This window comes from Podarcis tiliguerta, assembly GCF_965153285.1.
Source record: "Podarcis tiliguerta genome assembly, chromosome: 7".
In the NCBI taxonomy this organism is placed as follows: domain Eukaryota; kingdom Metazoa; phylum Chordata; class Lepidosauria; order Squamata; family Lacertidae; genus Podarcis; species Podarcis tiliguerta.
Genome location: NC_139540.1, coordinates 31,159,298 through 31,303,476, shown reverse-complemented (window position 1 = coordinate 31,303,476; position 144,179 = coordinate 31,159,298). Strand labels below are relative to the sequence as shown.

The following is a 144,179-nucleotide window of genomic DNA, read 5'->3' as shown; positions in this document are numbered from 1 at the left end:
TTCAGCCAGCTACTTACATTGTGCTGCTGGTTTATTATATTTTTGAGTCGTATATTTTAAAACATCCCAGCCATGATCCAAATCTTTAGTGTCACCTTTCAAAATAAATGATGTTCCATACAGGGACATACATCAAATGACTTTCATTTCCATTTTCTGTTGATAGCACCCTGTCACACAATGCTTCTCTGTGTCTCTAGACTTAACGTAGGTTAAACTGTAAAACCTCTGTAAACATGAAGTTCAGATGTGCGCCATATGTAGAAGCCTTGTTAAACAAACTCTGTTGGGCAATAGTCTCTCCTGCACACACACACACACACAGAGAGAGAGAGAGAGAGAGAGAGAGAGAGAGAGAGAATGACAAGGCAATCTTAAAACACAAGGCAGACAAAGCAAGCTTTTAGTTTGCCCTGCAAATGTGACTATGGCAACAGAATCGCTGAGGAAAGTTTATGCATTCTGTAGTAAAAACAGGATACAGGCCTTGTATGGGGCTACCTAATCACATTTCTTTCTCTCTTCAAATCCTTATAATCTAGAAAGACATTTGGGGGAATTATATAATCCTCTTTAAATAATGGATTCAACACAAATCAATTCTGGCTTTGTAATGCATTATTCTATGTTAAGGTTGGCAGACCTGTGGCCCTTACATGTTACTGGTCTTTATTTATTAATTAAAATATTTCCATGCCACACTTTGGTTCACAGTTTATGCTTATTTGTTGTTCCATATGTTTGTTACAATCTGTAATAATTTTTTTTTACAATAAAGAAAAACAATCTTAAACTACCAAGCACATCAGTAAAAGCTGGTTGGCAAAGAATGGTTGGAAAGGCCTCTCTGAATAATATAGTTTTTAGAAGATGTCTGAAAATGAGCAGGGTGATTCCTGACACATCTCTATTGGCAAGGAGTTCCACAAGGCATGAGCTGCCACACTAGAGGCTTGGCCCCTAGGAAAGGACAGCCAAACCTCAGGGGCATGTGGGACCAAGAAATTGCTGCATCATAAAGACCTTGGTGATTGAAGCAGAACGTATGGGCTCAGGAGGACCTTAGCAAATCAGGTGGTCTACAACTCCCCATCCCTGATTATTGGCCATGCCGGCTTGCGCTCATGGATGTTGGAGTCTGACAGCATCTAGAAGTATTCCTGGCAGTGATACTGATGTACAATAGAATGACCTTATTTCCATCAGATGAATGTTGCAGAGTGTGCAACTGCAGCCATCTCCATCCACTGCTCCTTTCACCAGCGGCGCTGAGCCTTTCCTCCCCACTCACGGAGGTCAACAAAGGACCTGCCTTGTGAGAAGACCTGTCCCCACTATTTTAAAACTGGAAAGGGGGAAGGCACCTCTATTAACGGGGGCCACTTATGCATCCTGCCTCAAAGATGAAGTACCTCACCAAAAGCAAGGAGAAAGTAAGGCACATTTATGCATAAAATTTGCATCTACTACTTTATATGTATAGCTGCAAACTTCAAAATAATGACTGTAATCTTAACAAATATGCAATGCATCTCACCACAGTGGGGAAGACTGTGAACAGGTAACCTGGGTGCCTGCGTAGTCTGTTGCCCAGGTGCTAACTGAATGGGCAACATCAAGGCTCTCCCATCTTATGGTTCTACTTTAAACCAGACTTGGAGCATCCTTCCAAGGAGGGAACTCTTTTACTGTCCCCTGACAGCCCTTCATATAGAGGACTCTCCTCTCTAAAGTAGGATACATCACCACCCTGCCTCTATTCTTCTCCCAGCATGTACATGTAGCACTGAAGCATAAATGAGCTGCTGGCACATCTGCATTCATAAGGTATACAATGGATGGAAGGCCTCGTGGCACCCAAATTCTTGGCTGGCACTTAGTAGAAAGACCCGCTTTGCAGACTTTCCAGACTTCAAAGGCAACATTTCCAAATATGCACATGACTACTTCTGGCTACAGTCAGCTCAGTCAGAAAGCGGTATAAGGAAACTGGTAATGGGCCAAGAAAATGAATGATGGCAAAAAGGCAATGAAGGTTCCTTCAATATATATCCACACTTTCTCCATGTAAATACAGCTGGTGGCTACATCACTTGGCTCTGTTCTTGTGCTTCCCCCGTGGGTTCCTCACCCAGTGCCAAATATCTGCTTCTTTGGGAAGTTTCTACGTATGTGGTCACTTCTTTGACTTCTGTGTTATCAGAAGCAAGCGGAGAAATGAATGATGATTATATCTTACCATATGAGTTAGGGTGCAAGGCTATGATCTCTGGGAGGGTGTCCTAGAGGCCATTGAATAGAGCAGATCTACCCCTCCACTGCTGGAAATGAAACTCTGACATTGGCATACATACCCTCCAACATTCCACTGATCAAAATCGGGACGCTTGTTTTTTTGGTCCTGAGCTCTGGCAGGAATCATGTGAGAGCGCAAGACCAAATAAGTGACTTTTGGTCTGACACTCTGGCATGAACCAGCTGACTCATACCAGAGCACCAGACCAAAAAAACAGAATGTTATGGGATCCAATCAGAAGTGGGGATGGCTTCTGTAATTCTAGGATGTCCCACTTAGAACGGGACAGTTGAGAAGTATGGGAGTAGGAGATCTGGTGGTGGAGAGCACCTGTCTCATTCAATGTCCTGGCCCAATCAATGTCAGAGCTCCCACACGAAACAGAGCCTTTAGTGTCATTGGCCCAGTCCTGTGAAATATTCTACCAATAGAGACTCAGCAGTGACCTTCTGTGCCAGCTTTCAAAGTCCCATTGAAAATGTTTCTATTTGACCTGGCCTATGCAGGCAATTCAGAATGCATCCCTTCCACAATGGTTAATTGATGCCCATTTAACATTTTTACAGCATTTATTGTATGGTTCTATATTTTTACTGCTGTAAACAGCTTTGATATTTTTTATGGGACAATAGTTTGCAGATGTTTTTATAAATAAAAAACTTTTGGTAGGGCCTAAAATGGGTCTGTGCCAGGATTGCGCTGGGAAGCAGTTTGGATTCTTCAGATGTGGCATTATCCTGGTTCTCTAACACACCCTCAAACTTTGTAGAAGGACCTCTGTGAAGCCTACCTAGTGAAGTCAGTGGGCACAAGTCCATAAATGAGATGGTGGGGGCACTGCTGTTATTAAGAGGTCATCTACCTACCCATGAAGATGTGACTGTATAAATAAAGCTCTCTGAAACTCATTCCAGCTTCTCTTGGTGACATTTCACAAAAAAGATCTTAAATCCTATAGCATCCGAGACTCTTAATTAAAGCTTATCGTCATGTCTAAAAAGCTGGTTCTTCCACAAAACTCCACACAGAGCACAATGTCATAAAAAGTATGAACCAGGACTGCAGAACTTCCATGCACACTGGATATTTTATGCAGGATCGCAAACCTTCTGTATGTGAACCAAACCTTACGGATCATGGCAGGTGTGTACACATGTACTCTGCAAATAAATAAATAAATAAATAAATAAATAAATAAATCTTCATAGCTTTGCTACAAGAGACTTATTTGCATGCACATCAAACAATGTGATTGGAATAACCTGACTTTTTACAGGAAAAGCTTGAATGTTTCTGAAGTATTTATATGTTTCATAAATATTCATAGCTATTATTCACTGTTGACAAGCATTTCTTGAACTGCCTTGGCAAGAAAAATTTACATTCATTTTGAGAAGTAGCTGGAACTGATAACTGGACTGCTCGAGAACTTCTAGAAAAATGAAATATGATCCTTTAAAAAACACATACACCTCTGTGATGATTGCCCCAGGAATGACATCCATGGAGGACAACGAGATTACAGTCTTCAAACCGTAATGAGAATGGCTTATGTTTGCTATTCCTCATGCACGCTGCAAACCTGTCACGAAAATGGATTGCCTCGGTTTGGTACTATTTTCTGTTCTTGTCATGATAATAAGACATCAGAAGTTTAATGTTCAATATAGCCTGTGAAATACAATAGTATATAAAGATGTGTGGATATTAAAATGCTTGCAAGAGCAACCTCTAGCCTTTATACCAGTGTACCAGTAGCCAAGCTGTAAAATGATCACGAGGACTCCAGCTTATTACCTTTCTCTCTGTGAGATTTATTTTGTGGCTTTAAAGAAGGTGCACAAGCCAGGTAAGATGGAAGAAACTTCTACGTTTGCTGGGTTGCATCCCTATTGAAAGCAACAGGCACAAAGTTCACCTGACCCAAAAGTAATAGGACAAAGCTCTTTCTGTAACTCTTTCCACAGAGCAGGGACAAGGTGGCCCACCAGATCAGATGTTGCTTGACTCCATCTCCCATTTTCCCTGAACATTGGCCTTGGTGGCCAGGGTTGGTGGAAGCACAACAACATCTCGAGTGCCACCTTTGCCACAGAACTTATTAGTGCAAGAGCTCTGAATCCCCAAGGGATCTATTCACTACTTATTACCCAGGCACCATTCAGGACTTCAGTAGTGGGATTCCTGTGTTTCCACTGTTGCGATGAACATGAGCTCCATTGGCTATAGCCATACAGTCTCTGTCACTGTGCCAGAGTAACTTAGTTTTTCAGTGCACAATTCAGCAAGCAATTGTAGAAGATAATCCAGAGGAAATCCAAAGGGCTACAGTCTCTAAGAGGCAACTATTGCATGTACAGTTAGAAGAAGAAGAAGAAGAAGAAGAAGAGGAGGAGGAGGAGTTTGGATTTGATATCCCACCTTTCACTCCCTTTAAGGAGTCTCAATGCGGCTAACATTCTCCTTTCCCTTCCTCCCCCACAACAAACACTCTGTGAGGTGAGTGGGGCTGAGAGACTTCAAAGAAGTGTGACTGGCCCAAGGTCACTCAGCAGCTGCATGTGGAGGAGCGGAGACGTGAACCCAGTTCCCCAGATTACTAGACTACCACTCTTAACCACTACACCACAGTGGCTCTCCAGTTTATGGCTGAATTCTGAACTTTAATTGTCATGAATGAGCCAACTCCCAGGGAAGGTTTGCAGCCAGCTCCCAGGGAAAGCTTGCTGCCAACTGAAGAAAGCAGCCAAGAACAGAGAGGGTTAACTGCCATGCAGGATAAGCATTGACTAGTGCCAACTCCCCTGCCCCTTGGAATGCCAGCTGATAAGGGAATGGTGGGGAGCAAGCTAGAATGCAGTCAAAGCTTGCCAGAAACACAAACAGGCAGGAAAGAGTTAAGAGACAGCCTCTCAGAGAATGGGGAAGAGGAGGGAGCTGATCCACTCAGCCCGAGGTCTCGACAAATGGGAAGGCTGCAAGATAGGAAGCAAAAGAAAAGGCGTATGAAGCAAAAGTTCAGTTGCTTCTGGTCACGCCGGAAGCAGTCTTCAGAAGGGTCATCTTGACTGATGAGAGTGGAGGCTATGTTAAAGCCATCTGGAGCTATCTGTTTGTTTTGACAATAAACCATCCTTTTTAATTAACTATGCTCACTGTGTTATCAAGCCGGGGACTGAACTCCTGACACTAATCATAGCCACCAAGAGCATGATTGGAGCCTGCCTGTGTGTGTGGAGGTGCCAATTGGATATTGAGTTCTCAATGTGAATGACCAGCAGCATCAGAGGCAGGGCAGGTGTGCTGAGTAGACAGGGATAGTATGTGTGCTTTTTGTTCCTCTACATGTGTAGGGAAGCATATCCTATGAACTCTCTGGCTTTTCAAAGTTCCACTGGCCCTCATCCCCTTGAATATGAGATACTCCTCCAAGGTGTCAAGGTTCAAGGAATCCTATCCCTTCCCCAATGGCAGCCAAAGAAGCAGATAACATGAAGAGTCTGTACCACATCATTTATTCAGTATTCACAGAGAGAGAGAAAGGAATGTAGTCCTTATTCAGTAATGGCATTGCTCCAAGTAAAGCCTAACCCCCTCTGTCTCTCTTATCCTACGTCACCCCTGTGTTGGCTAAGCTGAGCTTTCTGCCTCTGAGCTTTTTTTCCTACTGCCCTCAATGCCCACCTGGTCCTGGAAGGGGGGGGTCAGGAATGCTCTCCAAAGACACTGTGTCAGCTGTCTCTCCCCAGTGCTTCTTCTTCCTGCTGTTCCTCTTCCAATATTTCCCCGCTTTTCCCCTCTGCAGTATCTGAACTGTGTCCTTCTGCAAACCACTGTTCTAAATCTATACTGTCCTCCTGTTCTTGGGAAAGTTCAGAAGAAGGGGGGGGGGCCCTCATCATTCCTCCTCAGTCCAGCCCCTGACACAAGGCAAAGACACAACATTTTACATTACATTCAGTAAGTTTTATGCTCTGCTTTTTCTTTGCAATATAATATCTTACTTAAGAAGAGTATTTCCATAAGGCTCTGACTTTGCACTTGTGCTGTACACATGAGATGGTCCATTTGACAACCTGCACAGCTGTAAATGCAGCACACCTGGGAATTAAAGGAAGCATAAAGAAAAAAGCATGGCATTCACCAAATTTGATGCCAGGGCACTGGACTTCACCTCTGCTGGCTTCTGTGAGATCTTTGCAACATTGCAAGGGGGGGAGTCAGTCAGGAGAAGGATTTTGAGCAGAAAAACAGCAGGCCAGAAAATGGGTAAGCAGTGCTCTCCATTCCTGAGACTAGACTTTGCTGCTTTTCCAATCCCAATCTTTTTGTGTAGGGGAATCTAAACCCCAGGGGCCAAATGTGGTTCTCTGCCCTGTGGCTCTGTGAGGGGAATGGGGGTGGGTGTCTAATAACACCCTTAACAAAATACAGTTCCTAGGATTCTTTAGGGGGACTATTGACAGTTTAAAGTGGTATAATAGTGCTTTAAATGTATGGTGTGAATGTGATCGTAGATTGGATAGCTTTTGAAACAAAGGACTCCTTTGAAGAGAGGCCTGTCCTCTGAAAAATAGGACACACATGCCCCCCCTCACCCAGCACTGGGTCTCAGTTGCACACATTTGTGTGTAATAAGTAGTTAGCCAGTAAAAGAAAGTTATTTCCCCACTCCAGCAATGATTTTTTTTCTGAACAAGTTACAGTGGAAAGGGCCTGAGTACAGACATTACGTTAATTGTGGAAACTGTGTCACTCACAGCCTTAACCATAGGTTCATAAATAAGAGGTTTCGTATGTGTGTATACAGTTTCTAAAAACACCACTAAAAGAGGACTTGTCCCTACATTCTGCAGTTAAAATTCACAGTAGAATACTTGTCCAAGCCTCTCTGCTTGTTGAAATGCAGCCTTTCTGCTTTGATTCCTCGGTCAAGAGTGAAAGGGGGCGAAAGCTTTGGGTTTTATTTACTATGTCACGGTGTTAAGATAAGCCTTAAAATTACTTTTTTTGGGTGCACAAACACTGTGATTTCCCATTTAAAAAGGTTATTATTAAAGGGATTTATTCAGTAAAACTTTGGGGACATTTACTTTTTTGAGCAACCAAACAGTCTAAGTCGGTCTCGAACAGTTTAAACCCCAAGTAATTGGATTTTCTGATGGCTCCTTCCATGATTATAGCAAAAGCAGGAGATGCAAGATAGCAATTTTCACCACTGGGAAAACTCTAAAGCTCAGCTAACACAAGAACTTTCATCTTTGGTACTTCATTTCTAAAATGAGATTTGCTTGTTTGCAGCTGGCTCCTGGTGTTTTGAGTCCCCCTCCCCAAACTCCACAGCAAAGCGGCCTCGGATGGGCCTCATCCTACCAGGGTTACTTGCTGCCAGTGACAGCAGCCCATAGCTCTGTATTGGACAGTTGTGACACCCACCATTTTAATTTCTCAGAGGGTTGCACCAGAGTGCTGGACCTTCAGAAGCTCTGGTGCGACCCTGCTGAGAGCACCAGAGTGAGATGCTTCTGGACCAACACTCTGGCACGAGGACCAAAGAAAATGGGACATCTGGGAATTAAACACAAGCCAGGGTTGGCTTCTCTGATTCCGGTTGTCCAACTTAAAACAGGGCAGTTAACGGGTATGAAAGCAGCAAACTGGAGAGAGAGTCAGAGCAACGTTTGAGAGGAACATTTGATTTCTGTTTGAACCCAGGGCTGTGTGGCTATGGGAGAAACAAGACCCTTTTGGGGTGCTGTGAACCCCTCTAGCACAGGTTCAAGTTGTATATATGTATAAATAAACCATATGTCATAAAGACACCACAGTCTCTGCTTTACCTCATTCCCAAAAGGAAACACAGACCCTGGGTGAGCGCCAGGGACCCCTGAAATCTCACATGGCTTGATGATTGGGGTACCATGCAACAGTACTATGATATCCCTTTATACACATCCCACAAAGAAGTCTGAGAGCTGTTGTTTGTTAAAGGTGCTGACAGACCCCTAGTCCCTTCACAGAGCTACACTTCCCAGAGTTCCCTGGAAGAGAGAATAACTATTAAACCACATCTGAGAATTTTAACTCTTGTGAGGGGAAGAGCAGGTCTCCTAACAACTCTCAGTACCCTTACAAAATACACATCCCATAGTTATTTGGGAGAAGCCAAAACTGTTTACAGTGATATCATAGTGCTTTAAATGTATGGTGTGACTGCGGCCTAAGCTACACTCAGAGTAGACCCATTGAAATGTCACCCTATGTATATAGTTGCCAGTGTATAGGGTGCTGGTCACCCCTTGCTTGGCATTTTCAGAAGCTGGAAACAGGCGCTGAAGAAGACATCAGATTCCACTCACCCTCCATATTCAGTGAACATGTTTTGAAGTATGAATTGGGATTTGAGGGTTTTTTTTCTTATCTGTGCAAAACAGTTGCTTAAACCCAGTAACACAGAATATTAACTTGCACAGAGGCTAAATCCCAAAATTAGAGTTACTGGGCTGAAACCTTTAAAAAAAGGTCACACCATCAGACCTGAAATTCCTGCTGCCAATCCTGGATTTTCTAGAGAGGTTGTGCCTCTCAGTGGCAAGGGCAAATCATTCTGCACATGCTCAAAGAAACCTTTTTCATCACTTACGTATGTCTTCTATGGCTGAGGTATAGTTGGAAAAAAACAGGCTCTGTTTTGAGCTCTGTCTCAGACTGGAGCACTGGGTTTGCAGTGGTTTCTGTCCATATTTACTCTCACAGTGTTAGGAATTTTTAAAATATATGTTTCATTGCTTTCTTCCCCTTGGAGACAGCCATCCTTATTTTTAACTCCCTTTTCCCATTTGGAATTTGTGTGCATTTGGTTTTTTCATTCGTTCTCCTGTGTAGGTCAAATGTCACCTTTATTCTTACCTTCAAGGAGGTTTACTGACCCACTTTAGTTATTCTAGGAAGACAATGTGCCAAGTGAATCACAATTTTTAAAGACGAATCCCCATCAGCAACACACACGTGTCAGTGTTAGACCCTCTCAACTTTGTTTCTCTACCTGTGGGCAATCTGTTAACATCTCTTCTTCCTGGCTTTGCTTATGTGATGCATTTAGTTATTTATTTATGTTAGCTGTCTTTAACCCACTTACCCCAACAGCCTTGAGGCATCTTACTATAGAATTTTAAAAGCATCAAAAATAAAATAAAAGAGCAGAGCGAAACAGCAGACAACAACCCTCTTACACACACACACACACACACACACACACACACACATGCTGGGCCCCTAAAAGGGTGTGGTTGTATATTGTTGGATTAGGATTCAGGAGAGAATCAGATTCAAACCCCCACTTAGCCATGAAGCCACCCTATGGGTGACCTTGGGCCATTCACACTATAGTCACTTCCACACCATACATTTAAAGCAGTTGTATAGCACTCCAAGGGACGCGGGTGGCGCTGTGGGTTAAACCACAGAGCCTAGGACTTGCTGATCAGAAGGTTGGTTGTTCGAATCCCCGTGACAGGGTGAGCTCCCGTTGCTCGGTCCCTGTTCCTGCCAACCTAGCAGTTCAAAAGCATGACAAAGTGCAAGCAGATAAATAGGTACCGCTCCGGCGGGAAGGTAAATGGTGTTTTCGTGCGCTGCTCTGGTTCGCCAGAAGCGGCTTAGTCATGCTGGCCACATGGCCCGGAAGCTGTACGCCGGCTCCCTTGGCCAATAAAGCGAGATGAGCGAGATGAGAGTCGGCCACAACTGGACCTAATGGTCAGGGGTCCCTTTACCTTTATCTATAGCACTCCAACACGCACAGAGAATCCTGAGAACTGTAGTTTGTTAAGGGTGCTGGGAATTGTAGGTCTTTGAGGCCAACATCCATAACAAACTACAGTTCCTGGGATTTTTTCAGGGGGGGTGTGTGAAGTGGTATAATAGGAGTGCTTTAAATATATTAGGTGAATGTGGTCTCTCACTTATCCTAACTTCACAGTGTTGCTGTGAGGATAAAATGGGAGGCGGAGCCATGGATTTGAGCTTCTTGAGAGAAATGGCGAGATATAATAAATAAAGATGGCAGGTCAGAAATTATTAAAAGCCAAAGAGAACAACAGACTATGCTTGGTACCTGAAATAAAGAAAAGAAGGCACCAGGTGGATATCCCTGAGGAGGGCATTTCACGATTTGAACATAACCTCTGAAAAGGCCATCTCTTTGGCACCCAAACACCTAGCCTCTGAGTGAGCTGGATGTCTCCGGCAGCTGAGTCTCATAAGAGAGTAACAAATTGTGAGTCATTTAACATGTTGTTGTTTTATTTTTACTGCCAGGGAGGGAGAGAGGCACTTGTGAAACTTTCTGCTTCAAGTACCAAAATAATTTGACCTTCTTTGGGTTCTATGTATCTGGACATGAAACGTGGGAGATACCATGTGGTACTCCCGGAGCCATCTGGAGAAGAGTTTCTTGAGAAGATAATAACTGGAGGCTTTAGATGGAAGGTGGATTTAACTTCTAACCCTGTATCCCCTCTGATGCCCATGTTGCATTCTGGCACTGTTTCCTATGCGCTCCTCAACCCATTGCTGCATCTTACTGCCTCCTGTCAGCAGAACAATGTGATCTGGGAAAGGTTGACCTGATCAGGGTAACCGTAGCATATCATCCCACAATTTTTATAGCCACAATCAGTGATATTTTCTAATGTGGTGTGTTATTTATTCACCCAGATTACAGCTATTTTATCTAAGCCTTCCCATTAGCAGAGATTCACTGGGACAAGAATTCAAAGCTTATATTGCCATCTTGTGTTGGGCAGCAGAAATAACAGCTCAGTTCCTTCTATCAGTGCCATCGGCTACCTAGAGGTGTAACCAATCTGAGGGCATGGTACCACCTTCAGATGTTTCATACTCAAATTATATTTTCTTTGTCACCCTTAAAGGCTTCATGCCAAACACTCTTAGGCTGATCATGCATTGCAATCACCTGGTAGAAACTGGTGACCACAAGAAACTGAGAAGGTGACCACAATCTAGTCCAATCCCCTGAAACACATGAATCTTTTGCCCAATGTGGGACTCCAACCACGACTCTGAGATTAAGAGTCTCATGCTTTACTGACTGAGCTATCCCAAGGATTTATTTTTTCCAATCACTGTAAATTAGCAGAGGTAAAGTTTCTAACCCAGGCTATCCCCTGCCATGCTAGGCTTTTTATTGTTATTATTAAGCACAAGGATTTCTGTTAAAGGTAACTTTCAAAAATAGTCTCTCCCACCTGCTGTATGAAACAGAAGAGTCTATTCTTCTGCATCACACTACTGGAGAAGTGAAATTTTTCACAGGGGAAGGGTTAGGGCCAGAGGCACCAGCTTGCGAGGGCAACTGAGGGAAGGGGACAACAACATCATGTGCGTGAGCATCACACGTCCCTCCCTAAACTAGGCAGAGGTGTGTGATTCCTCAGCTGAAGTGGGCTCAGGACAGGTGAGAGTCACATGCCTCATCAAGCTCAGATACTACATCAGTAAACAATGTATAAAAGGGAAACAGAGCTGAGGTACTGTGTCTTCTCAACTTCCCATATTGGTTGGAGCACAGCTTGGATGCACCAAGACTGTGCTTATGTGGGACCGACCTCCATGATCCCTGCCCCTGCAGAGGTGGAAACCTGGCCTGATGGGATTTTGGACTTGTTGGTCTGCCGGACTGTGTGCTAGCATCTGTTGTAGGATCATACACACCAGCGGGACTTACTACCAGGTACCCTGTGATTCCGGGACAGCAAACGCATTTGAATTTGAATTTCAACTTGCTGATTTGTTGGCCTAATCCTTGCTACTTATGTACAAGATAGATGGTCTTTTGCACCTGCCTTCCAATATGGCAGTGCCCTCTTCTCCCTTTACCTTATGAGGGTGCACAAAGAAAGGGAAGGGTTGAACCTCGGTTGTAGAGCATCTCCTTTGCATGCCAAAGGTCCAGGTTCAATCCTTGGCATCCACAGGAAGGTTGGGAATATCCCCTCTGAAGCTGTTCCCAGTCAGTGTTAGCAATGATGGGCTAGATGGACCAGTATAAGGAAACTTCTAACGTTCTTATGTTGCTATGAAATGACAAAAGGATCATGAAGGAAAACGATGGCACTGAATGTCCTCCCACCACAGAGCCTTTCACAATGTCAGTCTAGCAAAGCGTCCATCATCATTCCGTTGATTTCAATGTGAGGAAGCAGATAATTGAATGTTTACTTTCTCTCAGAAAGGTCAATTGCAAACATGAACTTATGGGTCAAAGTCACTAAAATGTGGGACACCATTTAGGTGTGTGTGTGTGTGTGTGTGTGTGTGTGTGCAAGCTCCGATGCTGAGATCACATTACTTGAGGCAGGAACAGGAATTTCTCCACCTTAGCTAACTGCATCCCCAGTTAGTCACCAGGAAGCAGTGTGGTGTAGTGGTTAGACTGGTCATACTAGAACTGGGGAAACCCAGGTTTGAAAACTGATCCAGCCTTGAAGCTTGATCTTGAACCACTGAGCATCAGCTAAACCTACCTCATAGAGTTGCTGTGAGGATAAAAGGAGGGAGAATCATGGCATCCTGAACCACTCATTGAAAGAATGTTGGCAGAGGGGAGAAATGTAGTAAATAAAGTATACTTCTCCCCCCACTGAAATGATGGGAGGCATTGTCTTGGAGAAAACCAATACAGTCTGTCAAATCGATGGGCACTCCAAAGTGATCCAGGGTTCTCTTTCTTAGAGGTTTCATGAACTTGTGTATATATGCATTAGATCCCTTAGTTAGCTCTCTTTTAAACCTGTTAAATGTGGCATTTGCCAAGTGCCTTCACTTAATGACAGTGGACAGTGACAAGGGAAAAGAGGCATTGAGTAGTAGCTCCTCAACTGTGCAATGTCCCAGTCTCTAGAGCCTACATTAATACCTTTGTGGTGCCAGGCCTAAGGTTCCCAGCTCTCCTTTAAATTGCAATGGATGCCTTAAGAATTGTCCTTGTTGCTATGCCTGAAGGACAAATATCCATATATGATTTGCATCTTCCCAGAAGACATGGGGAGTGGGGAAATCGCTCATTTACCAATAAATCATTTCTATGTACACTCATTTTTTTTAATTGCCTAGAAGCGAGAGGCTATGCCATCTAGCCAGGTGCACAAACATGCGCTGGCTCAAACCATATAGGACATGGGTGTGCGCCTCCCACAGTACTCTGTAGAACAACCCACTCTGGCTCAGAGCAATATGAAAGCTGCCTGATCTCACTCAGACTTCTCAGTCCAGTTTGTTCTCCCCAACCCCCAGTCACTATGGGGAAAACAAAAAAAAACATGGTTTTAAGACACCCCCCTTTTGACAGAAGTGGGTGAAAATTGCAGGCATATTAGTCGTCCCCCCCCCCCCTCTGGCTGGATGAACCTGCCAAATTACAGACAAATATGTCCAGGCAGAGGTTATGCCTTTGAGAGATCCCATTGCTACTGTGTTTTTGACCTGTGGATGCATATTCATAAATAAACTGAGTGCTACACTGTTTACTTGTTAGCACTTTCCCCTTCAACTTCCATCTCACACATTATCAACAGGTAAAGAATGAAGTGCGGCTGGCAGGAACTGCCCATTCTCGGAAACATTATTTCCATTTGAATGTGCAACCTAGTGATGGGTGTCTGGAAATGGATTAACAATTCAGTCTAACGATGGGCGGTTTAAGGAACCTGGCTTGTCATTTCCCAGAAGGTCCACTAGATGGCATGGCTAGGTTTCGGAATACCTTTGTGCTGTGGTGCTTGAACTTGCAGTTTGAGGATGCCCAACCGCCTCAGGATGGTTACCAACATCCAAGGCCTTTAAGAGATTGGCAGTGCAAGCCTAGATTCAGTAGGTCCTACTCCCAGGCATGTGGCCATAGCCTCAGGAAAGCCCTTTCTCTCTGCCTTGGAAAACAAATGTAAGAATTCCTTCCAATACATCTTATAACAATTCTTTTAACATTCTATAGAAGGAATCTCTCCATCCTTATTAAAATATTTTGTATCCAATGTTATCAAATGGAAATATTAAATTTCCATTCTGATCAGTATCTGTTTAATCTGGGAATTGTTCATCCTGCTGATTTCGGCAGTTGGAATTTGCCAAGTGTCTTCCATTGCTTGGTCGTCTGCAACCCAGTTATTTCTGGGATCTTTAGACTAAAATCCCATACCTGTTTGTCTGGGAAGAAGCTCCACTGAATTCAATGGGGCTAACTTCTGCGAAGACCAGACTCGGATTGTGCTGTTGATCTGATTACTAAGAAATAAACCAAGTGTGTGTGTGTGTGTGTGTGTGTGTGTGTAAAAGAGTAATTCCATGAAGCCCTGTGATTTCTAAACACTTATAGAAGTCAGTCACTGGAACCAATGGCAGTTTTACATATAAGGAAGTATAGGAACCCTTCTACACCAGGGGTTGACAACCTAAGGCCCATGGGCCACAAGTGGCCCATGGGGGTCATTTAACCGGCCCCCGGGGCCACCCCCAAACCAAGCCGCCCACTCGGTGAGTCCCCACTGCACTGCGCTAAACCAGCTTTGTGTGGGGACTCGCTTCCGCAGCACCGGAAATCACATCTGCGCAGGCGCAGACACCAGAAATCACATCTGTGCAGGCGCAGGTGCAGGTGCTTGAAATCATGGGTGTGTACGCAATCTGGCCCACTCATGAATCTCTGCTGGAGTGAACTAGCCCAGGGGAGGTAAACCTTGCCGACCCCTGCTTTACACAAAACAGGGTTGTAGAATTTTGGACTGCATTACCTCAGAGCACAGGAGGGGAGGACACGGTGTTTGTAAACGCCTCCACAAAAACAAAACGTGACAGCCTCCACTCCCTGCACGTAGTAATCTAGTAATCCATCAGGAACAAAAGTATGATAAATCTTCCTCGCAGATGGGGTAATTCATGGAGCTGGAGTGTTGTTTTTGGGGGAGGAAGCTAAACATCTCTGAGAATTCTAGCAATTCACTTCAGTCTGACTTCCCATCCTGTGTTGTTGTTTCTTTTAAAACACAAGAACAGCACGTGCTTTGTTACGGAGCATGAAACTAGCTGGATCCTAGCTCTGTTTGCTGGGAAGCGTCACGGCAGGGCAACCGGTCGCTCTCGCGCCCTCACTAAGGTCCCCATCCTGTGCACTCATTCCCTCGGACAATAAACCTCGCTGAATTGGCCGGGCTAACTTCTGACGCCGGAGATATCCGGAGAAATCTGCAGTCTTGGAACGATTGCTGCAATCCTGCAAATAAACAAGCCGGTGTGTGTGTCTCCTTTAATGGAGACGGGGGCTACTGTTTCCAAGGAAAACATGCGCATAGCATTTCCTTGTGTTGGCTGACGGACCTTCTCCCGCGACTGTTGGGTGAGGGGACTCGATCCTGGGGGTCGTGCGCTCGTTTCCGTGCGCTTCCCGAAACTGGCCCGCTGAGTTCAGCCCCAGGGCGTGTCCCGCCCTCAGATAGTTGCCAATGCGCCTCGCCGTGCTTTGCATTGCGCCTTGAACCAGCCTGCGCCTGTCTCCCGGGTGCTTTATTGCCCCTGCAATAAAGGGGGTTGTAAAAGAGAGAGAGGGAGGGAGGGAGAGAGTACAGACTGCCAGTTCAGAGTTTCTGCAGGTGCCTTGACAATTGTGCTCAATTTGAGAGGGTGGGGTTAAAGAACAGATAAATTAATAGAGGAAAGTCAGCCCCTTTGCCAAAGATATTCAGAGAACTTGGCATCCGGACCCCTTTCTCACGACGGAGGGCTTCGCTGGCTTGCAGGGACCTAGGCAGCGGGGCCCGATCCTGTCCGGGTTGACTTGGAAACCAAGTCCTCCCGCGATCCAAGGGGATGACTCCCAACTCAGGCTGCATAGCATCGCAGGGCTCAGGGATCAGCAGCACCTGGAGCAAAATGAGATGTACCCTGGGCCTGCCATATAAAAAATTTTTTTTTGGGGGGGGGAGGAAGGGGGGCAACCAGCAACGAGGTCTGGCTAACCACTGTTATGTTCTTTGCTGTACTGTACCTTATGTGTCAAACGTCACTGATGTGAGTCAAAGTTTTCTATGCCTTATAGTTTTCGAGTTCTGGGGTGTGTGAAAATTAGGGAAATATATACATGCGTGACTAAAGTTCCTTCTAGGCAGCTACTACAGGCGCGGGTGCCTTCCGCTGGCAGCTGCTACAAGCACCGGATCCTGAGGGGCTTCATCCGCAGCATTGCTGGGGTTTTTTATTGGGCTTTTTAAAGTGAGGGATTAAAGGGAAGTGTTCAGGCCCAAGCTTTCTGTTCAGGTCTTGCAGCAGGATCATAGACGTGTTTACACAACGAGTTCAATGTGACTCACTCCCTAGTCCCTGTGTTTAGAATATGTAACCTAGAGGAGAACAGTACCGGTCTTAATTCAGCTTCCTTCCTTCCTTCGAATTAAGCCCCGCACCATTCAAAAGGGCAAGGGAACTACTTGACATTCTCCCTAGGTGCTGGTCTGTTGAAATTATGACCACGGAGAGGACCTTTCTCAAGAAGTGGCTGAGAAATCGGCCTCAATAGGGACTGGGAACCTAGGAGGCTATCTTGAGGAGTCGATACTGTGTTGACAATGGCAATTCAGGGTTTCAGGAGACACCATTTCCCCTGATCCATCAGAATCGAACTGGGAACTTTTTGCATTCAAACTATACGTTCTACCATAAAGGCTTTGCCAATCCTAAAATGCCATATAGATTAGAGTGGCACCAAATCCTGCTATGTTGGTGGTGGGAATTGGGGACCTGTTTATGGCTTCAGGAAGGGGCAACAATTGAGGCGGGGTCCTCTCAGATGGTGCGTTCTCCCCATATTTCACGCCTCCGCCCCCTAACCGGTTGTGTTCACCTCCAGTCGTTTATACATAATTAGGTGGGGAGGGGTGTTTGTGTGTTTCTCAGATTTCAACATTTCCCAAACGATTTAAGATTTATATGAGCCCCCCTCACAAAACTGGACCATCAGAACATCCTCGGTTAACCTCTAGTGAAATTAGGCGTTTGGCTCTTTCTAAATCAAGCCTTTAAATGTAACTTTTCTAAAGACAATGACACTAGAGAGACTGGCTGTTGCTTAACTGGTGGAGATTAATTTCGCTTTAATTGCTAGTCTTATTTGACTGCTCCTCTGGTTATCCAGGACGGGGGGGTCTGCAGACTTCAGGCTTGCGGTAAGGGGAATCTGCTTTGAGCTTAATGGTTTTGCTAGAACACCAAGATCCCTCAAGATCCGCCTGGTGTCAAAAGCCAGATCCTTAAAAATTAAAGGATCCAGAGCCTACGGATTTGCTTCGAGTCCCAAGAACTGACCGGAGCTCGCAGTCTTTCCAGGAGAGAGGGGGGAAAGCCGGCTCTGGTGTCCCCAACCCATTTAAAACCGGAGTGGGTGAAGTCATTTAGCGGTTGATACAATCGGAAGTCCAAAATGTTTGCAAAGCAGCAACTAGCTATAGAGCCAGGTCTACCTTGCGGACACTCTGAAGATACCTAATGAAGAGAAGGGGATGCAAAATAGCATGATTAGACTCCATACAGGATCCCTTGGAAGGCGGAAGTCAATTCCTTTGTGATCCATGGGACTTTATTGCCATGTAAACTGGGAGGAGAGGGAATGGAAAATGACCATTGATGTGAATGGGTATTTAGTTTGTTTCTGTGATGTGTGGTTTCTGTGCAGTCCCACGTTGCTGAATCTACTTTCTAACGTTGTCCTTCCGGTGTGTGTGTGTGGGAAGGTTCATTTGCAGTCTACTTTTGAGGAGACCACGAAATCACGGGGTCCTCGTGAAAGGGGAAGGGAACTTTTCAAGAATTCCTTCCTGGCGCTAACTTGTTGTTGGTGTTCTCTGTGAAAATATGTCCTTTTAAACGCCTGTTCCCTTATTAAGGGACACAGGAAGGCTTCGCTAAATCCCGATGAATTGTCCTAAATTACCTTCCAACGCGACTGCTGCGACTAATAACCTCACAGTTCACGACACGTCCACATTGTGCGCTGGTTTCGTACGCACGCTTTTTGCCGTCTTGCGTTCCCGCAGCCCGATCCTACGCATGTTTGCTTACCAACAAGCCTCGGTGGGATTTTAATACAAGCTGCACATGAGGCAAGCTGTACATAGGTTCGAGAACTCCAGTTCCATAGGATCCGGCTGCGATGGCGCGCCGGCGCGCAGTTTGAGACGCTTCGGTTCGTGATTTGCAGACCAATGAAATAGTCCCACCGGGGAGATGGATTGCCAGTCTTAGGATCGGGATCTCATTCGGCCTCCTTGAAGCCCCCCCCCCCCCCGCATCCCCAACCATTAAATGACCATTCTACCGTGTAAACCTCGCTCAGAAATACAGTATATGGAAACTCAACCAGCTACGTTCTAGTTAGAATTTAACCGAGTTGCAGAAAGAACTTTAAATACGTTGGCCGCTGCTATCAGCACCCGGTGCTCGCTTCTTCCAGCATATCCCGGCAGTGAAGCCTTAAATTAAGATCTGCATTGTAATGTAAACAAACAAGTAAAGATGCAGCTGTCAGGAAGGCAGTGACGAGGCAAGCTTCACCTGTTGAGTTTATACTTCCAGATCGTTCACTTTCCTTCTCTCCAGGAACTCAGTTTAATTTCACGAAGGAGGGGATACATTCGCAGCCTGGACCCCCGGACTCAATTCTGTTCAGGGGTTCATGGCTTTATTTAAAACCATACGGTTCTGTACAGTGAGCAGAACCAAACCCGAGTATAGAAACCGATCCCACCGCCAGCAAAAGTCCTATTTCTCCCAGGGAAATCTATTGGCGCCGAAATCCTAAAATAGACCACCCTGCCACCGAAGTCCCATTCGTATTAGGACAAGGTTAGTATCGCTTCCTCTAGTTTCATGTGATATGTTTTAGGCTTGGGATGGCAGAGCAGTAAGTAATGTCTCTGGGCATATGCAGAGTGCTTTCTCCGCCCCGCTAAGTAACGAAAGCCTCCCATGCTCCCCATCTTGGCGGGATCCGGCTTTCTGAGCAAAAGAAAACGCTTGGAAAAAAGTATTTCTCTCTTAAACTAAATTTACCAGCGTCCCATCCCAAACAGCATGCCTTTAAAACGCACCATTCGGCGGATTTTCAAGTTTGTCACGCGTTAATTGCCGGACATCATTTGCGAGGATTATTGGGGCTTCCTTTTTCTTCCTCAATAACATGTTTAGGATCTCTGCCAATATTGTCGCACAGTCTAGCCTAGAATTTGCTTTGCTGTCCTGTCCTCTGTGCGTTTACACTGGATTAAGACTCCGCCCCCCCCCCCCCCCCAGCGATCAAGGATACTTCCTCCGGAATAGAATCGCAACCCGAGTCCCAGCGGGAATTTAACAGGGGCGTAAAGGGAAGGGGCTGCGGATCCGGCTGAAAAGAAGGCGCTTCGTTGTGGTGACATCCAAATATCGCCTCCCTTTTGCAGCCTCTCGTTTCACACGCAGATGAATGCAGCGGCAAAGTTCTGCATCAAGGATTTAAGCCGTGAAAAGAGTCGAGCAGCCCTCTGCTTTTGTCCATCTTCCTAAAGTAGAAAAGCCTGTTTCAGGTTTAATTGTTGTTGAATGCCAGCCACGATTATCTTTTAAAAAAGAGAATCAAGACGCAACCACAGCAGATCAAATAGCTGTTTACTGCTGTGGTTCTGGTTTAATTCCGGCCACCATCTCGTTGGTAAGGCTCCTCCTGCATGTATTTGACACACACGAAAGAAAGGAGCAAGGCAGGCTTTATCTGAGGAGGCTGAGCTCCTCAAATCTACACAGCATTCTCCAGATTTCAAGTGCAGAAAAAGCTGAGGAGTTCTGTAAGACCGGAAAGCCTGCCTATTGCCCTGAGCCAAAACAAGCTGGTCCAAGAGAACGCGGTGTGTGTGTGTGTGTGTGGAAAAACCGCAAGTACACACGCACACGCCCTTTGCCTCCTTTCATTTGTGTGTGTGTGCGCGCGTGTCCTTCCTTCCATGTTATTTTTTGGGGGACCGCAAAGGGCAATCTGAAAGAGTACGAAGGCCTCTAGATCTGCGTGGTTCTCTCCTCCCTTTGCCAATCTGGCTAATAACTCTCTTCCCGAACAGGAAACTGCAATAAGCCTCCAGCTTGAGAGATCCACCGCCCGATCCTATACAGAGTTAGGCGCGCAGAATCTTGCTGATTTCAATCGGTTTAGACGCAGCCAGCTCTGCTTCGCCTGCTTCTTTTACATCCATTGCCTTGCTGGGACAAGGATCATGTTTAGCTTCCATTCCTACCTCAAAAGTCCTCCTCTTGCAAGAATACTTAGCTGAACATTCAGATCGTTTCACCGCTAAGGCTGTCACAGAATGCGCGCAATTAATATTCTAATGGGGGGGGGGGGCGTTTGGTCTTTGATTAAAAGGCAATGGCTGCAACCCTCAAACTATGTGCGGCACATCCGGGGTTAATGCATCCTTTGCGGCTGTAGCTCAGTGCCTAAGCACCGCACGCAGAAGGTCCCGGGTTCCAATCCTCGCATCTCCCGGTAGAGGTGGAGTTGACCCCAGTCTGAAACCCTGGAGAGCAGCTACCACTCAGTGTGGACGGTACTGAGCTAAATAAACCATCGGTCAGACGCGGAATTAGAAAGCTTCCTATGTTCCTGGGCGAAGCGGAGCTTCTCAATGGAGGGCGAGTTTTATCTAGCAGGGAAGCCAGTACAGTATAGACAGGAGAGGACGGGGCAGTTGTTGGGACAGAGTCAGACCCGAAGGCCTATAAATGCAAGAGGTGGTTAGGAAAAGCACAAGAGAGAACAATATCCAGAGAGAGAGAGAGAACAAGGTCAGTCAGGCTGCAATCCTATGCGCACTCAGCTGGGAGTGAGCGCCATTGAATTAATTGGCACTGACTTCCGAGGAGGCCAGGCAGAATGAGTAGAAGCCACTCCCAAGCGATGATGGATTAGGACAGCAAGATTGATGCTGCCAACCGTGCTTCCTCGGACATCGTCTCTATTGAGGCCAAGTCTGACACTATCAAATGTGGAAATGATTCTACCGCGACACTTCCAAGCCGCTTGCAGAATACCCGGGGAAATTGAAATGCTCCTTTCACTGAAAGTTACTCTCGTGAATTATTTGCGTCCGTTTATTCTACGGAGGCAGCTGAATTTGGCCTATCCAAATGGACGTGAGCGTGTATTAGCTTTGGAGTGAGACAGAGTTCTTGGAAAGGCAGTAGACTTTTAGGTGGGGGTGGAGAGGTTCGTTTGAATCACAACCAATTCAGCCTAGGCGGAACACGGTTAGGTCCTACTCATTTGAAGACAATGTTAAAATCCGTGCTTAAACTTATTTCTCGAGGGGAAGGATTCGCGTTTCCTTTTAATAGAGCCCTCACAGGGTATGTGAAGGCCAAAACAAGAAATGCAGCGCAGTGCAATCCTAGACATGTCTACTCAGCAGCCCCTCTGAAGTCAGTGGGACTTACTCCCACTAAGCAAGTACAGAATTGCAGCTTTACTGAGTTTAATGTAACTTTCTCCTTACCGAGCAATTCACTAAACTACAGCCCCAAACAGATTTTACAGCACAATTCTAACCATGTATCAACTCAGACGCAAGTCCTATTGACTTTAATGGGACTTTCCCCCAAGCATGTGGAGTTAGGATTGCAGTCTTGGATGCTCGCTAGCTTCAGGTGGAGGCGAAACGAGCTGCTTTTCGTCAGCGAGCTACACTAAACGAGCTGCTTTTCGTCAGCGAGCCCACTAAAGAATACGAATCGCAGGAAATCCATGTAAGTTCTGCGGCATTCATATTCTGAACACAAATGTGCAGGATCGCGCGCAGAGTCTGAAAACTGCCACCCTGCCCTTACTTGAGAGTAAGCAATATTGATCGCAAGCGGTCCTCAGTTGCCTCGCTAGTACTAAAACCTTGGTGAACTCCAGGAAACCTCATGCTGAGGAAGCATGCGCGGGATCCTGTAGGTGACAGGAAGTCGCTATCAGTTGCACTTCCCTCCCCGCCTTTATTTATGGCAATCCTTCGCATTCAAACCCGGGAGTAGATCCCCTTGAACGAAACGGGCGCTTGCTTTCCAATAAACACACACGAGATCGGGTTTGGGAGACAAGACGTAAAGGCTGCCTGGCACTCGAAACCCCTAACCTTTCAATTCCCTGGCTAATTCGCTGGTTGGGAGAATTGCATTCTGCATGCGCTCAGAGGCACGCTCGCCTCCTTTTTTTCTTAACGCGCGTTCGGGCGCCGAGCTCTAGCGGTCAAGCCAGAAAGCTGCAGGGGACGGGGAAACCGGGCCCTGTCGTGCGACGAGGAAAGGTAGCCCTGCGGCGGCCGCTTTCAGTTTCCCTCGAGGCTCCTGGTTACTGTTTAACATCCCCACCCACGTTTCAGTTTGTTTAGTAAATCGATCTGATGCCGCTGGGGCTCCGTCTCTCGCCCCGTCGCCATTGCGCCAAAGTGAACAGATTCCCCTCCAAGGCATAGATCTCTGCTCGAAGGAGCTGGGCGAAGCGAAAAAAGCCCAGGGCCCAAGAGGGGAGGAGGAGGAGAGAGACGAGAAAGTGGCGCGCTGGGGGCGGGAGGAGGCGTGGAGATGCTCGGCAACCGCCGCTAAGCTGACCCGCCCGAGGGCCAAGGAGCAACTCGACCCGGCAGGTAAGTTTCATTCGTGCCGCTGGCGCCTCCCGGCAGAGCGAGCGCAGCGCCGTCTGCCTCGCACTGCCCTTCCTGGCCGGGACGAGACGAGGACAGCGCGCAGCCAGATTCCTCCGCGTGCTGAGGGCGAGCGGTGCCAAAGCAGAGGATGTCACAGAGCGAGCGAGAGAGCAATGGCTTCTGGAGATCTGGGGTTGTGTGTGTCACGTGCCCGCCTTGCCTGGTGGGCAAACCTGCACGCCCACCACGTGCGACCCCCTGAAAGAGCTTCGTATGGATGGGCTCTTGATTTGGGGAGGGGGCAACTTCTCTTCCTTGCCCCCCACAAAGGGTAATTCCCCAGTTGCTATTCTGCTCTTGTTTTACTTGCCCAGTTAACATTGAAATGATTTTTAAACTCACGACAGACTCTTTAAAAAGAAAAGAAAAGTGTGGACCTCTTGCAGCATGCAGAGTTTTTCTTTCATCCCACAATGACAAACCACACACACACAACTCCTGCTGGGTGGGCGCTGGGAGCACTCCAAAGAAGCAGGCTTCCCCTCCCAGTGGCTCCAGATAGTCAACAAAGAGGCGTGGCTTGAGACATTTCTTCCTTGTTGATCACATGATTACAACACTGGAAGACAAACTCTGAGGACTTCTGGTGGCAATCAGAGATTCCATACAGGTAGGGGGTCCACTATGGATGTGACAGAGTTTGTTATCTATAACAGATGCTGGGGGGGGGGGGGGGGCTTCCAATCACAATCAAACAGGAGGACTTTAGGGTCCCAGTTACCCAGCAATGCACCATATTTTGGTTTTGTTTCCCACTGACAGCACACAACATTCTGTGGGTACTCGGTCTTCATTGGGCAGGATTGTTTTTTGGGGTGTATGTGGTTTCCCCTCAGTTTAAGTAACAATAATAATAATAATTTATATGCCACCCATCTGAGTGAGTTGCCCAGCCACTCTGGGCGGCTTCCAACAAATCAAAACGTAGTAATACATCAAACATTAAAAAAATTCTCTCACCAGTGCAGACTTCAGGGTTGCTCTGAGCATGCATAACTCAAAATGAGGCCTCTTGACACTCAATTCCTGATTTCATTAATAGAGGGAATGCTACCCATAATCTCCCCCGTTTTGAGGTGAGAGGTTTGCAGGAATAGGGATTTCTCCACTACAGAGCTTACATTGCTTCATGTGGCAATAAGCATGCATGCAAGGCCACATGCCACTGTTGAACACAGTATTCCTAGCTAGCCTATTTTGTTTAAACAAGCTCCAATAGCTCTGTGCTGCCACATCTGGTTGGTTAGTTCAAAATCAATGAGTGAAATTCAACCCTCCTCTTCCTCAATGCATCTTTATCACATCTCTATCCTGCCTTTTTCCTCCAAGGAGGTCAAAGTGGCATACACTCACAATAGGTTCTTCCTTTTATCCTCACAACAACCCTGTGAGGTAGGTTGGGTTCAATGAGATTCATACCTGAGCAGGGATTGGGAACCTGACTCTATCACAATTACCGGGCCTTTATGCTTCAGCTATTGTAGCAGTCAGTGTAGTGGTTAGAGTGTTGCACTAGAACCAGAGAGGCCAGGATTGAAATCTCCACTCAGCAATGGAGCTCATTGCATGACCCTGGGCCAGTCACTCTCAGACTAGCCTCCCTCACGGGTTGCTGTGAGGATTAAATGGAGAAACAGAGAATTGTGTTCACCACCTTAAGCTCATTCAAGTAAAGGTGATAATAATAATAGCAACAAATGGATGGGACTTCTTCATCTTTAATAGCTGTGTTTCCGCAGAGTTTCTGCACAGCTATTAAAGATGCAGAAACCCTGTTCTTCTTTTTCTTTTACCCTGCAACCTTATGCTGTACTCTTTTTCAGCCATGTTATTTCTTGGGTTGCTGGCCCCAACTTTCCTACCTTCTAGGACTGGTTTCTAGTTCTTAGCCAGCTCCACAAAGTCCTTAGGGCTTTGATGTGGTTTTAATTCCAGCCAAAAACACAATTTCATCAGGCATGTGGTGCCATGTTGAGAAAGCTGAACCTGCTTTCCAAATCCCCTCTTTGACAAAACTGATTATGATGACCCGGAATCGGCTCACCGGTTGGCACAGAGTTAAACGCTGTAAGCAGTACCTAATAAATTACTGTGTGTCCTATGCACAACTGCATAGATGTGTGCCCATTCAGTTCAAGGGGCTTATTCCAAGGTAAATGGGAATAGAATTGCAGCCCTAGATGCATTTTACAGCCTAATCCTGTGCACGGTTACTCAGAAATAAGCCATACTGTGTTCGACGGGAGTTTACTGTTAGGGATGTGTGGATAGGATTATAGCCTTAAAGTATGATGTTTGCATTTTATGCAATATACACAAGGAGGAAAGAAAACCATGACAATGAAATATTCTGTTAAAGCCAGATATGGGGAGAGTATTGTGAACATTTTATTGATCATCCCTTTCTCTGTTTCTCTTCCCCTTTGTGTGTGTGTGTGTGTGTGTGTGTGTGTAAAGGGAGTTAAGGTGGAAAGCACTTAAAATGCTCTTTTGTAACCTGCTCCATACTTCCCATGATTCCTCTGTTGCTCTGCAGCTTTGAGGAAGGAAAAAAAAAACCACAGTTAAAAATGCTGTTTTCATTGCCTGATACTCAATTCCCTGTCCCTTTCTTCCTGTCTCACAGATGCATGGCAGCTCTGCCTGAGGCTCACCTCATACACATTAAAAAAATCAGGTGTAGGACAAGATCCCAATGCAGTTGCCTTGTTCAGAATGTTGTCTTTCATTTTAGTGGCTCATGCAACTGGAGCACACACACACAAAAAAACTTCTCACTCTTCCTCGTCTTTCTCAACTTTCCTTAAGTTTTATTGAAATAAATCCTATTTCCCTTTCATTGTTGGGTAAATGCAGAGTAGCTCGCCATTGGGTAAATGTTCTTTTCATTTCTGAGGCCACAGGGAAGAAGTCTGTTGTGGGAGGAAATCCTAGGTGGGGTGTGTGTCTAATGTAGAAGTTATCACCTTTGGGAAATCAGTTGTGAAATTCTAAGGCTGTGTACATAACATGCCTTTAAAACACATCACTTCCCTCAAAGACTCCTAGCCAAGGCTTTCTTTCAGTCGGAACGTGCCGGAACTTGGTTTCAGCACCTCTGAGGTGGGCACCATTCATGGGCGTAGCCAGGATTTTTGCTAGGGGAGGCAGGCCTTTTGTTGGGGGGAGGGAGGCAGAACCTCAGTTAGCTATGTATTTTTATTGATTTTTATTGATTGGGGGGGCAGCTGCCCCTCCCTCCCCACTCCCATGGCATCATTGCCATTATAAGAGAACAAGAGAGGCATTCATGGTAAATTCCGGCACCTCTTTTTCTAGAAAAACAGCGCTGCTAAGAACCATAGTTTAAGGGCGCTGAAATTGCAGCTCTGTGAGGGGGCAAACTATGGTTCTCAGGATTCTTTGGGGGAAGCCATGTATTTTAATTGTGTCAGTAGGCATATCACACCTCAGTTTTTTGAAGTTAGTATTGCCCCAACGCTCTGCATTAATAAAGTTGTATATTTGGGAAGCGGACTTCATATTCTTGGGTATCTGGTTAACAAGGATGCTCTTTTGGATAAGGTAGGCAAAATGCAGACTGAAGAGGAGTTCAGAAAAGGAGCTAAAATAGATGGGGAAATTGTCCCACTAGTTTCTACCTGCCTGGTAGGAATCAGCAGCACTGCGAATAGGGTGGGTAATCCACTGCATTGTGTCCCCCCTCCCACAACTCAGAATTTATCTCTAAAATTGTATTGCAGGCCACTTTTCTGGTTTTCTCCTTTGCAGTCCGCCACCTTTGTTTCTATAGGAGTGGTGTAGTGGATCAAAGTCTTGAATTGGGAAGTCCTCAGATTGAATGTTGCTTCTGCCATGAGTTCCCTAGGTGGCCTTAGTCAAGTCACTCACTTAGCCAGGGGCAGAGGAAGGGGGGGCGGTGGGTGCAGAACTCCCCAGGTGTTACCACTGGGTGTGTGTGTGTGATAAAATGCCAGACGGCAGTCACCGTGGGGCTTGCAGCACACCCAAGCGTTGGGAGAGGCGCGGTGGCTTTGGTGTGTGCAGGCTTCACGCTGCCCAAATGGTCCACCCATTGCCTTCCCCCTAGCTGTAGTGCGGCTGAGTGGGAGGAGGCAGGCAGACTCTGGAGGCTCTGCTGCGTGCCCTGCCCTATGGGCAGCTCGCCCCGCCCTCGCCCCTTCATGGCCTAGGATCCTTGTACCTACGGGACCGCCTCTCCCAGTATGCCCCATGGAGGACTTTAAGGTCCATAAATAGCAACACCTTAGAGGTCCTGGGCCCTAATGAAGTTAGATTAGCCTCAACCAGAGCCAGGGCTTTTTCAACACTGGCTCCAGCCTGGTGGAACGCTCTGCCTCATGAGACCAGGGCCCTGCAGGATCTGATTTCTTTCCACAGGTCCTGTAAGACAGAGTTGTTCCGCCTGGCCTTTGGCTTGGAGTCATTTTGATTCCCCCCCCCCTCTTTCTTTTTTCCTTTCTCCTCCTGTGATGAGGCTGCATTTTAATGTTCTATTTTAATCTTGTTTTTAAGTTGTATTCATTCAACTTGTTTTTATTATTGGTTGTTAGCCGCTTTAAGCCCGGCCTTGGCTGGGGAGGGCGGGGTATAAATAAAATTTATTATTATTATTATTATTATTATGGACAGCTCACCCCGCCCCTGGGCGTGGCGCCTGAGCGGCTTCCTCCGCCACTGCACTTGGCCTCTTGTCAGCTGCAATATGGGGGGGGGGCAATAACTCTGACTTACTTAATGGGGTTGTTGTAAGGCAGTGGTGATGGAGAACTCCTTCCATCCTGGATCCGCAGAGCGACAGGTTCCCCACCCTTGTTGTAAGGATCAAAATCAGATGAGGCATGTAAAGCGCTTTGAGCACTTGAAAGCACTATACCAAAGTATAAGAGGAATATTGCAGCTTCTGCAGGACAGAAGGAAGCAAAGCATTTGGAAGGCATTCAAAAACTCAACACTCTTTGCACTTGGTTGCAAGTGAACAGAGTACCTGAAAGTGAATCTGCAAAATGTTGACTCTCTGTTTAGCTTAGTGACATGAAGTATGTATAAATATAACAGTGCTTTCTAGCAACACTTCTTTGCCTTTATCCTGTGCTTCCAGTATAGTTACATAAAATTACTTGTTAATTGTTCATTCCAGAGAGATACTAAATATATGATTGTGTGCAGTACTGAAAATAAGTTATGTGTGGAAATCCTATGCAAACCTGCCTCTTCTTTGTATCTTATGCAAACAAAGAAACATTAGTATCTCTATAAGTTAAAAGTGGTTTGTACAGAAATAGTATCTTCTTCCACACAGTTTATCACATTATGGATAACAACTGAACTTACTTTTACTAGCTGATCAAATAGTTTTTACACTGAAGTTAAGTCCCACTGAGTCACATGGGGTGTAGGTCTGTTAAGAACTCTTAGGATTTCAATTTTAGACTTGCAGGCAGCAAATCACATGATTTATCTAGCCACATAATAGCAAATGAAAGAGAGGGATTCAGATGACGAGAGCCTTGCTTCAAGATTCCCTGAGTCATTGATCTTAACTTTAATTTTTCAGTAGTATTAATGGTAATTTTATAGGAACATATACAATTGTATAAATGTGAAGATTAATTTCTTTTTGACGCCTTGTTTAACTGAACCAATCAGAGGTACAAAACCCCTTTCTTGCATCCCAACTTAAGTTGAAAAGCAGGTTAAGAGATTCCCTATTACAGTGACGCTAAGCATGAAATGTAAGCAGGGTTGCATATCCTGTATCTGTTATACGGAACCAGTTCTTGTTGCTGCCTGATTTATTGTTTTTGATAGCTGCATTGTTCCAGTGCTTATGGAGAGCCCCATTGAAGGTAAGGAATGCTATTTTTTGGCGATAGATACAACTTATCACAAAGGTGAATTTTATAAGGTCTTTTACGAAACGGCATTCTCCTAGTAAATTATCTTGGTAGCATAGCGTGCAGCAACTTCCAGAAACGGAACACACATTGCACCACTTTTATTTGCATTGCATCTTATTGAAGCTAAGGCTGAAACGTGAAGCAAGCTTAGAGGGAATAAGTTCCACTGAAGTTTGTAAGATTTAATTCTGGGCAAACAGACATCGGGTTGGACTGCGAATGCTTTATCATGGTAAATTAGCACAGATGTAATGGTGTAACTGAAATAATTGGCAAGGGGCTGAATCAAAAACAAAAATCGTGCTAAATTTTGGATCACTTTAGAGGCATTTTAAAATGTAATTCAGCAACTCTGATTGAATCAGGTTTTTCACTTTGCATTTTCATATATATTCATTCATATATATATATATATATATATATATATGCTTTCGTAGATTTTCACGGGTACAGGAATGCAGGTTTTGGTGTCCTCGGGTGTCTTCCCGTGTAAAAGTTGGGGTGTCTAGGCGACGTTTCGACGAGGTCTCACTCGTCATCTTCAGGCTGGTGCTTTCGGCTTCTTGTTACTGGAACAGAGCAGGATCTTAGTGTTTGAGTTCCTATAAATACTGTTGAGGAGGTGTGGTGTATAGCCTCCAATGTTCTGGGCAGAGAGGAGGTTCCCAGGCTAGTGTGCCTTTTCTTCTTTTGTTCCTTAATTACTTGAGGGATATCTTGAGTGATTTCTTGAGTGATTTCCTGAATCCCACTTAGGTGGGTCATTAGGTGTGGATTAGTTGCTAAAGCCTTCGTGTCTTGAACTCTTGAACTTTGTGAAGAGTTTTTCTGAGAAGATGGCTGTACTGCACTTGGTTGTGCTCTGGCTTGGCTTCGTGTATAGGGGCGAGCTGTGGTTTTGTGGCCTGTGCCAGCCAGATCTGTGTAGGGATTGCAGGGGGGTGCAGCATCCGGAGGTGCCACCCTGGTTTGGCTACTGGATGGTGTCTGTAATTTATCTGTGGAGAGGGTCTGGGTTTGGGTCTGGTGTGGTTGATTGGTGATGGCGTTCTGTGTGCCTCTGGATCTGGTGTCAGATTTTGTGGGGAGGGCTAATTTCCAGATGTCTGGCAAGCGGGATGTGTCGTCACGCTTGTTCATGTTGTGAGGGTGTTTCTCTATCTCGATGGCTTCCATGATTATTCTCTTGTGGTGATGTTCCATGTTAAAGAGCAATTTGGAATCTTCAAAATTAATTTCGTGTCCTGTTTCTTTCATGTGTTGGAAAAGAGAGGAAGTTTTTTCTTCTTTTTTGACGGCATTCTTGTGTTCTGCGATACGTGCATTTATTCGTCTGTTTGTTTGTCCAATGTACGTGGCTGGGCAGACTTTGCAGGGTATTTCATAGACCCCTTGGTTTTCCAACTGAATTTTATCCTTGGGGTTTCTGAGGATATTGGCTATTTTTTGGTTGGTGCAAAAGGCTGTTTTGATATTGTGTTTATGGAGGATTTTGCTAATTTTATCTGTAGTGCCCTTGATATAAGGAAGGAGGGCTATGCCATTGTTTTCTTCTGTGTCTTGGTTTTTGGGGGGTGTTTCTTTTTGGATTAGCTTCGTAACCCTGTTTTGCTGGTATCCATTGGCAATTAACACATTTGAGAGATTCTGTAACTCAGTTGTCAAGTGGTCTTCGTCAGCCACTGTTGTGATGAACACATCGGACTACCAAGCAAAACTATCAAATCTACTCCAAGACCCTACCTACCAACCTATAAAAACAGATCCCACCACCTATCTGGAAAAAACCACCAAATCCAAAATAAAAGCCTCTCCTATCAGTGAAGAAATCCAGCTAAGAATCATCCCCAGAGAAAAATCATCCAGATGCCCCAAACTCTACGGCCTCCCCAAGATACACAAAGAAGGAACACCACTCAGACCAATAGTCAGCTCCATAGGCTCACCTCTACAAAATCTCGCTAAATTTCTCGCCAAGCAACTTCAGCCCTATGCAGAATCCATCTCTTCACACGTTCCAAACTCCTTCCAGTTCATAGAAACAATAAAGAAGCAAAACCTACAACCCAATGACCTACTGGTGAGCTTCGATGTTGTATCTCTCTTCACACAAGTGCCCATTAATGAAGCCTTGACAGCCATTCAAAACAAATACAATCCCCCCGAATACATCTTGGACCTGACCAACCACTGCCTAACCAACACGTACTTCATCCACAATGGACAAAGATACAAACAGATAGAAGGAGCACCTATGGGATCACCCCTCTCACCGGTCATCGCTAACCTGTACATGGAACACTTTGAAACCAATGCTTTAGACAAGTCAGAACACAAACCCAAACTTTGGCTCAGATATGTTGACGATACCTTTGTAATTTGGCCACACGGGAAGGAAAAACTGGATAGCTTCCTCACACATCTCAACAGCCTACACCCCAAAATACAATTCACTATGGAAATAGAAGCCAACAACCAACTTCCCTTCCTTGACGTCCTAATCTACAAAAAACCTGATGGCTCCCTAGGACACACTATCTACCGGAAAAAAACACACACCAACCGCTACTTACATGCACAATCACACCACCACCCTGCACAAATAAACTCCGTAGCCAAGACTCTCATCTCCAGAACCAAACGCCTGGCTGACGAAGACCACTTGACAACTGAGTTACAGAATCTCTCAAATGTGTTAATTGCCAATGGATACCAGCAAAACAGGGTTACGAAGCTAATCCAAAAAGAAACACCCCCCAAAAACCAAGACACAGAAGAAAACAATGGCATAGCCCTCCTTCCTTATATCAAGGGCACTACAGATAAAATTAGCAAAATCCTCCATAAACACAATATCAAAACAGCCTTTTGCACCAACCAAAAAATAGCCAATATCCTCAGAAACCCCAAGGATAAAATTCAGTTGGAAAACCAAGGGGTCTATGAAATACCCTGCAAAGTCTGCCCAGCCACGTACATTGGACAAACAAACAGACGAATAAATGCACGTATCGCAGAACACAAGAATGCCGTCAAAAAAGAAGAAAAAACTTCCTCTCTTTTCCAACACATGAAAGAAACAGGACACGAAATTAATTTTGAAGATTCCAAATTGCTCTTTAACATGGAACATCACCACAAGAGAATAATCATGGAAGCCATCGAGATAGAGAAACACCCTCACAACATGAACAAGCGTGACGACACATCCCGCTTGCCAGACATCTGGAAATTAGCCCTCCCCACAAAATCTGACACCAGATCCAGAGGCACACAGAACGCCATCACCAATCAACCACACCAGACCCAAACCCAGACCCTCTCCACAGATAAATTACAGACACCATCCAGTAGCCAAACCAGGGTGGCACCTCCGGATGCTGCACCCCCCTGCAATCCCTACACAGATCTGGCTGGCACAGGCCACAAAACCACAGCTCGCCCCTATACACGAAGCCAAGCCAGAGCACAACCAAGTGCAGTACAGCCATCTTCTCAGAAAAACTCTTCACAAAGTTCAAGAGTTCAAGACACGAAGGCTTTAGCAACTAATCCACACCTAATGACCCACCTAAGTGGGATTCAGGAAATCACTCAAGAAATCACTCAAGATATCCCTCAAGTAATTAAGGAACAAAAGAAGAAAAGGCACACTAGCCTGGGAACCTCCTCTCTGCCCAGAACATTGGAGGCTATACACCACACCTCCTCAACAGTATTTATAGGAACTCAAACACTAAGATCCTGCTCTGTTCCAGTAACAAGAAGCCGAAAGCACCAGCCTGAAGATGACGAGTGAGACCTCGTCGAAACGTCGCCTAGACACCCCAACTTTTACACGGGAAGACACCCGAGGACACCAAAACCTGCATATATATATATATATATATATATGTTAAATTCAGGTTGGAATAACACGTATAATGTCAAAGCTGAAATCTATCAAACTGAAAGAGCTGGGCTACATTTTCAAACCTTTTGCAATTGTCAATTTAAGTTAATTGAAAGCGAAAGGTCTTGGTTTCAGGATTGGGCCATTTAAGCACAGGCGTGCTGCTTTCATTTCATAGAAGGGCAATCTCCCTCCACACACGTATTTTTAAAAGGTTCATTCATAATTCTCCCTTCACACTTCTATTGGAAATGACAGAATTCATTATTTTTGAGCTTCGAACTATTTTCCTCCAACTTGGGTGATGAATTGTATGAGATTTACTTCACAACATGACATGGCAGCCCTTGAGATTTTAAAATACTATGGGCTAGCTGCCTGCCCTTTGTAACTCCTCGGGAGAAAGAGTGGAGGGAACTTTAGACCAGACTCCATGTCTCACTACTCTGTAAGTAAGAGGAACGGATTGCTATGTAGTGCTTGCAACAGTTTTGGGGGCCTAAGGATCACTAGAGCTCTAATAGGAAACAAAGAAACAGGCTCCCTTTTCCTGCTTTATCTCCAGGCACATAAACCAATTGGTTATCTTTGTTCCCCTTCCATATATTCTAAGCATATTCAATAACAGAAAAGCCTTGTTTATGATACGACACCAGTTAAGAAATTATATGTACCCCTTTTACAGTGATCACATTTTCAGGCATTGTAATAAGTGTATGTCTTACCTTTAAAAAATGTGCATATCACCTATTGTGCTAGTGTTAGTTTCACCAGTAAAACTGAATGTGCCAGAATACAACAGGTGAAATTTATCATCCAGGTTTGGTTCTGTCCACACTGTGCCATAAGCAAACATCATTGGGCAAAATCCAGAGAAAGTTATGCACTGAAATCCTATTAATCCTTGTGAAATTTAGGATTGTGCCTCTGCATTTTATTTATTATTGGATTTATATCTCCCTTTTCAACTCTTAGGGCCTCAGAGTGGCTTTACAAACTTTAAAATACAATTTTAATTTCTCACTCCTTCTCCTCTTCATTCTTAAGGTTATGGTGATAGAATCAACATTATTGTAAGCACTTGTGCATTAAAGAGCACATGTGAATTTTTCACTGGTTGTTGGTGGTCATTGGGATTGGTAGGGCGGAAGGCAGAGAGACCAATAGTAGTGGAGCCAGAGCCATTGATAGTGAGAGCTTCTGCAGCTTCTGTATTTGGAACGGGACGGGGTGAGGACATTGTGCACCCTTCACAACTAGCAGAGCATCTTAGGAATGGATGTATCTGTCAGTGTTGGCTTCTTTCAGTTTCTTATTCCCCCAGTTTCCAGATCTCCCCATTTCTGCATCAGTTTGAGATTTATTTATTTTAAAATATCCTTATGAAAATCCATTCTGTATTTTTGTGCACATTTCTGTATGTAATTTTGCCTAAGAGCATATTCTTGTGATATTCCCTTAATGCATTTTGTATGTTATATTCACTAAAATATACAGGTTTGCACACTTCCCCCCTTTTTACTTGCATTCCTCTTCACTTGGTTGGACAACTGCATCACAAGTTTTAAAGAAGTATGAATTTCAAAGGATAGCTAGCTGCGTTTAAGTTCATATTAAGTTTCAGGTGGTGCAAATTAGGTTTGCTTGCATTAAAATGCAAACCAAGCTCTCCCCATTCCTAAAGCACATGCTTATTTTGTCTCACTCACTGGATCATCACCTTCTTGTGGTAGTGGGAAAGTCTCACCTGAACAAGAACATGGAGTAGGCTTTGCTATCAAAAGCGATCTTGTGAAGCTCTTGTCAGAAGTCCCTACTGGCATTAATGAGCGACTTTCAACCCTTCGAATAAAACTCACCAAAAACTAACAGGCTACTATTTTAAGTGCTTGTGCACCAACATTGGATGCCATTGAAGACATTCAATAATTTTTTAATTCTCAGCTGGATGCCATCCTATCAGAGATGCCTAAGGAGGATAACATTATCCTCCTGGGTGATTTTAATGCAAGAGTTGGGTGAGATTTCAATCTGTGGAACTATTGGGAAAGAAGGAATTGGCAACAGCAACCAGAATAGAATCTTACTTTTGACTATATGTGCAGTGCACAACCTTGTTATTACCAACACACTCTTTCGACCAAAAGATAAATTTAAAACATCATGGGGGCACCCTCTGTTGAACCACTGACACCTCTTAGACTATGTAATTGTTTGAGTTGAAGATCGCTGTGATGTGCTCCTTACCAGAGCTATGACAAGTGCTGACGACTGCTGGACAAATCACCAATCAATACGTACCACGGTGGCTATCAAGATTATACCTCAATGCAGGTTTCAAGGAAGGAAACTAAGGCGCAAAATGAACACTCAAGCCAGCAAACTTTTTCAGCAGGGGGGCGGTCCACTGTCCCTCAGACCTTGTGGGGGGACGGACTATATTTTGAAAAAAAATAATGAACGAATTCCTATGACCCACAAATAACCCAGAGATGCATTTTTTTTAAAAAAGGACACATTCTACTCATGTAAAAACATGCTGATTCCTGGACCATCTGTGGGCCGGATTTAGAAGGTGATTGGGCCAGATCTGGCCCCTGGGCCTTAGTTTGCCTACCCATGCTCAAGCCCTTCAAGATCCCATTAAGAGGGATTGCTTCCAAACAACTCTTAAGCACCATCTGCTTTCAGAGTTCCCTGATAACAGTGAGAAACACTGGACCAAGCTAAGAACATCCATTATTGCAGCCTGCAAACATACTATTAGATACCAAACCAAGAAACACCAGGACTGGTTTGATGAGAATGATAGTGAGATTGACTGCATTATTGACAAGAAAAGGAAGGCTTTCAGATCTGGCAAAGAGATAGAAACTTCACCACTAAGAAAGAAACATATGCCAATGCTAAGGCTGAGGTTCAAAGAAGAACCATAGAACCTGGTGAATAAAAGCTCAAGGGATCCTGCACTTAACCGACACTCTCCCAATTGAACTGCAGACTGTTTGAGGACCAGGGCATTTGCAGGGAAACCAAAATGCTTGTTTACAAAGCTATTGTACTCCTGACCTCAATGTACGCTTGTGAAACGTGGACCACTTATAAACGCCATCTCCAGCTCCTTTAAAGCTTCCATCAATTGTGTCTCTGAAAAATTCTACATATCACTTGGGAAGACAGGCAAACTAATGCCAATGTACTGGAAGAAGTAAAGATCAGTGCTGAGGCAATGATTTTTCAACATCAGCTTCATTGGATTCGTCATCTTCGGTTACCTGATTATCTTCATCCAAAGCAACTACTGTATTCCAAACTTAAAAATGGAAATGTGTAATGCCGGTGGTCAACAAAAGAGGTTTAAAGACTTTCTTAAGGCAAATCTAAAAAATCTAAAAAAAAAAGTAGGATAAACACCAACAAGTGGGAAACAGTGGCTTGTGAGCGCTCCAATTGGAGAACAGCCTTTACCAAAGGTTTCATGGACTTTGAAGATGCTCAAACTCAGGACGAAAGGGAGAAACGTACTAAGAGGAAGGCGCATTTGGCAAACCCTCACCTTGATCAACTCCTGCCCAGAAACCTATGTTTAACCTATGTCTAAAGACTTTCAGAATCCAGAATTGGCCTCCACAGACACTTATGGACTCACTGTTAAGACCGTGTTCATGGAAGACAATCTAATTTGGCTATGACTGATTGCCAAAGAAGAAGCTTATTTTGTACCTGATCAAGGTCTTCATATTACCATTAGTCTGTAAAATGTAGAAAGAAAAGATTATTGCTGTGCTGCAGGAAGTTGGTTGTAAAGAGGATCTATAGGGAAGTTGCCTTTTAAGGACAGAATATAGAATAAAGTCCCAAGGAAAGCCAAAATATTGGGCTGTAGCCAATACTAATCCTACTCAAATCGGACCTATTGAAATTAATAAACATGACTAGCTTATCTCTTAAGTTCTACCCTGAATATAACTTAGTTGGATAAAGCCCTTTTTTAAAAAAAGAGTGTAAAGTGGAGATATAATTTCCCTTCAGGTTTAGATGCATTTCTTTTGTCCTGTTGCCACCACCTGTTGTCAAACAGGTTTTGCAGGGGTTTGAAGCAAAATATGTTTGTCAGAATGGTCATAGGATAAGGCTACAATCTATGGATACTGAAATTTCTGTGATACTTTTCCCCAGAGCACTGAAGGTGGCATCTATTGTCCATCCTAACGTGGGCCATCCTATTTTTTTTTTATTTTAAGTCTGGAAATTACTAGTTGACACTGTCCATTGCCTGCCCATTTATTGCTGGCAAGGCTTCCTTGTTTGTGAAATTTTATTCTTAAGGAAGCAGAGAGCCAGTTGAAATGCTGCATAGTATTTTGTATTAAATCACACTGAAGACAGAGGCCTTGCATCTTAATCTGATGGCCAAATCTGCCAGTTCTTGTTCTCTTTGGTGCAGGTAAAATGGTTAAAAGCACATTTTGAAACGTGGGTGCTTTGTATCTTTGAGAAACTTGGCTGAGAGGCCCACAAATGGATCCCAACTTCTTACAAAACTCAGTGTTGAATGTTTATGTTATGTTGTTCCATTGTTCTGTGCTGTTAAGCAGTTAGGAATCTGTCTAATCTTCTCTGGGCTCCAGTCCATCGGTAACTGGAATCAAATAAGTGAAACTGACTAGTCTTTGTGACTGGAAACCTAAAATACACACACACATACACCGGGGGGGGGGGTGGGAAGGGAGGGAGGGAGAGACTAATAGGACTGAAAAGTGAAACCAACTAGAGTACTCCGTTGTCTAAATATCTATTCCCACAGTCATACCTTGGTTCTGGAATGCCTTGTGACTCAAACATTTTGGCTCAATGTCACAAACCTGGAAGCAAGTGTTCCAGTTTGTGAATGTTTTTTGGAAGCCAAACGTCTGATGTGGTTTCCAAGGCTTCCGATTGAGTGCAGGAAGCTCCTGCAACCACTTGAAAGCTGCACCTTGGTTTTCAAACATTTTCGGAAGTCGAATGGACTTCCGGAATGGATTCCATTCAAGAATCAATGTACGGCTGTATTATGTTTTGGACAACAAACATGCAGTTGGAAAGTATCTAAATAGTCACCTTCCGGCTACCAGTGTGGTGTAGTGGTTAAGAGCGGTTAAGAGCAGTAGTCTCGTAATCTGGGGAACCGGGTTCGCGTCTCCGCTCCTCCACATGCAGCAGCTGGGTGACCTTGGGCTACTCACACTTCTTTGAAGTCTCTCAGCCCCACTCACCTCACAGAGTTTTTGTTGTGGGGGAGGAAGGGAAAGGAGAATGTTAGCCGCTTTGAGACTCCTGAAGGGGAGTGATAAAGTGGGATATCAAATCCAAACTCTTCTTCTTCTTTTACAAACATTATGATATTCTTATTTAATTCAGTTTATTTACACACCTCTTTTCTACAGCAAGCTGTGCTCAAGCAACAGAGAGCTGTGGCCTTACAACAGAATACAGAACATTTTGCTGGGCATGGGAGAGAAGCCGATTAACAAATGAACCCTCCCCCAACAAATAACCTAGGCTTCACTTTCATTTTGCTCTGTGCTTGTGTATAAACAAACAAATGAGCATTACATGAGTAAATACAGTTCAGAGGAAGAAGAGACTTCTTGCCAGGCTAGGTGAGTTACAGCTGACTCCCTCCTTCCTCCTCCAGAGGGGGCCAGCAGATCTCCAGAGGTTCTAGCTGCATTCTTGAGTGGAAGACTGGATAGAAGCATAAACTTTGGGATGGAGCTTCCCAGTGGTTCTAGCTGGATGAGAAGAGTGCACAGGTCCTGCTTTGGGAGCATCCCATAAGCAATCTGGTTGGGCACTGTGAGGACAAGGATGCTGGACAGTGAGGGCACCTTCTTGATCTCAGTAGGCAGGGAGTTCCAAAGTGTAGGTGCCACCACACTAAACTATCAATTTCTTACAAATGTGGCCTTATACTACCCAACAGGACAGGTCTGGATCTAATAGACTTAAGGTACAAGAAGGAAGGCTTGGGTGCAATATTAGGCAAAATGTTTTGATGGTAAGAACACTTTGACAATAGAACCAAATACCCACCAGTGTGGCTGAGGACTCTAACCTCCCTGGTGGTTTCTAAGCAGAAGCTGGGCAGCTATCTGTTAGTGATGTTTTCGCTCGTTTGATTTCCTGCTTCAAATAGGGGATGGACCACATGATCTATGAGCCACCCTCAATCTCTGGGTGCTTTTATGCTTCTAAGCAGTAAATGCTGTTGCTGCATCACTGCTGAAGCTGTCAAGGAAGAGGTTGTTGTCACAAATCCAAATTCAGCGCAAAATGATTCACTCGGATGCAGGAAGCAGTTTGTATTATAACGCTATCTGGTAGTTTCCAGCTCATTTCTAATTCTTCAACACTGACTTGTTAAAACAAGCCCCTTGTCTTTACACTCTCTGAAAGGAGTTGCATAACATCAATTTCCTACAGGAAGTTGTCCTTTCATCCATGACAACCCCTGCAGCATTATCTTAGTGTTTTCTGATGCAGCCAAGGAATGTGTGTGTGTGTGTGTGTGTTATTTGAAGAATTTTGGATTATCCATAGCCGGATGGAAATCTGATGTGTGAGATGGGATTGTCAGTAGCCTATCTCCCCATGCTGACGAGAAGCATTTAATTCTGTTATTGGGATATGACATTCTAGATCACTGTTGAAAATCGATAAGCTGCTAAAGGGCAGCCTTACAGCTTGACCTAAATCCATTTAGAGCCACTTTATATACCTCATTAGTAATGTAATTTAAGGGTAAAATGCCTTACCCACATACTGTTATACAGTGTCATTAGTATGTTTATTTTTATTTTTCCCGTCACACAGCATCTTGATAACTGCGTATGTGCCTGGTGGTCTCTCGACGCACACATTTACAGAATAAATAGATCAGAGGTTTTCACATTGTGGTCCAGAAAGCTTTTCCGGGTGGTTTGCAAACAACTGATGGATGACTTGATGGTATATCGTCTTCCTTATTTACAGAGGCTAAATTGTATTAGTAGAAACTAAAAACCCATTTAAATATTTCTCCCCTCATATTATCCATGTGAGTAATTGCTGTAATTTCAAAATGATCTTATGCACTTTTGGGAGGGAGGAATGAGCTAGTGCAGGAATGCCTGTCTAGCAAATAATTCATGGTACAGGCTAGTACAATGTAGAGAAACCTTTACAAACTCGGAACATTTGAAATGTCTTGACATCAAATGTAAAACAAAGTTTCTAATGAGTTTACTGAGAATTCTGCTAAGAATAATCATCCTATCTATGAACAATTGGTAATGATCACTGTGTGTGTGTGTTCCTACAAGCAATTATTTTTATTCAACTTCTAATAGATAATGCTTGTTTGTTTCGGTTTTCATTAGTAAAACTATCCCAAGCCTCCCTCAGTTATTCATTTATGCAGCGATGGATTCTGTAAAGGCAGGAAATTGGCACAAAACAATTTCTCAGACAACCACAACACTTTCTTTACCCTAAACTCAGACAGTAGTGCTTTAAAGGTGATCAAAGGACATTCCTTTGTATAGTAAGTCTGGTGTGCCATTTGTAAATAGCTCCAGGAAACCTTTAGAAGAGAAAAGAAACAAAGGCAACATTTTTTCCATGGAGAAAGGAACGGGTGCTGTGTTCACCCAATCTGTAGTGAAAGGACATAGTGGGACTCTGGGGTTATGTGAGAGACTACAGACTAAGGTGGCACAATGACTTTTCCTTTTACAGTAAGGATTCTGAAGTCTCATCACAGGCAGAACTATGTGAGATTTGGACCCTGTGCGGCCTGGTTTTTTTTATGGCTCCTCATAGAGCTAAAATGGGAGGGAAGAGAGTGTTATGCTAGAGGTGGCAATGGGAGCTGCCCCCTGCCAAGGTGAATAGATGAGGAAGGAAGATTCCAGTTGGGACTGCACTGGGGGCAAAGGGGTAGAGCCCACTTCTCCCATTTCCTGGCTATTGGTTATTTTATTAGAATATCAACTATGCAAGAGCAAAGCATCTGACAAATGTCACATATAGTTTGACCCTAATGAGGACATCTTTATTGGACCTGCAGACATCAAGGGGGAAGCTATAGATAAGACTTGGGAGAGGCTGGGATATTTCCTGTTATTTATTTATAAATAGATCTTATTATTGAAACAAGACTTGAGTGGGACTGGGAGATTTCTTTTTATTATTCATTTCATTTATTTAGAAAAATAAATTCTAGACTGCTTATTATTGAAACAATCTATAAGCAACGCGTGTCAAAAGACAATGAAATTGCCAGTATAAAATTTATAATATGAATAAAAACAGCATCAAGCTGTACAAAAGGTATAGGGCCCAGCATTACAGTGCTGGGAAAGCTTAAGCACCAAGGTATGCCTTCAGGAGATGTCTAACATACACATAACTGAAGACACTTTCCCTAAGGGAGAATATTTGTGTGTGTGTGTAGATGATAGATAGATAGATAGATAGATAGATAGATAGATAGATAGATAGATAAAACATGTTTGGGTATTTAGTAGAAAGTTACTGTGTTTAGCTGTGTGCTGAGTTAACAACCAACACACACATAAGCACACACTCACACACAGGCTTTCTTGGAAGATCTTATTTTGTTTAATCCTTTTGTTGTTAACTCTGCAGCAGCAGAAGTAGCCGCCTCTTCAAGCTCAGCTCTGTTGATGAATAAAAAAGAATTTGCCGAACCTGTGAGAATGGGACTCATAGGATTGGTTGTGGTCCACTTTCTCCCCCCCCCCCTTTGCCTTCTCTCCCCCCTCCCTGCTTCTTTTCATTTTGTTTGAGATTGAATTTGAGAAAGAGCTTTGTTCCAGACAGTTGCTTATGGCAGTGGGTTGAGATGAGATTTCGTTGAATCATAGAACTAATACACAAACAGAAAATATGTGAAAATTGAAATGACAAGGTAGAGTAGCTTGTTTGTTGAGGTAGATAAAATAACTAGGTTTGCAGGGAAATGAGAGGAGGTATGTGTGCTTGTGTGTAAGAGAGATAGATATCCGAACTGGATTTAACCTGAGCCAGGGTTTGTTCTTCATATGCTTATATTCTAGAAAAACTTGCTAAAATGAAAGAAACCTCTCATTCTGATTATGCTCACAGATAACGTTACTATTACTTTGCAATTGTGTTTGCAAACAATCAGAAATAGATGGCTAAAGTATTGACATAGATCATCTCTATCTGCATTTTTTAATCACTCTGTATCATTTCTCCATAACGTTATTCTCCAAACAGCAAACAGGCACAAGGGATTATTTTGCCTCAGACAGGCAAGGGTGTTGCTAATTTCCCACTCCTCAATTGGCTACTTCTCTCTTCCTGTTATTTCCCCCTTTGTTTTTCTGTGACATTAGCTCTCTGTGAGGATCTTCTTGAGGACAGGGTGGAAACTGGTGCAAAACCCAGCAGCCATGATACTGGTAGGTCCCACTGGCTGGACACACATTACACCTGTCTTGAAAGAACTACACTGGTTGCTGGTTCGTTACAGGGCCTATTTTAAGATACTTCTGTCAGCCTATAAAGCCCTAAATGGTTTGGTATCCCTCTTGGTGTTTGCTAGGGCTTATGGGAGTTGTAGTCCCAAGCATCTGGAGGGCATCATGTTAACAAAAGCTAGACAAACATACTGTATTAAGCTTCCCAAAGAGGTGGCGTGTTATGTGTCGTTTATATACAATTCAGCTTTACTTCCAAGGAGCTCAATATACAATATTTAAGGGTCCTTTCCCCTTCCCTATTATAGCTTCACAACAGCCCTGCAAAGGCCTGAGTGACAGTGTGACTGGCGCAGGGTCATCCGGTGGCTTGTATAACTGAGTACGGCTGACTTTATGTGTGAGAATGGTTGTGACTGTGTCATCTTGGTGTCATAGCAGCCATCCAAATCACCTCAGTTCCCTTGAACAGAAGCACATACTACAGTGGTACCTCGGGTTAAGTACTTAATTCGTTCCGGAGGTTCGTTCTTAACCTGAAACTGTTCTTAACCTGAAGCACCACTTTAGCTAATGGGGCCTCCTGCTGCGGCTGCACCGCCGAGCACGATTTCTGTACTCATCTTGAAGCAAAGTTCTTAACCTGAAGCACTATTTCTGGGTTAGCGGAGTCTGTAACCTGAAGCGTATGTAACCTGAAGCATATGTAACCTGAGGTACCACTGTATGTGGTGGATCTGCATGGCTGCAGACTAAGGCCACCCAAAAAGACCTCAAGGGTTGCATGCAGCCCTCGGAATAGGCATTGGACCACCCTGGTTTAGGGTAACCAGGTACATTTTACACATTGTGTGTTGGTGCACATGTGTGTACAAAATATTTGTGTAGCTGCAGTATTTCTCCATTTTGAGTCATTCATTTTACCATATGAAACAACCAGGGGCGTCTTGCCCATAGAGGCAAGTGGCGTGGGGCGCCAGGGTGCCAAGTTCTGGAGGACACCAGGGAAGAGGCAGAGTCTGGGTGCGGTGCCTCCTGACATCAGCTCACTGCCCTTGCCCACCTAGCACCGTGCCTGGAGCCTCTGCCTCTTGCCTGCTGGAGAAGCTGCCCTCTAGCCGCTGCGTGCCTCCTCCAGCCCCGCAAAGCTGCCAGCAGTGCCGTAAAAAGGTTGGCAACTCTGGGAAAGGGGGGGGGGGGCGCCGGAGGGATATTTGCATCATGGCGCGGGATATACTTAAGATGGCCCTGGAAACAACATTCTTTTTTAGAAAGGTTCGGCTGCTTTCCCTTATCAGTCTGTGGGGCTTTCCAATGTCAGGACACTTAGGTAGGTGGAGACTTCTCAGAACAGAGAGCTTATCAGTGTTTGCTTAGGATCTATTGCCCCCCCCCCTTTTGCCATAAAAAGAGCTATATTGCCTACAGGTGCCATAAACCTTAAGATCAAACTTTTCTCAAGCAAGTTTGAATACAGATCCTCTGCTAAAACAACAGGAGTCAGGACATTTCTTCAGCAGAGCACTTCCAGTCTCCCAGCTCCTCTGGTGGCAGTAGTTATCATTACCATGCTAATTGTAACAGTTTCACTACTACAGTGAGATACTGCTGTGCTGCTTATTAGGAGAAAAATAGCTTGCACAGATAGATTTGATAGAGCTATCTATTGCAAACATAACAAAATTCAAATAGTCATATAAGCAATAGACTAATAAAAGTATATCATATTAATAACTATAAAGTAAAATTAAACACTATTCATAATAAAATTTAGCAATAAAAATATAAGAACATAATCCAGATAACTAAAAGAATCCATAATAATAATAATAATCTCCAAATCTAAATATTGACCCCAGTAAAATGTATGTGTATTGTTTCTTTCTGTGAGCTGTAAAACTTAATTGACCTGATTTTTTAAAAAGTTTTAGATTGAATGAACGTTTATTCTAAACATGCAGACTTCTAATAAATAAATAAAAACAAACCCAAATATGTTATTTTTATATGCATATTAAAAAACTGGAAGTGGCAATTGCCATTTTAGAACAGGTATTTGATCTGTGCTTTTGTAGAATAAGGAGTGCCTCTTTTCATCCTATGGGTAATGGCTATTTCTTGCATATCTGCCCCAACCCTGCATGCTGCGCTATTGCCTTGTTCAAATTATCTTCATATTGTGTGGGAGACACAGCAGAACTGCCCCATCCCGCAGCGCAAAGGTGACACACCAGATCCCATGGGAAGGGCTCATGTCAGAAACATGGCAAAATGGTTTTAAAGTGCCCAGGAATGGCTTGATCATCAGCCACCTCAGGTGGTAGAAGCTGGAGAGCAACAGAACGTGTGTGCCATAAGGCCTGCCCCAGCCAACAAGCTAGCTACCTGACCACATGTGTGGTGGAAGACATTGCCTTGTCCCCAGTGCTGAAGTAACATTCAGTTGCCAGTCTGATCAGTTTTCTACACGTGGAGTGGGCAGTGGGGAGACGCATCTCGTACAGGCGGCAAAATTCCCTGAGCAGAACTGGACAAGTACGTGAATTCTAACGATTCTACATTAGAGAAGAGCTCTCTAGAACTTCTGGGCTGAGGTGGGTGTGGGAAAACTGGTTGTGTGATGCTCTCCTTAGCCACAGGCATTGCCTGGTACGAAGGTCTGTCATTAAGAAGCACGGCTAAATAAACAGGTTGGGATAGGATTACTTTAGTGCCCTTCCCTTCACTTTATGCCATTTTATTGTCCTACTAATGGTTATTAGATTAGGTGTGTAAGAGCTCACGAAATATATGCGGTGGAAGAAGTATGCAGGAAAGTAAATGTTTCCCACAGAGAGTCTAGCTTTTCTGTATTTGATGGAGAGACTAATTTACCTTGCATAGATAAGTGATGGTATTGGAGGTGGGTTTGAAACCCGGTCCATTCCATGCTTTTATTATGCTCAGTGCTGTGCAGCCATTATTTTTAATGTAAACTTACAGAGGCCCCTTTGGGAGAAAGGCTGTTATTACAGCCAATGTTTTTGTTTTTAAGATTTACCCATTTTTGATCCGTGTGCTGTGAAAGTGCTCAGTATTGAATTGTATATTATTTTAATTTTTAAATACAGTCCTTCTCGCCATTGTGGATATTTCCAAAATAAATCTGGGAGATTGGATTAGGAACAGTACTCCCAAGGAGAAAGAACCATGATGGCCTACAGTAATTTTTGTTTTCTATCTTGCATTTGCTTCAGGCGATGATAATAATAATAATAAAAATAATAAAAAAGAGGAAGCTGTGGATGCATAGTCAAGTTCTTTTTTTTGGGGGGGGAGGGGGTATACAACCTACCTAAAGTTAGGCCATTAAATTAGATTTTATTAAGAGACAGTGTAGCCTACATTAGGATGTCTGAGATGCATACAAAATGACCTGATTTGCATCTCGCTGGCTAATTTGCAGATCTGAACATCTCTAAAAATTGGATTTTGCACTTCTCCAAATGTGGGAGTGCAATTTTTGGCTTTGAAAAGTATCAAAGTGCATTTAAAGTGCATGGTTTTTCAAATAAAATAATTTAGAAACATTTTGACAAAACGCATTGTGAAATGCATATTTTAAATAAAGAAAGTAAAATATATGCAAATATGTTTAATTTTTTGGGGGGTGTTGATTTCCCTTTCTTTTTCAAACAAAAATAAGCCATAGATGTGGGAACAGAATGAAATAGACTGAGTGAATGCATATGAAAGTAATATGGAACAGAAGCAAACTGGTTTGCCCAGTCCTAGTCTAGATGTCATTCAACAATTTCAGTGGTGGACTCAGAGTGAGATCCATGTAGGTTATAACTAAAGATAAATGGCAAAACCCAGTGTATTTTAAGACCATTTATCGTGATTGTTTTTTCCCTTATATGTGTGTGTGTGTGTTTGCGCAAATGTATAGAGCCAGATTCAACTAAACAGTTGAACTTGTGAGAATCAGTACAATGGTTTTCTTCCCTCCCTTCCCTTCTGTGTACCCCAAGCTTGCCCCCAACACAGGGAGGAGAGGGGAGACCATTCCATCAGGCATGTAATGCCAAAGCAATCTCCCAACACTGCTTAGCATTCCAACCATAATTCCTGACTTGAGCAGTGTTACCAACAGAGAATGAATTGCTTTCTGACATTTTTTATAGCATAAGTGCCTATGGCATACACACGTAGTATAGGTCTACTTCATTGTTCTTAACACTAGTCACTCAGCGTATAGGACTAGCGACTGCCCAGTAAGGATGTACGAAGGCATTGATTTATCTTCCGACCTCTGTTTGTCACATGCAGCGATGCTTCCATTGCACCGCAGTTTGGCTTCTGGTGAAACTGTTGGTCACCTCACTGTGATGGAAAGTTGCTTAGTTAATTTATTACGTTACATTCTGCACAATTCATTTCAGTGCAAAGGAAAAGCTATGCAAATGCGGGGAGGGGAGTCATCAATTACATATTGTTTTCAAACTGAAAACAACAGTGACTAAGAATTCTGTTCACTGCACTGATTTTTGTTTGACATCAGATGGAAAAGGAGACACCAGCAATCTCTGCTCCCATTTCTACAATAATTCCCTGATATCCCTACTGACCAGAGATGCAAATTTTCCTGAGGAATAGTCAAATGGTCTGAAACACAGAGGATGGGGAGGATGCTTCCTTTGATCTCCTTATCTAGTGAGTAGAGATTTGGAAAGTGAAGTCCTGGATTCGAGTTCTGAATCATAGACTCATTGCCTGAGCTTGACCAAGGTGCTGTGCATCACTCCTTGTTCCTCATGTCATCATTACTCCCATTTTACACATGTTTTACAAGGTTGTTATGAGAGTAAACACAGAAGAGATTGGAAACAACTGTTTCGGAAACCAAAATTATTCTGCAGTTTCTCAGTAGTAACAGCTGCCCAATATAGAGCCTGATCCTAAGTACTTTGGATAAAATCCACTGCAGGTCAGAAATGCCGCTGAAATAATTTACAGCTCTCAGCTGCAATGTGGGAGTAAAGAATGCTGCGTGGTAAAGATCAGGCTTGCATGATGAACTAATTGGCTTAATAGGGTTTGAGCTAGCTTTATGTGGATTGCAGTCCTTGTGAATGAAGAAAGGTGTTCCATTAAAATCACTGCAATCTACCATGAAGTGCCAATCTAAACGAAGACAAATTAAACATTTCTCCTTGCACCTATGGTAATCACCAGTCCTCAGCAACTATTAATACTTTTTCATGTGTTTACTAAGGAAAAGAGTGTGATAGATGGTCCAGGAATTCTAGTGAAATAAGCCAGATCTCATGGTCACAGCTAGCTGAGTTTATCACAGAACAATCAACCCCCCCCCCACCCCTGGGTTTGCTGCAGGCTGTGTGTGGATTGGAAGGAGGCTTCCTTTTCTGCCAATTAACTGCTTCCAAGCAAGTGATCACTCTGCTGATGTGGAGTTTCCTTTTTTCAGGGGTCTATTTTGTTTCAGAAGTTGCAAATTAGGTAAATTCACATTAGAATGTCAGCCAAACCATTTTTCACCACCACTGCAGGGTCAGTGTTATCCAGACAAGTCCCAGTTTGCATGGTTATCAAGAGTTTCCAACTATTGCTTTCTGTTGGAAAGCTCTGAAGAATGTAAGGCAAGGAAAGCTGAAGGGGAGAAAATGGTAAGAGTGACGTCAGAGAAGGAAACCTCCACTCTGATGTACAAGGATGCTGCGTTCATGATCAGAGGCCAACAGGCCAACCCACTCCCTGCTATGTTGTGGTGCTTCTTACCTATACAGGGCTGCAGTTGATGTGGGCCATATAATTACAAGCAGTCATTTATGGTTATTGTTGAATCAGATGCTATGCTTTGAAATGGAAAAAGGGCAGAGGCAATGAGAGAGATTCATCGTTGCTTCTAAAGTCATTGGGATTAGAAGCAGGCATTTCTAGCTTGAGAACAGCATGGGGAATCTTGACTCACAGCATCTGGAACACAGAGTATTCATTTCAACAATTCCTGTAGCCTCGTAGGTTCATGACCTATACAGAGATCTTTAGACCTCTGGCTATGTTTGCCCAGTTTGGCTGGGGCACCACAGGGCAGAGGGATGTAGCTCTGGAAGCAGAGCACGTGTCGCCGTCTCCGAGATCTGAGATGGTTGGATCAAATACCTGCTGTCTCTGATTACAATCCTTTGAAAAAACAGTCACCCCACCCCCCACTCTCATCTGTGGTATGTCAGCACAGAAGAGACCTTTTGTCTCTTTTCCCCTTTCAAAGCTTTACAGGTTATATTTTAGGACATAACCGCCCCCCCTTTCTTCCTAGTAGAAGGAAATCAGGAGACACAAACAACGTTTCCCCCCTTTAGATTTTGTGTGTCCCTGATTGTATAGCCCAGAAGTAGTGCTAAGCAAATGGCAGGCCCACAAACTTTGGTATAGTGGGGCTGTGCTCAGCTTGGTGGTTCAAAAATTGTGCAGGGATGCGACAGAACGAGATACTACAATATTTTAGCTATGATTTGTCACATGGCAACAAATCCCATGAAGGCTGGAAAAAACCAAGGACGGAGAAAGCTAATAAGAACGTAAGTAAGAACATGAGCTTGCTGGATCAGGCCAGTCATTCCTCTAGTCCAGTATCCTGTTCTCATTGGCCAACCAGACGCCTGTGGGAAACCAGCTAGCTCTTCTTCTCATTGGCGATCACTCGTAGCCAAGTAAGATTGTCTTCCATAAACACGGTTTGAAAAAAGGAGTCCGTAAGTGACTGTGGAGGCCAATTCTGGATCCACACGTCCTTCCACAGTGGGGACATTGGTTCCAGGTGGGAGATGATCATGGTGTGTATTTGCCAAGCATGCCTTCCTCTTACCACGTTTCTCCCTTGGTCCTGAGTTTGAGTGTCTTCAAAGCCCATAACATCTTTGGTAAATGCTGTTCTCCAACTGGAGCCAGTTGTTTCCCAGTTGTCAGTGTTTATACTACATTTTTTTAGATTTGCCTTGAGACAGTCTTTAAACCTCTTTTGTTGACCACCAGCATTACGCTTTCCATTTTTAAGTTCGGAATAGAGTAGTTGCTTTGGAAGACGATCAACAGGCATTGGTTTCTAACAACTGCTATTGTGTGCTTGACTCAACTGTGTGAGAAGCGCCATACGTTGTTGCTCTTTTGTGTATTGGAGCAGGGCGGAAGTGGTACAGAACAATTCAAGGCAAATCTATAATGTAGTTCATGCTTAGAATTCATTTTGATTTCCACCCTCTCATTTCTAAAGCATTTAAATTGAGCAGCTCCTTAAACTTTTTTTTTTTGCAACTTTTTTCACTGAATATTCTAATATGGGACAAATTTCTTAACGGGTGTAGCTTTCTTTTGATTACAAAGCAAGTACAAACTGGTTCTTTGAACCAAGGCCATGTGAAAAAAGAACTAAGGTATTAGAGACACTCTCCTCTCCATAAATTGTTAAAGGAATTGCCACCAAGGGGTAGTCTCACAACAAACTACAAATACATTTTCAAAGAACGTCTTTTCATATTTAATGTACAAAGAGTTCACGTTTTCCTAGAAATGTCTGGCGGATTTTCTTTGAACTTAAGAAGTTGCTAACTTCTTCTGAATCTTGAGTTGCACCTTTGGCAAAAGCTCTTATATTTTCAAAGGTAAGAATCAAAGTAAAAAAAACAACAACCCTCAAAACCCTGGCATACATGATAGTGAAATCATCAGAGTTTAAGATTCGAAGGAACCCCAAGAGTCACCTATTCCGATGATTTGTGCTAGAGAACTCATACACCAAAACCGTTTCTTACAGATGCTTGCCTAACACCTGTTTGCTAAAACGCTGGAGATCAGGATTGTACCACCACCCTTAACAACTTAACCCAGCCAACCTGCCAGGTAATATGAGTTTCCTTTGCCTAACATTTAACTGAAAACCTTCTTTGTGGTATTGGAAGTGGCGGAGAGCAGATCTTTACTACCGTATATATCTGGCAGCCTGAATGATGGAGTTAGCAATGGAAAGGCTTTTCAGAAGGAATGGAGTATTTAAAGACAGAGAAGAAGTTGGCTTGATGGCTATAGTGTGTAAGGGTGTTTATAGCCTGCCTGCTGCAATGGCCTTCACAGAACTTGCTTCTCCTTGAACTTGCAGTTGCCCAGTAGGACCATCTTTTTAATGGTTTCTTCTCACTCATACCTGCCTCTCCTTCCTGCATGACGTCCTGCCCCTTGACAGCCCCAGATGTGTCTGGGCTGCTCAACTGACCTGGAGTGATTGGGGCAGTCTCAACCCAACCTGATCAGGCTCAGAATCTGCTTCACAGCCCTAGGTACAACATATGATAGAGACAGGGACTGGAAATGTATTTGTCCATCGCTGAACATCACTGCCAGACTATGCTTTGGGTATAGTATTGTCTTGGTATTTGAAGAGTGACTAGGGATGCCTGTTCACATGTGTGATGTCACCACACCTTGAGCCCAGCATTGCAGTGTATGTGTGTGTGTGTGTAGGAGAAATGGTAATGAACTCACATGAGCATAGTTCATGCTTTTAGTCCAATTAATCTCATTTATTTAGTTAGTTTAGGAAAATAATAATAATAATAATAATAATAATAATAATAATAATAATAATAATTTTATTATTTATACCCCGCCCATCTGGGCGGCTTCCAACAGAACACTAAAATACAATAACCTATTAAACATGAAAAGCTTCCCTAAATAGGGCCTTCTGTGTTGATTGGAATGGGGGACATTTTCCAGCCCAAGGGCTGCATTTGACCCTCAGGCCTGATTTTCCCCATCCCTGAATGTAGATGGTCATCCTTTTCAGGTGTTACAATTAGGAAGGAACAACACATAGAAAAGGGCTATAGGCCCTTGCTTTATATACCAGAATATTAGGTTTGCAGATGTCTTTAGCATATGCGGTGCTGGGGTGCAAAAAACTGCCCAGCGCCCCCAATTCTTTTTTGGGGGGCAGGCCAAAGTTGTTGATTTTTTTTAGGGAGGCAGCTCAGAGTTGTGGAGCTTTTTGGGAGGGCATGCAACTCTCTCCCATGCTGCTGTGGGTGGAGGAAGGAGAGTAATCCTTGCAGAGGCACGCCGGAGGGCAGAGCTGGCCAGCTGCCTCAGCACCCGCAGCAGAAAAGCCTGCAGCGCTCCGGCAGGCTCTTCTCTCCTTGGCAGCAGCTGTTGGCTAGCCTGGCTCTTCAATCCCCGGATTCCAAATCCCAGCCCTGGACTCTTGGCCTGGTGCCCCTGAGAGCCCGGCGCCTGGGTGCCCCTCACCCCTAGCGCCTATGGGTAAGCTGGCCCTTTTTGCAGATTTAAAGTGGATAAAGGGCTCGGTTGCTTTAGAGCAACAAGTTGACTTAAAACAACAACAAAACCTTGACTTTTTAGGGTTTGAAAAGTGAAGATGAAATGTACTGAAGATGTGGGAAGATGTGTAAACACCCCAGAAGCAAATCAGGACAAATGCTTGTTGTATAACTGCCTCTTGAACAAATCAGAATAAATGCTCAATAAAGACTGGGTCAAGTCTGACCTTTGCCTTGTGCAAGCAAATGAGAGTAATGCTCTAAACAGGTTCTCTGGAGAGCCCTAGAACTCCCTAATAGGGAAACTTTATATAAAGCATAGGACACGACTATATTCTGAAGCAAGATATCCTTAGTCCCAAATATACCTTTTCCTGGATGAGCAGAGAGCATATTTCATGTTAATTTCAGACATGTACATTATATGGGTACAGTGCAGGCAACCTAAAACTTTGTTACCAACTCACTTAATGACAAAAAGGAGACTAATTGCGCAGCCAAGCACATGTATTGAAATTCTTATCTCAGTGATGTGCCAACACACATACCCCTTGGGAAGCATTAATCAGTTAGTCATGGGTCCTTTGAGCAAGAATCTGCTGTGTCAGTTTAGCTTCTAGTTAAAATGTAAAGCTGTCTTGAGTAGGCTGAAAAATAACAGATCCCACTGTCCCTGATGATTTGCATAGACTATACTAGAGGTACATAATAATTAGTAGGGGTAGAGAAACTTAGATTGGATTTTTGAAACACATTTACCAGCTACTTATTGCAAAAGAATGATTGAATTAGTTTGATTTAATGTGGCTAGCTTCATGTTCCTATGTGAGGTGTGTGAGTCTGTGTCACATAAAGAATCCAACAACTCATAGCTCATCACTCCATGACCAGCTTGTTGGTAGCGTAGACTATGCCACTTTAGAGTACAGGTAGAGGATAACATACAAAATGAGTATAGTAGGTTAAAGGCTAGGATAGAACATATTTCCTTAAAATACTAATTTGTGGGGGTTAGGATTTTTTGCGGAGGTCACGTAGGGGAGTGTGCAGGATTAATATATCACCGTCAGTAATCTGAAGTGAGTCAGTCCACTCTATCATCTCATTCCCAACCCCACTCCCCCTGTGTTGTAGGGTGGACCAGGGTTTGCTAGCCTGCCTGAAAGCTGTCTGGTTTGTGGAATCCTTATCACCATTACTGAGAGGGTGGCGAGACAAAACCCACTTTTTCTGCCCTGGCTGGTTTTCTGTGAAATAATTGTTATTTGAAATTGCTTTCCTCATGCCTGCAGAAACCCACCAAGCACAGAAGAGACCCAGTCACCTAAGAACTACATGTTGGTAGGAGAAATCCAAGTTATGGCCCTAAAGTGTTGCTATGCCATGTCACCTTAAAAAATGATCATATGGAAAGGTCTCAATAGACAAACTTCCATTAGAGGAGCACTGAAGAGAAAGCAGATGGAAAACTGGGATTAAAAATTTGGCACCCCCTTCCATTTTCTATTATGTTATCAAGCTCCAGTCTTGGTTTTTAGCATTCCGCCTCCCTTTTCAGGGGCAAAAAACCCCAAGCAAACAGTAATTCTCCAATAAAGAGAGCCGTTTTATGAATGTATGTGTTTCTCAAGGTAAATGAGGATAAGATGTGTATAAAACTTATCTAATCATCTACATAAAATGTTTATGATCAAACATGAGCCAAAGTTTTCCATGAAAGATTATTAACGAAGTACTAATTGCCTAACTATTCTTCAACAAGGAGGTTTTTTATCATATAAAAACCAACCACAGCATGACATTTATCTTACATGTGAACTCTCTCCTATTTCCTCCCCTTTTTTCACTCTACCCTCCCTCAGTTTTTCTGTCTCCTAAATTGTAAAAAGAATAAGTTACTTGACTTAAGCAATATTTAACTAACTGTACTAGTCACATGTCATTTAACTGTAACTCAGCAAATCTCCACCTGATGATTGCGAATCTATACCCTAGAACACTTTGTCTTCTAGAAAATGAAAATATTATCACCATCCTGATTATATAAACACAGCAGAAATTGAAACACAGGTTAACACCCCCCCTCCCCATTTCTGTTACTCACATACTGTAACAAGAATGGAGAACCTAGGGTTCTCCAAACATTAGACTTTGGAGCTCCCACCAATCTGAGCTACCATGGCCAATGGACATGGATGATGGAAGCCATAGGCCAATGACATCTGGAGGGTTGCAAGTTCTCCATCCCTGTTCTATACCACATTAAATATGGAAGCACAATTCCTAGAGGCAGTGTGGTGCAATGGTCTCCTTAGAGCAGATCCATTTAAATTAATCAACCTAAGGTAGTCATGTTTAATAACATTCGTGTGCCTATTATTGAGTGTGGTGCTTTTCCAGTCATCTGTGTGTATAAGCATTCCAGCTTGCCAGACAAAACAATCCTCCTTTCCCCCTCCCCCTGAGTGCTAATCCAGAGCCTCTCCCAATCCACCCCAGAGCCAATTCTGGGGGGGTGCAGGGCATGAGGGGGAGGAAGAGAGGGAGGAAAGACCCATTGTGTAAGTAGAAGTCCTTGCTCAGGGCTTCTGCTGATGAGTCTGGTTAAGTCAATCCTGCCCTTAGGCTGCAGTCCTAACCCCGCTAACCTGAAAGTGGGCCCTGTTGAGTTCAGTAGGACAGACCTCTGAGTAGGCATGGTTAGGATTGCCTGGTCAGACAAATGTTAAAGATTGAGCACTTTCAGAGTGATCTCAGTCTCATCCTCACCTACTAAAATTGTTCTTTGTCAATTTATAAATGATCACATTAGTTGACACAGCTATGAGATTCTTGTTTGCAGCCCTAATTTACACATCCCCAGGGGATCGCTTGCAGAAACTTTCCTACATTCAAAATATAATGATAAAACACCAAGAGGATATTCATATGCACAGCTATCGTTTTAGGGACTGGATGCACTCAGGCAATGCATTTGTTTATAGTCCACACATGTGTCTGGTTCCTATTCATTCACATGGTGGAAAGAAGTAACTACAGCCTGAGTGGTCAAAACAATGGTTGTTTTGGGAAATTCTGGCAGAATTCCTTGGAATAAGCCTCATTTGAACTCAATGAACTGAACTCATCTACTGGAATCCCATGTATATCACCTTCTATGATGAAAAAAGGGGGATATAAATGGAAGAAAGTGAAATTATACACTGAGGAAGATTTGCTGTACAAATAAACTTTAGTTAGTTAGTTAGTTTTTGTTTGTTTGTTTGTTTGTTTATTATACCCTACCCTTCCCGGTTTAAAAACCAGGCTCAGGGCAGCTAACAGAAAATATAAAACATTGATTAAAATGCGACTTTAAAACAGCATAAAATACAATATAAAATGCAGCATCAATATCAATAAAATTCAAAAATTCAGGGGTCATTTTGGGGAAAAACCAACAACCCCAGTCAGTAGACATCAAATGATCACCAGGGCTAACTGGCCAAGTTGGTCCTACTAAGGCCAGCAAGGAGACCAGGGAAGAATTTAAATGTGGGGTCCCAGAAAGGGTTTCTTCAGAGAAGAGAAAAGGGAAAAGGGAATAGAGGATCAGGCTAATTTAAATTGAAGACCAGGTGGAATAGCTTTGTCTTACAGGGCCTGCGGAAGAAGATCAAGTCCTGCAGGGCCCTAGTCTCATGGGACAGAGAATTCCACCAGGTCGGAGTCGTCACTGAAAAAGTCCTGGCCCTGGTGGAGGATAGTCTGGCTTCCTTTTGGCCCAGGACCTTAAAGTATTATTATTCATGGACCTTAGGGTCCTCTGCGGGGCATACTAGGAGAGGTGGTCCCGTAAGTACGAGGGTCCTTGGCCTCATAGGGCTTTAAAGGCCAAAACCAGCACCTTAAACCTGACCCTATACTCCACTGGGAGCCAGTGCAGCTGGTAGAGCACTGGGTGAATGGTAATGACCCTGTGAGGAGCCTCGCTGCAGCATTCTGCACCCGCTGGAGTTTCTGGGACTTGAAACTAAGGGCAGCCCCATGTAGAGCGAGTTACAGTAGTCAAGCCTGGAGGTGACGGTCGCATGGATCACTGTGGCCAGGTCGGTGTGAGAAAGGTCAGGGACCGACTGCTTGATACGGCAAAGATGGAAAAATATTCCAGGTGGACATTAGTCTAATGATGCGTGCTAGCAAGTTGGCCACAATTCTGTGTATGGTAGCCATCTTTTGTTCCCAGCAGTGCTCCTGGGAACTAGCATAGTCACATGCTGACTATTTGAAGTTGTGGAAGTGTGAGAACAAGATGCTGGAGGAAGAGGAGGAGAGGGAAGGTGTCAGGGACTGGGCAGAGAAGGAAGAGTGGTGGAGACCGCCTCCCCATTCAGGCCCTTCAAAGGAGGAGGAATAGGAAGACAGTATAGATTTACAACAGGGGTTTGAGGGAGGTAGCAGCTCAGAGGCAGATGGGGAAAAGCTGGGAAATCATGGAAGAGCTGGAACAACACCCAGTTGACGTGTTGTCATCTCCCAAAACCTGGCGAGCCTGAAAAGTAGGAGAGCAAAGAGCTTGAAGGCAGAGGGCACGTAGCAGCACCCATAGAAGTGATGAAGTGGGAGAGTTGGGGGGTGTGGAGATTCACACGGGACAACACCATTATCCAAGAGGCTGGGTTCTATAGCCTCTCTGTGTAAGGACTGAAATAAAAAAGGACTGTAAGAAACTTTTCCTTGTCTTTATACTTTCCTGGCCAACCAGCCGGAAGCTGCTGACAGCATCCTGACAGAATTGTATTTAAGGGAAAGACAAATATTCTGAAAATTCACTCATCCACTGAAGATCAAGCCAATGTTCGGGGAATGCTTTTGCCCCACCTCATTGAAATTTAAGGAAATCATTGGGTTGATTACATCTTCCCAGTGCTAGTCTTCAATATAACATGGACTACCAGTGACGCAGGTGGTGCTGTGGTCTAAACCACAGAGCCTAGGGCTTGCCGATCAGAAGGCCAGCGGTTTGAATCCCCGCGACAGGGTGAGCTCCCGTTGCTCAGTCCCAGCTCTTGCCAACCTAGCAGTTCGAAAGCATGTCAAAGTGAAAGTATATAAATAGGTACCGCTCCAGCGGGAAGGTAAACAGTGTTTCCGTGCACTGCTCTGGTTCGCCAGAAGCAGCTTAGTCATGCTGGCCACATGACCCGGAAGCTGTACGCCGGCTCCCTCTGCCAGTAAAGCGAGATGAGCGCCGCAACCCCAGAGTCGGTCACGACTGGACCTAATGGTCAGGGGTCCTTTTACCTTTTACCAGTGATGAGAGAGTTAACTATTGGTGATTGATAGAGCATTGGTGAGGATTTGGCAGTCCCAGAACAGTGACAAGAAAGTATGGTGGATGTTTAAGGAAGAGAGAGAGTTTGATAGCTGTTTCAGGGTGCAAACCTAGAATTCACAGTGGCTGTTTGAATTGGGTTTTCAGGAAGCTTTTTATAACCTTGATTTTTATTAGCGTGTTTTCTATTTTATATCCTGCTTTGAATGATCAAACTCTAATAGAAAACAGGACAATTAGCATGCCAAGGGAGCCTTGCAGATAGCACAGGAATGCTTTCTGATAGCATTCTTATCAGCTGGTAATGAGCACAGAATCTTTTAAAAGTACAGTACAATAACTTGAACTGCCATCCTCCCTCTAAGGGTGAGACTATGAGTAATAAGAAAGACAAGGCTGTTGCCAGAAGCGGTGGCTCCATCTTGCACTTCTCTCTGTGTGTCTAGGGTAAAAAGTAAAGGTAAAGGTACCCCTGCCCGTACCGGCCAGTCTTGACAGACTCTAGGGTTGTGCGCCCATCTCACTCAAAGAGGCCGAGGGCCAGCGCTGTCCGAAGACACTTCCGGGTCACGTGGCCAGCGTGACATCGCTGCTCTGGCGAGCCAGAGCCGCACACGGAAACACCGTTTACCTTCCCGCTAGTAAGCGGTCCCTATTTATCTACTTGCACCCGGGAATGCTTTCGAACTGCTAGGTTGGCAGGCGCTGGGACCGAACGACAGGAGCGCAACCCACCGCGGGGATTCGAACCACCGACCTTTCGATTGGCAAGTCCTAGGCGCTGAGGCTTTAACCCACAGCGCCACCCGCGTCCCTAGACGTGTCCCATGTCTAGGGTAATACCTTTTAAATCCTCTTATCATTAAGCTGTGCCCTCTTCTATTCGCCCTCTTGTGTCCAGCTCTATCAGTATGATTCACCACTATGTGAGACCCCTCTGGTTTTGTAGAAGAGCGTGCCTCAGGGATGAGCAACTTGTGACCCTACAAGTGTTGGACTACCATCCCCAACATCCTTGATCACTGACCACGCTGGCTGAGGCTGAGGCTGATGGAAGTTGGAGCCTGACAAGATTCGAAGGAGCACAGATGTCCCATTCCCTGGTGTAGATGACAAATGCATATATATGTGTGTGTGTGTGTTTTATTTAAAGAGTGAATGACTAAAGGGCCTGTTATTGTTATTGTGTTTTTTAAAAAAGCACCATGGAGGTTACACTTAGTTCAGAGATTAAAATTAAATAGAAACCCTGCCCCCAGAACAGGACTGCAATAAATGACACACAATTCTCTCCTAGCTAAATTAAAGTAATTTGTGGGGGCGGGGGTGGAAAGTCCTGTATTTAAATCAGTGGTGTCCAAACTTTTTTCAAATAGGGCCAGATTTGATGAAGCGAAGGGCTGTGGGGGCCAACCAAAGGGCCAAGCAAAGTTGTTGATTTTACGATTTTACCCCAAAGTTGTTGAGCTTCTTTTGGGATTGAAGTTGTTGAGAGTTTTTTTGGATTTTACCCCAGGAAATAAACTGCCACAGGGGCCTGATTAAACTGACCAGTGGGCTGGATTAGGTCCCTGAAATGGAATTTGGACATGCCTGATTTAAATTGAAAACCAGAGCCAAGATGTCCAGTTCAAGCGATGGCATACAAGCAGCTCTATGTATAGGTAATTTTTTTCCAGAAGCCCCAAAGACTTCCTCTTTCTTCCACCAAAAGGAAACCAGGGAGCCAGGCCAGTGTTTGGATCGTCCCCACAAATGCCTAGGATGCCCCTGCCCGGCCCTTATATCCCCCTCTCCTTTGCAGAAAGTGCACAAGCAAACTAAGTCAACGGCAGGAGGCTCCTTCAGCAGGGGCACTGAAAGGAGACAGGGAGTGAGGGAAACAACTGCATACTTTTGAAATGAACTTTGAGGCTGATGCTGCTACTAGAGTGTTAAGAGGGTCTATATAGTGAGAGAAATTCTAGGCCAAGTGATTTTGCTGAATTAGTTACTTCCTATAACATCTCTCTCTCTCTCTCTCTCTCTCTCTCTCTCTCTCTCTCTCTCTCTCTCTATCAGGATGACTTTATGTTTAGTTTAGACCTGACTTTTAATTATAGCACCTGGAGCTGATCTTTTAAATTAAAAATCCAGATTTATAGAAAAATCAATGGCAATTGTAAAAAAAGAGAAAACTTCTCAAAGCTTGCTTTATCTCTTCTGCTGCTGTTCCCAGGAGGAGCTTTGAATTGAATGCAGCTTTCATATTGAATCCTGAGGGATCCTAGACCATTTGGCAAGGAACTCAAGAAAAGTTTTGTTCAGCTGCTATAAGCCTTTCAAGTGAAGATTTGCTTTCGTAGTTTATTTCGAGGAAATCTTAAAAATGCTGTTTGAAAAAGCAATTAATAAAGTTTTGAGAAGGATACTGGGGAGAGAAAACCTACACAAAACCACACATACTCAATGCACACAGAAAATAGTATTAGGACAACATTCTTAATCCTGACACTTCTTGGCATTAAACATTTTAATGCTTGAGATTGTAATCCTGACAGCTTGGTAAAAGTCCCAGAAATCATAATAGTTTCTTCTCTTCTGCTTCATGGTGCGCCAAGAACATTTGCAGTTATATTGATCACTGCGTGAAAGTCTTTAAAGTGGAAAGTGGGGGGAAGGCATGGCATGGCATCTCCTTTTCTGATATTTGGTTTAGAACAAGATGTTTTATTTAGAAACAAATGTTGCTGCTGTATGAAAACCACATTTGAAGGCTTCTTAAATAAAACCCTAACCTTTCCTAGCCCTGCCTAGAGATGGGACCTTCTGTAGGCAAAGGAAATGCTCTACCATTGAGCTAAATCCCGTTCTGTACACACTTCAGTCCTTCCATATCTGTTTTGAGATTTGACAACCTGGATCTGTAAGTTTAAAAATGCTCAGGCCTGTGGGATTCTAACAAAAGCCTGAAGGCCAGATATACATTACATTATCGCAGACTACACACGAGCAAGAACACTAGTATTCAGGACTTGTAATTTGCCCATAACCTAATTCTTAAGCAGATTTTCAATTTTTAAAAAACTGAAATATATATATATCTCTGTAAATAAAATAGGAATGAGTGGAGAAAGATTGGGACATGGGAATGTGTTGCATCTGCTGAACACGGGCTCAGGTCCCCATAACTGTTACGGTCAAATGGGATCTCAGAGCCGTAGAAATAACTTTTATGAGTCTCCTGAGGGAGTAAGACAGAAATGGCGCTTTCCCCCTCCACAGCCTCCTGGGTTTCAGGCAAGAGGAGATAAGTACTATAAGCTACTCAGAAGAAAAGAGTCTAATTGGCTATTGATTCCATGGATTTAAAGTTAGATGGAACATGGCTTGAGATATTTATTTTTAGAAGTACATCAAATGGTTTTCCATTCCTTGCCATACAGTTTCCTGCTGATAGTTCAAGAGGGACGGTTTGCCTGCTCTAGTATGAATGTTTTCTGGGGTTCACAAGTTGGGCTGGCCTTTCTTGCCAAGCCCCCAAACTGTGGTAACCTACCCCAGCCTATACGTTCGCTGGTTTGGCCAAGCAGACTCCACCATCCCTTTTTCCTGCAGTAGCAGCAGCTACAGAAATCCCCTCTCATGTGGCAACGAGATGTGTAGAAGTTGTGTGGGTACCAAGGTGAGGGCCTCAATCAAGTGGCAGCCAAGGACATAGGCTGCTTCTCTTTTCTATGAGAGAGGGAGCCTGAGGGCTTTCCCCACTTGATGGCCGTAGAGCTCATGCTCCAAAGCAGGAAAGTGTGGAGACTTGGCAACCAAACCACTCCCAGCTAACCTTGAAGCTAGGAAATGGGTGGAGGACCACCCACCCATGCTCCCATGGCTTCAAAGCTCCAAAGAGTGGTCAGCATATTACATTTGTCAGACTGCAGCAGGTTGCCCACCACAGCAAGCATGGCAAGTGAAAATGTGGAAGCCTGAATGTAGTATTTCTGGAATTGCAGGACGGCTACTTTGTGCTTCATCAACAACTTCAATTATCTGAGACTCTTTCCCCCATTTGAGCAAGGTTCAGAATACCATGTTAACTATTAATGGGATGCAACAAGTCACCGTTTTACAGCTCTTTCAGGGGAGTGTATCATACAAAGAGTACATTGCCAAGTAATGAATTACTTTGATTGGTGTGTGTGTGTGTGTGTGTGTGTGTGTGTGGTAGCTTGTCAGCAAATGTTCAGAGAACACAAAGTAGTAACACTGAACAGAGAATCTAAGAAAGTATTTGTTCTGCATCAGCTAGTGCATTTCTGTGGAATGGGCGCACTAGCAACAAAGAACTGGATTGACTGCTTTCATGGGGGCTGCTAAGAATGTATTTGTGTCTCTCTAGTGAGTAAAGTGTAAATGTGTAGGGTGCAGGACCAAACTATGAACTTACACTTATTATCATCATCATCATAGTCGTCGTCATTATTTCCTTATTTATTAATGTAATAAAATTTATATACCTCATGACTGCAGGAAAAACCTCAAAGTGGTTTACAAATCCTTCTCCTGAACAGAATCTCTAGGAATAATTGAGGGCTAAGTTGGTAAATTCAAACACACAAACATGCCACATATATTTAACTCATTCACTTATCTTCTGTGGTAAGTTATGTGTGTGGTGGAGACTAGTTATGCAGAGTGTACATATTTTAGATGCTGTTTACAAGTTAAAGAGGCTTGCTGCTGTAGCCTGTTATGTTTGCAACTTATACACTGTGAAATATTGTGAACTACCTTTATAGCTACAGTTCTAAAATTTCAAAGCAAGATACACCAAATGATCCCCCCCCCATGAGGAAATCATCTTATTTTTCACATTAAGAGAAATACGTATAAACCAAGCTAATGAAAATAAAATTAACATTTCCATCCAGGTGGGTAAGTGCTTTTCCGGCTAGGATAAATTATCTAGAGAAATTCTGTCTTTACAATATATGTTCCTGTTTTCATTTTATATTTTAGCTTGCATTTTAGTAAGTATTTGCTATGAGAAAAAACACTGTTTCAAAATCATGACAATATCCTATTCAAAGCCACTCTTGTCAGATATATCTTCAATCTCAGTTGCAGGATTACTTCTCACAATTCTGACACATGCCAGTCAAGCCAGAAAGAGCAACATCCACCTTCCTCCTTGACATTTCACATGCTTACAGGTGTAAAGTGCATTGCCTTCATAGTAGCTTTATTTGAATAATTATTAAATACATACCTCTGAAAGAGAAAATAGTCTATAAGTACAGAAACATTTAACAGTCTGTGTTGTGATGCAATAATAAAATATTTTAAAGATCAGACTATAAATAACATATAGTGTGTGTGTGTGTGTGTTTGTGTGTGTAAATGATGATGGCAGTTTTATTCTCAGTCTCTTTCCTAATAATTCCTAGCATGGAATTTACCTTTTTTCACAACTGCAGCTCACTGGCTTGACATCTCCATCAATCCACCCAGTACAATCCCATGGCCCTATTCTGAGTCAGCCACCCTCTGTTCAGGCCCCATATGTGAAATTAAGATCCGGTCCCCCCAGTTTTATATCTCTGGCTTGCCAATTTCCACCTCAGTTAGAGGAAGGCCCATATCTCAGTGGTACAGCATTTCCAATCTGGCATTTCCAGCTAGTTCTGGGGGACACAACTATCTAAAACTTTGCAAAGCCATTGCCAGGTCTGTCACGGTGCTGATAAGCTAGATGGGCCCGTGGTCTGATTCATTATGAGGTACTGACCCATGTTGCACTCTCTGGAACTAACTTTGCCATACAATATTCACAAACCTCTTTCTTGCCTTGCTACGCAAGGAGGACTGTAATCATCACAGCTGCTTAATTAGAAAAAGTCTTTCTGCTCTGCAGTCTTGTACTTATTTATGTTTACCTTTATATCTTGCCTTTCTTCCAAGCAACTGAAGCTGGCACACATAGTTCTTCCCTGTCCCCATTTTCTCATCCCAACAAGGCTGTGAGGTATCTTAGGCTGAGAGATGAAGACTGGCCCAAGGGTCACCCAGTGAGCTTCTTGGCTGCGTAGGAATTTGAACCCTGGTCCCCCAGGGCCTTGTCCAACCCCGACACCACACTGGCTCTCATCTTATGGAGTTTCTATCAATTTAAGTCCTACAATTTGTGTGCTGTAAGAGACAATCTGTTGTCAGGCGACAACAAAAAAGAGAGGAATAGTTTTGTTTTGTTTTTTAAGAAAAACTGGAAGCCTTTGAGTCAAGCCAGTTGGAACTCTCATTTAAAGGCTCCCATGAAATGTCCCAATATTATCGCAAGAAATAGCTAATTGTGTCCCATAAAAAGGGGAATGATACAAGGCGTAGCATGGCACACTTAGCTGGTTTTATGACTCCTCCCATTGCAACACATAAGTGATATAGTAAAGAGTTAGCACTTGGATTATCAATTACTGATTGCCAGAAAAACAGAGTGGTTCACATCTTCTTTCCTGGAGAAGTAGTCACTTTCAAGGTTTATGTTCAATGATGAGGATCTCTGAGTCCGTCCTGGACATGGAAATGGCAAATTATACAGAAGTCTTAGATCCCAGTTATACTAGCCTGGAGTTTGAAACAATGCAAGTCTTGTATAATGGCAGTGGTGAGTTTGTATCTTCTCAGAGATGAAAACCTGAGTGTTTGAGTGAGTAAGAAAGCAAAAGAAATGAACATTATAAAAGGGTTTTACTCTTAATTGTGTAGCTGAGGTTTGCTTCTGAAAATTACATCTCTCTGTGTCTCTCTCGACTTCATCTCAAAATGCATGTTAATAACATTATACCATCTTTATGGTACAGAAAATAAAATGGCAGTTCTGCATAATAAAGTAACTGAACAGGATTGCCATCGGTCAGTTAATCAAACAAAGAAAAATGTTCTTTCAAACAGAGGAGGTTCTTTCTGTGTTTATTTTATTTGCTGTAAGATGCATGAGTAACTATCTTTGGCAGTTTGGGAATGAGAAATATTTTTGTACATGATATTTTAAAATGACAGTTAAGATACAAATGTCCAGAGGGAAAAATAATGGGTCGCACAGAAAAAGTATATTGATGTCTATTTGCAGCTGATAAGTTTAATATACGGTAATATTTCCAGAGCGTTGATATGCAAACTGGACTGAGTTGTTAATCACAACAACTCTCTCCAGGCTAATGGTTAGCTGGGACAACTTTTAGCTATTTGGTTAAAGTCACTTTTTAACTTTGGTTGGGTAGAAATTGCCGACACAAATAAGAACTCGTGAATGGGAAATGAAGCAAATACTATTTAACTTTTCATATAAAAGCAGATTAACATGTTTGGACATAATGGTTAAATCTTTTTGATCACGTTCTTTGTAAATAAATGTTCATCCTTTATACCTTGTATCAAGACACTTAAGACTTAAATAGTGCTAATTACATTTAAAACTATATTCACACAGATTTGATCTCTTGGTATTTACTGGTATTTATCAAGGGGAAAGGAACAAAACCATTTAATGAAAGAGAAATCTCCCCATGCTTTTGAGAGTGTACAATCGCTTTGCTGTATTTAAAATGTTAGCTTTTGCATTGGAATACCTGTAATATACATTGATGCTGTGGTTTAATAACAGAATAGGCAGAAGTGTAACAATACTGGAAGCAAGAAATTTTGGGGAAATACCAGTCAACTGCCAATTTAAGTTTGATTATTTGTTTTCATAATTTTGATTTTTGAAGAGATAAATAAAATTTTCATGTAACTATTAATTTAAGGTTACCAGATTTTTTTCAATGAACCCAGGGACACTTTTCAACTTCGATGGATTTTGTATGGGGACTGATTTGTAAATCCAGGGACTGTCCCCGGGAAACGGGGACGTCTGGTAACCATATATTAATTCTGGGTAGAATTCTTTAGCCGTTGCAACCAGTAAGACTTCCTACATTCATCAAATGGTGGGATTTCATTGAACATAGCTTCTGATACCCCATTAACCTTGGCATGCTTCCTACTTCCTGTCCTTTAAAAAATATTCACAACAGCATTATCCTCACAACATCAGAAGCAAAACCCAACATGCTTCCACTGAATTCTTTGAACAAAACCACAGCTAAATCACTTACAATTATGTAAGTGTCTTAATGTAGTGAAATTGTTTCATAAACATTTTTCTGGTTGCAGAATATAAGAATGCTTTCCAGTCGCAGAATTCCAGTAAGGTTTCCAACCCAGTATGTTCTATGCAGTAAAAACATCTAACATCCAGCAGCTGAAATCTGCCCACCTGGTTGCTCCTTAACTGGATTAAGATTGCACACTTCCACCAAAGAAACAATGGGTTCTGTCGCTTTAACCAGTGGCAGTCACCTGCCTCAGAAGGTTGAATCGAAACACAAATCCTAAACAATGGTGACAGGTGCTGTCTAAGCTGATCAAACCTTTTTAGCAACAAGATCATTGGCTTTGGGGGAAAGCCCAAAAGCTTCACTATACAGTGGTACCTCGGGTTACATATGCTTCAGGTTACATACGCTTCAGATTACAGACTCCGCTAACCCAGAATTATTACCTCGGGTTAAGAACTTTGCTTCAGGGTGAGAACAGAAATCGTGCTCCGGTGGCGTGGCGGCAGCAGGAGGCCCCATTAGCTAAAGTGGTGCTTCAGGTTAAGAACAGTTTCAGGTTAAGAACAGATCTCCAGAATGAATTAAATACTTAACCCGAGGTACCACTGTATAGCTTGATGCTAGGGCTATAAGTTTACATGCAGACGGTCCTAGGCTCACTCTACAGCATCTCTTGAGTAGGGCTGGGCATGTCCCCTACCTGAAACCATTGGCTCCTGCTCCCAGAAGGCGAGGGTGATTTGCCCAGTAATGTAGGAAGTGAGCATAGACAGTACTGAGCTTAATAACCCAAGGCCGGACTACATATAATACAGCTTCCCCAGTTTCTGTTTGTGTGGATGGAGGCCCCTGGATATTACAGCTTTCTTATACAGGGAGGCAACCATGTTGCTGGCCACTGTCAAGTCATCTGAAGATTAATGCACAGTTAATGCATACCAGCCTCCGAGAAAATGTTGCCTTATGGCATTGTCCCTCAATTATTTAAACTAACAAAGATATTTAAGTAGTTAGCTACACATGCAGAGCTGGGCAATTGTGTCAGTACTCCCAACTTCTATTGCAAGCCATGGAGTTTAAACAAAAAGCATTCGTTGTCATGAGCATCATAAATTCTGACAAGTGGGCACGATAGGTTTGAAGGCATTCATTAGAATAACAATCAGGGGTAATTAGGCATGTTGTGTTTTTTGCAGTCCTGGGATGGTGAATGCTAATTAAAAGAGAAGGCCAGTAAGCCACCCCCCCCCCCCGTATGGTGTAACTTAGCCACATTGTTGTATTCCTCCCCTTCAAGGCTCTACACCAAACTGTACATCTTGTTCTTCCCCTTCCTCAGACAGTTGCTCAGCAGAGCCGCTCGGCATGAACACTGCAGACAGTGGAATTGGCGGCCTTTGTGCAATATGCGGAGACAGAGCAACAGGCAAGCATTATGGCGCCTCCAGTTGCGATGGATGCAAGGGGTTCTTCCGACGCAGCATACGGAAGAATCATGTTTACACCTGCAGGTAGGAGAAATAATCCCATCTCAGAGGTACATCATGCAGTATTTATTTATTTGAACCTTTACTATCCCGCTCTTTATAAAACCAGGTGGGGTTCCAGAATCCAATATACAGTGGTACCTCAGGTTACAGACCCTTCAGGTTACAGACGCTTCAGGTTACAGACTCCGCTAACCCAGAAATAGTACCTCGGGTTAAGAACTTTGCTTCAGGATGAGAACAGAAATTGTGTGGCGGCAGCGGGAGGCCCCATTAGCTAAAGTGGCACCTCGGGTTAAGAACAGTTTCAGGTTAAGAACAGACCTCTGGAACGAATTAAGTTCTTAACCCGAGGTACCACTGCATTGAGATGACAGGTGTCATATTTAATGGGAAGGGATCATGCCTTATTTGGCAGAGCACTCGCTTTCGATGAAGAAGGTCCCAGGTTCAAAAGATGTGGCTGCAGGCAGTGCACAAGAGACCCCAGAGAGCCATTGCCCGTCAGAATGAACAATACTGAACCAGATGGGCAAATGGTCTGACCATGGTATTGAGTACATTCCAATGTTCCCTTACCACTACACAATGCCAAGACTAAGGGCCACTGTCACAGCTTACACAGCCCCCTCCACACTGGGGGAGCTGAAGGTCTGTCTCAGGGTTCCCACTCTCAAGTGAAAAAAGGGGAAGATCAGGTTTCTTACTTGTGCAGGTTCTCATTGCAGAAGTTCAGACCCTGACGCATGGAGTGGCGATGTAAAGGCCAGGAAGTGCACCTCCTCTTTTGGCAGGTGTGTTCTTTAACATACTGTTGACTCCATAATAATGCCTCAGTGGTGGATTTATACTGGACCATCCACTCACCATTCTGCTTTTTTGGTTGTCCTGTGATGCTATCCAAATGTCACCACAGTATTGCCATCCTGTGCTATGGCTTAACAAAAGCATGCCAGAAAATAAACTGGAGTTTTTTGTAGTATGAAAAGGTACAGGGTTTCAGTGGGAAGTTACGGGACATGCACTGATTGGAAATTAAGTGGCATGTCTACCCTGAAACTTTTGCAGGCACAAACAGGCATAAAAATGGGATCACATACTGTATAACCATCCCAATACCACTCCGAGCACAGGTAATCATGAATGCACAATAAAAAGGGCACCTGGCAGTTAAAGGAGGTTTAAAGCTTATTCAGATGAAAATATGTCTTTGAAAAGCAAAGCAGAATGGGCAGTAGCAGATTTCATTAGCAAACAGCTCCACGGGATTGAGCCCATTAAAGGTTTTACTTTATAGGGAGTTGCTGTCTGCGAAATGATCTGTAGGTACTAAACTTTTGCCGATTGGGAACAGCCAAAGCAGTTCAATCACATGATTTTCTTAACTGGGGTGACGGCATGTACAGGAACAGATCTGGATCCAAAAATCTAGAACTGAAGGTAGACAACGGTCTACCCTTGCAGTCAACTCTTCAGTCTGATTCCAGTCCTGGCAAGACTTGAGCCCCCTGGGTGTTCAGCTGCCCACTGCCACTTCTTAACAGCAAGATTCTGCTATGGGTCCTTTTAATCGTGTCTCTTGTCTCTTAATCTTTGCAATGCTCCGCTGTTTGAATGCAGAAGAGTTTCCTTGCAGAGTGGTACTTGGCACATTAAAGATGAAACTGTTTTCCTCAGCAGTCATTTGCAATCCTGCAATCCTTGCAATCATTTGCAAACCATTTTCATTTGCAAATGACAACAAATGTAGATTTTGATCGTCAGATATGGCTTCACAAGCAATGCTGTCTTGTGAGGTTCCTTCCTATCCTTGGCTCTATTTTGTCCCTCTATCTCTGTTCTTCCCCCCCTCAAGTCTGACTAGATCTGTGCTACGAGGTGCCCTCTGGCATTTCCTTTTATCCCCTTCTCGTTTCTCAGGAAGGCTGCCTAGGACTGTTGCTGAGGTTAAAAGGTACTCTCCCTCCTGCTTTTACCATCACTTGACTTATCGAGATCTTCAGTTATCTTGAGACTCTCAGATACAAAGACATCTCCGTATGTTAATATTGAAATCCAGGAGAACCTCAGCATTTATCAGTGTGTACTTGATTTCAGTCCTTACACAAGTTAAATAAAGCAATTTAACTTGCCTGATTGCATCAGCCCATTTTAAGCGCAGCAGCTCTAGTTAATTGCACCACCATAGCTAAAATGATGGTCTAACCCAGACAAACAGCCAAAAACTATTTCTTTGGCTGGGGCATTCTCCTGCTTTGCCTCATAATTATTTGAAAGCTTGAAAGCCCCTCACTCTCCCTCCCAAGACAAATGTGTTATAGGGCGTCCCATCGCTTCAGGGGAAGAAAACCTTCCTAGGTGCTTCAGTGCATCTCAGATGGGGATATCACCTCGTTTTGACATGGGTATCACTTACAGAGTTTGGGTTTGTTTTTAAATTTGGTTAAGGCCCTCTTTCCTATGGAGGACAGTGGATCCATGGGAAAAGTTAATCAGTGGTGGGTAGAGCTAGAGACCATACAGATACAATACCATGATACCAGTTTAATCAGTCAGTTCTTCCCCCATAGGATTCTGGGATCTGTAGTTTGAAGGGTACCAAGAGCTGTTAGGAGACCCCTATTCTCCTCACAGATTTACAATTCTTAGAGTGGTTCAACAAACAATCCTTCTTCACAGGGAACTCTGACAATTGTAGGTCTGTCAGGGGAATAGCCATCCCCTAGCAACTCTCAGCACCCCTAACAAACTACAACTCCCATAATTCTTTGAGAGAAGCCATGACCATTTAATATTGTATCATAGCACTTTCAGTGTAAGATGAATGTGGCCAGAGTCAATAGCAGGGTTAGAATTGCCTTATTGCATGGTGTCCCACCCCATTCTTTCTCTTCTTCTCTACCTCTTCTCACTCACACAGACACACAGGTGCACATACACTCACACATGAAACAGAAGCAGTTCTCAGAGGGGCAGCAAGAGTGAGAACACATGTCTGAAGAGCTGAGTGATTGTTCGTGAAATTTGGCCTAGGGCCACATATGGCCATTGGGCTGCACTCAGTTATAAAAGTTAGCTTGGTAAAATAGAACCAGTGTGGTGTAGTGGTTAGAGTGTTGGAGTAGGACTTGGGAGATCAGGGTTCAAATCTCCATTCAGCCATGAAGGCTGAGTAACCTTGGGCCAGTCACCATCTCTTAGCCTAAGCTAAGAGTACATTGGGATAGCTCAGTTGGTAAGAACATGAGACTCTTAATTTCAGGGTTGTGGGTTTGAGCCCCACATTGAGTGAAAGATTCCTGCACTGCAGGGGGTTGGACTAGATGACCCTCATGGTCATTTCCAACCCTACGATTCTATGATCTCATCAGTATCAAAGGCTATAGCCAGGCTCATTCCAGTAGCTTCCATGAACAAAGGCAGTCTACCTTTGAATTCCAGATGCCAGGGACAAGCAAGAGCAGAAAGCTGTTTCCTTCAAGCCTTGCCTGAATGCTTTCTACAAAATCTGGGGCCCCCCTTGGAAATCACATGCCAGAGCAGACAAATCTTTGCTCTGATCTTACAGTGCTTTTCTTTCATTTCCTATTCCTGACCATTTGCCCCAGCAGGATTGGATCAAGCTGTAAGAAAATTCATCCTAAACATTCACGAGACTGGGAGCAAAATTTATATGCCTTGCGTTCACAAGATGATGAATAACCTAATGGGATTTTACTTGCCCATCACAAGGAATTATTCCGTAGAAGAATGGCAAAGAGAAATGTTTCAAGGCTGATTAAAGAAAAAATACCACTGAAGGTTGATAGTTGGAGACATTGTTTTGACAGTGCCCATTAATTGTTTCAGCCGTGCTAATCAGGACCCTCCTTTACTTGCACTCTAATATATTTACCCTCGATTCTGTCCAACAGATTTAGCCGGCAATGTACTGTTGATAAGGACAAGAGAAATCAATGCAGATACTGTCGTTTAAGAAAGTGTTTTCGCGCTGGGATGAAGAAGGAAGGTAACTTTTTTTTAACCTCCTGTTCAGAGGAAAACACTTCATATCAATTAGCAGGAAACAAAATCTATAAGCAAATGCCTAATGAATATATATTGGTTGTGCCTACAAAAGAAGGAGATTTTTATAGCAGTCAAAATAGTCAACTTGCTATGTAATTTTTGGTTAATGCTAAGATTTGACACATGGGTCATTTGAAAACAAAGCAAAGCCTGCTTTCCTCTAGTTTTGCATGCTACGAGATATTCTTTGTTTTAGTTGAACTTGATAAAAAAAATTTTTTATTCTTCTCAAGTCATTGTGGCCTCATGGACAAAGTGGTGGATTTAGGCAGGTAAGATCTGAGTTCACACTGGCTCAGCTGTAGTTTGGTGACCTTACATGCACTCTTGTCCTCAGATCTTCATCTGTAAAATTGCAATAGTAATAGGAAACATAGGTTTGTTGTGAGGCCTCTTATATTATTAATGCTGTTCCCAATTTATTGCAATCTACCTTGTGCATCCAGTTCTTTAGAAATGGGACAGGAAAAAAAGAACCATTGACATAGAACCATCAATGGTTCTATACAGACCTCATGTCTATGCAGAAGGATGTTTAAAAGCAGACTCATGAGTTCTCCTATATTTTAGCATGTCTGGAAGTAGGCATAGATAAACTATGGAATCCACCCCAGAAGTAGTGGTGGCTGCTGGGTGACTTTAAAAGATTCGACAAATTCACGGAAGATAAGAATATCGATGGATACTAGCCACCATGGCTGCACTTTGCCTCCATGGTCAGAAGCAGTATTCTTCCAAATTCCAGTTGCTGGAAACTGCAGGAGGGGAAATTGCTGTTGTGCTCAAGTCCTGCTTGCTGGCTTCCAATGGACATCTAGTTGACCACTGCGAAAACAGGACGCTGGAGTCAGTGGGCCACTGGCTTGGTTCAGCAGGGCTATTCCTTTGTTCTTATGTTTCCTGCATGGTGGGAGCTTTAAGATAAAAAATTGAATTTTTAAAAAGTGGGGTTCAACATTCCATACTCTGCTGTTCCACAGAGGATGCTTTTCATTTTTTCTTCTTCAAAAATTGTTTTTGGGAAGGAGACACATGACTCCCAGTGTCCACTGCTCTTTGTCTACAAGGGCAGCTTTTAGCCCTCAGCAGGTGTTGAATTCAAGATCATTTTGGACAGACTGAAGGAGCTTCGTTGGAAGGCAGCTTATATATTCATACTGAACAAATCCCATCTGTTCTGAATTCCAGGTGAAAACATTGTATGGTGGTTGATTTTTAAGTCAAAAGGAGGTGGTAATGCTGAAAATCCCAAGGGATGAGGGAGAATAATGCCAAGCTTAATTCTCCTTTGCAACTGACGTATTCAAAGTAAAAGTTAAATTTCAGGCTTCTTGCAATGTTGTTTTGTTTTGCCCTCTGTGGGTGTGTGGCAGACAGACAGACAGACAGAAATTGCTTAGTTCTTCCTTGGAAAAGACCCTTCTCTTGCTGTAGAAGACTTAACATGCAGCTATACTTGTAATTTCAGAAAGGTACTCCCCAAAATTCTCAAGTGCATCCCTTTGAAAACAGAAAAATGACACATTAAATCACATCAATAAGATTTGCTTAGCATCAAAGAACTGCAATTTAAGCTAAGGCTGCACTTCTGTACCCACCTACTTGAGAGTAAGCCCCATTGAGCAGCCAGGGCAATCCAGAGCCTGACTGGGCAGAGGTGGAGAGAGATGGGGCTATGGAACCACTTCCATATCTGCAGACTTGTTTCTCATGTCAGCCAAGGCACAAGGATGGGAGCAGACATTTGGAGCAAGATTGGGCTTGCTGCCATCAAGGAGCAGGAACAGCTCAGGATCCTGTGGCTCCCAGACCAGCTCAGTATCCATCCATTTGGAGACTTTCCACAAGCTATCAGTAAGGACTGACACTGGTTCAATTCTTTGGGTGGAGGGACACTAATCCAACCCCTGGTCCAGCACAAAAGTTGTTTGGGTTGCACACTTGGCACCATAAAACCTCAGTCATAGTATTTGCTTACTAGTTTTATCACTGTTCTTTTTATGTAGCTATGACCTTGTAAAATCCAAGACTTTTTAAGTTTGTAGAAAGTCTTGCATATATTTGGCAGGGCTTTCCTCTTCTCCCACCATTGCAGCCTTCACATGAAAGTTAGTTTCAACCTCTCCCGGGTTATAAAGAATCACAAGCAAGAGCTTAGGAACAAAATTATCTGGGCATTAGGAGCTGTGCCAGTGTTCCTCCATTATTGCCTTTGTGTTCTTCCTTGAGTCCTCCAAGCTAAGGAATACCATTTCATTCTATTTTCACCATAGGCTTATTACATTTTTAAAAACAAAAAACAAAACAAAAAAACAGGCTTTTCAAACTGACTAGTAACAAACTTTGAAGTTGAATTATGTGCAGGCAAAACATTTATTTCTGAAAAACTTCTCATTCTTTTTTAAAAAATTGGTTTGTAATGCATTCCCACCATTTATTCAGGGTGATCAAAGTAGTTAGATGCCAGTCCTCTGGTATAATTTTATATTTAAAGCATAACTACATTTTGTTGTTGAGGTGCTGAGTTAAGAAATGAAAAAGATAGCTTTTCTCCAGTTAAAAAAGACTGGAGCATCATTCTTGATTCACGTCTACGTGACCATTTATCACTTAGTGTTTATCACTGTACGACATTTCTTATTATGACCTTAATAAAAGGCCCATCATGAATGTCCTTGGCTAAGAATCTAGTGCGCCTTCACTATAAAGCGTGTTCATTCTTCATATAAACTGCAGAACACTATATAGTGCACTGAGCACATTTTTATTGAAGCATTGGTGCTGCCTTCTCAACTTCTCTGATGCAGATTGCTTCCTTAAAAATAACAAACGGATCATTGGAAATGCAACTGATGCTTTTACAAAAGGTTATGAGGTTCTGTGTGGAATGGAGAAATATGTTGATCACAACTCTGTTTTTCTCTCCTTGATATGACCTTGGATATAAAATAGGTTCAGCAAAGCTGATGGCTAGCCTTATTTATCTCTTTCATTTTTGCATTAAAAGGGACACCTTGTTCAAACACAAGCTTTGTGTTCCACCATGCCATTCTCTTTCGAAAGGCTACTATGCGATTATTTTTGCTCCATACTATCTGCTCCAAACCCTAATATTAGCATCTCTCAAAGCTACATCCTTAAAAATGAACTCTGGCTGGAAGTCAGTTGTTTTTGAAAGCTGAAAGTGGTTTTAGAGAAGTTTCACATTAGGGATGGAGTTGTGTTATTTTTTAATCCACTTTTTAAAGCAAACTTTCCTAAGTCACTAGTCCCAAAGTTATATGCAGATTGAAACATAGCTATCAGTGTGATTGCTTATCCTCCCCCCAAAAATCCATCAGCTACTACAGCAGTTCAAAAGCTTTGTAAAGAAAAAAGAATGTTGGGGCAAGGAAGGAAAGGTTCAGACCTATCTCTAAAAGTTATGAGACTTTTTTGACTTCAAAATTTCTAAAGCTGAAATGGTGTTCTTTGTAAACAGAAATTATTTTAGGACCGTTTCTTATAATGCTTATATAGAATGTTATAAAAATGTTTGCCATTGCTCTTCCATGACTTTCTGCAATAATGTCATGACCAACTTTGGATATCTATGGTTCATACAGTTTCTTAATAACACTTTGACTGCACACACATCATAACGAGGTAGGACTTTTGGCTTATCCTACAATGTTTCTCAAACTTGGGTCTCTAGCTGCTGTTGAACTACAACTCCCATCATCCTTTGCTAGCAGGTCAAGAATGATGGGAGTTGAGTTGCAGTCCAACAACAACTGAAGATCCAAATTTGAGAAACATTGTAACATGTCACAAACAAACAAACAAACAAACTGACTGCTCTAGCATTGCCCCTCCCCTGGCATGAGCAAGATAGACAAATCATAAACCTTTGACTTCCCATTACATCTGGGTCAAGGAAAATGATTTGTCGCTCACTAAGAAGCCACAATTGCTAGCCAGCCTCAAGCCATGGTTTATTGTTGGTTTGCTGCTTCTTTTAACTGGCTTATGTTGGTTTGCAGATTGTATTGCATTTGTACATAATGGCAAACCAAGGCTTCTAGGTTTCTTCCTCCTACTCTTGCCAGGGGAGGAATAGGTAGCACCCTGCTCATTCCTGGTAAACCACGATAAGCTGGAAACTCTGGCTTATAGTGATATGTAAACGCTACCCTTGAAAAGCTGTTCAGTATCATGGCCTGCATGCAAACCAATGTGCAATTTTGTTTCCTTTCCCAGCTGTGCAAAATGAACGGGACAGGATAAGTACGAGACGAAGTGCATCTGATGGCAGCAACATTCCTTCTATTAATATGTTGGCTCAGGCTGAGTTGCTTTCTCACCAGGTACAGCAATCCACCATCATGGCGTATAGGATCCCCATGACCTTTAAAATGTTCTCTGTTTTATACATGCACCTCTCCTTTTGCATTTGCAATACAGAAATGAGATGGGAAGATTCTCTCTAGAAAATTATAATCTGATTCAGCTTCTTTTGCAAGAAGCTTTATACATCTTTCACTTTCAAAATACTTAGCTGCCTGATTCGGGTAGAGCCATTAGCCCTATTGAGTGTGATTTGTAAGCTATCTGAAGAAATGTTTCACTGACCACTTGGAATACTCCTGTTGAAGTTAGTGAAATATCAGGGGCTGAATGCCTAATTCTAAAGGTCTACTTTTTTCTGTAACAGTGAAAACAGAGCTTGGTTTGTGGGGTGCTAAGGGAAGGAGGTATAGTGTTGGTTTTTGACACTCAGTAGGAATATTCCTATGACCAACATTATTTCTGTGTTTAAGTTGTTTTAAACTGTTTTTAATGTAGTGTTTAAATTGTTTGTAACCTGCCCCGTGACCTTATGGTGAAGAGTGAGTAAACAACAACCAAGAAACCCTACAGAATAACTTCTATTTGTTTATATAATTCAGATCCTGCTTGTCTTTGATGCCAGATGTTCCTCATCTGAACCGCCATTTTTTCATCCTTTCCTCTTAAGGTTTAGCAAAGATTGTTCCTCTTTTCCTTCACATGATATTCAGAAACCCCATTACTTTTGGCTCCCACCTTTGCTTTCTCCTCCTATAACTCCTTGGCTTTGTAGTGTAGATGCAGAAGTGACTGTCACGAAATGGAAAGTCCAACAGTACAATCCTATGCACATTGGTCCCATAAAGCTCAAAGTTCAGGCAATTGCATAGTGTAGGACTGCATCCCACATCTCTCTCACCATGCATATGAACATGATATACTCATTATTTGGTGTATATATGGGCTAGTATATACTCACTATAAACCTATTTTCTGTTGGTATGGGGGGTTATAATGGGTAACTGTAGGCAGACAAAACTTTATTATAAAGACTGCTGGAATAATGCGAGTTCATAATTTCTCTCCACTATAACCAGCTCCCTGTTTCAAGCCCCTGTTCTGGTACTGACATCAGCGTTAAGAAAATTGCTGGCATTAGCGAAGTATGTGAATCTATGAGGCAGCAGCTCCTGGTGCTTGTAGAATGGGCAAAATACATTCCAGCTTTTTGCGAACTACGGCTGGATGATCAGGTATGGGATAATGAGCTGAGAGGCCACAATAATGGTTCCGTGTTGAAGGCTCTCTTTTCACAGAAGACACTTCTAGGATGTTAAGCCAGAACATCAAGGGAAGTAGAGATCATGGGGGAGCTGGTTCTGGCATATATACAGTTAGATTCACGAAAGTGGGTAGGCTTGGGTCCAGAGAAGATCATGCCACACAGTAGGAGCCAAGCAAACAAGCCCAGGTGCAAACAAATCCACAGTAAGCAACTGAGATCTAAGAAAAAAAGAGGTGAAAGAATCAGGAAAAATCTACCTTTTATGAGACACAGTCAAGTTACTCTATAAGAAAAACACCAAAAGGCCTCTTCCTACCTGCTTTCAACAGGGGTATTGGGAGGCAGTGGGCAATTCTTGTTCGGCCTTCACTAATCTGGTGCCTTGCACATGTTTTTGACTACAACTCCCATCAGCCTAACCAGCACAGGACTATTGTCCAAAACACCTAGAGAGCACCAAGTTAATTGCTCTAGGAACAGCAGAGAGAGCTGAGGGACTGAGTCTCAAAGCCTGATTTTCAGGACATCATCCGGTATTGCACATATTCAGAAACTGGAAACAAAGCCAAAACAGAGCAACTGCTTATCCAAATAGACAAACTTCCATTGTATTTCTAAAGTGGAAACCTCTTGTCTTCAAGAGGAAGGGAGGGTGTCTTCACAGCTAGTGTAGGTGATTCATCTTATTCCACTTGCTTTATTTTTGAAGTTACTATTGTTCTATGCACATTATTTTTCCCAAGGTTGCCCTGTTAAGAGCACATGCTGGAGAACACCTTTTGCTTGGAGCAGCAAAACGCTCTATGCTTTACAAAGACATTATTCTTTTAGGTAAGTTTATCTTTATTTTACTTTTTACAACACAGTCCTGTGCATATTTACTGTCTCACTGGGCATGATTCAACTAAGTAGGTGTGCTAGTGGGAGCTGGCTCATGAGTTTCCCCATCCTCCTCCAGCCCAAACTGACTCAAATGTGGTATAGAAAAACAGCCCCCCCCCCCCACAGGTGGAGGAGATGGGAGATTATTCCATCAGGCTTGCTGAAATATGTTGATGTAATGACTGGAAGAGCTTGGATTCTTTGAACAGTGTTATTGGGGTTTACTCTTAGTAATTGTACATAGGATCACCACCTAAGACCACATCATGCTCTAACTAGGGATGAGTGAATCTGCCAGTTTTGGTTTCTCAAAGTTTCTCCTTTTCCCAATCTTCAGTTCTCAACATTTCCACATCAGTAAGCAACTTTTTAAAAATAAAGTCATCAGCATTTTAGTGCACATGTACACATTTTGCATGCAATTTCCCACAGTCCAGTCATACCTTGGAGTCGAATGGAATCCATTCTGGAAGTCCGTTCAACTTCCAAAATGTTCAAAAACCAAATTGCGGCTTCTTTTTGGGTTCCAAAAGAACATTCGCAAACCAGAACAATCACTTCCGGGTTTGCGGCGTTCAGGAGCCAAAACGTCGGAGTTCCAGGGCGTTCGGGATCCAAGGTACGGCTGTATACACATTTTTGCAAAGCCATTTTCTGTAGTGTAATGCATATTTGTATACATTCTCACTAACTTGTTCATTTTTTTGGTACGTGTTACTTGGCTGGAGAACCACATTTCACAATTTGGAGTAGCACAAATTGCAAGGGATGGCAGTGTTTCAGTTTCATGTTGTTGCAGAAATTGTGAATTAAGGACGTTTGCCTTGCCTTGTGAACTGAACTTCTCCCCATCCATAGCTCTGACCTTTCCAATTCATTATCCACAGCATTGTATCTGCTGTTCAGGTTTGGAGAGAGGCTGATATGCTGATGACAAAAGCTTAAGGTGTGGCTGTGCTGGCTGTTGCAAAGCCCAGTTATATATAGCAGCATTAGTCAATGGGGTGCCCTCCACATGTTGGACAACAGTTCTCACCATCCTTGACTATTAGCCATGCTGGCTGGCCCTGATAGGAGCTATGTAGTTAGCAAAATATGGAGGGTACCATGTTAACTACCCAGATATATAGGATTCATGGTAAGTATATTGGATTCAAAAAAGGACGATTCAGCCACCCATCTGTCTTAAGATGAACCTTGAAGATTTTGCTCTCCTTCTTGGTGAATATATTATGATTATGATTTCTCTGGTGGCATATCATTTGTGGAAATAAATACAGTGGTGCCCCGCAAGACGAATGCCTCGCAAGACGGAAAACCCGCTAGACGAAAGGGTTTTCCGTTTTGGAGGTGCTTCGCAAAACGAATTTGCTATGGGCTTGCTTCGCAAGACGAAAATGTCTTGCGAGTTCCTGCGGGGTTTCCCCCCCCCCTTTTCCCAAGCCGCTAAGCCGCTTAACAGCTGATCGCTAAGCCGCTTTACAGCTGATCGGTAAGCCGCTTATCAGCTGATCCACTAAGCCCGCTAAGCCGCTAATAGCCTTTTAGCAGCTAATCCCTTAAGCCTTTAATAGCCGCTAATGCCGCTAATAGCGCTAATAGCGCTAAGCCGCTAATGGGCTTGCTTCGCAAGACGAAAAAAACCGCAAGGCGAAGAGACTCGCGGAACAGATTCTTTTCGTCTTGCGAGGCACCACTGTATTGCATGTGTGGAGAAACGTCTTTTGTGAACACATTCATCTGCATAAATGCACGATAGAAAATGGAAGCTGAATATGAATTTTAAGGCTACTTATGTTGTCAAAAGAGTTCTGATTTTGTTTTTGCTTCTTTAGGTAATGATTTTGTAATCCATCGCAACAGTTCTGAAATTGAGATCAGCCGAGTAGCAAACAGGATACTGGATGAGATAATACGACCATTTCAGGAGATCCAAATTGATGATAATGAATATGCTTGCTTAAAAGCAATTGTCTTCTTTGATCCAGGTATACTTCAGAATCCAACACCTCCACCCACACACAATGTGAAAAGATTTTCTTAGCTGAAAAGATTTTCCTATGCTAATGTTGACCTTGATGTGGTTCCTAATTTAACAAAATGTGTCTTTGTCAGCCTTCCCCAACCCAATGCTCTCCAGTCTTTGGACTATGACTCCTATCATCCAACAACAGTTAAAAACAGAAAAAGTTCAAAATGACAATCAGTAAACCTCTGTCAAAGGATATAGTCTTGATTGCCTACATAGGCCTGGCAGAATAGGATTTTTTAAAGCAGATGTTTAAAAGTTGGCACAGAAGGCACCATCATGATAGTAGAAAGATCTGCACAGGAACTAGTCTGTCCCTCCTTCCTTTTGAAATGCCCTGTTGTGAGTATAGAGGTGGGTTTTTTCTACAGGCTACCACTGGTTGTAACTTCTGCCCATCTGTCATGTGGCCAGTTACATTGGGAAGCTCCAAGTTGGTGGAGGGACACCTCTGTTCCACCAAAATCCCCTCCAGCATAGTATTTGGGGAATTTGGATTGATCTGTGAGTCTTCTTTATCCCCAGGGCCCACTTGGATAATAACACTACCAATGATTCATTGCTTTGGTGCTTTCTTCCATACCCTTACGAAAGATTTCTTTGTTGTTTGAAGATGCAAAAGGACTGAGTAACCCAATGAAGATCAGGAACACGAGGTTTCAAGTTCAGATCAATTTGGAGGACTACATCAATGACCGTCAGTACGACTCCAGGGGACGCTTTGGAGAACTCTTACTACTTCTGCCCACCCTTCAGAGCATCACCTGGCAAATGATTGAGCAAATACAATTTGTGAAACTGTTCGGAATGGTTAAAATTGATAATTTGCTTCAAGAAATGTTACTGGGAGGTAGGTGTGTCAGTAGGTTTTATTGGACTTCCTTGTGTTTAACTGTACAGTGGTGCCTTGGTTCTCAAACTTAATCCGTTCCGGAAGTCTGTTCCAAAACCAAAGCATTTGACAACCAAGGCGCAATTTCCCATAGAAAATAATGCAAAATTGATTAATCCATTCCAGACTTTAAAAAATAACCCCCAAAACAGCTTCTGGGTTTGCAGTGTTTGGGTTCCAAGTTGTTTGAGTACCAAGACATCTGAGAACCAAGGTACCACTGTACTCAGATGCACTTATATTAGTGCTGTACCCCTCCCCAAGATACATTTTCCTGCTACTTTTGGGTCTAGAATTATTTTTGCAAAACTTAGGGCTAAGGGGGTTTGACATTTATGTTATAACTTTATGTAAACAGATGTGGAGAACTACAGGCCCTGGAACCAAATGCCCCCTTGTAGGCTTTTCTGTTTCTCCCTGTGGACACTTTCCAGGCCACACACCTGGACTGACCTGTTCTGTTCCCTATGAGAATGTCCCTCATAGGACACTCAGTAGGAACTAGCAGTCAAGGGGTAGTGGTACATCTCATCTTCCTCTGTTTCCATCCTGGCTTTGTTAATAAGTGAATTAAGGTCTTGCAGCTCCTCTAAGTGAGGGAAATGTATTTTATTTTGTAGAATCAACCAGCATGACACTCTTAATCTCAGGGTTGTGGGTTCAAGCCCTCTGTTGGGCAAAAGATCCCTGCATTGCAGTGGGTTGGTGTAGATGACCCTAACGGTCCATTTCAACTCTACAGTTCTCTGATTCTCTGTCCATTTGCATAGACAAACGCTTGGGTTTTCTCTTGCAGGTACGTCTAGTGATGCCACGAATCTCCACCAAGTTCATCCTCATCTAGCCCAAGATCCTCTCACTGGACAAACTCTGCTTATAAGTTCAGTGGCTGCTCCTGTACACGCAGAACCGATTTGTAAGTTTATTGTAAATATCACTTGAGTGTAACTTCTGTGGGTTATTTTTAATTCACTGCTTAATTGGTTATCAGTGCTTCACATCATTTTTTTCCAACCTTAATTGTTTTCTACTAACAACATTTCAACAACCTGAGTTTAAAATTTAATTTCTTATATTGAGCAAATTTTTAGTGAAGGCTAGGCTGTAGCATTGCCAAACCTTCATCCAGAAATACTTTTTTTGGGGGGGGGGGGCAAAGAGTGGCTTTCAGAGGGCATGAAATGTTTTTCTGAACAAGTCTTTAAGACTACCTTTTTCACTGCTATTATTTGAAGAGGTTCACAGTATTCATTTTGTAGTTTGCTCCTTCTTCCGTACCATTTTCCCCTCTGGGTTTTCTTTTGCTGTCATCTCATCCAACTGCAGATCCTTCACCAAATATGATGATGCCACAATACCATGTAACCAATAAGATTAGATGTTTTAGGTTTTGGGGGGTTTTTTGTTTTGTTTTTACAATCAAGCGGTATATAAATTTTACGAAGTAAATAAAAATTCATGAAATAAATGATTTGGCTACGTCAGAGTTTCCCAAACTTGGGTCTCCAGCTGTTTTTGGACTACAGTTCCCATCACCTCTGGCCACTGCTCCTGCTAGCTAGGAATGATGGGAATTGTAGTCCAAAAATAGCTGGAGACCCAAGTTTGGGAAACCCTGGGCTACATGATGATGGCACTGAGGACCAACAAGCCAGTGTCCTCACTCTAAACGGGTATAGGGAGGTGGTGGTGCCTCAGTCCAAATTGACTGTGGGGCTGAAGCTACTATGCTGCATTGGGAGAGTCAGCGTCCGCTGAAAGGCCTTGACAACTGGAAAGCCCCTGCAGACATTTTTCCCACGTTCAGGCTCTCGCTGAAATAGTAGGGACTTCTTCACGGCAGGTGAAAAATGTTCATGAAAAGCACATTCCCTGCCTCTTGTTTCAACGCAGCCCTAAGTTAAGAGAAGCTTGATTTGATTACTGATCATTCCTTTTCAATTCTTCCCCAGCAACTCCCGAAACTCCTCTGCCTTCTCCTCCGCAAGGCTCTGGTCAGGAATACAAGGTAGCTGCAAACCAAGTTACGGTTATTTCACAGCAATCTCTTCCAAAACAAAAGCCATTGTGATATTGATCAATGCTTCTTCTTTTTGTAATACAAGCACTGCATTAAGCCATTGTGACACTGGAAAACTCAGGACAGATAACTCAGATCTGCTGTTAAAGAGACAAGTACAGTTCCCTTTGGAGAAGTTTTTTATATATGTAAGAAAACAACAAATAAATCACTTTTACTAACTTTTTTTAAAAAAATAGCTTGAATTCAGATATAATTTGTGGGTGCAAGTAGGTGAACGGAGAAGGGGAAGCTGTTTCCTGTTTGCAATGCGTTTGAATCAGTATTGAAGAAATTTAATTTATTGTCCCCTTATACATGAAAAAGTCTTAAGTATCACTAGCGGAATGCAAAGCCTGATTTTAATAGAACTGCAAGCTGAAATTTAGAAATAATGAAACAGCAAAGCAAGTAGTTTTAACAGTTAATCAAAGCAGGTGTCTCATTTTCTTGAATATACAATGGAGGTTGAAAGCCAAAATACTTCCTGCAAGCATCTATGTGACGTATGTGTGAATTATATAGTGAAATCCTGTACATGTTTACTCAAAAATAAGACCCATTGTGTTCAGTGGAGCTTACTCTCAGGCAAGTATGCATTGGATTCTAACCTATGTGGAAGCAAATCTCCTTAATTTCAATGGAATTTATTTTAAGTAAGTGAATACTGCTGTGGGATTTGTTTAAAAATGTATTGTCTTTTGCTCTTAAGTAAGAGTCTCTTGTAAATAAGTTCTGCTTTTAATGTTGAACTGTGGGTTTTTAAAAAAGCTACTATTCAAAATGTGAACTATAATTTTTAAAAGAATTAAATAAGGATGTTAGCAAAAAGTGGAGAAATATTTTCCCCATTTACACTTTCTCCTGAAGTGGAAAAATTAGAAATTTTGGGGGGAAATGAAAAAAAAAAAGCACATATCTTCTGAAGTATTCTATTAGAACGAATAGAGCAGTGTTCTAAAATAGCACTGTTGCAGCCAATACACACAGCTGCAATTTTTTTAGTTCCAATATTCAAAGTTGGGAATATTAGTGATTAAAGCATTGGTACTATGTTTGCCTAGGTTGCTAAACAAGCAACACTCTTATCACTTGATGCTGAAAAGGTACATCTAAATATTTTCCAGTATAGAATACGTTCAGATAGCTAGTAGCCTAACAAGCACAGCCTCTGACTGTTGATTCTATTTTGCATTTTTTGTATCAAGTGAAATAAGTGGATGAATGTTAGAAAATAGACACATGCCCTCTTATAACACGCAAACAGGAAAGTGTCGAGAATCTTGCTTCAGTTCATACAAGACCTTCAAATGTTGATGGTTTATATTTTCATCTTCTATCTTTCTCTATTTTCCCAGCTGGGTAAAAAGGGAGGGGGACTACAAAAGACTTTGATACCAAAAGCTTACAATAGCATATCATACGCTGGATTTTTAATCAATAAAAATAAGCATGTCCAATTTAAAATGTCATGCAACCAAAAAAGTATCTGAATAGCACAATGTTATGTGTTGTGCTAAGTTTTTTAATGAGCAAAATGAGTTTAGCTTTTATAAGAAAGTACTGGATAGATTTCAATTTTCCCCCAAATTTCTCTCTTTTGTCCTAGAAAAAACAAACATATGGGAATACATCCTCCATTTGACTTTAAAATATCCATAGATTTTACAACTGTAGACCCTTCTGATGTTATCGGCATAGTATCAAAGCTGTTGCAGTTCAGTTCTTTGTCATGCTTTTCCGGTGACATCAAAACCATTGGACCAATGTCATGGAGCCTTTCTTACACCAAAGTTGTTCCTAATAGAGATTGGGTTGTGTCATAATGCCCACTCTGGGTAGCAGATCCCAGAAGGCCCTGCAGTAAAGGCTATGGAAAAGTTAGATATAAGAACATAAGAAGAGCCTACTCTTTGAGGCAAGTGGTCCATCTGGTTCACCATATTGTTCTCATAGTGGCCAACTAGATACTTAAGGGAAGCCTGAATGCAATAGCACTCCCCCCCCCCCCCGGTGATTCTGACCAACTGGCGTTCAGAGGCATATTGCCTTCAACAGTGGAGGCAGAACATAGCCATCTTGGATAGTAGCCATTAATAGGCTCACCCTCCATTAATTTGTTTAATCCAGACGCAGGTCCGGCACTGGTCCTGAGCTGAGACCTTTGCTCAGGAATGCCCAGAAAATGCTTCTCCACCTAGAGTCCCAAATACCACATCACTGGACCACTGGCATAGGCAACAAACCAAGAGGGAACTAACAGCAAGAGTGGGAGTGAGTTAGCCTGAGCATGGCAATCTGGGTTGAGTACCATAAAAGGGTGTAGTTGGAGTAGTAGGTGGATCACCTGGAGCTCTCCAAGGTCCTGTACCTCTACTTTGCCTTGCCCTTTGGGCTTCTATTTCATGATGGGATAGGACAAGATAAGGTGGTGATGGTAAAGGAGGCAGGTCCACAATGTGGATACTTCTTATCTGGTCCAAGTGTCTATTGTTACCTGAGCATTGCAGCAAGAAAGCAGAGGAGCAGAGTTTTTGGTGCTTAACACTGTACATAGCTCTCAGATGAATGACTAAATGATTTCCTAGACTGCCAAATGTAATGAAACACTTTTCCTTTTTGAAACTCTTAATATTGTTATCTATTTTATACAATGCTTTTCCTTGTTAAATAATAAGTATATTGTAATTTATTGAGAATCTGATTTATTTTCTAGGTGTAAAATTATTTTTGTAAGCCTAATTGTACAAAATCAAAATGACTGGCTTTGTTCGAATGGTATATTGTGCTGAGCTGTTTGAACCATGATGTAATGTATGGATGTTGGCTTGAGTAGCCATGAAATGGCTGCTGCAAATGTTTTCAGATAGACTGTTTTTCATCAATGCTCAATAAACAGATATTGAAAACATATGAATGTTAAATGGGCCTTGAAGTAACTTTTTTTCTTTGCATAATGTAAACAGCAATGTTGGGTTGTTGGGTTGTTTTTACAAAAATTGGCTGTCATAACTATGAGCAGAAAAAGTTAAACTGTTATTGAAATCAGATGAGAACCACATCACAGCTCAAACTGCATCGGTTAGAGCTTTAATTAGGCTAAATTCCTTTTATTTCTTACTCAGTTCATTGAAATCCTTAGAATTTCTAAGAGGTGAGATTGCTCTTTGGGGATGGCAGCTATTGTACTGTAAGTTAATAGAGTTCCACCCCCCCTTTTTTTTGCTTTTTGAGGTTTCAGATCAGAAAATTATGTGCGATTTAATTCAGCGAAGAATGGATGAGATTAATTTTCCTCCGGTCAGATAATTGTATGTTTTTTGATCTATGTGTCTTTTTTCAATTTTTAAAAGGAAAATAATTTACAGTCTCTGCATGTACATTCTAGTGGATCAGGTCAAAGACCTACCTGTTTTCACAGTGGTGAACCAGATGCTTAGCCATAGCCCTCAAGCAGAACATAAGGGCAACAGCACTTTCCCCAAGTGGTATTCAGAGGCATACTTCTTCCAACAGTGGTTGCAGAACATAGCTAGTGATGATGTTCTTGTCCATGAATCTGTCTAATCCTTTTTAAAACTCACCCAAGTTTCTGGCCATCACAACATCCTGTGGGTAGGAATCCCATAGTTTAACTGCACTGTATGCAAACGTATTTTCTTTTGCTTCTCCTGACTCTTCCAACATTCAGTAGCATCGTGTACTCTCAGGCGCTAGTATTATGAGGAAGATTTCCCCCCTCTATCCATTTTCTTCACATTTTCCATAGTTGTTTATATCTCTATCATGTCCCTTATTTTTATATAGAAACTTGAAAAGCTACACATTTTGTAACTCAAACCAGTTACTCCAACCAACAGTTTTGGTTGTCCTTTACTGAGCCTTTCCCAGCTCTACGATATCCTTTTTAAGGGAGGGAACCAAAACTATACACAGCATTTGAATTGTGATTGCACCATACATTTGTATGATGATGTTGTTATTAAACTGGCAGTTCTTCAATCCCTTTCATAATGATGGAATTTGCCATTTTCATTAACCGCTCCACACTGGATCAACATATTCATTGAACTATTTACTGAGATGCCAAGGTATCATTCCTGGGATTGAGCAATACAGCTGCAACTAAAATGTTTTGAGTGTGTTGTAAATTGCAGTATATGAATGTGACACTAGATGGCGATGGTGAGCTATGTCAAATTCAATATATTTTTCAAAACTTTTTTTAAAAAGCATTTTCACAGTGTTTTTTATATGCCTGTAGATTCAGCCATAATCACCCACAGTATAGACTCCATTAGTGTGGATGTGAAATTAGGATTTATTTATTGCTGAAATGTACACCCTTGCTTACATTGTATTGCATTTGCCATTTTACTGCCCATTCACCAAAGTTACGGAGATCTTTTGGAGCACCTCACAATCCCTTTTTGTTTAACCCACCCTGAACAATTCGACACCACCAGCAAATCTGGCTACCTTGCTGCTCACTTATATAGCTATGAGACATGCTATGATCTTTGTACTTCCAAAGAGTTAAGGAACCCATAATGGCATCGCCTGATTAAATTTATTGTGGTATAACAAGTAGTGAATTTTGTTTGAGAAAGTGATAGAGTAGAGTCATGTTGTAGAGAAAGAATGGCACTCTTTCCTGCTTCCTATTGAAGCTCTTTGTACTTTTCAGATGAATTCTACCGGATCCAGCTTTACCCAGATCCCTTGGAAAAATAAAATCTCACTTTCTCTTCATAGGGAGCTGATCTGAGGGAGGGGAAAAGAGAAGTGACCAGGTGGGGTGGCACCCATAATACACACTCAAAAATCCAAATGTACCTTAAAAGGTTGGTGACACCTGAAATAGGCAAATGTCAGGCCTAGCCACCACCTGTCTACCCAGCAAGCAACATTTCCTTAGTGGACTACTTGTTCAAATGCCCTACTTCGTGTGAGTAATGGAAAAGGAATAAGGAACAATATATCCCTACCTCCTTTCCAAATGATTTGCTAAAGCAAATCGTGCCTTAAAGTTGAGGTAATAAGGCCACAGGAAAGTGATTTTAAAAGATAGAGCCCAGACTGTTTTAAGGCAAGAAAAATTGTTTTCCTCTTGGCCCTTCTTTACAGTGCTCATGATGAAGGCTAGAGGTAATATTTTCCACATTGATGGTATCTGTGGGTGGGCAAATGCATTTTTTAAAAAACTTCTCAATTGTTGTGTGTTTCAAATAAACTGCCCATTTAATGTTCCTCTTGGCAAAAAGAATTATTTGATACAAATTATGGCTTGGATCTAAAGGTGGCCTTCCTCTAATGCAGAGGTGGGGAGCCTGAGGCCCAGGAAATGGATGCAGCCAACAAGGTCTGCATATCTGGCCCTGCAGATTCTCCCCAGCTCATGCCCTCACAATGGACCATGCTCCTACTTGGCCTGCTCAGTCCCTCCTGAATGCTTTTGCATAGAGAATGTAGTTTACTGATACAAAAGCACAACCTTTATTATAAAGATTATCTGTTAACATGGGGAAAGATCCTCTAAAGTTGATCTGACCTTGTATAGTTTAAATAGAATTATCTGTGGCTATCTACCATATTTTTCCATGTATAAGACTAGGTTTTCCCTCTAAAAAATAATGTCCAAAATTTGGGGGCATCTTATACACTGATAGATCTCTCCCCATTTTCTTAAATCGGAGTCCCCCAAAATAGGGGGCGTCTTATACATGGGGGCGTCTTATAGATGGGAAAATACGGTAGCTATCCATATTACACTCTGCTTATGTACCTGAATAAAGAAAAGAAGACAAGAAGAAATATAAAAATGGTAGCCATACAGCACTCTGGATAATTACTTTTTTTGAAATCGCTCAGCTGCATAGCCAGTGGCCACAGTTTGAACTTCTAAGTTTTGGGAAGAAATCTACATATTCAAAGTACAGGCAGAAAGGAAGAAGCAGATTCAGGATCTCTGGGAATTCAAAAACAACTTTGATGTAGAAGAAGTACATAAATACAGCAGCTGAAAAATTACTTTGGCAAAAAAAGTGACATAGATTAAAAAGTTTCTATACACCAGCCAAAATAAATTCAATACACATAGATTTCCATCAAAGCTGGAGTCAAGTATTTCTTTCTCCATTTCATATTTTCATATCTCCTTACAACTTCATATTTCATTTTTGCTACTGTCAAGTGCAAGGAAAATGGAGATTCCTATGGCAGACAATAGCAGCAGCCATGTAGTTCGAACATTTGTTGATCCAATTGTGAATTTGTGTCCATGTTGTGGAGATGGCAGCTTTCAATCTAAACAGTTCTTCGGCTGCTTTTCCCCTGGGATCTAGTCAAAGCAGGTTGATGTGCTGAAGAAAGTCTTGCTCCTAGGCTGTAGAACTGCTGGATCTTAACAGCGCTCATCCACGAGTAACTGTCAACATTAAAATACAAAGAATGTACTCAAAATGGGTGCAAACTTGCAGAATAACAGACCATTTAAATTATCTTTGCTCCCAGAAATAGTTTTGCTATCAGTGAAATCATTGTGCGGTATTTTGATACTCTCTTCTGCAGCACACAAATTGCTTCGTTCAGTTACCTCTCTGGAACTTCTACTGAAAGGTATTCATGCTGTGAAAGGTATTCATGATGAACTCTACACACAACCTCCACCCTAAGTTAAAGACTGTTAAGAGTAGATTGACACCTGGACAAATTAATTCATCTACAGTCGTACCTTGTTTTGCGACCAGGATCTGTTCCAGAGCCCCAGCCATTAGCTGAAAAGGACGCAGGGCAAAGTGCTGCATCTGTGCACACATGTGGAATGGTTTGTGCTTCTGCACATGTGCGAAGCACGATTTAGCATTTCTGCACATGCGCGAGCAGCAAACTCAGACGTAACCCGTTCCAGTACTTCCTGGCTTGCTGTGGACGTTCGCTGGAATGGACGCTGGACGAGACGGACGTTAGCGGAGGTATTACTGTACTTTCTTATCTCAAAGAATGCAATCCTATCATGTCTACTCAGAAAAATACCCAGTTGAGTTCAATGAGGCTGTTCCTGGTGTGTATAGGATTGCAGCACTGGTCACAGTGAAATTCATGTAAAAGTTAGCTTCCTTACAAGCAACAGCCTTATTTTAGATCCAACTCTATGTGAGAGATTTAAGCATGGATTGATGCTTCCATTGAAGTCAATGGGTTTTGAATGAGTTTAGGTCTGTCTGGATTATAACCCGAGTATGTTTAATACATAAGGTTAAATATTTAAGAGTTAGGGGTTCACAGATCTTGGAGGAATTCAAACTCATTAATATCTATCTGAACACTACCTAGCAGTTTGAAAGCACATCAAAGTGCAAGTAGATAAATAGGTACCGCTCTGGCCGGAAGGTAAACGGCGTTTCCGTGCACTGCTCTGGTTCGCGAGAAACGGCTTAGTCATGCTGGCCACATGACCCGGAAGCTATATGCCGGCTCCCTTGGCCAATAAAGCGAGATGAGTGCCACAACCCCAGAGTCATCTACGACTGGAGCTAATGGTCAGGGGTCCCTTTACCTTTACCTAGTTGCAGTTTATGAAAATACAATATACAGTGGAACCTCTGTATGTGCGGGACTGCGAACGTGATATATGCAGGAGGCACGTTCACAACCCGCAGCATTCGCAACCCACAGCGCTGTGTCTGTGCATGCACGTGATGTGATTCAGCTCTTCTGTGCATGCTCAAAATGCGATTTAGTGGTTTTGCGCATGCGCGAGCGCCAAAACATAGAAGTAACTCACAGCATTCGCAACCCAACGTATGACTGTTTATGCATAAAACTTGCTCTTTTCATGACACAGTTGCTGCAACTGTATTCATAATTATTTGGAAGCGATTCTCATTGAATGGAGTGGGACCTGCTTCTCAATGCATACAGATAGGTTGCCAATCCACTCTTGCAAACTTCATCTGTGTCATCAAATGGCCACTGAATAATCTGCTAAAATTTTCTAGGAATGCACATGTCAGTTTTAATCAAATGCATTATTTTCAGAATAATAAAAAAAGGAAATGGCTCTTCGACATTTATTCAGAGCAAAACCACCAACTTCTTTTGACTTTGATCAAAACTGAGAAAAGGAAGGCGATGAGGGCTGAAAATTGAATGAAGTGACATAGCATTGCTCAAGCGTTGCTGTTGAAGTAGCAGAAAGGCAACAAGCACTTTCTACTAATATGACACAACAGCTTCACCCATTTTGAGCACCAGGGCAAGTTGTAGGGAATTTAATAAGGAAGTGAAATAATCAGAAATCAGGCTTGGAGGACAAAAGAAAGCAGTATCACTACTGAGACAACATGTTTATGTTCTATGAAATAACATCCACTGTGAAATTTACAAGTTTGGGTCATTCAGCCTGTGCAACTGAAATCAACAGGTCTCAGTGGTTCCTCTTCCTCATAGAAATAAACATAGCATCCTTTTCCATAGCCACAAGGGGTGCTTATCATTTAAGTCATATGCCACAATTATCAAATGCAAGAAAAAGCAAACCACACATTCGTTCACTGTGAATATGGCTCATGCAGAATGAATTCCAGACTTCAGTGGTGCCATAAATGAAGTATGATGGTTTAACCAAGTTTTGATTACACTGCCAGATTCCTTTCTCAACACACATCTGAAGAACATTATGTATTGTAGAAAAGGGCTTGTGGACACTTATTGCTGCTGTTCAGGTCAGGAATCCTTAGGAATCATTCTCTGTACAATAGCAAAAGTTATGGTCACCACTAACAGGGCTGGTGTCCGACTCCATAGAGCCTTTGGCATGGTGCCAACCGGGACCCCTCCCAACCCTAACCCCCAAATCAGGGAAGGGTCCAGCCCTGTTTGGGGTGCTTGCAGGAGCTGCCAAGCTTTCTCTGCCACCCCTGGAAACACTTCAGCAATGTTTGAGTGGCAGAACTGGAGCAATCCTCAGTTCCTATCCATGTTGGCTGCCAATGATCTTAAACTACCCCAAATGCAATGCCCGGACCAAAAGATAAATGAAATTACTTTTGGCAATTTAAAATGGCAGTGATTGGCTCACAGCTGAATGGGTGCTGAGATTGGCTCATGGCTGAAAAGAATTTGCAGGGCTATCCAGGAATGCAATTAAGTTTAATGCAATTAAGTTGAGCTGCTATCAAGCCCTCCCCAAGCCCACAGGGTGCTTGATCTAATGTGGTCAACATCTGGCACCAGGCATGATAGGAAAGCTTTTGCCAGATCTAGCAGGTCAGTTACAACATGGCGTACGCTTGCGACAGAAAGGACAGCTGAGAAAGCAATCAGTGTAGGTAATTTGGGTGGTTTTCAATTAAGTTTTACTCAGAGTAAACCCATTGAAGGAAACTTAGACATGCTCATTTATCTCAGGGGGTCTACTCTGGCTAAAACCTAGTTAGAAGCCACTCTCTTTTAATCAACAAATTGCCCACTTCTCATGCAATGGACTGGGAAAGAAAGATGGTTTGTGGAGGCTTGGCACACATATGGGAGCCAGCAGAAATGCACTGGGCTAGCTCTGCTCCTTCAAAGATGTCAGGGGCTGGGCAGAGGAGGAGTGGTGATGGAGACCGTCTCCTCATCCTGACCCTTCCAGGAAGGAGGAAGAGGAAGACAATATAGATGTGCAACAGGTGTTTGAGGGAGGTCGCAGCTCAAAGGCAGATGAGGGGGGAAAGTTGGGAAATCATGGGAGCAGGGAGAGCCTGAGCAGCAGCTGGCTAACATATTGTCACTAGAAAGTATTCCAGACCCTCCATCTCCCAGAACCCGGCAAGCCTTAAAAGTAGGAGAGCAAAGAGCTCAAAGACAGAGGGCGCGTAGCAGCACCCGTAAAAGTGACAAATGAAGAAGTGGGAGAGACGGGGAGCAGAGATTTACTCAGGACAATGCCATTGTCCAAGAGGCTGGGTTCTATAGCCTCTCTCTGTAAAGTTTGAAATAAAAAAGGACTGTAAGAAACTTTTCCTTGTCTTTAGAATTTCCTGGGCAACCAACTAGGAGCCGCAGACAGCCCCCTGACAAAAGATAATACATGTGATAGCAACATCCCTCAGCTGACGTGTGATTGGTTCAGTCTTGAAGGAAGCAGCTAGAAGGTATATAAGGCAGCCTTATCCAACCTGGCTCCTTCCAGATGTTGGTCTACAACAACTTTCATCATCTCTGACAATTGGCAACAATGACTAGGAGCTGCAATCCAAAAAACCTAATGAGCACCAAGTTGGAGAAAATGGATGTAAGTTCTCTCTATGGGGGCAAGAGCTTTGATTGACCGGTGTTCCCACCCCTGCGGAAGAAATTCTATGTGCATCAATTGTCTCTTTCAGCATGAAGTGATCATGCGTCAGCTGAGAGACATCAGTATACAAGCCATTGAAGGACTGTGCTTTCCTGTTTTCTTCTTCACTATCTTTCCCTGTATGGTGATCCACAACACACAAAGGAGTTCAATGTGTCTGCTCCCAGTTGTTTAAAGATACCACACACAGTTATTTAGAAATAGTAGTAATTATTCTTGTCCTTGTCTGGCACCAAGAAGGAAGCTTAATTCAAAAACCCAAGATAAAGAAAATTTTGCATTGTAGATAAACATTTTTGCTCTTGCAGTCAAATGACAGCATATTTGTGAGATTACATTTCAAAGGCACAGTTGCACTGGTTCCATGCAGCAGGGTTATCTTTGATGCTTGTCAGACTTCTCAGGAGAATAGGCCCATCATTAAAGAAATGCATTATATTCATTATTCCTTCTTTCCCCCACTATCACCTCTCCTGTTCTTTATTCACTTTGTTCCTTCTGCTGTACCGTGTGGGTCTTTATTTTCAAAACAAGCCACTTGCGTGCTACCTTTTCAAATACCTTTGGAAAATTTAAATATATAATGCACTTAACGCTCCCTTTATCTTTCGTGCCAGAAATATCTTCAAAAAGTCCAGTGCATTTGTAAAGCAAGAACAGCTCTTCTGGAATTCTTTCTGGACGTTGTTAACTAATACCCTTGTCACAACTTTCTTTCTTTTACTTCCACCACAAATTAATCAACCACACCTCTTGTAATCTGAATTATCTTGGCTTCCTGCTTCATCTCTGAAGAGACGTGAAGAGGAGATCATAGTCATGTCTGTATTGCAATAGGCTTCTATTCCAATTTGAAGAATATTAAACCTAACGGTGACAGCCCAAGTCCCCTTCCTCTCCTTTCTTCTGCACCCCTCACAGTCTGCTTGGGGAGTGTCCTATAACCAGGAGTGCCAACTTGAATAAATTATAGGGGGTAGGTAAGCCCTGCCCCATATAATCAATCACATGACGTGGTGCAAACACACCAGTTGAATGGCAATGGCCATCAACTCAAATATTTTATTGTGGTCAAAGGGACTTTAGCCCCTAGGAGTGTTGGACTATGGCCTGGGAGATCAGGGTTTGAATCCCCACTCAGTCATGAAGCTCTCCAGGTGACATTGGCCCAGTCATCATCTTTTGGCCTAACCTACCTCACAGGGTTGTTGTGAGGATGAAATGGGGAGGGGGAGAACCATGTACCCTACCTTGAGCTCCTTGGAAGTAAAGGTAAAGGGACCCCGACCATTAGGCCCAGTCGTGGCCGATTCTGGGGTTGCGGCGCTCAGCTCACTTTATTGGCCGAGGGAGCTGGTCATGTGGCCAGCATGACTAAGCTGCTTTGGCGAACCAGAGCAGCACACGGAAATGCCGTTTACCTTCCTACTGGAGTGGTACCTATTTATCTACTTGCACTTTGAGGTGCTTTCGAACTGCTAGGTTGGCAGGAGCAGGGACCCAGCAATGGGAGCTCACCCCGTTGCAGGGATTTGAACCGCCGACCTTCTGATCGGCAAGTCCTAGGCTCTTTGGTTTAACCCACAGCGCCACCCGTGTCCCATAAAAAAAAAGTGGTATATAAATGCAATAAACAAATAATTTTTTAAAAATATTATAACTCACAGAGTTGGGGCCAGGCTAAGGGATGAAGGAAAAATGTTGACCCAGTACTCATTTAAACACAAACCTACCTGAGTTGCACTTCCCGAAATAATACAAGAACTAAAACACAGCCATTTTTTGAACGGTGCCCTTCTCTGAATTTTGCGATGCAGTCCTTCAGGCAAGTAATGTGTAAAAGAAAAAGAAAAAAACATATGCTAGGGTATAATAACTTATCAATTGTGTTACATGGTGGTTGGGGAATCCCTTGCATAAATTTGTACGTTAGACAAAACTGCATTCAAAAAATATGTTTATTAGGAGGAATTCAGACCCAAAGTGCTGACAAATTGTCATGAAGATTTTAAAAAAAAAAACAAACCCACAAATTGCTGCAGAAATGTGGAGAACTGATTTGAAAAATCATGTGAAAGAAAATGGACACTTGGGCACCCTATTAGAGACACATAGCACCTGTCAGTGGAAGAAAAAAAGAACTTTGACACTCCTACCTGGCACTGGGCATTATGGAAAAGTAGTTATCAGCTGTAAAGAATTGTCTCACCTCTGGGATGATGGACATGGAACGCTTTGCATTTTTGAGGACAAATCTATTTATGTGCAAATGATTTCTTGCTGCTGTCGCAGGAACTACAGCAAGCGGTGCCAAATATTTATTTGGTTACAAATTGAATTTGCAGAGGCAAACTGGACACAGGAGGACCATCAATCACAATGGGACCTAACTGTTTATGATGATGATGATTATTCCTGTTTTTCTGCTTTTATAGCTTTTTTATTTTATTTTATTTCAAGCATTAGACACTGGATGCAAAGGCAATTACCATCCCTGCATGGATGCTGCTCTTTTTCATTTCTGTCGCTTTATTATGGCAATTGAATTCCCATCCCTATCCCATTTTCCTTTTTATCCTATAGGGGGATTTGGGGGTCTTTTTTTTAGTTTTTCTTTTTTTATTACACGGTATTATTGCTATTTTCAACTCTTTCCTGATGTCCTTTCCAGGACTTCATCTGACTTGTCTGAGCTTCTTCAATCATAACCTTAGCTGCAGTTCTGCAAATAGCAACTGTTCTGTGTGAATGAGAGTCAGAGAACTTAGTTCTCTAAATTCACACAAAAATGGGAAACTTTCTTATTATTGCCATTACTGTGCCTTGTGTATAATATTTGGAATCAAAGCCTACTTGGGCTTGACATTTTGCTAGTGATGGGCAATGTCTCTCTGCTCTGTTCAGAACTGGATTCAGAAAACAGAGTTCCTTCCCTCCAAAAGTCAGGAAATAGCCTTCTTATTTATATTTTAATACGTCCAGTTTTGAATTTGGTTCCTGTTGTTCTCCCAGCTATATTATTGGGAGGGTAATGAGATCTGAATTCTCTTCCCCCAACTCCCACAAGCATCCCAGCCACTGGGACCCCGGGATATTCAATTTTCTTAGACAGCTAACTGGTTATCCAGTTTATGGTAAAGATAAAGGGACCCCTGACCATTAGGTCCGGTTGTGGGGTTGTGGCGCTCATCTCACTTTATTGGCTGTGGGAGCTGGCCTACAGCTTCCGGGTCATGTGGCCAGCATGACTAAGCTGCTTCTGGCGAACCAGAGCAGCGCACGGAAACGCCGTTTACCTTCCCGCCGGAGCGGTACTACCTATTTATCTACTTGCACTTTGACGTGCTTTTGAACTGCTAGGTTGGCAGGAGCTGGGACTGAGCAAGGGGAGGTCACCCTGTCACGGGGATTCGAACCGCCGACTTTCTGATTGGCAAGTCCTAGGCTCTGTGGTTTGACCCACAGCACCACCCACGTCCCTTCCAGTTTATGGTATTAGAGGTTAATAATATCCTAAGGTTTGCGATTAACACTGTTACTGCAGCATTCCCAGTGATAGAGAACTTTGCACAGAGAGTAAAAAGGGATTGTGGGGTGTGTGGCGATCCTACTTGTAATGAAGCCAAGCATTGCAAGTGGAGCAAGGTCATAATATGGATCAGGTGTAGGGAACCTGGAGCCCTCCAGATGTTAAGGAACTACTACTCCAATCAGGCCCAACAAACATGGCCATGGATGTTGTAGTTCAGCAACATCTGGAGGGCCAAAGGTTCCCTACACTTGGACCAGATAATTATCAACTTTGGCAGCACCCCAATTTTCTGCAGAATACAGATTCATCTCCACCCCACCCTGAAAAAAGTGCCCTAGTGTATACATGTAAGTTTCCACCCATTCCTTAGTAAGTAAATGTAAATAATTGTCAGTTTCCAGAGGAAATGTCTGGTGGCTCAGTGAGTACCAAGGACAAAGAGTTTTAGCAAGAAAGCTGAAAGTCTTTGATTTGAATCTCAACTCAAATTCATCCTTTGCCTCTAAACTGCAGTTCTAGCCTTCTTACAGGGCTGTCACTGAGATAATTGCCCAAGTAGTGATGGTGTGAAGATTGTGATTACCTGATCCGAGATACAAATTTGTCTAGGTCATAAAGGCTGGATGCATTCCAGATCAAGCACCGTTTCCCAAGTTATTCTCTGGCCTGGCATTTTAAACGAGAAGGATTTATTTATAAAAGCCTTCCTACCTCACCTTAAAAGGTTCCCTGGGACAACTTGCAACCATAAAAAGCACATGGTAATACAATAAAAACAGACAGCAATGTGGCACAACCAAGCACCAAAAAGATGATCCTGTGTAGGAATCCTGGCATTGTATTCAACTAACTTCTATTCAGAGCCGACCTATTGAAATTAATGAACCTAAGTTGGTCATGTCTATTAATTTCACTGGGTATACTCTGAGTATGACTAGCATTGTCTACAACCCATTGTGTCTAGATGAAGTAGGTGAGTTCACCAAAGACCTCTGTGTTAATATCTTACTTTGGATTAACCTCTCCTTGGTTATCATAGAATTGTAGCCTGTACTGCAGGAATATTGTAGCCCAATGTGGGGCTCGAACCCTCAACCTTGAGATCTCAAGAGTCTTATGCTCTACTGAGGGGTTGACATGAAGCTGCATGGTTTTTTTTAATGGGCACATAAGCTACGAAAAAATGCAATGTGCACAAGTAAAGTCATTTTTTGGAGTTCCTTAGGGAGGAATGGCAGGATATAAATTTAATAAATGATAGAAATAAACCGGGGCAGTGTCTGAGCTGTGGCATTGCAGCAGCTAATGCATTTGGTGCCATGTCAATCATGCATATGGTTATCTCATCAAACTACAATTCCCAGGCAGTAGTGTGATCAGGAGCATAAACACAGCAACATCAGTGTGGGGATGCATGTACACTGGTACCTCTGGTTAAGAACTTAATTCGTTCTGGAGGTCCATTCTTAAGCTGAAACTCTTCTTAACCTGAGATACCACTTCAGCTAATGGGGCTTCCCACTGCCACCACGCCACCACCACACGATTTCTGTTCTCATCCTGAAGCAAAGTTCTTAACCTGAGGTACTATTTCTAGGTTAGCGGAGTCTGTAACCTGAAGCGTCTGTAACCCGAAGCATCTGTAACCCGAGGTACCACTGTACTACTATTTCAAGCCAAGCCAAACAAAGGGAAAAGCTTTTCCTGAATGCTTCTTGGAAAGCTCACTTAACATTCTGAGCCAATTCACAACTGAGCTAAGGAGATCTTGCCCATCATAAACAGGAAGCACGTTAAGTATTTAAAGTATGCTATAGAAATTCTCAGTACTATTACTTTGCATTATGCAGTCGTTCTTCTGAGCCGTTGAGTAGACAACTTCTGTCATTGTTTTTCCATACTTAGTCTTCTTCAGAGCTGCCCATTCTTTTCTCTCTCCGGGATTCTTATGCTTTTCACAGCCGGAACAGAAGTACAAAGCCAGTGGGTGAAGCTTCCTCCTATCACTGACTTCGTACCCTAGAAAAGGCAAAGCTTTACTGCCACTTGTCAAGATCAAGGAAGGTGACAACCTTCTCTTACTGTTTTTGTGGACAAATTAGCAAATCCTGAATATAAAATATGGTTTTAGCCCTGCAGATAAATCACTAAGGGACTAATTGCACGCAAACCTACCTTGGAGAAAGTCCCATTCAACTTAATAGGGCTTACTTCTGAGCAGCAGGCATAGGCTTGTGCTATAAATAAGGGTTGGCCATTGGATGGGGCAACTATATTTATTAGTCTCAAAATTAGAGTTCAATATGCATTGTTGTTTCTGATGGTTGGGATTTAGCTGTGCATATCCCCACCCTTCACAGAGAACACTATTGGAAGAAGTTTTGGTGTTGGTTTTTTTTACTGGGACTGAACCATATTACTGAATGCTAAGTTGATGCCCATTCTCCAATTCCATGGTAGATTTGGCTGGAGATTTTAATGCCAGTGTTGGAAATTTGATTGTTTGATGAGTCCATGATTTATGCTGATAGTCTCTGGTTACTGTTTTAATATGGATATCATGTTATTTTATTCATTAGCATTTTCTTTTTGAATTTACTGACGGTAAATTTGAGGAGCACTGACCATTCCACACAAAATACGCTGTTCGATTGGCGGTGGTGTTTTCCCTGCCTGAACGGCAAACCTATACTTAAATGGAATCTTTCTTTGTAAAGTGTAAAATGGGTGGCAAGTCCTGTGCTTTCAGATTTTCACCTGCTGGTCCTGGGAATCTCAGGCATATGTAAGATTCTGGACCCAGAGTCACAGCTATTGACAGAAATATAGCCTCTTTTACAGTCGGTAGAGCATGAGACTCTTAATCGCAGGGTTGTGGGTCCGAGCTCCACATTGGGCAAAAGATTCCTGCATTGCAGAGGGTTGGACTAGATGACCCTCATGGTCTCTTCCAACTCTACAATTCTATGCGTCTGTGATTTTATAGCAATCAGTGGTAAACAACAGGCACATTTGCAGCACTGCCTTCAAAAGCAAGTATATTTGACGAAATTAGTTCATTATTTCCATACTTTAACATTTCTCTTTTTATCTGTGCAGGGAGATGAGAACATGAAGCTAGGGAATTAATTGCTATTTCACCTGGAATGTTATGCAATGCATTTCATTATTTGGGGTCTTTGCACAAATCTTTCTCGCTAATGTGACTACCAGAAAAGAAAAGAGGAAGATATAAGGAGTCCCTTTTTTTTTGCATGCTGAATCCTGAAGTTTCAGAGTGGTAAAATTTTAAATGCTTCATGCAAAATCAGGTCAGCTATAGACAAATGTCAGTAGACTGGATGCAAAATGCACTGCAGGCAGAAAAAGATGACATTTATCAGTCATCCATACATCAGTAACTAAAACAATTTTAGGGTTGTCTAGACAGGCATCTATTATTTCTTAAATTTAAAAGCTTTAGTAGAAAGACAACAGCAAATGCTCTTTTTATATTTAGGATTTTTCCCCCTTCCAAGAGAGATGAGACAGGCAAAGGAAAAATGGCAGTTTTCAAACCGAGAACTGCAGATTTGCTGATATATAGAAATATTTTTGACAGATGTACTCTATATATATGTACGTGAACACAGGATAATTTATTGCTCTATATCAACGGCAATGGAACTGAATTATCAGAGTATGCATATTGTATCGGATGTTATTACTTTGGTAGTCTGTATTAAGGGCACAACTGAGCTCAAATTAAGCACTTTTAAGTCTTATTCATTTCCAAGGGAGAGTTAAGCACATGCCCCCACTTTTTATCACATAAATGGATGAATGCAAAAAAATGTTAATTTTTATTTGCCATGCTGTATTTGTATCCAGACTTTTCCTTAAATAACTCTAGCAGCCTATGTTGATGTCTGCTATTTTATACCCACAACAGCCATGTGGCTGAGATGGAACCTTGCTAAAGACTATTCAGTGGGCTTAACATCAAACAATCTGAATTGGAATACACACAATTCCAGTCTAACATTCTGGCCAGAGTGCTATTGTGTTCACATTCTGCTTTGGGGCTTCCCATAAACATCGGGTTTGCCACTGTGAGAACAGAACACTGGAGAAGATGGATTTTTGGTCCGATCAAGCAGGGCTCTTCTTCAGTTTAATACACTCATGTAACAATGATAAAAAAGTACTTGCCAGTTAGAATGGATGATGGTTCATACTCAGTACTGGGCCAACTGTGATGGCCATGGTACTAATTGCAAAGAAAGGGTACATCTGCTTTGGCAGTTTTAAAACACAGGAAGTATTTCTGGTCGGGTTCTTTTTTGGTCCTCCCTGGAGATGCTGTGCCACTGAGCTACAACCCTTCCCATTTTCCCTGCTCCTCTTTCCCTCCTTTCTGGCTGTCCTGCTGCCATCTGAGTACCCAGTGCTCAAAGCAGTCGTTGGAAGGGCCACACATAGGACTTTGTCCAAAAACAGTGATTTGAATGTGTTATAAACATACAGCACCAGAGGGAGTCAGAAAGCAGAAAACCTTTCTACAGTGGTACCTCATGTTATGTACTTAATCCGTTCCAGAGCTCTGTTTGTAACAGGAAACCGTAATAGGAAAGGGGCACTTTCTCTAATGGCGCCTCCCGCTGCTGCCGCACCATCAGAGCGCGACTTCCACTCGCATCCTGGGGCAAAGGTTGCAACAAGGGGTATTTACTTCCAGGTTAATGGAGCACGTAACCCACAGCATTCGTAAGGGGGATGGTACGTAACACGAGGTACCGTGGTATAGCGTTTTTACATATTTTTTCTTTTTCTTTTGTTATAAAGATTTAATTTCCCCTGTGTGTAGATCCACCCTGAGACCCGATGCTAAATGGTCTGCAGCATGATTTTAAACAGAAGTACAGTGGTACCTTGGAACTTAAGTGGAACTTAATTCGTTCCGGAGCTCCGTTCTTAACCTGAAACTGTCCTTAACATGAAGCACCAGTTTAGCTAATGGGGCCTCCTGCTGCCGCTGGAGCACGATTTCTGTTCTCATCCTGAAGCAAAGTTCTTAACCTGAGGTAATATTTCTGGGTTAGTGGAGTCTGTAACCTGAAGCGTATGTAACCTGAAGCGTCTGTAACCCGAGGTACCACTGTAGTAGCATGCCCAGAGGCGTAGCAAGGTCAGGTGGTACCCAGTGTGGAAATTTTTTTGTCAGACCCCCATCGATGGCTCGGGGTAGGCTTGGGAGTTGAGGGGGCGGGTGGGCAGCATGCCAAATATCACCCCCCTCAGCTATGACACCTGGGACATTCTGTCCTCCGCCCCCCTTCCTATACCTCTGAGCATGCCTTCTGAAGTTAGAGCAGTCCACAGCCCCCCTTATCTGATTTATAGCCTGATTCAGTGCTTCAGAGTAGCTCTGTTCCAACCTAGGATGGTCTGGGGCCAACCTGACCCAGGTCCAGGTCCCAAGCCAATTTTGGAGCCTTGTAATCAGGTGGGGGGGGGGAGAAGGAGATGTGGTTCCTTAAACATGGCCACATGTTTAAGACACTGGTTAAACATGCAGTCTGGAAGGAGGAAAAGGAGACACACAGAATATGTTTCCATGTCTCCTCCTCCCTTCTCTCACTACCAGACCCTGCTTTTGATAACCCTGGATCAGCCTGGGGGGGACCTGATTCAGCTCAGTGTCGTCTGGGGCTGCCTCAATCTGGGTCAGAGCAAATCAGTTCAGGATCCAGGATTCAACCAGATCTGAGACACAGCCCTTGAAAACATGGCACTCTCAAGTTGCCTCTAAAACTCCAGTTCGTGGAGTTTTTTGGTGGTCGTGTAAAGTAGTTAAAAACTTTTGGGAGATGATATATAATGAAATGAAAAAAAAATGTTCAAAATAACTTCTGTTAAAAAAAAAAAAAAGCTTTCTTATTAGGAATTACAGGTATGAAGATCCCAAAGGATCAGAAAAGATAGTTTATGTATATGACAACAGCCATGCGGATACTACTGGCCCAGAGATGGAAGGAAGAGTCAAGCCTGATCAGAGAAGAATGGCAAAGCAAGATGATGGACTATGCCGAGATGGCAAAATTAACTGGGAAGCTCAGAAATCAAGAAGCAAAGAACTTTAAAAAAGAATGGGAAAAATTTATAACTTGTTTACGAGACCATTGCAAGCAGGTCAAAACATTGGCAGGATTTTAACCACACATGTAAAGTAATGGAAAGTATGGATAATTTAGAAGGAAAATAATTGGATAAATACTGATATGCAGTTGTAAATATTATCATTATGACCCATGGAAGAGATAGGGGGAAGTCAGGAGATTCAGAGTAATCATGATATTCAGATTTTGAATGGTTGGTTGTTGTATGTTTATATTTTGTAAAATCAAATAAAAATAAAAATAAAACTCCAGTTCTCACAGTGCTCTCTCCCAATTCAGTATTACATCTTTCTAAAGGTGCTTTAGAAGTGATGGACATCAAAGGTTATCTTGTCCAGCTGACTGGTGATGCAGGAAATCCACTATGGCAACATCCGATAGGTTTCCACCCAGTCCCTGCTTAGAAACCTTTAACAGAGGAAAGTCCACCATCTTCCAAGGAAGTCTCTCCCACTGTCAAACAGCTCCTACCACCAGGCAGTCCTTGGTAATGTTTTGCTGAAATCTCCTTTCTTGTAATTTGCTTTGGATTCCTACTGTCTGTAGCCACACAAAGAAAGAAAGAAATTTGCTCCATCATCTATTAGACAACCCTTCGAATGGTGTTCACATGTTTGCCTCTTAATCACCTCTTGTCCAGGGTAAATGCAGCTTACACCGTTGTATCCTGAGTACACTTCATTTCCCATTTCCGAAGCAGGTATGTTTAACAGAATGTTTAAACTCGCAACAGATCTGATTTTTTTTTCTTATTAGTATAGTAAACAAATATGTTCAGCTTTGTCATTTTCTTTCTGGACAGACAGGTTTGTGAGTGTGTGTGTGAGAGAGTGCTTTACACTGCCACGCACATATTGAATGCATGTTTTAAATGCATTTCCCAAAATGTATTTCTTCAAAATATTTTATAAGTCCGTCATCAAAATGGAAACCGGTGCTGTTTGCAACAAGGTTGGAATGAAAAACAAAAAAACCCAAAACCACAATTGAAAATAATATATAATAAAGCAGACCACAAATGAAAGTGGCAGATAAAAAAAAATCAGAAACAGTCCATAAAATGCCTGGATCAATAAAGAGGATTCTCCCCCGCCCCCTGCCGGTGCCAAAATGATAACAATGTTTTCATCAGTTGGGCCTCCTTGGAAAGGGAATCTGCAGACTGGGAGACCGTATCTGACACAGCCCTCTCCCCAAAGGCAAAACAAGGGCATTGATTTACTGGGGATAAAATCAAGGACTCCCCCTGGCTAAGGCAGGGGCTGGGTTTAAGGTGTGTTTTTTAGGAAAAGGATCTGGCTGGCAGGCTAGTTCCTGAATTTCCCTCACTGGCTACCAACCTGTCAACAGGGATAGACAGATCCATTGGTTTCAGTTCTCCATTCTTCCTATCTCAAATGCAGCGTTTCACATTTCCATAGCAATTTCCAATTATGGTTATTATTTTTTAAACCCTTGTGAACATTCACCACCCATTTAGTACAAAAATACAAACACACTGTTGCATGCAATTGGGACTAATACCACCCCCCTTTTTTGCAAGCCATTTCCCATTATATAAAGCATTTTTTTTGTACTGTGCTTTCAGTAATCTATGCATTTCCATGCCCCACAAAAAGATACATTTTCTCTCTCCATATTGCTTGGCTGGAGTGCTGCAGCGCAAAATTCAGGGAAGTGCAAAGTGCTTCTTCTCACGTCTGAGAATGAGGTGAATGAGGGAGCGTCTCATCAGGATGCAAACAAAATTTACTTTCTCCTCCATCCTACCTGTCAGCTACCTGACAGCACCCTCGAAGGGAGAAGAAGAAACGCCACACTCTCCAAAGGCATTCAACCTCTTTCCGTGACACCCCCCCCCCCAAAGCCTATAGGCCACCAGGAGAAGTCTCGAGGCTTGCAGACTCTTGTCACCCCACTCCCTCCCCTGACTCACTTGCAGCCCATCCTGGTGGATTATAGGTCAGGCTACTCAGGAGTGAGCAGTCAGTCTAGCTACTTATTCTTCCCATTCACTGTATGCATGCTTCCTCATATGCATTCACAATATGTGGTTATGGAACTTGGAAGGAACCTTCAATTAAACTACCTCCAGGTACCCGGTAGTGAACGGTGCACAATCAAAACTCGAACTGGAGTGCTTGTCCTAAGCACTGACAGCAGGGTTAAGGCAGCATAATTACTGCGATGTAATGATCGTCTGACAGTCAGATGCAATGCTCTCATGAAACCGGAGCGTTTGAGGCTGCTGTTAAAATTCAAGCTGGGGGCTGTATTTTACTTGTCAACATCACCCAGATAGCGAAACTTTTCCTATCCCAAATTAGGAGGGTCCCCTCCCATGAATGCAGAAACCTGAAAGTATGTTACAGTAATTGGAAGCAAAACTTTCTCCTCCTGTGTGTACTTGCGACACAGAACTTAAAACCTGGTCAAGCCCTCTGTTCTCACAGTGGCCAGCCAGATTAGGGGCACCACCTTTGTTCTGGCAAAATACAGGGCAGGGCAGGGCAGGCCAGGCTGTTCAGGGGCGATTGTTTTGTTTTAATCTGGTGCTGAAGTGACTTCAAGGCAATCCATTACACCCTATGGCAGCACACACACATGAATTTGTAAATCTGTCTGTGCTTGGCTGCCCAGAGCTTGTACAAGACCTTTCACACACCCTTCCGAACACATGCATTTGGAGAGGATCCCTAACCACACACACACACACACAGAGAGAGAGAGAGAGAGAGAGAGAAGACCTGAAATAGAGGACAAAACTGTATCAATACAGGAAATACACGACAATCCTGTATTATACAGGACAGCTGGCAACGCTAAACCAGATGCCTATGGGAAGCCCAATGGTTTCAGCAACTGATACTGAGATGCATTACTGCCTCTGGCTGTGGACGCAGAGTAAAGCCATTGTGCCCAGTGTAGCCATGAACTGCTGGACACTTAAGGCACATTTCAAAAAGTCAGCTCTTGCATGCGCCATGCACACTACGGACATTTTAGTCTTTAAGGGACCACAGGAATCTGGATTCAGCCAGAGAACTACATGGCTGTCTTTTGGGAAATTGCAGTTTTAAGGATTTTTTCTTCCCAAGGGAAAAGCAGATATGGGAACAAAAAGCATATTTTATTGACACTGCCTTCATCCTTGCAAATTGGTGTTGTCTTGTGCATTAAACATTACTTTCAGCTCATTTCCCCTTATAGCACAGTTTACAAATCATAGCTCAATCTAAAGGAAATCCCATATTGTCCAGTGGCTAAACTGGCACAGGATTTTGGCTTCAGAATTCCCGATTTACTGTCTCCTATTGTAATCCACCCAGTTTTGAAGAGTAATGTTTGATAATATTGATTGAACTAGTAATCACCCTGCTTTTAATATGGTACCTTTGTACAAGTTCAAAAGCACAAATGTATTTTTAAAAAAGGAATGTAAAATTCAAATACTGAATATGAAATGGAGAGAAGGGATGATGCCTTCTATCCCCTAGCAATTGTAGGGTTGTTGTTGAGTTGCTTTCTTGTTTGTCTTTTTACATTTCTTCCTGCCCAAAGATGCTTAAGTCCTGTTTCTTTGATATTGCCAAGGGACCGAGTTTCAAGTGTCTTTCATTTCCTACTGCAATCGAGCTATCTGCCCACTAGGTGGAGCTGTAACAATAGGTTTCTTCAATTTATGATAATAAGGAAAGTCATGAACCAATTTGAAAGGCAATGTTCATTTTAACAATTCAGATACACTCCTGTTAATTTGTATTTTATAAAGGTTCAGCAGGCTTCACTGAATGTCTTGTTAACCAGAGTTTTAAATTTGCTTCCAAATCTGCCATTTGATTGTGCATTTTAGAGTGATTTTTCCCCCTTTATGGGTGATTGTATGGCATATTTGTATGAAGTGTATGCATTTGTGTATGTGCATTGATATATAAAAATATTCCCTTCACATACACGAAATATGATTTTTAATGCAATTCTTCTGCATGGATCAGGACGTGATCAAAATGCAGTGCTAGCACAGGACACAGACGCAGTGCCACCACGCATTGTTTAGAAATACGCCCAAATGGAGAGGGTGATTGCCTTCCCTTGTAAAACCCAGCAGGTACGCTATTCAATATCCAAGAGAGAGACAGAGAAAGAGAGAGACATAGCAGACATGGCTTTCTTTGAGGAAACACTTTTGTTCTTTAAGGATATTTATAATCTCTTAAAGGGCCAGTGTGTTGACAATGAGCTAGCCACAAACCTGTGATTAGCGATGAAAGGGGTGGGATTTGAAGGATCTCGGAGAATCCCGATCCCAAGGCCACGTTTCTCAAATCAATTCATTGTCAGGACCGGATTAACTTCAGGCAAACACAAGCGGCGGTGCCGAATTGCAAAACTGGGAAGCTCCAACGCGATTTAACGCCACTTGCACCCGTGCCACGTTGCTTAGATGCAAGCTCCATTGAACCCAGTGAAACATTCTTCTGAGTATAAACATGCATGGGCTTACCCTGTGCATCGCATACGCAAGGTTGGGTTTGGACTCCCTGTCCCCTTGAGGCAGCCGCTGTTTTGCTCTCTCTAGGGTCCCCTCCGGTTCTTAAAGCAACAGCCCCCATAACTTGGAGTTTCTCCAGGCTTGGGAATCTCCCCTTTCTAAATTTACGATGCTTTCTGAGGCTGCCCTGCTCAGCGCCAACTCTTCTGCAGTGTGGAAAGATTCTTGCACGTAGTTGTGCGTTCCATACAGTCTGCTGTTACTGCATGCTAGGATGGGTGGGGTGAAACAGGGGATCCCTCACTGGAAGTCTAGCGAAACAGCCCTATAGCTACTCGGAAGTAAGTCCTATTGAATTCAATGGTGCTGGCTCTCAGATAAACAACATATAACCATCCTCAAACCAGGCAAGAGGAACACAGAAGTACAAAGGAAAACGTCTTTCTACACCTGGCGCTTCTCAAATCACATCGGGACGATGAAACAGTCTAATTCCGTTCAGTCTAACCAGATTTTTTTGGGGGTGGAAAGACAACTTTTATGAGGAGTTTGTCTGATTCTGTGGCTGTCTGCCCCCTGGAGTGGCTCCCACATTGTATAAAGCCACAACTCAAGAAATATGTTGATAAGAGGGGAAAGCACTCTGCACATGCTCAACAGCACTTTGTTTCTCCTTTGCAACAAAAATTCTAGAACCAGCTCATTATTATGTACTGTAAAATAATATGCTTGCTCACCCATAGTGACCCATTTTTTGGTCAGCCATGTCATGTTTATGAGGGCACAATTTTGTAACGGGATTATAAACAGAGGACTCTTTCCCTTGGAGCGTCCAAGAGCAGGGCTGTTGTGTTGACTGCTGTCAAAACACATGTGTGTGCACCCCATCCATAACTGCAGGATTATAAACAGGGCTCCACCTAGAAACAGAATGTATGGGGTGGCGTCCATCAAATTAAGAGGCTTCCTTTGCTCTTGTGTCTAATGCCTACATCGCAGGAATGTTGTCCTTTGATTTCTAAAGGGAAAGAGCCCCCCTGAACTTAGCTGGACGTGCTGTCAAGTAGACATACACAGACGAAGGCTGCAATCCCAAACTTGCTCACTTGTAAGCAAACCCCATCAATTCAATCTCAATCAACAAGGCTAGGGTTGTGGCCTGGATGGGGCAACTTTAGAGGGCTTTTTGGGGGGAGGGGGGGTGTCTGACCCAGTAGCAGCTTCAACAAGTTTATTTCCAAGTGAGCACTGAGTGCAGAAATGGTGGCTACAGCCACAAAGCAACCTTTCAAAAGAAAAGAAGTGGGGAGGAAAGCCACACCTTCCCAACTAACAAATAAAGGCATGGGGTGGGGTCGGGAGGTTCAGTCCCTCTTTGCTCTCCATTCCACTCTAACATTTGAACTGATCAGTCTTAGCAGACATTCAGTACAGCTCCATATATGACCATTTTTAGTTGATACCTCCCCCCCCCCATTAACCTTATGGCAACATTTGTTAAGGTGCTTTAACATATATACAGTGCTTTTTTTCTAAAAAGAAATAATGTTTAGGGGTACTCTCATTTTGACTCAATAAAATCACAATTTTATAGTTCATACCGGGGAAAAATAAATATGGGACAAAAGTATAAAGATTCACAAAATGTTTAGGGGCATGAGTACCCCTGCGTCCCCCCAGAAAAAAAAAGCACTGAATAGATATATTTATTTACAATACTTGGGGAAGGGGAAATACACAAAGCCATAGAAGATGTCAATTTGTCTGGACTCTGCAAAGCTGAACATGAATTGGGTCTTTGGGCTACCAGAAAGACCCTCAATGGCTCTTTCTAGCTAATTTGCTAGAATAATATGATGGTATTGCTGCATATGCAACACCCAGTTTTTCTGCTGGCTTTTTCTTCACTGACACCAGCAAGCTTGCCTCTGAAAGGGAGGGGAGCCTAGGTTGCTCCATAAACATGGGAGAGCTGTGGCTTTCTGCACTGCAAAGAAGGGTTGCCCTGTAAAGATGCGGCCAGATCGCCACCAACTTAGATGACTTTTAAAAAGAGATTAGATGCATTCCTCAAGGACAAGGCTATCTATGGCTGATAGTCGTGATAGATGGAGGCTACCTCCAGCATCGGAGGCGACAGGACTCTGAATATCAGATGCTGGGGGACAAGACTGGGAGAATGTATAGTGTGCTCCTGTCCTGCTTCCCAGAGTCACCTGTCTGAGCGCTATGAGAGCTGAATGCTGAACTAGTTTGGGCTTTTATTTTATTTATATAAACATTTATATCCTCTCCTACTAGTACCCATGCACCACTCAAGGTGGTGTAGAACAATTTCAACGTTACATACACACACACACCCCACGATTAAAATATACAACATTAACAATACACTAAAAGTAACAATGGCAGAGATCACAGGTAATAGTGACCTTAACAGGCAAAAGCCTCTTGAAATACAGCCAGCGATATCTAGAGAGAAGGTCATCCAGACTTCATGGGGCAAAGTATTCTACAGTATTGGTGAAGCCACCAAAAAGGCCCTGTCTCTTGTTGCCCTTACCTGTGCCTCTGTCTGAGATGTGTCTCAGAGAAAGACCCGTCCTTTTGCTCTTAGGAAAAGAGCAGAAGCTGGGTCAAGGCATTTAGGGTGCTTATGTTCTCGACAAACTAAGTTATAAACAACAACTCCTGCTCTACTGTGAAAAACGTCACTTCAGCTGGTGGCGGTGTGTGTGTTCCAATAGATGTGTTTCCTCTCGAAATTATAGAATGTCAATCCACACCAGATTACTTTCATTTGACAAACTGATGGAAAAGCAGCTATTTTGTGATGATGTTAATCAACAAGAATCTGGCAATAAGCATGCCTCAAAATCAGGGCATAATCTTCCAAGGTGGGAGAGGGGAAGGGAGCAATTTATTTTTTGAATTCCAAAGGGACTCTTTATTTCTTTTGTCACAGATATTTTTGGGCATCTGAAAACACACCTTCACAGCAGGAAGACGTTGCTGGGGAAAGCGAAGAACAGGACTGCACAAAAATCACACAGCTAGAGGTAAATCTAAAGGGACTTCGTAGGATTTTCATTACAGCTGGGTTACCTGATTTCACCTACCCAAATCCAGAACTGTCTGGCATTAGACAATGATAGAGTAATTTGCTTCTGATGATTATGTTTCCTTAATTAAAATATTTTTTAAGATATGAAATTAGGTTTGGGGGATTCACTGCCCTAGTGGCTTCAAAGTGAGGCTTCCAGACTGCTCTGCAAATATGTTCTTTCATATACATGGTAAGTCTGGAGAATGCCTGCTGGAAACAAGATGCACCCTAAGCCCTTTGAAATGTGGCAAATCACTGTGCACTGTAACCTCTTTGAAGTTTGTTTGTTTTTAGACAAACAGCTCATCGTATAGTAAAACTGTTCCTAGAAACTGTTCAGTTTTTCGATTGCACAATTGCACCACTGAATGGTTGTGTGTTGGTGTGCCCGGGGCACACAAATGCACACACTTACATCCATAGAAACATCCACAAATAGAAAAGCGTGGGTGATATTCAATTAAGTGCAAGACACCCCCCCCACCAGTATCCCTATTTTCTAGGGACAGTCCTGGATTTACAGAAGCCATCTCTGTTTCTGATTTGATCCCAGAATGTCCTGGTTTTCCTTAGGACGCCTCTATTTTCATCTGAGAAATGTTGGAGTGTATGGAGTTATGCAATCCCTGAGCCATCTGAAGGTAGCCCTGTATAGGGAAGTTTTCTTAATGTTCAATGTTTTATTATGTTCTTATATATGTTGGAAGCTGTCCAGAGTAGCTGGGGCAACTCAGTCAGATGAGCGGGATATATTATTATTATTATTATTATTATTATTATTATTATTAGGAATAGGATGTCCCTATTTTCATTGGACAAACATTGTTGTGTGTGTAAGTGTTACTCAGACTAGACATATTAAAGTTACTGGACCTAATGACATTTGTTCATTTCAATGGGCCTACTCCGAGTAAAATTTAGTTGAGTATCACCCTAGCTCAGGGATCAGCAAACTTTTTCAGCAGGGGGCCGGTCCACTGTCCCTCAGACCTTGTGGGGGGCCGGACTATATTGGGGGGGGGGACAAATTCCTGTGCCCCACAAACAACCCAGAGAATGATTTTAAATAAAAGCACACATTCTACTCATTCTACTTCATTTGTTCTAGCCTTGATGTGGACAGAGTACGGCCCCTCTCTATGCCAGCATCGACCACTGGGAAATTGGTTTGATGCTGGGAGAAGCCACAAAGTGACTTCCTACTCCATTGAGACTGTCCTTCTCACATTACAGTGGTACCTCAGGTTAAGTACTTAATTCGTTCCGGAGGTCCGTTCTTAACCTGAAACTGTTCTTAACCTGAAGCACCACTTTAGCTAATGGGGCCTCCTCCTGCTGCTGCGCCACCGGAGCACAATTTCTGTTCTCACCCTGAAGCAAAGTTCTTAACCTGAGGTAATATTTCTGGGTTAGTGGAGGCTGTAACCTGAAGCGTATGTAACCTGAGGTACCACTGTACTTGGCAGCAACGGAAAAAATGATACTGTAGCATCAACTGTCCTACTGCAGTAACATAAGAACTCTCCCTGAATAGTAGTGCAACACATTCTTAGTATTGTAAAGGTTAGTTGTTGCAGTTGCTGTGAATCTCAGGTTGCTAGGAAGGAATTAACACTGCTGCTAGTCGAACAGCACAGGCTCTGTCTAAGGGTACACTTAGATGTGGGAATATTGCCTAAGTTTTCCTGACGATAAAGCTTGTGTTTCTATCCTGTTTTCTAACATTTATCTCACACTGCGGCACCTGTTGCATTACAGAACAGTGCAATATGTCGTTTTTGAGATCATCTGCACACCAAAGGATATGTTTAGCACACATCTGAGCTAAACATTTTTTGGACTAAAAAATTGGTTACTCTTTCTCCTTACAGAAGGCTATGGAAAAGCCATAGTAGTGTGTTTCTGTTAAATTCAAACTGTATGCAGAGTGGCTGGGGAAACCCAGTCAGATGGGCAAGGTATAAATAATAAAAAATATTATTTTAAAAAATATTATTATTATTTTGCCTTTTATACAGCCAGAAGTGACTTGGACCTTTTTGAATTTCTGGAGTGTTCTTCCTCTTCCCCTCAGAGCACATAAGACTATAGTTAATACATTTCTCTACATGCATGGTATTTACCATTCCAGATGCAAATAGTTATATTTCCTGGAAGACCTACTCCTTGTTTTAATGGCCTTTCCCCCACCTGGTCTGGGTGGGAGGGGCCCAGACTGACTCCAGCTACAAAAGCTGAGCCTGCTGAACAGACTCTTGAGTTGGGGTGTTGTTTAGGGTGGATTGCTGCTGCTATTGATATGAATTTTTTGTATCTGTATTTTTACATATTACAGACTTCTGTCGAAATAGTTCAGGTTGGTTGTGTGCTTTTTGACGTGTTTTATTCATTCTTTATGACTACTTTTGTTCTGTTTGTAATTATGTAAACCTTTTCATGTTGTCAGCCGCCTTGAGCATGGCTTTAACCATGGAAAGGTGACATACGGCTCTATGCTGCCTAGAACCCATGTACTTACAGGACCGCCTCTCCTGGTATGCCCAGCGGAGGACCTTAAGGTCCACAAATGAGAACATTTTGGGAGTCCCAAGTCACAAGGTGGTTAGGTTGGTCTTAACTAGGGCCAGGGCCTTTTTAGTACTGGCCCCAACTTGTTGGAACACTCTGTCAAAAGAGACTAGGGGCCTGCGGGATTTGACATCTTTCCGCAGGGCCTGCAAGACAGAGCTGTTCCTCCTGGCCTTTGGTTTGGATTGGACTCAGTCTGACCCTTATGTTTCCCTCCCCTTTATGATTTTGACTTTTAAAATGAGGCTGCATTTTAAATTGCATTTTAACCTGCATTTTAAATTGTTCTTTTTCTTTTTTCTTATTATGTTTTTACTGAAATTTTGTTTCAGGTGTCAGCCAGGTGTCAGCCTGGCACTGGCCGGGGAGGGCAGGGTATAAATAAAACTACTTCTTCTTCTTCTTCTTCTACTACTACTACAAATAAAATGATGGTGATTATGACAATATTCTAAATAGTGGGATCATATCTCAGAGGCACAGCACATGGTGCCAGGTTCAATTATTGGCATCTCAGGGGGTAAGATAAGGCTGCCGCCTGTGTGGGTTAAGACCAGCCTCCCTGGGTTAAACTACAGGTCCCATCATTCCTATCCACTGTCCATGTTGGCTGAGGCTGATGGGAGTTGGAAGTCCACATCATCTGCAGACAGCAAGCTGGAGGAGGCTGGACCAGGCAATACTGTGCCCGAGGGACAATTAACCTAAGCAGCTTCCTATGTACCTATATTTGCCTTCTTTGAATGAATTGCTTGAACTCCACGGGGTTACCGTTCAAGTTTGCATATTGGCAAAAGATCTTGATACCTGTGCTTTGAAATAACATTTGCTTCCAATTTGTTTCCAGGTTCAAATGAAGACTTTCGATTTCATTTATAAATCTTTCTAACAGCTTAGATCCTTTGACTATGAGATTTCTCTCTCAATGAAAAGCCCTTTGTCTTTCTGTCTGAAATGTGACAGCAATCTAAGGGATATAGATATGTGCCTGGAAGCTTCATGATCAAATCCCCTATATAACTATGCCAAAACAGAACATACATTTATACATCTGGCCAGGGGCTCTACTTGTCATCAGCACTGCACATCCCTCAGCAGAATAGAGCCCCATCTTCCTTGTGTGGATATTTATTTAATGACAATTGAGGGGCTGGAGATACTAAGTGAAGAATGAGCCCGGCATTGACCAGCTGCTAACATGGACGTATTGGGGCTTGGAGCATGCGGCTCAGATTATTCATAAGAACTGTACAAGCGAAAGAAAGGGGCCCTGTGAAATGACTCCCTCAAAAGGCTTTAAAAGAAAAGAACAAGTTCTCATACATGTAGAAACATTGGAAGCTGCTTTATAATGAAGCAGTCCATTGGTCCATCCAGCTCTGTATCTAACACTGACTCTCCAGGGTTTAGACAGTGGCTTTTCCCAGTCTTACCTAGAAATGCCTGGGATTAAACCGGGGACCTTATAAAGCTGACGTATTTCCCCCACCCCACCCAGTTTCTCATCTTTGGTTGCAAATTTGCCTAACATACACATTTTTGCAATGCTATTTCCCCATATATAATGCTTTTTTAAATGTTATTTTCACCAACACATTCATTTTAACACACACTTTACCCCAGTGTATACATTTTTTGTACACATTATTTGGAGAACTGCATTGCAAAATTCAGTGAAGTGCAACTTTCGAAGGATGTGTTTCAGTAGTTTCAGAAAGTGTGAATTAGTTAGGTTCACATTTAAATTTGAACTGAATCAAATTTCTCCCCCATCTGTATGTTCTACTCACACGAGCAATGGCACACATGGCCTTCCTTTGACTGACAAACATTTATTGTGAGCCTCTAGTACATTGATAACTTCTAGTCACTATTTTTACAATCATGGTAGCATTCGTCCTCAACATCAGAATCAGAAATGGCTGCTGACTGAATCTGTGCACTGCTGGTTCACACATTATTTCTCCTAGACATGTGCATCCAAAAACATGGAGGAGTGTTCTTTTGAAGGAGACAAGTCCATTAGTGACAATAGTAATTTCAATTTTTCAGTGAGAACAGGCCTCTGTGGAGAGTGGCTGCCAGTCAGTGAGCTACATGCACCAATAGACTGACTCGGTGTAAGGCAATTTCCTATCTTCCTACTGGCAGTCAATTCAGAACACCTCGTGTTTCGAAACAACAACAACCTTACAAAAGAATGAACTTCAGGGGAATTGAGTAAGTGACGTATTTTTGGAGTATGCAGCAATGGTGGGGGTGGGGAAGGGTTGGAGACATAGGAAATGCTGATTGTATGCAAAGCGAAAGGAAGCACGCATAGCAGATAAGAGACTGACAGTGCAGAATTACCAAGCATAACAGAGATGGGGGTGAGACTCGCAAAGGACTGGGTGAAAATAATCAGAACTTCATCGACAGTCAGAATCAGGGGTGGTCTTGTTTTAGTTGGTCAATGTCACCAGTTAAAGGGATGGTATTTGGAAATTGGACAGCCAGTTTCAAAGAAAAGAGAACAAGTAACATTATTACTCCGAAGTTGGTAATTAAATTCCAGTAAAAGAACTCAGCCATCAGTTCACTTCAGGACAAACTTGCACAATTTGTGGCTCACTTCCGCAATCCAGGCTAAAACAGACCACACCACTGGTGCATTATGGTCTTTCCATTAATGGAAAATTTCTCCCCCCACTTCCCAAGTGGTCTCAAGCAAGTAGCAAACAGAGAAAGCTGACTGAACCCCCAGTGGGTTGGTATACAACATTGCAGGGTGGGTGAATTGTGTTTTGCTTGGTGGGTCCTGAGCTGCATGTGTCTACTTTAGTCCATCAAACTTTGTATGGCAATTGTAATGATGTCTGAAGCAGGTTTTGAATTTGGAATGGCTCTCCTCTATTTTAGAACATGCAGTCTTCAATTTTCTTTCCTTTTGCTTTAAGTTCAGCTTCATTTACACTTAAAGAAAGCAGTGGCAGTTTCCAAGCTGCTGCTGACATACTCAAAGCGGAGAGTGCATTTGAAATAGGTGTAAAATCTCACAAGGCTCACCTAAGTCCCGTACAGAATGACAAGTCAGAAAAGCAGCAATCTGTTTGTGAACCCAAGAATCGCACGCTGTAACTAAGTGCCTTACCAATAAGCCTGGTGTAGGCCATACAAGCAGCTTAAAATGTGATTGTCATGGGTACTCTATACATAATATATTCATCCCAAGGTGCACATACATTTTTTACTATTAGCTTTAGAGAGATTCAAGTGCATGTGCATTTGAATGTGAAACATAATAGAAGGGGGGAAGTGAACAATAAGATGCAATAGTGGGTGGCACAACAAGAATGATGAGCTCTGCTCAGGATGAATACCAGAATCCAAACAGATAACTGCAGCACTTATTGATGGCACAGATGCCAGGTAACTAATCTAAATCATGGATCACACATCTCAGCATTACAGTCCTGAAGTCTCTTTTAGAAGTCTTTGATTTTGCAGAGGCCACCTAGAACAGCGACTGGCGGACCTGTGATCCTCCAGATATTGTTGGACTCCGACTCTCATCACCCCAATCCAATATGGGCCAGGGTGCTGGTTGTTGTAGTCTCTCTCTCTCATAGCACAAGAACTCATGCAGTTCATAGTTAAATGATGGGATTTGCTCCCACAAGAGGGAATGGGACAAAACATGTTATTTTTCCATAGCATCTGGCTCAGGAGAGGCTGTGAAAGCTCTGGATCAGTGTCTGAATGGTTGACTGGATGGGAGCCAATGAACTATGTGTGATTTTGATGAAGACTCTTTGGGTGGGTGGAAACCTTGTGTGGGAGATAGCCAAGTTACCTGTTCTGGATGGACTTAACTCCCTCTGAAGGAGCAGGATGGTGGTGTTCCTAGAAACATGTCTGTCACTAGAGGCCAAAGTGTCCTCCATGGCTAGAAGTGCCTTTCACCAGCTATGGCCATTCCTGGACAGAGATAGCCTGGTCACTGCAGTCCATGCATTGGTAACCTCAGTGTTGTATAACAGCAACACACTGTATGTGCACCTGGTTTGGAAGCTCCAACAGGTGCAGAATGTGGCAGTCAGACTGCTGATAGGAGCACATGGTCAGCAACATGTGGCACCATTATGAAAAGATTTGCATTGGCTGTCCATCTACTATGAGGTCAAATCCTTGTATAGCTATACCTTTTGTTACGTTTGGTTCAGGTTACGTCTTTTCAGGTTGCGTCCCGCGCTGACCCGGAAGTACCGGAAAGGGTTACTTCCAGGTTTCGCCACTCGTGCATGCGCAGACATGCAAAATGACTTCACGTACATGTGCAGAAGCAGTGAATCATGACCCACACATGCGCAGACGCGCAGACACGGGTTGTGTTCCGTTCAGGTTGTGAACGGGGCTCCGGAACAGATCCCATTCTCAACCAGAGGTACCACTGTACTGATTTGCAAAGCCTTGAACAACTTGGGTCCAGATTGCTTTAGGGACTGCCTGGACCCTGAGATCATCTGGACCTTGACCACTGAGATCATCTGCCAGAGCATGATGATTGGCCATCCCAATCTGGCCTCGAACCAAAGATCTTACATAGCAAAAGGCAACTCCCTACGTCGCTCCAAACCCTTAATCATCTTGGGTGCTCTTTTCTGAACATTTCACAGTTCTGCAATATCCTTTGGAAGGTTCATTTACCAGAACTGTACAAAGTATTCCAAATACAGTTGCTCCATATATACTGTATCTATAATGGCAATGTGATATTGGCAGTTTCAAGAGAATAAACAGCATTGCATTTTGTACATGAAAAAAGGCTCCATAAACTACAAATAGTAAGTGCATCACTGCTCAGCATATGGCAAATCCATGTAGCTTTTTTGTGTAATATAACTAAGACTTTGGCGAAAGTTGTCTTAGCAGTTCCATTGAGAAGTTCCATTGAGCTCAATGTGGCTTGCTCCTATGTAAGTGAATTGCAGCCTAAACCACCTTTGCAACTTTTTAATTGTGACTTGTGAAAATTAGTGATTTTGATGACATGAACCATTTTGTATATTATTATTATTATTATTATTATTACCATTATCATCTATTTTATAAGATTCCGCATCTCATTTTTTTATTTTAATATTATTATTTCAGAAGATACCTTTTAAAGCATTCTGTCCTTAGTACTATCACTGCCACAACACACTCTGCTTGGGCTTATTCATGAACAGTAAAATAAATGATTTCCATCAGAACTGGGCTGGTTTTAAGAATCTCCTTCCTGTGATTAAAGCCCCAAACTGCCCCTTATCATTTTTCACCCTTGTGTTCCCTCACACTTCCAGGCTTGTCTTGGCTAGATCAGCTAAATTTCCCCTGAAAGATTGAGAACCTATCCGGCCCCACTCAGTCACAGTCTAAGGGAGGAATTCAGTCATTTCAAAAAGTCTCATTACATAAGATCCTTTTATTGCCTCTTGTTATTTATCTTTTTGTGCTATCACCTTTTCCCCCTCCTCCTCCTCCTTAATTCAAATTAATAAAGTCCTGCAGTGAATGGTCCTTCTCTTCCATAGAAAATTCTTTTTTGAAAAGGCTGAAAAGTCCTCAAAAATCACAATGCTCATAAAATGGGGGAAAGGGGAGGCGGAGAGGACACCTTTTATTCTTTCCCTTAGACTTCAGTGACACTATGAAGTTTCACATAATTTGCAGACTGCATCTCATAAAATACTGGCAAAATTTATTCATTTCAAATTAAATAGATGTAGCACAGAGTAATCTTTCTCTATTAAATATGTCACTTTTTGCAATTGTTTCTTAATATCCCTCACAGCTTCCATCTAAGATTAGCACTTTCTTTGCTGCCACAGTTTCACTAACCCTACTGAATTATTCACTGAAGCAGAACCTTCAGATATCAGGTTAGAAAGGCCTTGATTACGGCAGGAAGTGAACTGTATAAACCATTTTTCTTTAAAGGAAAAATGCTCCGTATAGAAAAGTCAGAAATCTGTATTAAATGTGCATTTTTTTTTAAAGTTTATAATTGATAGGAATTTAGTCAGCTGTGACCTTCTTGTATTTTGTTTATAATAATGTACAATAACATTCGGACAATGCTAGAGAACGGTTTAAAAACATGCACGTCTTCATGGTACTATTTAAAGTGGAGTTGGATGTCAATGGATATTTTTCCTGTTTCGTTTAAAGTGGGAGGACACTGTGAGCAGGTTAGTCCTACGATGCTTCATTTTACATGGCTGATTATTTACGTTTCTCTCTTCTGGTTTTGCTCCTTTGCTGCGTGGGCTTCAAAATATTGGAATCCACAGTGACAGTGCAGTAATGCTCCTTTTTATGGCTAACTGCCAATGTGGGGCCATTAGTTTGTGCCAGCCAAGTGCTGAAAAGTCGTTTGAACCTACCAAGGAGACAGCAGCTCTCTTTGCTGGTGCTGAAATCCAAAAACTCACCACTCACAACTCTGCTACTTGATGATGTGTCCAGAGGCACCCAGGAATTTGAAATATAGTCCTGACACAGAACAGGCTAAAGGCACTAACTTGAAGGCTCGGCGAGAGGAAGAAAACGTCTTTCACTCATGTCCATTAGTCAGAAAAGGAAACTTTCAGGAAGCAATTCACCTTAACAAAGACAAAGAAACATCCTCTTTGGCATCCTCAAAGGTTTGCTGAGCTATGGGACATTCGGACATAGATGGACAGAAAGCATTCACCCTCAGAAATGACTAGCTTGGATTCATAAGCAGAGATGTAATCAGGGCAATTAAGCGACTAGGCCCAGCGGCGGAGGAAGCCACCCATAGGGGTGGGGCGAGGGCAGGGCACACCACGGGGGCTCTGGAGTCTGCCTGCCTCCTCCCACTCAGCTGCCCTTCAGCTGGGGGAGAGGCAGCGGGCGGAGCCTGCCTCCACCCCCGCCCAAGCCACTGTGTCTCTCCCAGGAGAAATGCATGCTCGAGCGTGCTGCAGGCCCCACGGTGAGTGCCGCCTGGCATTTTGTCAATCCCCTCAGTGGTGATACCCGGGGTGAACCACACCCACCACACACCCCTACCTCCACCCCTGACTGGGCCATTCCCAGTATCCAACTTGTGGTTTGCCCCAAAATGGCACAGAAAATAGTTGTGTTCTGGAAAGCTTTTTTCCCCCCAAAAAGCGGGGGGGAAGGCTGTACTTCAGTGGCAGATTACAGTGGTACCTCTGGATGCGAATGGGATCCATTCCGGAGCCCTGTTTGCATCCTGAGGTGAACGCAACCTGCGTCCACGAGTCTGTGTGTGCGTGGGTTGTGATTCACCACTTCTGTGCATGCGCGTGACATCATTTTGAGAGACTGTGCATGCACAAGCAGCGAAACCCGGAAGTAACGCACTCCATTACTTCCGGGTCGCCACGGAGCGCAACTCGAAAATGCTTAACCCAAAGCTACTTCAACCTGAGTTATGAGTGTACATACTTTGCTGTGATGGTGGGTGGTTCCCAGTGCTGTTTTTCTAGAAAAAGTGCTGGAACTCAACATGAATGCCTCGCTTGTGCTCATAGAATGGCAATGATGCACACTTGAGAGGTTCTGGCAAGCTCCAGCTGAAAAAAGCCCTGATGGTGCCATTCCGATTGGTAGGGTAGAAGGCAGAGAGATTAATGAGATGTGAAGCCACAGCCAATGGCAGACAGAGCCAACTAATTCTATTTTCTTCCCTAATGGACCAGCCTACACTGATGCTTTAAATACAGGAGGTTGAATCCCTTCAACCTGTAGGTTGGTGTGGCCAAGGCCCTCGTCTGAAACCTTGGACAGCTCCTGCTGGTTGGTGAGGATATTAAATAGACCAATGATCTGACTTGGCATAAGGCGGCTTCCTAGGTTTCACTTTTCAGTAAATGGCCTTGCAGCATTGCCAGTAATTATTTTACAGTATGTTCCCATTTGCCAAAAATAGGAAAATGGTGGAAACTGAGCACTATTAACCGTAAGATAATAGCCAATTAAAAGCAGTATCGATTTTCTGCATTACATCATGGATTCTTGCTGGGCTACGGCAAACCGTTTGAGAAAGAATTTCGGCTAGAAACAAGTGCATATTGTACTCACCAACCATGCATGCAAACAAACAGGCTATTAAAAATACCAGTCACAATTGGGAATCTCTGGATAGACTTGCTGGGATGATACTCTGGGAAACCTACAAGCAAATAAAAAACCATCTTCATCAATAGGGCACATTTAGAAAGATCTAACCTACTGCTCTCCAACTCTCTGTGTTAAAAATGAAAATAATAAAAATAGTATGAAAATAATAAACATCTGTGTGTGTTTTTTAAAAAAGAAGAGTATATGTTGCCTTTTCTAATTATGTGTTATTTATTTGTAATTGCTTATTTAAAACACTTCTGTCTTGCCCTCCATCATAACTGAACTCAGCTTTATTCCTCTCGTTCTTGATATACATCTTCATTCCCTGGTAGGGAGGACACCATTTAGTGGTTTGCCTCAGTCACTACAATGTCTTGGGCCAGCCTTGCAGGGAACCAAGGCAGAGGACCTTCTCGGTAGTGGTGCCTGCCCTGTGGAAGGTCCTCCCATCAGATGTCAAGGAAATAAACAACTATCTGACTTTTGGAGACATTTGATGGCATCCCTGTTTGATGTTTTATTGCTTTATTATTATTCTGTTGGGAGCTACCTAGAGTGGCTGGGGAAACCCAGCCAAATGGGTGGAGTATGTATGTATGTATGTATGTATGTATGTATGTATAAATAAGGATAACAGGACTTCTCCTTCCTCTCCATTCCCCTACAGTCCCCTGTGTCTCCCTCAAAATCTGCTCTACAGGATTTTGGGACCCTCTGAGGCTTATTGGAAGGCCCTCAGGAAGAGGAGAGGAATGGGGAAGTCTATTGCATGAGTGGAATTCTGTGTTGGATGTAATGATGACTGAACAATTTAGCAGACTGCTGTTCTACTATGTTATATACTGTGACATGAGAGGGAAGGAAAATGGAGCATTGGCCACCTTCACGTAGCACTGGAAGTTGCTGGGTATTCTAACAGAGTATCTTGGCCTGATCTATCAAGGCTCTTCTGATGTCTTCATGCAAGAATGCATACTCAAGGCTACTTAGTACAGATTTGTTTATGTCTTCACTGTTAAGAGATCCTGCATGTGCTCTGTTTGCTCTGTAAATTTATAGAACATCAGCGAGCTATGGGCAGTCCATGCCCATGGACTACATAATATGGTCTATATAATACGTATCCCAGCCCTCCTCTATAATACCAAAATAAAGCCATGTTTATACTTGGAAGGTAAATGGTTTTTAAGCTTCCTGGTTGCAAGGCTAAAAAAAATTAAAATACTCTGCTGTAATCATTCCCTTATTACAAAATTAATGGATTTTCACACATGGACAGGTGTGCAAAAAGAAAGTAATGTGGGAATTTCACCTGTATAGTTCCAGTGCATTGTAATACTTTCTCCTTGCACCTGAGTTCCATTCAGAATACTTTTTCAATTTTTGTGAATGATTGCTTGATACTTCCCCACCTACTTCATTAGATGTCAGTATTTAATCTTATTGCTTACCTGCTGTATATTCTGTATATTTTTAAAGCATTAATTGTTGGCATTAGTTTGAGATTTGGGATAATTTAAAACAAATATAGTCATAGATGAGTGTGATACTGTTGCAGATAATTGGGCATAGGTATAATTATTTTACCTAGGAGTTGTACCACCATCCTGACCTCTGAGTGCGACTAAGGCTTGATAAAAAGGCATAATTAGTTACCATTAAACAAGCAGAGTCTTTCTTGATTTATTGTTTTTCAGCAGCAAACTTGCATGGCTTCCTCAGGGAAGCGATGTGGGATTTTGCAAATGACTTCTAAATGCTATTGTTTCCCCTATAAATGCTATAGGGAGATAATATTTCACACAAGCCTTTTGCAGCTTAATTGTTAATAAATAATTTTCAGATTTTCCAGTAATGAAGTGTTCAGTATTTTGTGAAGAAACACACTTTTTTTTTTAAATATTTGGGATCAGATTCCACTAACAGGTCCCACTAGTGGAAATCCACACAAGGGCTTCCAGTAGCACTAATAATAATAATAATAATAATAATAATAATAATAATTCCAACAGGTTAAAAACAGAATAAAACATCAAACATTAACAACTTCCCTAAACAGAGCTGCCTTTAGATGTCTTCTAAAAGTCGGATAGTTGTTTGTTGACACCTGATGGGAGGGCGTTCCACAGGGCGGGCGCCACCACCAAGAAGGCCCTCTGCCTGGTTCCTGGGGCTATCTTCTCCCCCCCCCCCCCGCATGCTCCTCAGTTGACTCTAGGGCAGTGGTTCTCAACCTGCGGGTCCCCAAATCTTAATAATAATAATAGTAATAATAATAATAATAATAATAATAATAATAATAAATTTATTTATACCTCGCCCATCTGGCTGGGTTTCCCCAGCCACTCTGGGCAGCTTCCAACAAAACACTAAAATACAATAACACACTAAAATACAATAGTTGGATTACAACTCCCATCATCCATGAGCTCTGGCCTTGCTAGCTAGGGGTGATGGTAGTTGTAGTTCAACAACATCTGGGGACCCACAAGTTGAGAAAGGCTGCTCTAGGGGGTCAGCGGAACCCTCAGAACAGTGTTTGGGGAGGAGCAGGAAGAAATGATTACAATGACAAAGCAATCTTGGCATTATACAGTGGTTCCTCCGGTTGCAGACAGGATCTGTTCCAGAGGTCCGGTCGGATCCGGAGGTTTCCACAACCTGAGGACCACTTCTGTGCATGTGCGCATGGCAAAAACCCAGTAAAATACTTCTGGGTTTGCTATGCGTGCATCCCAAAGTTTACATAATCAGAGGGTTACATAAACAGAGGTACGGCTGTACTGAATTCCTCCCTTTGCCTCGATGATGATGAAAACATGTGTGTAGAGAATGAGCTCCGAATCAGAAGACTCCATATTAGAGAATAGTTTCAGGTGGGTAGTAATAACATCTATCCTATTTATCAAGTTGCTGACACTGAAACCCATTTACATGCATGCAAACTGTGTGGCATATAAGTCACATCTGTAAAACATGGACACATGTTTTAAAGAAACACTATACATTTCTGAATTTTACTGTCATAGGGAGCTGGTAACATGATTGGTGGACATCATGACTCTAAAGAAAGAATGAAGACCAACAGACTTGATCAATTTCATTTTTTGTTTCGTTTAGTAAGTCCTGTGAATTATCATGTGAATTCTACATGTTTTACAGGGAGGGTTTTGTGACAGGACAGGCTTTGTCCAGACAGGCCTATGCCATTTGCAGTTTTTAAGGTCCCTAGCTAGAATTAACATACAAAAGAAAATGGCGCACAAAAACATCATAAGGCACCAAGAAAGAGTGAGTGGTTTATGGGTATAATTAGCTGATCTGCAAGGGTACATTTATCATGGTCTAATATTCTGCCATCAGAACCAATATAATTTTAATGAACATTTTAACTCTGTCATGTGACAAAATCTATATCAGAAAAAACTGCTTTAGAGCACATCTATTTGCTTAAATGTACTACTCTAAGGTGAGTGTATGTCACATTTTGGTCCAATGTGTGTTAAAACATGTTGCAAAATTTATCAAATGCAAAAAAGTAAAGGCGTCTAAATGATTGGGGCTCCCCTTTGAGCTTGATGCCTAGGGCAAATGCCCCCCCCCAGTCCCCACCTGCACCTCTGTTTGACCCTCTTTATATCTGTAGACAGAAGGTGCTGAGAAACCCTACTCATTATCTCAATTCTTGCTCCTTGTATTGCCACCATGTTATATTTATCTGAATAAAAGAATGATTTTCACTGTAAATTGGTCTATGAGGCTTGGGTTGAAATCTATCCTTGCCACATCTGGGCAAGTTCAATTTTAAATAAAGCTCATCATACAAAGTCTGAATGCAACATATTGTTGTTGTTGTTTAGTCGTTTAGTCATGTCCGACTCTTCGTGACCACATGGACCAAAGCACACCAGGCATATTGTTAGTAGTATAACATATTGTTAGACTACTTGAAAACAAGACATAAGATGGTTGTAATCGTCACTATATTTTCAGGTTATTGTGCAACATTTTAATATTGATGTTAACTTTAATATGTTTTGTATTTTAACTTTTATATGTTTTAGAATATGGCTTGATCTTATTGTTTTATCCTTTTGTAAACCGCTGTGAGGTTTTTACAATCAGAGTATAAATTTCATGAATTAAACAAATGAATAACTGTACTTCCCATTTTTTCCTTACTTTTTCCTTTCACATTTTAATGATATTTAAATTTTGCTATATGATTTTATATGGTTATAGGTTACACAATAAAATTACTATTTTGGGTATCATGTGTCTCTATACCAGTGAAGTACACTTCATTTTTGAAGAGCTCGGATACTTGTTTCTAATTTTTATTTTAGAATGTTTTTAGGATGGTCCTGAATTATTTGGAGTTGTAGAATATAAAATCAGGTTAAAGGTCTTATAACAACAATAAGCTATGTTCAGGTTGCTGTATGCCAGATTACAACTTCCATCACCCCCAGCAGGCATAATCAATAGTAAGGGATGATTGGAGTTGTAGTCCAAAACTGGTCCTGAGACTAAGAATGCCCATTCAGCATTCTTCTTATATTTGGGTCAGAATATATGAACAGTAGAATGTCTCCATAGATCTGTAAGTGAGGGATAACTCCCCTCCCCCACCACAAAAACCCCTATTCACTTCATAGGCATGGAACTTAGGTGAGAGATTAAAACATACTATTCTGTCTTGCACACTGAAATGCTAAAATCCAGGCAAAGCTTCACTATATAATTCTTCTGGAAGTCTAAACTGCCCTAGGTCTAAGGATGGGAACCTGTGGTCCTCCAGATGTTGTTGGACTACAACTCCCATCAGCCCCAGCCAGCATAGTCAATGGTCAGGAATGATGGGAGTTGGAGTGCAACAAAACATCTGAAAGGCTGCGCTTCCACTGTCCTTATATATTCCCTTATATATATATTCCCTGTCCGCCCTAGTCAGACATGATAGCCCGGCTTTTTATGAATCCTCAACTGCGTAGATAGTAAATTGCATTTCCTCTTTAAAATGCGGCAAGTTTTCTGCTGTTTTTCTTTTCTCTCTCTTGTCTGAGCTCATCCTGTTCTTGGATATTTTCTTTTGTTTTCATGTCAGGAATGCTAGAGAATTACAAAGAGAGAGGCAGAAGGATTTTTAAGAATGTAATGGAAAATAACACTTAATCTTTCAATAAAATACTGCTAACAAAAACATAGAACAGGACAAGTCATTACATAAGTAATATGCAATTTACTTTGCCCTTAATAGGAACTGCTTGAGACCTTAGGAATGTACGATAAAACTACCAAATCACGGTTTGTCTATTCAGAAGCTTCCAATGGGGCCTGCAAAAATGTTGCATGCCAGCAAGCATAGTGGTTTGCCTGTGTTTCTGAAAAATATGTGAATAGAAGGTAACAACAAACACTCTTTAAATGAAAAATAAAAATAACCAGCACATCCTGTTGATTTGCAGGGCAGCCTGTGCTTAATGTATTGCTTTCTGCCTTCTTGCCTAATATAGAGCACAAGGCCCAATACAATTTAGACACTGTATCGTAAGAGGAACATCTCTCATATAGCGAAGATTGGATCAGGGGTGTGGGCATCTGACTGATGATAGTTGGTAGGTAGACTCAAAAGAGGGTAGAAAGGAACACTGTCTATAACCAGAACAATAAATATCTCTCCCATTTCTCTTTCTATTCAAAACAGAAGGGTGAAAAGATGGCATAATTCAGGCACAGGGGCTAAAACTGAAACGCAAGAAGCCACTAAAGTCATATTGATCTGGTTATGCACCTTCCCCTTCCCGGTCGATGGCCAGTTATAAGAGCAAAAGCAGACTGGGAAACACTGGATTGACACCTACATTTGAACTCTCATACTACTTGGACTTTGCCAAAGCGTGTTCTCCTTCATGGAGAGCACGTGTTGCGGTGGGGGCCTCCAGGACACTCCAACGTTGGAGGGCTGGCTAATTGATCGTTGGCCACTGATGCGAATGGGGCTTCCCTTGTTGTTGGGAAGAAGTTAATGTTGCCATTTATTGATTGACAGCCAGAAATACTAAAACTCCTTGCACGAGGCTAGGGTTTCCTCTTTTCGCCCATGCATTGGATTGCCTGTCCCTCCCTCCCTAGAATTAGGGTTGTTCGCTTTGACCTTGCTATGCCTGTCATGGGGTCGTCTGCTTTGGAGCGGGGGCCTGGTAGGAATTTTGTCCATCTGGCTGATTGGCTGGGGCCATTTGGTTTTTGCCTACTGCGTAGCAAATCGTCACAACTTGTAAGGTTCGCGGTTAGGCATTGGTTTATGGTTTGGTTGGTTGAGGGGCATGGATTGGCTGTGCCTGCCCCTCTAATGCTGCTGCTGCAAGGGATTCCGTTAAAGGAAATGGGAGCTAACTATTGCTTGTCCACTCTGTCAAGGGGGCTCGGGCCATAGCAATGAGCTCCTGGTTGCATTTGGGGTGAGGGCAGGTTCCCTGCTCCGCGTAACCCCCAAGTGTATTCCCCCTTTCTGACTTTTGCATCGTGCGGAATGTCAGTCTGCCTCCCATGGTGGGGGCAGATAGTCGCACCTTTGGGGTGAGGGCAGGTTCCCTGCTCCGCGTAACCCCCAAGTGTATTCCCCCTTTCTGACTTTCACATCGTGCAGAATGTCAGTCTGCCCCCCATGGTGGGGGCAGATAGTCGCACCTTTGGGGTGAGGGCAGGTTCCCTGCTCCGCGTAACCCCCAAGTGTATTCCCCCATTCTGACTTTCGCATCGTGCGGAATGTAAGTCTGTTCCCCATGGTGGGGGCAGATAGTCGCAACCAATGCCTATGCAAGCACTCACAAATTTGTATTTTAATAAAGTTGTGGCCAAAATTATGCCAAAAATCTTAAACAAAAATTTCTGTGTGATGTGTGAGTTATTTGGGGTGGACCTGGGGACCTCGACACGCAACACATATTCCTCCAAAATGACATCTTTCTTTTACTCCTGTTCCAGTACGTGGCTGCATAACAGGCAACTTCATTCAACACATTCTCAGTCCTTATCCTTCTATTAAATGATAATGCTACTAAGCAAATGAAAGACAACATACAGTCATACCGCCTGTTGCTTTTGCTTCATGTTGCAGCTTTTTGGGTTGTGAACGCGGCAAACCAGAAGAAGTGTATACTTCTGGGTTTTGCTGCATGCGCACACACAGAAGTTTTCTGCATGCTTTATGCATGCGAAGAAGCGTTCTAGGTGCTTTGCACATGTACAGAAGTGCTCTATCACACTCTGCACTTGCGCAGAAGCGCCGCTCTAGTTGCGAACGGCACCCCGAAAATGGATCGTGTCCACAGCTAGAGGTACCACTGTACATAGAGTAGATGAGAAAGAAATTTGTCCATAGTCCGCTTGAATCAAGCAAGGATCTCAACAGATGACTTTGACCATAACAGCAAAATAATTTGACTTGTGGAAACAGACCATCTAGCCCAGTATATGTTGCTGTTTTTATTCTGATGCTGTTGTAACTGCTTCAAGCTTTTATGCCTGCCTTCTATTTTTATTTTTTGGAGAGAGGCTTCTTCTGAATGTGGTGCACATTTTAGTATCACGTCTAACAGTTATTGCTAAGTTATCCTGTGCGCATTTTTATCTAATGCACACCACAACTTCTTGAGGCACTGGATTCCATACAATGCAAGTGACAGCGGTGAAAGAAAAGTGCATAAGGCTCATATAATAAATGCCATATTAAATTTGACACCTTAAAAAATCTGCTGGTATGTGGGCACTATGTGTATCTTGTGGTCCTTCTTGACCTTATGTCAAAGATGGGGAACCTGCTCCCATCAGCTGTAGCCAGGATGGCCAAAGGCCAGGATTGCAGAAGTTACAGTCCAACAATACAGGGGTACCTCAGGTTAAGTACTCAATTCATTCTGGAGGTCTGTTCTTAACCTGAAACTGTTCTTAATCTGAAGCACCACTTTAGCTATTAGGGCCTCCTCGTGCTGCTGTGCCGCCGGAGCACGATTTCTGTTCTCATCCTGAAGCAAAGTTCTTAACCCGAGGTAATATTTCTGGGTTAGCGGAGTCTGTAACCTGAAGCGTATGTAACCTGAAGCGTATGTAACCCGAGGTAACATTGTACTTGGAGAGTCACAGGTTCCACACCTTTGCCTTATGATGAATTCACAGTTTGAAGAATTGGATGGTCTGGCAAAGTCCATACATTTGTATATATTATGCATTTGTATGCCAGGCTGAACATTTCCACCAGGTTGTATAATTTAACATTCCTTTAGCATCCACATCATTCTTAACAGAATACAGAATGAAGCTGCCTACAGTTCAAATTAGATGGACTGGACTGAAAGTGTGGTGAAGATGCAATGTGAGGAAGTCCACCTGCAGTATTAAAAGCCTGGTTCCGCTGAAAGCTTGTAGAAAGAATTTTGGTAGGGATTTTTGGAGTACATAATTTAGTATGTACTTAACAAACTGCAGTTTCTTTCTTATAACTGGTAATGGAGTTTGTTTGTTTTTAAAAAGAATAGATTCTAATGGCTGTACTTTCCATAAATGCCATGGTTTTCAAACTGAAAATAATAAGAACCAATTTTTATCATTTAATGCGAGAGCTTCCTTCAGTCCTCAGAATATAAGTATGTGTGTATCTAATAGCGATATATATTTTGTCTACTTTTCTTGAATATTTGTTCTCATTATTTATTTATTTATGTAATAGAATTCACACACTGCTTGATTGCTTAAAAAAAAGTCTCAAAGCAGTTTACAAGAAGATTAAACAATAAGATCATTAAAAAAAAATACTACCCTACTTTAAAACATACAAAAGTTAAAATGCTAAAACATGCTTGAAATCAGTAGGGAGAAACTATTGATTACAAGCAATATCTTTAATGTGACTGCTTGCATTTTGGTGAGTTCTCTAATACAAATTACTTCACATAGTGCTATAGAAAATGTTCCCTGCCCTCCTTTTGTAGATTTTTTTTTTTTTTAAAAAAAGGTTTGGTTGGATCCTTAGAAAGTTACCCATCCATCTTGCGCCTCTGCAGCCACCTGTGGTCTCCAGAAATGATCACTGGTGGGCAGAAGGTCTTCCTAAAAGAAAGAGGGACCGCTAAGTTTTAATTTATATATTTTTTAACTGTTGCTATATCTGTATTGTCCCTGTTATACCTAATTGCAAATTCAAATGTATCCCTATCATGTTTTATGACTTCCTTGATATTGTATGTGGGCTGGAACTGGTCTGTGACCGAAATAATAAATTCACTCAAAGAGGGACCGCCCCAAATAGCACTGAACAAGTATAGGCAATCTCGGCCCTCTAGATGTTTTTGGCCTACAACTCCCATGATGCCTAGTTATAGGACCAGTGGTCAGGGATGATAGGAATTGTAGTCTCAAAACATCTGGAGGGCCAAGTTTGCCTATGCCTGTTCTAAAAGAAGTTAACTTAAAGTGCAATCCTCTCTCTCTCTCTCTCTCTGTGTGCGCACGCACTCAGAATTAAGCCCCACTGACCTCAATGGCTCTCCCTTCCATTTAAGTATATAGGATTTCAACTTTAAATAAGTTCAAAGAAGGAAGTTCATGGACCACAGTCTCCTGGTCCTCAGAAGAGCATTCTAAGAAAAAAAGCGGGTTTGGGGAACATGTATTTTGTAAACTTCCTTAAGTTAATTTATCTTAGGATTCAAGCCACAGTGTTCAAACAAGGCTTCCCTGACCCAGAGCATACATGGGCCTTCTGTACTTGTCACCTTCATTGTTCACGTCAAGGGTGGGTGGAGCTCTTTGCAGAGCTGTCCACCTTCTGGGAGGTTAATGCAGAAGGCCTTCTTAGCAGAGGGCCCTACCTTATCCAGAAACCCCTGGAATTCTTTGTGCAATCAAAGTGAATACTTGGATTGCAAGAAGAAATATTTCACAGTATTCGCCATCCATTTAGTCAGGACGCGGGTGGCACTGTGGGTTAAACCACAGAGCCTAGGACTTGCTGATCAGAAGGTCGGCAGTTTGAATCCCCGCGACGGGCTGAGCACCCATTGCTCGGTCCCTCCTCCTGCCAACCTAGTAGTTTGAAAGCACATCAAAGTGCAAGTAGATAAATAGGTACCGCTCCAGCGGGAAGGTAAACGGTGTTTCCGTGCACTGCTCTGGTTCACCAGAAGTGGCTTAGTCATGCTGGCCACATGACCCGGAAGCTGTACGCCGGCTCCCTCAGCCAATAAAGCGAGATGAGTGCCATAACCCCAGAGTCGGCCATGACTGGACCTAATGGTCAGGGGTCCCTTTACCTTTACTAATCTCTCTGAACCAGCCAAGGATGTCTAGTGCATCCTTGAGAAGAACTGTAGTATTGCATGAAGGAGGCCTCAGCTTCAATTCCTTGCATCTTCAGTTAAAGTGGGATCTCAGGAAGACATTTGGGGAAACAGTTCCGCATGCCTCCTTAGAGAAGCATTGCCAATACGGGGCTAGCTGGATCAATATAGCCTAACCAGAATCAGGTGGGTTCATATGTTGATATGTTTAAGCCTCAAATGGCCAGCTGCTTACTTACATCAAGTGGAATTGGGACCAATTTGCCATAGAAGTCAATGACTAATGCTCCTGCTTATACCATCCACCTCTCTGTATCCGTCAAAATGAGTTTGTAGCAACGTATCCAGTATAATAGCATCCACTAGAATTGCAAAGCTCTGGATTTAATTTCGGTGAGTACTCGACTTGTGCATAGCCTACAATAAAATACTATCCATTGTAAGTAAAGGTGTCAGAATTAACTCCTAAGTAATATTTGCTTATGCAGTGGAAAACCCCATTGACTTCACTGCATTGTTAATGCAAGAAAGATATTTCATGATTAAGGCTCTTTATACTTTATAACACAACATTGATTTTTGTGAAATTACACAATGAAATTTAATATGCCTAAGTGATAACTGGGCTTTCTAGATGTTTCTCAGATATGTGCATTTAATATAGAGAATGTGTGTGCGCGGTTGTGTGTGTTTGTGCACACATACACACACATTTAAAGAAGGAAATTTCAGTGTGACAAAAGGACATAATGGGTTAAAAACTATGTAAATGTTACTCTAGTTAAATTACAGCTTGTTGTTCAGATGAATACTCTCCACTTCTCATATAGCTTTAAATTATGGACAAATGCTTGCAATTGTGAACTACCCTACATTGTGGCTGCCTGTTCCCAGGCTTCATCAACCCGAGCTGTCCAATGGGATTACTGTAAGCTTTCACGGCAGTCTGCCAGCCACTGATCAGAAATTCATATCCCTGGATGTTAGATTGCTCTCTTTATTCCATCCTTGTGATGGCTGTGATTGCTGTCATGGTGTTAGGTTAGAAATTAGCATTTTGTGGCCCAAATTTTGCCATCCAGAACATAATCAGAAAAGGGGGAAGGGAAGGGGGGGCCAGTAAAAAAATAATAATCAAAGAATAGTAATTTCATCTGTCAAAGAAGAGAAATGCAGTGCTACCATGATACAGATGTCTACAAAACTTAGGCCAGGGAATGTTGTGGTATTTATGGTCTGATCTGGCAAAATGCATAGGGAGGTGGTGCTTTTTGCAAACCCAAGTATGTGATAGCAGATTAATGGCTGTTCTCTGCTGCTGCTGCTGCAGCAGCAACAACAACAAGATACCTTAGCTTCAGGAATGTTTACAGGAAGGAAGGAAGGAAGGAAGGAAGGAAGGAAGGAAGGAAGATTTTTAACAGATAGTTTCAATGACATGCTGAATTAATTACAAGAGGCTGGTTATCAGGAGGTCAGAGATGGACTTGTTAGCATTGTTTTGGGTCTAGAGACAATAGTGGTATGTATGTATGTACTGAACTGTAATTTCCCTTTACATGTCTGAGTCCCAAAAGGATGAATGCATATTGCACATAGGGAATGCATATTTAATATAGGGTTGTTAAAAGGAAATAAACATGGATAAACACCACAAGTCTATCTTCCCTTTCTCCCTGTTTTTTAAAATCAAATCATATTTAGCTATTGAATTTTGATGAAGAAAAACACAGTTTAAGCTCTTTGGTGTTTTATGTTCAATATTCTTCCTATATTGCTTTTCTCCGGGTGCTGTATAGGATGCTATTAAACAGCCCTGCAGTAGTCACTGATCTGTTAATGTTCTGTCAAAACAATTCATTGATGGTTAATTACAGAAAATGATTTAAAGGAACTATTTATCTGAAGCTGTAGATAATATAAGGTAGGTCCTTGGTAGCTTGTTATTCTTTCTAGACACTTTGTGGACATGGTAATTCCCCCCGCCCTGTCCTGTCATTAGTGCTAAGCAAACTGGAAGGATTCTGACATGTGAGGTGCACAGATTCTGCAAGGAGCCTTGATTTTTATCCAGCCAAGCCTATCTGTCATCTTTAATCATGCAAAAAGCAGGATTACTTAATCATTTCATTTTATTGAAAAGAAAAAGATTTACATTAAAATGATGACATGGAAAGGAGGGGGGGAAATTGAAAATGATTATCAAGAAAATGTAATGTGGAGACGAAAGCTCCATTGCTTTTGTGATGCTCATTTAAAGCAATGATCTAGTAAAGCTAAGATATAAAAGTAATGATGATGTTAGCTATTGGAGTATAACCATATTTCCTATGCATTTTAAAATGCATTTGAACGTAGTATCTGTTCTCAAGGGCAGCTCATCTCAGAGGCATTATTTTCCATCCCTCTTCTGCTTTTGTAAAATTGTACTTTTGCTAGATTTTGCTACCCTTGCTAGCATACAAGCCCTGCTAACAAGTGTGCTCTTTACTATTAATATGCACAAATTTATCTTTCTTGAATTGCCTTGAACTGTATGCCAGAATGAGATCCACTAATTAGATGTCCAGCTTCTGAAATCTTAATGTCCTCTTTCTTCCAAATTGGAATGTATGTATTTTTAGAAAGAGGGAAATTTATTAATTTCTCACATACTAAATTGTGAGTTTCCACCTCATGAGTTACATTCAAGGGTCCTTTTAGCAAGCTTCAAACTATTATTTTTTTCAGTTTACTGTCTCTTGCCTTGGCTCCTTGGTTCACAATTGTGTTTCAAAAGGTTTAAATGTCTAGTTAAATTCTGCATGTCACCTGTAAGAAATGGGGAGTACAACAGAAAGCCAAGTATTAGAACTTTTCTATGGTGAAATAAGTTTTGTTGGTTTTAGCAAATGAGGGTTCACAGGTGCTTTTCAAAATCCAACAAGTGTTATGCTCCACCACAACCTGACTGAATGCATCACAGTTCTTTAATTTTTTAGATTTCAAGGCCTTAATCTGAATTAGTTGTGTCCTAGTTATTGGTAGTTAAAATCCACCAATCTGTGGTAAAATAACGGAATCAATTGCATATGTGAATGCAAAATTATACATATTTAAAATACATAAACATGCAATGATATCTGAATACAATCTAGGTTTTTCTCATTGACTTAATAAAACCTTGCACTGATCAGATATGCAGACAATTTAGGATGTGAGCCTAAATGTACTGGCTTTCAAGTAAGCTTCATCAAAATTAAAGAGACTTTGTTTGGACTGATTTGGAAGTATTACAACTGACATCTTCTCACAGATTGTTCGAGGGATACGACTTAACTGGTTTAAGGATAAAGTTGTGTGCAAAATTCTTTTTCTAGGTTTTATACATTTCAGCTTCTCATTCCTCTTCAATTTCAACATCAGTGCAATGGAAACCTAGGAATTACAGCACAGAGAAAATGATACTGCACCGAGAAGGAAATACTATATATCAGTTGCTTTTGTAATGCCAACAGGTTTGAAGCTTGCTACTGGCTTGTTTGTTGTATTGAAACTATAATCGCTTGACTATCGGGTTGCTTCTGTGAGAATGGCTTGATAGGTAACTTTCTGTAGCAGCAAAATAATTAAAGTGTCATGGAATACATATATATATATATATCTCTGTGTGTGTGTGTGTTATTTTGATGCATGCCAGTCAAAACTTTCACAGTCATCCTCTAAAAGCTAGGAATGAGTCTGATTTAAAACCCAGTATTAGTAATTCAACTATTTATATATTGGTAAAGGTTTTTATAGTACTATAACCATCTTTAAATTGGAATGTTTTTTCCTATTTAAACTGAACTCTAGTGCTGTCTCAAGACTCTGTTTTCCTAATATTCTATACGATTATCTTTGAAATGTAGCTACATTTAGGTCTGAACAGTTTAAGAATAAATATAAATTAGCATCCCCCCTCTAAACTCCAAAGCAGGCTTCCGACCCTTTTGAAGGTCTAGCATGTAAAACTGGCAATGTGAAATACATATCTGCTTCCCTTAGTTATGAAGCAGACACCAAAATGTCACTGAACAAATATTTCAGTGCAATTTGGCTTCCAAGTAATGTAAGTAGTTTTCCATTTTCTTATGCTTAGTTTTGATAGTACTTTCTATAGTTGTATGCAGGTTCCTATTTGCTCTGAAAAATTTTTTTCCGAGCTGATGTATTATCACATGTGTTTTGTATTTACATAGACATGTTGAATTTTTGTTTGACTTCCTTGCAACTAACAGGAAATTTTGTTTTCCATCCTTTGCCATTTACAGCTTGTGCTAAAGTAATTGTACATTTATTTAAAATGTTTTCTTATTAATGTACAGGCCCAAATATTATCTTGCTGGATATTAATGGCCTTGAACTTAATGGAACTCTTTGGAGTTGGATAGGATTGACGGCCGCAGTGCATAATTTAAACCTGTATCTGATTAACCTTTTACTACAAAACTGGATAGTGTGTGTGTGTGTGTGAGAGAGAGAGAGAGAGAGAGAGAGAGAGAGAAAGAAAGAAAAAGAAAGAAAGAAAGACAACTTGGGTATATTTGGGTTTCTTACACTTAGAAACAATGGAAATTTGAGTTTAGACACCTGTTATGCTTATGCTGCAAAAAGTTTAAATTCTGACTTTGAGCACATCTTTATTTAATACGTCACATGTGATTATGCTCACAATCAACACTGCATAAAACGTTGATCATATTGCAATGGTTTTAACAGGTTATATTGTTGTCAGCATTAATTTATATCTCATTTCTTAATACTTCCCTACCCTTAAAAACTAAGCAAAGATAACATGGCATTTTAAGCATCTCTTAAGCATATTTCCAAAGATGAGCTCTAGAAACTGCAACGGTGTTGCTATAAGATTTAAACAATAGGTGGCAGTGTTACCTAGATACAATTTCCTTTGGATTTTAAAAAGGATGGAAGCACTTAAAACGGTCGGTGCGTTGTTGTTACTGTACATAATTGCAGGTATAAGCAAATTTAATCTGGTTCAAGATATATTACAAAACTTTTCCTACCAAGTTATGGCTTTTTTCAAAAAAACAAATGACCAACATACGCAATAGCTTTTCCATGTCCCCCTATTAAATATTACCAATTAGAACATTACACAGCCTTAATAGGTTCCTATTGTGTAGCTGATCATAGATTTCATCAAATTTAATAGCAGCTTGTACACAGAAATCTTCAATTGTATTTTTTTAAATAAAAAAAATCCTTAAATTAAAAGTAGCACACAAATAGAAAACAGTAGCTACAATATTCAAGAATAGCTGTGGTGAATCCTTTTCGGGAAATTAACAATCCATAAAATTAGGACCAGTTTAACACCCAGGTGTTGTATGCAATAGAACTTGAAAACTTACAGTCCTTACTACATCATTAGCCTGAATGAACACCCATATGGTATACTTATTGCCTATACCGTTCCACCCATATCTATATGATCTGTATCTTATTTTTTCTCCACATTTCTATGCAAGAGCTTCTTTTTCTTATGCAATATCTTCAAGGAAAGTAGCATCCCAAACCAAAATGCGAAGTGGCATTATTTACAAGGGAGATGCGTGCCTAAATCCAATATGCCAATACACATATTTGCCTGAAGTGTAAAAACACACACATACACATACAACAACCCACGTAATAAAGCCTGAAGCAGTACAAAAATGGAAAATGGTTGTAGTTAGCTTAAATGGGTTTGATGACACGAATGTGCATCGAAGATATGGCAATTTCAGCATGAAATAAAAACACCATACTGACCACTGCAGGATCCCTGCTCCATGTTTATGTCGTCTACTTCTAGGATACAGCTTTTCTATTGTGCCTTCGCCAAGAAATACATGCATCACTGTGTGCTAGAGGCATCCATGCTATAATTTTAGTAGCCTTTTCTTTAAACCAGAAAACGTTTGCTGAGAGATACCTTAGTGGCCTAATCGGTACTAACCATTTTTATTTTTATTTTGCTCGATAACCAGTTTATTTTTTTTTATCTAAAAATTAGCATATTTCTAGGTCGGGGGGGGGGGAGAGAGAAGGAAGATATAGGATAATCATGCTGGGGAAAGGAGATAGCGATGGATAGCAGGCATGATGAAATGTGTCTGATAGGGTCGTTTTCTTCTGTACCACCATTTCCTTGCTGCTGTGGGATTACAGAAAATGGTGGCTTCTTATACTTTATGGAAAATGTAAATTTTACGGTATAACCTTTCTGTGGAATATGGATTTGCAACATCTCTGCCGCCGTCCAGCTTGCCATGTCAAATTTAGCAACAATATTGGCAATATTCTGTATACATACAGAAAGGCGTCATCAAATTGGAAGGCAGCATTTCCCTAAAACTGAAAATTATGGATTCAGTTACTAATAAGAACTAATGCTGACCAATCTTGTATGATGGAAAATTACAACCTTATCTGCAATACTATGCCAGCCCCCCCAAAAAAGCCCAGTATTGTTACCAAACAATTCTAATATGTGGAATAATTCAGGAAGGAAATAAAGTTTTCAGTGCTTGCTTTCTGTGGCCACCCAGTCTCAGCCTCAATATTTGATGGGCCCATAGGAATGACTGCAGTGATGTTTTGTAAATGAGACCCTTATCTGCTTTCTGGTTTGAAGGTAAGATGTTTATAATAGTATGAGCAGATTCGCCTTATTACAGTTTAGAAAAAGACTGTGGCTTTGTGGTGATGCTGATTCCCCCCCCTTTCCCCCCCTCCCAGTTGCTACTTCATGAAATGGAATGGAATGGATGTAGAATATGTGACTAATAAAACTGATTTTATTAGCCACATACATTAAAAACAGAAGAGTGACAAGCCGAAATAAAGGAGCAGGATAGGGATAGAGGGGAAGGTGTGGGCTGCACTGGGGGAGCATTAGCAAAGACATCAATAAATCAAAGGATGACACCTATTCTAGTCAGTCAGAAGAGTGGTACAAAAGAATTTTCTTTGCAAATTATAAATACATGGATAGCTAAAACTGCAGGCAATGCAATCTTTTAAATTATTTCGTTTTATACATATTACATTTTACACGTTTAATTTTGTGCCGTGTTGTTTATGAACCAATAAAAATTGTGTTTGTGGATAAACACAATTTATTCTGAAGGAATCTTATTTTCTTTGGTTCTTTTGGGGTAAAAGAAAAAGAGAAATCTTAACAGGCTCGTACTGTATGAATGGTGGTGGTGGTGGGGTTACTTCCAAGTAAGTATGCTTAGGAACAGATTCTGCCTCAGATGGCAGCCTTTTATTTTAAAGGGGGGGGGGGAGAGAAGAGCTGAAATAGATATATGTCATACTTCCATATGAAACAGACCATAAGGAACTGGTAATCAAGAATTAATGATAAGACCTGTTGTAATGGATCAGGCCCAAAATTGTTAAGCCTTACAGATGTCAATGGGACCAATAGCTCAGTCCTTACTTAAATGTAGCTTCCCCCATAGTTCAATGTGACATGCTGTCAAGAAAGTGTAGGCAGCCTTCCTCGCTTGAAACCCCTTCTTGTTCTATGTGCTGTGTGTGCCATTTGAAATTTTGGTTAAGTTTCAGTGCTGCTTATAGACCTCTTTCTGGATTACAAAACAGCGTAATCAAGATGGCAGTTTTGTTTTATCTCTGTAAACAAAGACAGCAGATCCTGGAATATCATTTACATGAGCACCTATGCTACCCCCATGCAGTGTGTCGTAGGAAATGCATGCCAGCTGGGAAGAGAAGTGCCACTATGCTTCAAGCATCCCCTTAACTTCCACTTCACCCGAAACACTTTTACATAAATGACTCGGTTGACTTCCTTTAGAGTAACAGCTGAGTGATGGCAATATGCAAAAACAATGGCCTGACTCCTTTCATGTGCCCCGATAAAAAGCCTTCAGTGGGATTTCATTGAGTTTGCCATATGCAATCAAATAGGAAAACAATGCTTGTTTTGTTGTCCCCCCACTATACTATATTAACTTTCTTTATTTCAAGCAACAATACCCTTCCATCATGAACATGAGCAATTTATTCCATTTGCATTCTTTTACCCTGTTATAGCTGTGCACTTAGCAAATGTGTTTGCAATGAGCTTGTGAGAGAAACACATAAAACTTCTTGTTGAGCATACCAATATGCCTTTGAGCCTGTGTGTGTGTGTGTTTCTGTTTTAAACTAACTTGTTTGCCTTGACCACCAGTACTACACCAGAAATTTCTGTTGCATTTTTGAACCACCACTCATCCATGAATGTGAAAAGAAACTGCGTTCAAAAATGTGCAAATGGAAGAGAAAATTTCAGTGAAATTCTCATGGCAAGTTTCTTTTGCTCTGCTTGCCTCACTTTTGTGGTGGTTGAGGGCTGTCGTAGGAGTGGGGCAGATTTCTGGTTCTGTTTGCATTTAAGGGCAAACTTAGCCAACTTGCACTTGGCAAAGCAACAGTAACACAGCTATCTTTCAAAATTCACACGTTTCTGAATTTTGCTGTGAGTTCTCCAGCCAAGCGACATATACACCAGTGCATACATTATGGTAAAGTGTGCACATAAATGCACATATTGGTGAAAATGACATTCAACAATGCATTGGATAAGGGTATATTACTTGCAAAAATGTGTGCATTTGTCAGGAGTGCATACAAAAATGTGCTTATTAGGACAAATTTGTACTAAAATGCTGAAGCATTTTCACAGGGATGTTTTAAGTATAAAAAACTCAAATTACTGCATAAATATGGAGAACTGAATTTACAATTGGAAAAATGAGAAACAGAGAGCACCTAAAATTGACAGAATCATCAATCACTACCTGTGAACATCCTTTTTTTCATTCTACAAATCATCTCTCTTGTGCTCTGCACTTTGTACCTCAATTAAAGCCCAGGGGAAGATATCCTGATATAACTCCTCCCATGGGACTCTTTCAGGAAGTGAGGGCAACATTGGAATGGGAAGGCTTTAGACTTCCAGATCAAGTTTTAATGGAAAGGGGGGAAGGAACCTGCCTTTGGCCACCTCAAAATGATAAAACCTAAACTCAAATCTCTGCACCCTACAAAATTCTGAAGAAATTCTTAAGTACCCAGAGAATGAGTCAGAAAAACAGAAAACGATTTTGGATGGGAAGAAAACTTTGGAGAGAATGAGGAGCAGATTTCAGCACTACTTAATAAAGATCAATCCTATGTGTGTCTATTCAGAAGTCAGTGCCATAGAATTCAATGGGACTTTCAAGTGTGCAGCTTTCATTAACTTTCCTTTGACTGCAATCATAAAATAAACTTTCCTACAAGGAAGGATGGGCAAATCTGACAATTTTGGGTTCTCTCAGTTTCTCATTTTCCCAATCTCAATTTCAATTCTCCACATTTCCACATCAGTTTGTGATTTTTCTTTAAAAAGAAGTCCTTGTGAAGACTCATCAGTGAATTTCTTCTAATTTGTGTGCAATTTTGCCTAATATACACATTTTTCAGAGAAATGCCCCCCAACATAATGCATTTTTGTATGTTATTGTCACTAATATATGCATTTTATACACACTGTACCCTAGTATATGCATTTTTGTACTCATGACTTAGTTGGAGAACAGCATTGCAAGATTTGGAGATGTGAGAGTTTTGAAGGATCGCTATGTTTTAGTTTGCAGATTGTTTCAGACAATGTGGATCCTTTAAATGCAAACTGCTCTACCTGGAACCAATTCCCATTGATATCATTGGGGCTTTCTTCTTTGTAGATATCAATGTTCTTCTGTATGGATATGCACAGGATTGCCCTGTTAATATACTAGGGAAGACTGTATAATCCTATATTGCATGGATTATAGCAAAGGAGACCTAAGAAACATTTTCCTTGTTCTGACTGCAATGGTAAAAAGATGTCCGTGAGCGTCACACAAAAGCAGGAAACTAATAGTATGGCTTGACAACCCCCTTTCTAGATTAAAACCAAATTTAATTTTACTATTGTATTTATAATCCCACTAATGTGCAACATTTGTTTCAATGCAACTTTTTAGGACAGTGAGAGGAAGGGGAAAAAAGCAATCTAATGCTACAGTAATAGCAAGTATACATACCCTTTATATTCCGCCTGCCTGTAACACATTCGGAATATTTATTAAACACTCAACAGCATGAATTTTCTTGCAGAGCTGTATCGGATGAATCACTTGACCCTTAAGACTTGCTGTATCTCCAAATAGGCACTTAAGTTAGAACAGAGTGTATATATAGTCTCTCGCATCAGGTTAGTGTGTCTCATAATGTGGTATTTTACCAGCACTGTAGGGATGTTGTACTAGGACTGCTGGCGTGTTTGCAAGCTTAGAAACTTGGATGTTAATGGTCCGAGCTCCAGAGTTTCTACTTCTTTGTTCCAAACAAAGAAAAGGATATATTTGAACAATGTTAGACCCATTTGTCTACACAGGGCTGCTCTAGCGAAGATCTTTCAAAGCATACTGCGAAAACACCCCCTCCCTTGCTTATTTCTCATTTCATCAACATACAGCCTGGCAGCAGTAACAGAGTCCCTATAAAACATCAGATCGCCCAGCTCTATTTTCACAATGCACAACTTTTCCTATTATTGTGTGAAACAGCAAAATACTTCATGCAAAATCATTTAAATATTTTGCACTTGCACAATATGGTTACAACTCTGTGCAACTGGGAGTGTAAGATATATTTAAAATGTTATTTATTCATTAACAATTTAATGCTGTAATCCTATACACACTCAGTAAGCATGCATAGGATTGTGCTGTTAAACATTAAAAATGGGCACGTGGAAAGTTGGGAACTTTCTCAAATATCTCATTAGTCTACCTTAATATGAAATCTATGCTGAACATTTAAGATTATGTTCCATTAATAATATTTCATGATAATTGTGACATTATATATTCAGTGGCACTTGTAGCAGAGTAGCCTCAGAGATGTTGTCTGATATCAATTAGTGCTCTTAAAGCTTATCAAACAGATTTGAATTAATCGGTAATTTAAAGCACCATCTCTATGAGCTGTTTTTTGCTAGTACTTCTTAATGGGGACATTTTAATGTTTTAAAGGAAAATGTAGCATGAGATGTGTTGCTTAGTGTAAATTTGTAAAGGAAGAATGTTACTTACTAGATTCTTCAGCTGATTTTCAAAGCTAGACTCCTTGGGTTACAATCCTGCACATAGACTGACAAAATATCATTCAAGACAACCTCACTGGCTGCAGGATAGCAGACCTGAACTACAGTAATAAGCAGTAAGTCCTATTAAACACGATGGGATTTACTTCTGAGTAAACATGCTAAGGATTGTGTTGTAATATAAGCTCCCTTCAGGGGTATTCTAAGAGCTTTCGTTTGGAAATCAAACTACAGATGCTAACAAGTCTTGTTGAGATTGAGGGTATACATAGGCTAGATTAAATTTCAAAATTTAGGCACAAAGAAATTTTAGCTTGAATTTGCACACTAGTTATAAAAACAGTTTCACTTTATGAATAACACAGTGCTCTTCTACGTTATGTTGAATCAGAAATGTAGATTTCATTTTAAAAATAAACTGCAATATGAGATACATGTTAACAGCCCCCGATTTATGCAAAACAGACCCATTGAAAGCAATGGGTTTTAAATGTATTCAGCAATGGTCTTAAGTAGTGTTAAATTTAATGTAAATATTCTATTACTATTAATTATTTTACTGTTTTTTACTGTTCATAATAACTGAATGCCTGAATGCATATTATAAAAATGGAACAGAATTCTGCATGATGAAAACACAGGTGTCACAGGAAAACAGAAACCTGCTCTTCCCTGTTTACGTATTGCCAAACCGCCTCTCATGTTGCCATTCTGCTTTTCAGTGAAACTGTTTCTGACTGGCAAAGCCCCAAAAGTTTTGAATTAAGTCTGCTGTGGAAAGAAATGCAAGTTTAGTTATAATCACTGTTACTTAAACACATTAGTATCTGGAGGTTCAACTTGAGAATGGTTTTATTTTGTGGGGGCGAAATGAAGGATCCCGCTAAAAGCAGCCTGCCATTTTACAAAGTGCATTCTTTACCAATGAAAATTATTCAAAAATTATCAAACATTAGTGCCAAGGTGAATGTGTTTGTGCATTACAGGTACATTAGCCTTTCTTCCGAGGATCATGAGTTTGTTGTTCAAGAGTGGTATTTTGCAGATTTTCTAGAGTGCAGTTAACAACAGCATGTGTCCTGCTTGCAGCTTAGAATGCCAGTCCTTTAGACATGTATAGCTACAATGATATTGAAGGGGGAAAGGGAGGGAAGAGTCAGTCTCATATATTTTTTCTCATAATTTTTTTATAGGATAAAAAAATTAGCAGCTCAGATCTGACATGTATAGCTAGCTGCCTGTCAGCTGAAATTCTCTTGCAATTCCTTACCATACTAAAGTGCTTCAATTTTCTCAAAACTTTTTCTAGATCTTGCTTCTCCAACTTTCTCCCAAATAATGCTCCTGTTACCTGAACATTAAGGCATTAATACATTAATGCAAACAACCTGCGGAACTTTGCGTTCAGTTTTCAAAATGTTTATGTATTAAAAATTTCTCCCCCATTTCCAACAGCCAGCTGAAAATTTGACACAGCATTGTGTCAACACAAATGTTTCTGCATTATGTCAAACGTTGCCACTCTTACGCATTTTATTTTTATTTATTTGAAATTGTTTATATCCCACTCCTTTCCCCCAAAGGAGATAGGAATAGCCTACAATAAAAGCAGTAAAAATTCATAAAATATAGGAGTTGTGATCTCTCTGCCTCAACCTCATTTGCAATTCTAACTTGCAACGGTGTTCTAAATTTGAAACGTCATTGAATATTTAATTTTAAGAGTAATTTTACTCTTCCTGATATTAAGTCGGAATCTCCTTTCTTGTAACTTGAAGCCATTGGTTCATGGCCTACCCCCCAGGGCAGGAGAATAATAGCATAATAACCCCCTCACCACACGCAGTTTAAAAGGACATACATTGTTTAATTAGCCAAGGGCCTGGGAAAAGAGGAATATTTTTGCCTGGTGCCTACATCTATGTAAGGAGGGTGCCAGGCAAACCCCCCTTGGGAGAGCATTCCACAAGCAGGGAGCCACCACTGAAAAGGACCATTATTGTGTTGCCACCCACCAGACCTCTTGCGGAGGGGACACACAAAGAAGGGACTTTGGCCGGGCCGATTCATATGGGAAGAGGTGGCTCTTGAAGTATTGCAGCCCTGCAATATTTAAGGCTTTACAGGTCAAAACCAAGATTTTGAATCAGGCCCA

General features: G+C 42.1%; 1 protein-coding gene and 1 long non-coding RNA gene across 9 annotated transcripts; one reads left to right on the top strand and one right to left on the bottom strand.

The window, feature by feature from the left end:
- The first annotated feature begins 22,756 nt into the window (after positions 1 to 22,756).
- Positions 22,757 to 92,319, top strand: HNF4G (hepatocyte nuclear factor 4 gamma). Of its 7 annotated transcripts, XM_083451238.1 has the most exons (12): positions 22,757 to 23,013; positions 50,194 to 50,279; positions 66,498 to 66,669; positions 70,560 to 70,654; positions 74,953 to 75,059; positions 76,119 to 76,274; positions 77,050 to 77,137; positions 79,024 to 79,176; positions 79,831 to 80,067; positions 80,906 to 81,025; positions 82,062 to 82,117; positions 92,188 to 92,319. In XM_083451238.1, exons 3-12 carry the CDS (start codon positions 66,524 to 66,526, stop codon positions 92,302 to 92,304), a joined length of 1,275 nt encoding a protein of 424 aa, XP_083307364.1. In that variant the 5' UTR covers positions 22,757 to 23,013; positions 50,194 to 50,279; positions 66,498 to 66,523; the 3' UTR covers positions 92,305 to 92,319. The 7 variants fall into 7 exon arrangements, with proteins under 7 accessions (XP_083307364.1, XP_083307366.1, XP_083307365.1 ...); XM_083451240.1 differs by lacking the exon at positions 92,188 to 92,319 and having other exon boundaries at positions 82,062 to 85,092; XM_083451241.1 differs by lacking the exon at positions 50,194 to 50,279 and having other exon boundaries at positions 22,815 to 23,013.
- LOC310682571 lies at positions 87,795 to 136,912 on the bottom strand. 2 transcript variants are annotated; one of them, XR_014514007.1, is made up of 2 exons: positions 136,645 to 136,912; positions 87,795 to 88,595 (listed from the first exon to the last, which is right to left on the bottom strand). It is a non-coding gene; the product is annotated as an uncharacterized lncRNA (long non-coding RNA). The 2 variants fall into 2 exon arrangements; XR_014514008.1 differs by lacking the exon at positions 136,645 to 136,912 and adding an exon at positions 106,705 to 106,917.
- Between the last annotated feature and the right edge of the window lie 7,267 nt (positions 136,913 to 144,179).

Coding starts and splice junctions, on each gene's coding strand:
- HNF4G (XM_083451235.1), top strand. CDS start 63,546: ATGATGAGGATCTCTGAGTCCGTCCTGGACATGGAAATGGCAAATTAT. Junction 66,670..70,559: donor AATCATGTTTACACCTGCAG/GTAGGAGAAATA, acceptor TCTGTCCAACAG/ATTTAGCCGGCAATGTACTG. Junction 81,026..82,061: donor TGTACACGCAGAACCGATTT/GTAAGTTTATTG, acceptor ATTCTTCCCCAG/CAACTCCCGAAACTCCTCTG.